General features: G+C 32.0%; 10 protein-coding genes across 24 annotated transcripts; 8 read left to right on the forward strand and 2 right to left on the reverse strand.

Annotated features, from left to right (window-relative positions):
- The first annotated feature begins 1362 nt into the window (after positions 1-1362).
- On the forward strand, positions 1363-8618 carry ClC-b (chloride channel protein 7). The gene is made up of 12 exons (XM_029312289.2): positions 1363-1997; positions 2472-2591; positions 2690-2888; positions 2978-3231; positions 3297-3474; positions 4483-5007; positions 6031-6200; positions 6841-7020; positions 7320-7529; positions 7603-7848; positions 7920-8000; positions 8064-8618. Exons 1-12 carry the CDS (start codon positions 1836-1838, stop codon positions 8163-8165), a joined length of 2427 nt encoding a protein of 808 aa, XP_029168122.1. The 5' UTR covers positions 1363-1835; the 3' UTR covers positions 8166-8618.
- On the reverse strand, positions 7605-10172 carry LOC114938407 (uncharacterized). Its single transcript, XM_029312360.2, has 2 exons — positions 9480-10172; positions 7605-8564 (listed from the first exon to the last, which is right to left on the reverse strand). Exon 2 carries the CDS (start codon positions 8461-8463, stop codon positions 8350-8352), a length of 114 nt encoding a protein of 37 aa, XP_029168193.1. The 5' UTR covers positions 8464-8564; positions 9480-10172; the 3' UTR covers positions 7605-8349.
- On the forward strand, positions 9814-13456 carry LOC114938376 (CDK2-associated protein 1). Of its 4 annotated transcripts, XM_029312356.2 has the most exons (3): positions 10228-10468; positions 10907-11162; positions 11235-13456. In XM_029312356.2, exon 3 carries the CDS (start codon positions 11254-11256, stop codon positions 12421-12423), a length of 1170 nt encoding a protein of 389 aa, XP_029168189.1. In that variant the 5' UTR covers positions 10228-10468; positions 10907-11162; positions 11235-11253; the 3' UTR covers positions 12424-13456. The 4 variants fall into 4 exon arrangements, with proteins under 4 accessions (XP_029168176.1, XP_029168189.1, XP_029168169.1 ...); XM_029312343.2 differs by lacking the exon at positions 10228-10468 and adding an exon at positions 9814-10031 and having other exon boundaries at positions 10907-13456; XM_029312336.2 differs by having other exon boundaries at positions 10229-10468; positions 10907-13456.
- A 4037-nt stretch (positions 13457-17493) lies between these two features.
- On the forward strand, positions 17494-19072 carry LOC146722894 (cyclin-dependent kinase 2-associated protein 1). Of its 2 annotated transcripts, XM_085483653.1 has the most exons (3): positions 17494-17556; positions 17903-18231; positions 18312-19072. In XM_085483653.1, the coding sequence occupies exon 2, from the start codon at positions 17924-17926 to the stop codon at positions 18221-18223; it is 300 nt and encodes a 99-aa protein (XP_085339779.1). In that variant the 5' UTR covers positions 17494-17556; positions 17903-17923; the 3' UTR covers positions 18224-18231; positions 18312-19072. The 2 variants fall into 2 exon arrangements, with proteins under 2 accessions (XP_085339779.1, XP_085339778.1); XM_085483652.1 differs by having other exon boundaries at positions 17903-19072.
- Positions 17496-24819, forward strand: LOC114938363 (diphthine methyltransferase). The gene is made up of 4 exons (XM_029312321.2): positions 17496-17556; positions 19773-20434; positions 23439-23574; positions 24423-24819. Exons 2-4 carry the CDS (start codon positions 19792-19794, stop codon positions 24781-24783), a joined length of 1140 nt encoding a protein of 379 aa, XP_029168154.1. The 5' UTR covers positions 17496-17556; positions 19773-19791; the 3' UTR covers positions 24784-24819.
- A 2578-nt stretch (positions 24820-27397) lies between these two features.
- Positions 27398-69691, forward strand: LOC114943544 (uncharacterized). Of its 3 annotated transcripts, none has more exons than XM_085483664.1 (16): positions 27398-27781; positions 41005-41221; positions 42983-43287; positions 45205-45276; positions 54507-54730; positions 60152-60249; positions 60345-60656; positions 61831-62217; positions 62547-62785; positions 62864-63144; positions 64013-64169; positions 64259-64461; positions 64649-64797; positions 64921-65232; positions 66532-66941; positions 67125-69691. In XM_085483664.1, exons 2-16 carry the CDS (start codon positions 41108-41110, stop codon positions 67711-67713), a joined length of 3852 nt encoding a protein of 1283 aa, XP_085339790.1. In that variant the 5' UTR covers positions 27398-27781; positions 41005-41107; the 3' UTR covers positions 67714-69691. The 3 variants fall into 3 exon arrangements, with proteins under 3 accessions (XP_085339790.1, XP_085339789.1, XP_085339791.1); XM_085483663.1 differs by having other exon boundaries at positions 27398-27562; XM_085483665.1 differs by lacking the exon at positions 45205-45276 and having other exon boundaries at positions 27398-27562.
- Positions 69692-71408: 1717 nt separating this feature from the next.
- On the reverse strand, positions 71409-78243 carry LOC114943545 (uncharacterized). The gene is made up of 4 exons (XM_085483702.1): positions 73548-78243; positions 72432-73459; positions 72049-72248; positions 71409-71417 (listed from the first exon to the last, which is right to left on the reverse strand). Exons 1-4 carry the CDS (start codon positions 73739-73741, stop codon positions 71409-71411), a joined length of 1431 nt encoding a protein of 476 aa, XP_085339828.1. The 5' UTR covers positions 73742-78243.
- A 15-nt stretch (positions 78244-78258) lies between these two features.
- On the forward strand, positions 78259-81048 carry LOC114943547 (uncharacterized). The gene is made up of 5 exons (XM_029319191.2): positions 78259-78634; positions 78756-78864; positions 79074-79210; positions 79303-79800; positions 79902-81048. Exons 1-5 carry the CDS (start codon positions 78532-78534, stop codon positions 79967-79969), a joined length of 915 nt encoding a protein of 304 aa, XP_029175024.1. The 5' UTR covers positions 78259-78531; the 3' UTR covers positions 79970-81048.
- An 872-nt stretch (positions 81049-81920) lies between these two features.
- On the forward strand, positions 81921-84749 carry LOC114943549 (uncharacterized). Of its 3 annotated transcripts, none has more exons than XM_085483577.1 (5): positions 81921-82420; positions 82574-82732; positions 82846-83101; positions 83187-83444; positions 83824-84749. In XM_085483577.1, the coding sequence occupies exons 1-3, from the start codon at positions 82324-82326 to the stop codon at positions 82941-82943; spliced, it is 354 nt and encodes a 117-aa protein (XP_085339703.1). In that variant the 5' UTR covers positions 81921-82323; the 3' UTR covers positions 82944-83101; positions 83187-83444; positions 83824-84749. The 3 variants fall into 3 exon arrangements, 1 of the variants encoding a protein (XP_085339703.1); XR_014924871.1 differs by having other exon boundaries at positions 81925-82420; positions 82671-82732; XR_014924872.1 differs by having other exon boundaries at positions 81925-82420; positions 82674-82732.
- A 1929-nt stretch (positions 84750-86678) lies between these two features.
- unk (RING finger protein unk) lies at positions 86679-106149 on the forward strand. 7 transcript variants are annotated; one of them, XM_029319183.2, is made up of 12 exons: positions 86679-86805; positions 87346-87555; positions 93755-94177; positions 95423-95646; positions 97664-97806; positions 98329-98505; positions 99163-99355; positions 99449-99720; positions 101412-101624; positions 101722-101877; positions 102267-102428; positions 104828-106149. In XM_029319183.2, exons 1-12 carry the CDS (start codon positions 86747-86749, stop codon positions 104984-104986), a joined length of 2391 nt encoding a protein of 796 aa, XP_029175016.1. In that variant the 5' UTR covers positions 86679-86746; the 3' UTR covers positions 104987-106149. The 7 variants fall into 7 exon arrangements, with proteins under 7 accessions (XP_029175016.1, XP_029175017.1, XP_029175019.1 ...); XM_029319184.2 differs by having other exon boundaries at positions 97676-97806; XM_029319186.2 differs by having other exon boundaries at positions 97679-97806.
- Positions 106150-111557: the final 5408 nt, after the last annotated feature.

A 111557-nucleotide genomic window follows, 5' to 3' on the forward strand; every position in this document is an offset into this window, starting at 1 on the left:
TCTATGTGTATACTAATATCCTTAGCATCATTAGTGATTGCCCTAGGATAATTTTTCGATATTTTTGTCGGATGTGAGATTTCATAGTGTAAGAAACAATGTATATTTATTTGGGTTTGATGCTGTTGATATACTTATAATGTTGTTTTCTCATAAGCCAATTAAATTTCTAGAAAGAGACATTTGAAATACGTCTTTACCATAATTAATAATCGATCGTGGACTAAAATGTGATTTATTTCTTCGAGAAACATTTTCTGTTTTTCAGCAAAGTTATAAATTTGTGGAAAAAATATAAAAATATATTAAATAAAATATACAAAAGAGATTTTTATAATAATAAAAATTATAAAAATTTAATAATTTATTTAAATTATAAAAAGTAAAATATTTATAAAATTTTTATTATTACCCAGATAGCCACAGTAATTATTATGACATCAAATAAATGCATCATTTTGATGGCAAATGATGCATTTTGACATCAAAATAATGTCATAATAATTACTGTGGCTATCTGGGTATAATATATTAATTGTTATAGATTTTTTTTAGAATTTTAAATATATTTATAATATATTTATAATATATTTATAATATATTAATTGTTGTAAATTTTGTTTAGATTTAAAAAAATACATTATTAAAAGTTTTAATACATTTAATTTTTAATAATACGCATATATATATATATATATATTAGTAAAAGCTCCATTGATAAGTTTAAGGTCAAAAATAACTATAGTTGAAGTTAAAAATTAATATATTTTAAATTAACTAATTTTAAGTTATTAAAAAGTTATTAACTTTTTTTAACTTGTAACTAATTAACTAGTTATTACCCAATAACCCTGTCAATATTTTTTAATATTTTTCATTGTACGATATTTATATTTTCAAATTTGGCGCTTTATTCAATGAAGGACATGGCGGCATGTCACGTGATCTTGTATGTATCAATATCAAAGGTGCCGCACTTCCGAAACAAAATAATTGTGCAAGAATGAGGGTGCGTTCCGTTATGCACTGCAAGTACTGGCACTATGACGTCATGCAAGTGTACTGTTGACAGCGTTCCTTTTTAATTTTGTACACTTTGAAGCTACTGCAAAATAGTAAAACGGAACGCACTACAGTACGCTTTCAGCAGACTTTTAACTAACCTTTTTCGCTAATAATCATCGAGTGAAAAATTGGTGAAATGGATAATACCATTATTGCATTAATTACATATAATTTAATCGAGAATATATATGATTCGAGTGAGTCATCAAGTGAAAGCGATTTGGAAATGGAATTAATAAATGAAATGAGACGACAAATTAAAATACCTAGAATAAAATGTAAAAATTACGTTAAAAATATTGTATCATTATATTCAGATATGGAATTTAAAAGTTAGTTCCATCGTACACATGGAGGTAGCCATCTTGATTACTGCGAGTGCTTTACCTCGCCGGTTGCAGTAATCGCAACAGGAAATAACGTCAAAATTAATGACGTCATATACTCATGATAGTACTTTCGCAGTGCACTGCTATCTATATCGGAACGCTATTGGTAGTACTGTCAGTACTTGCAGTGCATAACGGAACGCACCCTGAGTCATTCGTCATTAGTCACGTGCTTATCACTGAGAAACTCGTTTTTGTCACTCTTCCGTATTCTTCTCATGTATACGTACACGTGCATCATTAACAATCTTATGTCGTGTATACGTCATAATCTAGCATAAACTTTTATCGATTCAATCAGTTTTTTATTCTTCGAGTATCTATAAGAGATGCAATTAAAAATAGAGATTTAATTTCTTTTATCTTGTCATATTAAAAAAAATGTCACAAACGGTGATTTCTGCTTCAGCGCATAACGATGTAGAAAATAACAGAGAAGACGACGATAATCTCGATGTATACGATTATAAGGACAGAGAGAGGTTAATCAAGTCTAGGAATAATTTTGCATCTTATTCCGAGAATGTCGACGTACGATTTCGAGTAAGTCAAGTTTGAAAGTTTGTTGAAAAAAAGCCTTGTATTTTTAAATATTGTTTCTAAAATATATATAGAATATAATTTATAACTCTCATCTTAATTTTTAAATTTTACAGCCAATTATTAAATTTATATTTCGTTACAGCATCTCTTATTTTATCATTTTCGGATTTAAATTTAAAAAATTTTAATTAAAAATTTTTAACAAATTTAAAAAAAAATAAAATTTATTATATGATTATATGCTTATATTTGTTCACCATAATCAACTTACTTATAATAGAAATTTTACATAGATATATTTTCACATTTTGTATTTTTATGTTATTGTATTGAAGAAAACTGAGTACAGTCAAAATGTTTATCTTTCAATTATAATATATTAAAAAAATAAAAATTATTTAACATTTAAAATTTCCTTGCTCGTTTAGTTTGGCCTATTTTTTCTTATTAATATAGAATATTCCATGTCAATAGAACACCATCGACAATAATATAGGATATAGCAGTATAGAGGCTATCTCGAGTCATTCTAGAAGGCTAAATATTGGGAACATAATTCCAGGAGCAACTAATTTCCTATCGACCAATTATGAGGTAATTGTCTAGTTATAAAATTAAATTCATACAATAATTGTATACATGTTTTCTCCTCTTTCATACACATTTCACAAATTAATTATCTCTATTTTCAGAGCTTGGATTATGATCCGTGTGAAAATTATCTTCTACAAGATGAAGAAAGAAAGAAGGGGTATAAATTTGTCGTTAGGAAAAATTTTGCCAGATGGTTTATCTTTCTTTTGATTGGAATTTGCACTGCTCTCATAGCATGCTTTGTAGATATATCGATAGAAGAATTGTCCAGCGTAAAGTACAGCTGGCTAAAGAAGTGTACGTTACATATACTTCTTTCATTTATCTGCAATACGTGTTGTATGATGTACCCTAAAAATAATGCACATTTCTTACATCAATGATAGATGTGGATCAATGTGTGGTAGAAAATTGTATGTGGTTACCATATATGATATGGCTGGTGCTAAATATGGTACCAGTTTTGATAGGTGCCATTCTAGTAGCCTACATTGAACCTGTTGCTGCGGGGAGTGGTATTCCACAAGTAAAATGTTACTTGAATGGAGTTAAAATACCACGAGTCGTACGCATTAAAACTTTGGCTGTGAAAACTATCGGCGTTATATGTACCGTAATTGGAGGTTTAGCCGGAGGGAAGGTAAGCAGTCTGCTGTAAACACTCTTCATTTATTATCTTTGATATCTCATGAATTTTTCGTGCAGGAAGGTCCTATGATTCATTCTGGCGCTATTGTGGCTGCAGGAATTTCTCAGGGTAAAAGCACCACTTTTAGGAAGGATTTGAATATTTTCGAATATTTTAGAGAGGATCACGAGAAACGAGATTTCGTGGCCGGGGGCGCCGCATCCGGAGTATCAGCGGCTTTCGGAGCACCAATTGGTAAATATAATATACAGAATGTCCGATAGAAAATTGCTGAAACTGATCAGCTGTCATTTTTTAATGCATGCAGTTATTGAAAAAACAAAATTTGTGTTGAAAAGAAGAAAGTCTACAGTTTTTAATGGATATAAATAAAATGTTTATATACCAATTTATTTTATTGAAAAAAAGTAATTAAAAAATGCTAATAATCACATATGTAAGCTAATAAATATTTTCGAAGTGCACACTATTTGAATTTATACAAAATTCTGTTCTTTTACGAAAACTAGTGAAAACTTTTTCTAACATGTCATTTTTAATGTTATTGAGGATCCTTTTAATAGCTGCTATTAAATCTGGCACTGTTAAAAATATGTATTATTAGTTTATGTGATTTTGTGATTATTAGCACTTTTTCATTACTTTTTATCAATAAAATAAACTAGTATACAAACATTTTATTTATATCCATTAAAAATTGTAGACTTTCCTCTTTCCAATATAATTTTTGTTTTCTCAATAACTGCATGCATTAAAAAATGACAGCTGATTAGTTTTTCAAATTTCGAGAACGTCATTACTTTTTCAAACAGACCCATTATTCTTATATAAATCGAATTCTAATATTTGAAAAAATTATTAGAGTGAAATAGTTAAAAGGATCAATGATTTAGAAGATAGCTTTGTTATTCTCTCTGATATATTTTGATAAAACAAAAAAAAATATCTTATAATACTCATTTTTCTATAATCTTAATAATTTTCTGCATAGAATAGTAAGATAAATCAATTGATGTAAAAAAAACAGTGATTTTAAAAAGGTATGCAGTTATACATTGCAACTTTTTGTCAATAAAATAAATTATAATATTGATCAAAAGTATGTTTTATAACTTCTACATAACTTTTGTATGAAATATTTTTCGAAATCTTGGTTTTTTGAAAAATCTATGCGAAAGTAAAAATATGACATCTTATATATAATATTATTGTACATATCCTATAATTTTTTAAATTTTTCAGGTGGAGTCTTGTTTAGTATAGAAGAAGGAACTAGCTTTTTCAATCAGAGTCTCACATGGAGGACATTTTTTGCCAGCATGATTACCACATTCACTTTAAACGTGATCTTGAGCGCGTATCACGGACACTTGGGAGATCTCTCTTATCCAGGCTTGTTGAATCTAGGAAAATTCGAGTCGATTCCATATCAAATTTACGAGATTCCTCTGTTCATGATAGTAGGCACGTTCGGCGGATTGCTCGGCGCTCTTTGGAATCATGTCAATTACAAGATCACTTGCTTCCGTTTGCGATTCGTGACGCAAAAGTGGCTAAAAGTAATTGAAGCTCTCCTGGTGGCGATATTAAGCGCGACAATGGGCTCCTTGATGATATACTTTATCAATGATTGTAAACCATTAGGTAACGATCCTACCAAATTTCCAGTTCAAATGTATTGCGCGGAAGGACAATACAGTGCCGTCGCCTCGTTATGGTTTCAAACACCGGAAAGCAGTGTACGATCATTATTTCACGATCCTAAAGGTACGATGCACTCGATAAGCAATAATAAATATGTATAATTAAAGGTGATACATAGGGTGGTTCAAAAGTTCGGCAATTATCTCCAAAAATAGTGGTTCTATGAAAAAATATTAAATACAAAAATTGAAGGGCTCAAAATAAAGCACTTGATAATGACCTTGACTTTGACCAAAGGGTCAAATTTAGAGGTCATTTCACGGTCACCTTCAATTTCTTAAATGGAACTCCTTGTTTTTTATTACATATTCTTATAGCTTATCTCGAGTTTTCCAAAACAATATAATAAAGTATATTTTCAGTAAGTACTTTTTGAATTATAAAGGTTAAAAGTTAACAATTTTTTGACATAAAATGCAAATATCTTGTAAAATATTCAGTTAGATGCCAATTCGAAATAAAAAATTATTTTGATGAAAGCCATCTGAAGTTGTGTTTCATCAAAATATCTCTTTTTATCTAAAAATGGTATATAATCTTGCTACTGACAATCCAACATGACTGCAGCAAGCCTTAATTTTTTTTATATTTATTAATCATTTATGATTATTATTATTTATATTATTTATTTAAATGATTATTATTTTATAATACAAAAACTAAAGAAAATTGAAGTAAAATAACATTAACTTCAATCTAACATGTTTAACAAAAAATTGTTGAATTTTCTTTTTATGAAAAAAATGCATCTTAGGTTTTAATGATCATTTTTGCAAGTTGTCATTTTTCTACTAATATATTAATAGTAATAATAAATATTTATATCTCTTATCCACTCTTGAGAAAGGACAGAAATAAATAGATGCATATTTACATCATATTTACTATTGATATTTCTGTGAATTCTTTTATTAGAAACCAGTCATAAATATAAGTTATGACTAGACTAACTTGATTCATAACAAAAAACTTTCTGGAAAGGTTAGCGAGGTTCTGTTAAAAAATACAAATTATATAAATATATAGGCAAGTGTACCTCTAAACTTTTCTTATTATATTATATATGTTACATGCATATGCTTGCAGGATCTCACAGTGACATAACATTGGCCATCTTCGTTATTCTATATTTCTTCCTTGCTGCCGCTACTTTCGGCCTATCGATGTCAAGCGGCCTCTTCATTCCCTCCTTACTGATTGGAGCCGCATGGGGTAGATTAATTGGGTCGGCCCTTTCGAGGATTTGCCCAGATTGTGTAAGGAAATTATAAAAACTGAAAGTACAGAATGTTCCATAGGAAATTGCTGAAACTACTAATCAGCTGTCATTTTTTAATGCATGCAGTTATTGAGAAAACAAAAATTGTGTTGAGAAGAGCAAAGTCTACAGTTTTTTATGGATATAAATAAGGTTTGTATACCAGTTTATTTTATTGGAAAAAAGTAATAAAAAAGGTGCTAATAATCACATATGTAAACTAATGATAAATATTTTCGAAGTGTACACTATTTGAATTTGTACAAAATTCTATTCTTTTACGAAAACTCGTAAAAACTTTTTCTAACATGTCATGTTTAATGTTATTGACGATACTTTTATAGCTGCTATTAAATCTAGCGCTGTTGAAAATATTATTAGTCTATGTGATTTTATGTGATTATTAGCACTTTTTTCATTACTTTTTATCAATAAAATAAACTGGTATACAAACATTTTTATTTATATCCATTAAAAACTGCAGACTTTCCTCTTCCCAACACAATTTTCGTTTTCTCAATAACTGCATGCATTAAAAAATGACAGCTGATCAGTTTCAGTATTTTTCTATCGGACGCTCTGTAAATTAAATTAAATTAAATACTATTAAATATTATACATGATTTCATTTTTCATAGGAAGTATTGGATCCTGGCAAATACGCTTTATTAGGCGCTGCTGCACAATTAGGAGGGGTAGTCAGAATGACGATAAGTTTAACTGCAATCTTGATAGAAGCGACCCAAGGAATTTATTTCGGTTTACCAGTCATAATAGTTCTCATAATGGCTAAATGGGTCGGCGATTTCTTTAATGAGGCAGGTATTAAGTATATTGCATGTATATTACATAGTTAGATACACATATTTTTTAAATAATAAAACATTTACAATTATATTTAAATCTCATTATTTATTACTTTTTTGCGCTGAAGATGGCTAAAAGAAGCGAAACGTACGCGTTAAAATTAAAATTTTATTTTCTTTATTATTATTTTTCATTTGATTATTAAAGTATATTATCTTAATATTTGTTAATAATTTTACGCCTTATGTACCGGGCTGATCCTATCACGTCTATTATTATATTTTCATTTAAAATATTTACTTTTTTTTAGGGAATTTATGATATTCATACTCGGATGGCTGGGATTCCGTTACTTCCATGGGAATCGCCACCACTGTCAAATAATATTTATGCAAGTGAGATAATGAGTCATCCAGTAGTCGCTTTAAAGACTGTCGAAAATGTGGGACATATTGTTGAACTTTTAAAATGCGTTACGTTCAATGGATTTCCTGTCGTTGATCCACCAAGTAGCGATCAAGTAATATTTGGCATTTTTTTTAAGTATCACAGCATGTTAACATTCTTACAATTCAACTGTATAATCTTTTCAGGCTGAGATAAATTCTTATGGTCGATTTCGAGGTCTGATATTGCGTTCCCAGTTAATAGTACTTCTAAAAAATAAAGTATTTAATGAATACGCGGAATTTTGGGAGAAACCTTTAAGCACAAAAATGTTTAGGAATGAGTATCCTAGATATCCGACCATCGAGCAAGTTGCCATTACTGATGAAGAAAAAACTTATACGATAGACTTGAGACATTTCATGAATCCTTCTCCTTATACGATACAACATGTTAGTATTTTTTAAGATATTATAAGATACTTATACAATGCATGTAAAATAATGTGAATTTTTATTTGTAGTCCGCAACACTGCCAAGAACATTTAGACTCTTTAGAGCATTAGGATTACGTCATGTACCAGTAGTAAATGATACAAATGAGGTAAAATTAGAATATTTAGTAAGATTTGTAAATTTATTTATATATTCTTCTCTCCTTATATAGGTAATTGGTATTATTACGCGAAAAGATGTTGCCAGGTTCAGGATATGGAAGCATCGAGGAAGAATGGGATTGGATGAACTTTTAATTACTAATAAAATTTAATTAAAAAATTTTCTTTTACATTTTGCGGGTTTCATCACATTTAAAATTCTATATACTTATTATAACTTTTAAATGCGTTTTATTGAGTTTTATAAATTAGAAACTATTTGCCAAAGATATATACATGTACAAATATGAAACAATCTATATTATTATTTAGGTTGCATTTTTAAATACTAAAATTTTAATTATTTACAAACAATTGCCATCCAAGCCATGACCAAAGTTTAAAAAAGAGATATACAGGAAGAATAACTAATAGTAAGAGAAAATAGTATTCGTATGATGATATATACATGTTAAGTAACTTTGATAATTTTTAATTCATAGACAATACTATTTCCCTCAAGTTGTCTTAATATTATAACTTTGTTATATCATTGTTCTAAGACATATAACCTGAAACAAAGTATTCTGTTGTACAATGCACAATATAATTATTTATTTTTTGTACACTTGTGTAATTTTCATTAAACCTCAACTATACTCGAATGATATAGTACCGCAATTGAATTTTACAAAATTATTCATAAATGCATGTCAAGACTGTGTAGAAACAGATCTGTATATTAAAGTAAAAACGATTAAATAAAAATAAATATATTTTTGATATAAATATATATCGTGAAAGAATATCAACATATTTTTTGGTTTGACATAAGCTATATATATATATATATATATGTGTTCTAAAAAGATAAGATTAAAATTTAAGAAAATATTTCTCACACCTAAAGGATAAAAAAAAAATGTTATATAAACAAAGGTGCGGGAACACTTCAGGAGCTAGAACTTCTTTTCTGAGTATACAACATTAAGATTAAACGAGGTAGTGATTTTATTAGCCATACAAAAATCAGAAAAATATTGATCTTTAATTATTGTTACTTGTTTACATCTAGTAGTGGCTAAATAATAATATAAAAAACTAACTCTTGAAAATTCCTTTTGGAATGTCCAGTGTAACTTGATTTTTTTTTAAAGGATTTTTAACATTTGTAGTAAGCAGTCTGTCAATTTATACAGATATTTTAAATTTTTAATAAGACTTTTAATTCTAAGATATACAAATCTTTTAAATTTCCAACACAGATCTATTTCTTATAATTTTGACATCTGCAATCTATTAATTTTTATACTGATATTTTTAAACTTTTTAAAATCCTCTATGAAGAACTTAAAAGAGAAAATAGTAAATTATATATAAAAAAATTCAAAAATTGTTTATTTCTAACCTGTAGGTCTATTTTCTAAGAATTGACATAAATTTATAAAAATCATCTTTCATAACTTATTACACTTTAAAATACTTACCTTTACCAAGTTTTATCAGAATAGACGATCATGTCAAATAACATATTAATAAAAATAATACAATTTTTCGCCATTTCATCCCATTCTACGTTATCCTCAGATTCTCCCAATCATCTTCCCCTTATACAAAACATAAGACCGCCATAGGCCTGTTCCTTGGCGAAACAATGCAACGTCGTATATAGGATTTCAAGACGACGCGCGTCCCTTTTCTTTCCCTCTCGAAGCGGCTCCTCGGGTCAGGTCGGGCAAATAATTCGAGGGAGGCGCGGGCGGTCAATAGTTCGTATACGTATACACACCTGTCTGTCGTAAAGTCGCAGACGACGACAGTCGGGAAGGGGTTATATGGTCAATAAACGCGACCACGTCACACGCAGCCTATCGGCTGCGACGACCCCGCTTGGCCCCTTAAAGAGCAACCCGCCGAGCGAAAATCTTACATAGCGAGAGTGCGTCGGCCGATCTCGAGGGCCCCCTTCGCGCGCGTTTGTTATCGTCCTCGGAATCTTGGGAGGAAAAAGAATCTTTCCTGCGAATTTCTCGGCCAGGGTGAGTTGATTGTGCGTCTCGTCGAACTAAGAGTTAACCAGTTAAACCAGAAAAGGAACAAGAAAAGAAGGAGATTGTGCGTCTCGAGCGGATCGGCTGAGCCGGAACGCCATCCGCCATTGTTATCAGTGACGCGCGCGGGTGGGCGGGGCGAGCGGCAAGTGGGCGGGGCTTAGCGCACCGCGCATGCGCAGCCTGTGCGACGCGCAGCGTCTTCTTTTCGGCCGGAGGACTCAGCGACACGTATCTTGTTGGAGCGTCCGACCATGTGCGCATAATCGTCGCTATATACTCTCCGAACATCAGAGTCTGTGTTCCTATCTTTCTCTCTCTCTCGCATCGTCTTTTTTCTACATCGGAAATTCGGTGGTTTTTGTATTGCACTGATAGCACGATAATATCTTCCTCCGGCTTTGCAATTATGCAGATTTGTTTTGGTAGGAAAAACACTTTTGTTTAAACTCTGTTTTTTTTGGACACTGTTTTAGTATCCTTTACTCCGACTCTCTTGCGAAAAAGATTGGTTAGAATTCTCACTCGCGAGCACATTTTTATTAACTATCTTTCTGTCGTGTCATCAAGAGACAACGGTAATGTCTGGCGTCAAGTATTTTTTAATAGCCAGGCCGATCGTGTATCTATCTATGTATATGCGAGTGGCTCAGTTGCGAATTATATATTATCGGTTTTCAATTACGGCTGAATCAATCGAATTCTTAGCGGGCTTAATAAATAATTTGGGTCTTAATTATATAATAAAAATGTCCTTAGTTTTGTTCTGTGTATTTTGTTCTATAATTAAAGATGTAATATAAAGTTTTAATGTGACATTTCTGTAGTATTACTCTAACGCGATTGTCGTTTGTCTGTTTTAGATGGATTCCTGACTATTAAAAGACTATTGAAAGACTATTGAAAGCTGTTATTAAATTTTTTTTACATATATGTGGTAAACATGGACTACAGCTGTAATTGAGCTGCCAAATAAGCCAAGCGGAGAGTGGAATCAACTGGATTTGGATGTCCACAGGCTCCATTTGGAGATTCAGAATGATAGAGAGCATAAAGGACATGTCCAATGCCACTTGTGTCAGTGCGTTGTGCTTAATGCCTGGAAAAGCTAATTTTATGGTAAGACAGTGAGGGAAATGCGATTATTATCTAATTATAGATGTCAGAAAGAGGAGAGGAACGTGCTGTTAGATTATATACTGCAGAGATAATGAAGAACGCCAGAGCTAAGGAGACTGAGGAGCAAGCGGCATTGAGGAGGATGCAAGAGGCTCAGCGAATGGCCAGGCATCGTGCCAAGAAAAAGCGTTGTCTGGATGAGAATCTCGCGAGGGAGATTTCTAAAATCGCGGAGCTGTCCAAGATGCCACCTCCGGATCCCGCCACGATAGCTCAAATGTCCGAGATAAATATGAATAAGATATCTGCGGAGCTGAAGCAAATGATGGAAAGGGGAAAAGTACCTGAACACATAGTTCAAATGGCTCAACTGGCGGAATTCAGCAAGATGAATTCTGAATTAAATAAGATGTCGCAGGACATGGCGAAGAGATACGAGATGGAGAAGATGGCAGAGTATGCCAAGACTACGGAGTATATGAAGATGCAGGAGATCGCCAAGATGAACGAGATGGTGAAGTTTTCTGAAATGGCCAAGTACAATGACATCAAGATCAACGAGATGGCGAAGATGAACGAGATGATGAAGATGTCGCAGATGGCGAAGATCAACGAGGTGCAGAGAATAAACGAACTGGCGAAGCTGAACGAGATGGTGAAGATGACGGAGATGGCCAAGTATACGAGTAACGACATAACGAAACTGAACGAGATCGCGCAGATCAGCGAGATGGCGAAGGAGATCGCGAAGATGAACGAGAAGACGAAGATGAGTGAGATGATGAAGATGCAGACGAGCATGCAGAACGACATCGCCAAGATGTCGCCGGAATACTCGAAGATGGCGAACGAGATGGCGAAGCTGACCGAGCTGGCTAAACTAAACGAGATCACGATCACGAAGCTGAACGATCCGCCGCAGGTGCTGAGCAAGATGAGCGAGATTCAGCCACCGCCTCCGCCACCACCCCCGCGTATCCCCGAACCTGTGATCACCGTGCCAAATCCCAGGAATCTGCAGAACGTGCAGACCGTACAAGTGGCGCAGGCCAGCCCGTCCAGCATGATCAACTTCCCGAGCGTGCCGGGTCAGAACAATTACGGTAAACTGTTGATGATCATCGAGGAGCTCGGCAGGGACATCCGTCTGTCATACGCGGGCAGTCGCAGCGCCGCCGAGAGGCTGAAGAACGGCATTCAGCAAGCCAGGGTCGCCGTGCGGGACTGCCTGATGGAGACGCAACATAACGCGCAACAATGATTCGTCGCCGAGCTAGCTAGCGATTAGAGGAGTACTTCTTTGTTTATGCGACATAAGTATAGGATCACTATACTTTTCCTTAGCACTCTATCGTGTTAGGGCTCCAAGATGGGGCGCCTTCATTTTGTGCTCGATTTGTATACAGGGTGTCCCATAGGAAAATGCTAAAACTAATCAGTTGTCATTTTTTAATGTATCCAGTTATTGAGAAAACGAAAATTGTGTTGAAAAAAGGAAAGTCAGCATTTTTTCATGGATATAAATAAAATGTTTGTATATCAGTTTATTTTGTTGATAAAAAGTAATGAAAAAAGTACTAATAAGGATCATCAATAACATTAAAATGACATTTTAGAAAAAGTTTTTACAAGGTTTTGTAAAAGAACAGAATTTTGTACAAATTCATATGGTAAGCACTTTGAGAATTTTTCTCATTAGTTTACATATGTAATTAGCTGTATTAGCACTTTTCATTGCTTTTTATCAATAAAATACACCGGTATACAAACATTTTATTTATATTTATTGAAAACTGTAGATTTTCCTCTTTTCAACACAATTTTTGTTTTCTCAAATGACGGCTGATTAGTTTCAGCATTTTCGGATGGAACATTCTGTACATACTGTGCGCTATTGAGACAAGTGTGTAACTGGTATAACTTTCTCTCTACTTTTTTTAAGTTGCAATTTTAATATATAGAAAGAACTTGAAACAAAGTATCAATTTGTATACTCTGTTTAGTGAATATTAAGAGTGAATATTAAGATAGATAGCTAGAGAGGGAAACAGAGAAAGAGAAAATCTTGGTTTATATTTTATATTTTATAAATGCAAAGAGACAATTACACTATCATTTTTTTGTTAAAATCATCGGGTGTGAGTACATTGCAAATCTTCAGTATACGTTTTAAGTGAGCAAAGGAAAGAAATATAAGGAAAAGCTTTTCAAACAACATGTACCTAATGGAAAGTATAATCCCATAAATATATTCCATAAATATATCGTTAAATAAATAAAAGTTTTGTACACAATGCAGTGCTCTATTTTTCTTCTTTTAAAACTCATCATCACTTAGTTTTTATGTAATTCTGTAAGCTTTTGAGAAATATAAAAAAAATAATTGTCTTTTATTTCACACGTTTCTATGTATATTATTAAAAAAAAGTATTACATATAAGTGTGTAGAAATATATATATATATATATATATAAATTTTATAAGCATTGATTTTTTTCGAAATAAAACAGGCTTTACAAGAAAACAAATACAGTAAAATGCAATTTGTTATCGAACAGAGAATTTTTAAAATCCTGAAAATTTTTTTATTTGATAAATCGTGTTATGTGTATCTTTTGCTGAAAAATCCCAAGAAAAACGGAAAGGGAATCATTTGCTGCCATTTTGGATAGGAGTATTCATCAATTGATTTTATCATTAAAAAAAGGGTTATTATTGACAGTTATTGATGATTATTGATTGATAGAAAATTATTGGAAAAAACACAAATATACGTAATATGATGCGATTGGCGGTTAAATAGGGAATTTTGAAAGTCCCGAAAATCTTTATATTCTATAACCAGAGAGAAAGATGAGAGCGGCCAGGCCGGCGTTTTGGCTGTTACCGTTTTTACGGGACTGCTTGAAGCGCCCCTCGCACCCGTTTTTAATATCGGAACTAACTGCACACCCATTTTCTGGCAGGGTCGATAAAGTTTGTATTTGGTGCGAGTCCGTGCTACGCCCATAATTTTCGTGTTAACACAGTATCACGTATTCATTCTGTATATGTGCGATCTTTTATCTTTATTTATATATATATATATATATATGTGTATTTATATAATTTGTATAAAAACTAAAATATAATTATTAAAATATATATATATATGTATATGTGTAATGAAATAGATAAATCTTATTTTAATTAAAATAAAAAGAACGATTAATTGTTCGACCACCTGGATTTTGGAATGTAATTTTTAATATATATTATATTATATTTAATATTTATCGCCGCTTCTATTAATATGAAGTGCAATGTCAACGTGCAATAATGTACAATTATTTAAAGTTTCCATGCCTAATGTATCATGCCGGTATAAAAGAACGTCAAGTAGCATGCGTAGCCGAGCAACTAATTGTAAGATGACGAGCTGAAATCGTGGACATTTCAAGTTCAAACCCCTGCCTTTTTCAGATTTTTTTTTCACTTTTTTCAAATAAGTTATTATGTGTATAAATGTGTAATAATCAATATATCATTATTTGATAATTTTTTTTGTAATGGAACAAAATAAATTATTTTTTAATTCTGCAAGGAATTTAATTATTAATGCAAACGCCCACACACATAATTTAGATATTCAATTTTTTTTAGTTCAAATGTTTCTTGCAATTTGTATACGACAATCAGTCCACTCGCTGTGCCACAGATTGCATCGCATAATACGCTCAGAGTTATAATACGATAGAGATCGCTTTACGCTGTTTTTCCTTGAAATAAATAAATTTTACGTGTTGTGTACGCGTGTTTAGTATATTTGTTTCTTTCATATTAATTTTAACTATAATTAGTTTTTTAATTAAGATTATTTTAGTGTTAGTTGTTTATTTGTTAGTGTCCTGTTTTCTTTAATTTCGCATTTTTTAATTTTCTTTTTTTTTTGGTGTTGGTGCTAATTATTATTTTTATCTTACAATGTCGAGTAAACACCGGTTTTACGATAAATGTGTGTATTTAAATTGCACAAATATTAGGACAAAAGATGGAAAACGTTTATTTCGATTTCCATTACAAACAGGTGCGAGACATGATTTATGGTTATGCAATAGTGGTGAGTTTATAAAATTGATTTACTTATTTATATCAATATATAATATATATTGATATGATATATGAAACAAATATATATATATATATTCTTTGTTTTTTTTAATAAAATATGTCAGATATTATGTATGTTTACGTATGGATTACGTTGAAGTGTTTCTTTGCCGCGTTTTTCTGATCTCGCCGAACGGTTCGCGAATCCTGTGCGAATAAAAAACGATGCGCGTGTGTGTGTGCGTGCGATTGTGATGATCAGTTTCAGTTCGTCTTCAACGCTTGACGAGAGAAGAGGTCCCGAACTGCTGTAAGTTTATAAAAACATATTTTTGTATAACACATTAGAACGATTTTATATTATTTTTTTTGTCTAGAAAACGTTATATTAATAACCGTTATGAAAACGATCTTGACGACGGCGACGATGCCGGTGACGACCGTCGTCGAGATCGTTTTCATAACGGTTATTAATATAACGTTTTCTAGACAAAAAAAATAATATAAAATCGTTCTAATGTGTTATACAAAAATATGTTTTTATAAACTTACAGCAGTTCGAGACCTCTTCTCTCGTCAAGCGTTGAAGACGAACTGAAACTGATCATCACAATCGCACGCACACACACACGCGCATCGTTTTTTATTCGCACAGGATTCGCGAACCGTTCGGCGAGATCAGAAAAACGCGGCAAAGAAACACTTCAACGTAATCCATACGTAAACATACATAATATCTGACATATTTTATTAAAAAAAACAAAGAATATATATATATATTTGTTTCATATATTATATCAATATATATTATATATTGATATAAATAAGTAAATCAATTTTATAAACTCACCACTATTGCGTAACCATAAATCATGTCTCGCACCCGTTTGTAATGGAAATCGAAATAAACGTTTTCCATCTTTTGTCCTAATATTTGTGCAATTTAAATACACACATTTATCGTAAAACCGGTGTTTACTCGACATTGTAAAATAAAAATAATAATTAGCACCAACACCAAAAAAAAAGGAAATTAAAAAATGCGAAATTAAAGAAAACAGGACACTAACAAATAAACAACTAACACTAAAATAATCTTAATTAAAAAACTAATTATAGTTAAAATTAATATGAAAGAAACAAATATACTAAACACGCGTACACAACACGTAAAATTTATTTATTTCAAGGAAAAACAGCGTAAAGCGATCTCTATCGTATTATAACTCTGAGCGTATTATGCGATGCAATCTGTGGCACAGCGAGTGGACTGATTGTCGTATACAAATTGCAAGAAACATTTGAACTAAAAAAAATTGAATATCTAAATTATGTGTGTGGGCGTTTGCATTAATAATTAAATTCCTTGCAGAATTAAAAAATAATTTATTTTGTTCCATTACAAAAAAAATTATCAAATAATGATATATTGATTATTACACATTTATACACATAATAACTTATTTGAAAAAAGTGAAAAAAAAATCTGAAAAATGCAGGGGTTTGAACTTGAAATGTCCACGATTTCAGCTCGTCATCTTAGTTGCTCGGCTACGCATGCTACTTGACGTTCTTTTATACCGGCATGATACATTAGGCATGGAAACTTTAAATAATTGTACATTATTGCACGTTGACATTGCACTTCATATTAATAGAAGCGGCGATAAATATTAAATATAATATAATATATATTAAAAATTACATTCCAAAATCCAGGTGGTCGAACAATTAATCGTTCTTTTTATTTTAATTAAAATAAGATTTATATATTTCATTACACATATACATATATATATATATTTTAATAATTATATTTTAGTTTTTATACAAATTATATAAATACACATATATATATATATATATATAAATAAAGATAAAAGATCGCACATATACAGAATGAATACGTGATACTGTGTTAACACGAAAATTATGGGCGTAGCACGGACTCGCACCAAATACAAACTTTATCGACCCTGCCAGAAAATGGGTGTGCAGTTAGTTCCGATATTAAAAACGGGTGCGAGGGGCGCTTCAAGCAGTCCCGTAAAAACGGTAACAGCCAAAACGCCGGCCTGGCCACTCTCATCTTTCTCTCTGCTATAACCAATGTGTCATTTTTTTTCTAATGTGTTTCTTGTTAGAAAATTCCCTATATCTTCATGAAAAATTCCTACATTTGACATTTTGAGACCACTATTTTATGCTGCTAACCACGTTCATACACAACTAGTATATTTATCAATTTTTACAATCATCAGCTACTCATCGTGTTTCGAACAATACGGCAAAAGGATTATTTAAGGTTCGTAGAACACACCAATATAAAATTTAATAAAAAAACAATTTTCCTTATGAAAAACTGATATAAAAATATAAAGAACCAGTAAAGGCTAATAAGCTGGTAAGAACCGAATTTGTACTTATATATTAGTTTTTTCGATTTTATTATTTTAAAATAATTCTTAATCTTAACATTTAATATTTAGTCTTCGTATTTTCTCCATTGTGCACAGAGGGCCTTAGCTAAGTTTTGCGATTCACTGACTTATTGCTTAAAAAAAAAAAAAAATGGAAATGAAATTTCTGGTCAGTAGTGAATTCCAAACTTCAGATTTCATAGATTATCTCACTCGATTGTTTCTTACAAGGTATATTAAAATAAGAACAACATGCACAAAAGAGAGATGGTGAAGCAGCGCAAAAACGTAGGGGTTACTGCGAAGATCATGGAACCGGTACCTAATTCAACACCTGCGCAGCAGACTGTGCCTTCTGTTCCTGCTCAATCAAAGTATATAAAATTATTGCGCGTCATAGAACAATTGGGTCGCGATCTCAAGCCCTTTTACACAGGCAGTAAGCTTTGCAAGACGATGCCTAAGGTTGAACGTAATCTGATAAAAGCGTGTCGTCTGATCAAACAATGTCGAGTTGAAGCTACAAAGAGCTCTAAGAAAGCGTGCCAATAATATTACAGGTTTCTTATATTAAAATAATCATTGAACCAAATTTCCAAAACACTTAATATCCTAACAATTGTATATTACTCTCTTCCAGGATATACTTGATATTGTTATACATGAAAGGATATATTCTATTATTAAAACAGTATTTATATACTACCTCGAATTTTGACCAATTCAAAGTATTATAAGAAAAAGAATGACTTATTGTGTATAAGGCAATTACTTAGAATAATAAGAGAATTTTTATAATTGGATTTAACACTGTAAGGATATTTTATAAGAAGGATATTTTTACTTCTCTTGTCATATGAGTGAAATATTAAGTAGTAATTTTTTTCTGTATTAAACAAATATGTTGTAATTAACACTGCCAAAGAACATATAACGTAACATTATTTTTGTCTACTGTAAACTTATTGTTAGTTTGTTATGTCATATTTACGATTTTTTAGAGAAATTGCTTTCTTATTTTATGATTTTTATTGATAATATTTATTTATTTACTAACTCGATTTTATCATTCTCAAAAGTCTATTAATAGGCTGCGTACACTCGATGAGTTAATTGATAATGTGTTCATAACACAATTGTGTCATAAAATATTGTATTGCCATATACTTAAAGCCTCATTAATATCAATAATTATAGTACAAATATAAACAAAATATTTACTAATTCTATTTACATAATAATTATGAATAATAACAATTTTTTATAAAACATTTTTTATAATTATCTGATAATTAGATATTATAGACTGTTGCATACGTTATAAACTCATATAATGTATAATTATAAATCTAAAGAGATAAGCGTAAGAGAATTTTTCCTCATATATGTAATGTTTAAGAATGGTACAAAACAATATGTGTTCCTATACTTAAATATTATATTATTTGTAAAATAAAGTTTTTTTTATTAAAAAAATTGCATTTTATAAATAAAAACACCCAGTATTATATTTCTTTCGGATACATTTGTATTGCAAATTTATATTCCAATATGAGATATATTTTTATTTATTTCTGTAACTTTATGTATATATACACTCCCTACAAATGTTCACTTTTCCTCAATCGTGTACAGATATATTTTTTTCTTATATACATATAAATATTATTTTTAAATATTTAGAAAATATTTTTCTTTGATCCATCAATTGTAATAAAAATAGATTTGCTAATTATATTTTTTGAATTTTATTATTTGAATTTTGCTTGACTTTATGTATACCTAGGTGAGGTATTATAAATTATTATAATTATGAGAGAGAATTCACTAATGAAAAATAAAATACCCAGAGATTATACCAATAAAATTAAACTTTATTATAAATTTTTTATATAATTGTTTACAACTTTGTACACTTTTATTTATATAATATAAAAAACTGAATTAATTACCTAGGTAGGAAGTATGTCATTTTGACATCGATTGACATCATTAAATGTCAAAATGACGTCAGTTTGCTACTCGGGTATAGATAAAATATAGCAGTTGACGATATGACAATAAGTTTAATAAAAGATGTCTGCGATTCCTTTTGTTTCAGACACAACTTTTTCACAAAAATGGCAATGGAGGAAGTTTTTTACACTTTGGACGAGTTCGATACAGAATTCCCAGCAGATTCCGTCGAGTGGTGTCCCACAGAACCATTTCGAGATATATTAGTATGTGGAACGTACAAATTAATTGAGAGGAAAGAAGGTTCAAAAGAAGAGGATGCGGAAGAAAATGCAAAGGAGGAAAAATGTAAACGGACAGGACGAATTTACTTATTTCGGGTGGCAGACGGTGGAAAACTACAAATATTGCAACGAATAGACACTTCAGGTGTCTTAGATATGAAGTGGACCCATACTGAAGATAATCGAATATTGCTTGCCGTTGTCGACTCCAACGGCTACTTGCGAGTTTACGAGCTGAAAGAGAAGGAGAGCGAAACAAAATTGCAATTAATTGCCGAAGAAAGAATCGGCGACAATGACGATGACGTTATAGCATTGTCGTTGGATTGGTCCACTGGAGGATGCATCTCTTGCGCTTCTCATTCGAATCCGCGTATCGCTGTGAGCGATAGTCAAGGACGAATATCTCATTTTGCATGGCGCGAAAATAATCAACTGATAAAAGATTTTACGTTACCCGCACACGAGTTCCAGGCGTGGATCGTCGCCTTTGATTATTGCAACGATAATATTTTTTATTCTGGTATAGTAATACGCACGATATATAATATTATAGCTTTTTTGAATAAAACACGTTATTTTGACATCGAATGATCATTGGATGTCATATAGATATCAAAATTATGTCAGTTTGACGGTTTGACGTCATTAAATATCAAAAAGACGTTATTTTGACATCTATCGACGTCATTCGATGTCAAAATGACGTACGAATGCTACCTGGGCGATTAATGACATGATTGACCCACAGCGTTTATTTTTGAGAGAAATGGCTGTGATTGGTCAATCACGTCATTAATGGATTCATGATTAGTGTTGGTTTTTGTAATTTTAAATTTTAGTGCTTATTTTATTCAAACTATGTTCATATTGTACATTGTACACCATGTTTTAAAGCACAAACTTCGGTTTATTTATTTATAACATTGGTTATATTATTGATTTGTGGCCCAGTGTAAATTACTGAAATAGAAATGGAAAAACATAAATGGTAAATTTGAGTAATTCGTTTTTGTATGAATTTAAATTAAGCCGCGGAAACGATTTGCAACATCAACGATGCATTTGGCAAAAAAAAAAAAAAAAAAAAAAAAAAAGACGTTAATGAATATACAGTGCAACGTTGGTTTAAAACATTTCAAATTATTAAATAGGTTCAATATTGCTCCATGGTTAACATACGACCACAAATAAAAAAAAGTTATCTGTCTCAGCTAGCATATTCACCGGATATTTTGCCAACTAACACTTATTTAAATAATTTGATATAGCTTCCTAGGTAGTAAACTGACGTATATATATATATATATATATATATATATATATATGAATATGAATATGAATATACATATAGGAGTTTGTTTTTCTCAATATACAGGGTGTTCCATTTTAAATAATCCACGCAAATATCGAAAAATATTAGAGATATGAAAAAATGTTTCGAACAAAAGTTGTTTGACTTCGAGGGAGACATAAAATGGTATTATTGGTTTGACCTTGGATAGTCATTTGTAGATCACATGAATATTATGTTGAATTTTTTAAATGGAACCCCCTATTTTTTATTACATATTCTTGTAGCCTATCTCGAAAGCATTCCAAAACCCTATAATAAAGTATTTTTTCATGAGGTACTCTTTGAGTTATAAAGATTTGAAGCTAACAATTTTTTAACATAAAATATAAAATAGCTTGTAAAATGTAAAATATCTTGAAAATGTAAAATATTCCATTTTCGGTAATCATACCTTAATACTTTTTTGCACGGAATAATGTAACCAATTAATTGGTGTAAAAAATACACAGTTGCTTATAATAAAAAGAATGCAGCTGCATATTGAATATTACATTTTTTTTTAAACAATTATCTGTTTTTTTTATATCAATTGATTGATCTTATTATATTGTGCATAAAAGTGTTAAGGTATGAGTATCAAAAAATGAATAGTTTACAAGATATTTTACATTTTATGTCAACAAATTGTTAACTTTAAATCTTTATAATTCAAAGAGTACTCCATGAAAAAATACTTTATTATAGGAGTTTGAAGCTCTCGAGATAAGCTACAAGAATATGTAATAAAAAAATAGGGGGTTCCATTTAAAAAATTTAACGTGACTTTCATGTGACCTATAAACGAATATCCAAGGTCAAACCAATGACACCATTTTATGTGCCCCTTGAAGTCAAATAACCTTTCTCTTTTATTGAAAACATTTTTTCGTATCTCTAATATTTTTCGAGATATTTGCGTAGATCATTTAAATTGGGACACCTTGTACATATCTCGAAAACTTATTTTATATAAAATCCTCATAAAAGCACATCTCTATATTTAATCATACGTTAATAAAATTTTTAAAAGATAATTTTTTTATAAATTAAAAATATATTTTTAAAAATTAAGTTTTCAAAATTAATGTGATTAAATAGAGATATTTTCTACCATATAAACTTTTATACAAAACATTTTTTATTTTTCTTGAATATTTTTCGGGACATGTCGAGAAAAACAAAAATCGCTCTACAAATGAGAAATAGAGTTTCATTCTTTAAAATCGTTTTTGGGCCACAACTAAAAATTTTTAAATATAAATACTCCCACTTTATAAAGTTTTATTAAAATTAAAATTTTCGTTCGTGAAATTTTCTTGTAAAGTTTTTATATTGAATTTTAATTCGTCTTAAGGAGGGAACCTGATTTAGGAGGCTGAAAAATATACATAATTTTTAGAATTTTTTTCAGCTAAAATAAAACCAATTAATTTCAAATTTTAGGCACATTTTACTATACAATTAAATTATGGAAAATAATTTTTCTATTAAAAAATATTGAAGTTTTATTTAAAAAAATAAAGCTATATTGATAGCACCCATTTTTCACTGTGTACCATCTAGCGATCGTAATTTTTGTCTGAAACAAAAAATCAATTTATTTTTTTAATATTATATTATTACCTTTTATTTAAACTAAAAAAATGAAAAGAAAAGCAAAAATTGAAATTTTTTATAACTTTTAAAAAAAGTTACAATTTTCACGAAAAAATTGCGACTTTTCTTTACAAAAAAAATAATCTAATTTAACTTTTCTTTTAATTGTTTTAGTTTAAATAGAAGATAATAATATAACATTAAAGAAATGAATTAGTTTTTTGTTTCAGACAAAAATTACGATCGCTAGATTATACACAATGAAAAATGGACGCTATATCAATATAGAGCTTTATTTTTTATAATAATAATAAATAATTTTATAATAATAAAACTTTAATATTTTTTAATAAAAATATTATTTTACATAATTTAAATGTATAATAAAATATGTGCCTAAAATTTGGAATTGATTGGTTTTATTTTAGCTGAGAAAAAAATTCTAAAAATTATGTATTTTTCAGCCTTTTATAAACTAGGTTTCCCTCTTAATTGAAGCTTAATTAGATCGTAAATTTTTAAAATAATATTTATATATCTAAAGAAAAATTGCCAGGGTAGATTTTTTGACAGACGAACGTATTTTAAATTTCAGGAGGTGATGATAACAAGTTTCTAACTTTCGACACTAGGACAGGATCTGTTCCTGTATTATGCAATAGAAAGCACACTTCCGGTGTTACCAGCATTCGCAGCAACGCAATTAAACCATTTCTACTCGCAACTGGAAGGTAAAAGATTTTCGCGATTATTGCACTTATTTTTCCCGAGAATTAAAAATTTATATATTTTATATTTATATATTTTCATAAAGTTGCATTTATTTTATAATAAATTTACTTTTGTATCACCGCGGTTTCAATAAACCGGTACCGAAGTATAAAAGATTTTTGATGAAGCTATATATTCATCATTATTCTGCGTTTTTCAACGTTCAAAAATTTTTTTCTTTATAGTATTATAAAGAACTGTATTATTGTTATAATTATTTTTTTATACAGGGTGTCCCATAGAAAATTGCTAAAATTAATCAGCTGTCATTTTTTATGCAGTTATTAAAAAAACAAAAATTGTGTTGAAAAGAGAAAAATCTGCAGTTATTAATAGATATAAATAAAATGTATGTATACCCGTTTATTTTATTGATAAAAAGTAATGAAAAAAGTGCTAATAATCACATAAAGTCACATAAACTAATGGTAAATATTTTCAACAGTACTAGATTTAATAGCAGCTATTAAAAGGATCGCTAATAACATTAAAAATGACATGTTAGAAAAAACTTTTACGAGTTTTCGTAAAAGAACAAAATTTTGTACAAATTCAAATATGGTGCGCACTTCGAAAATATTTATATCATTAGTTTACATATATGTGATTATTGGCACTTTTTTATTACTTGTTTTTAATAAACTAGTATTCACACATTTTATTTATATCCATTAAAAACTGTAAACTTTCCTCTTTTCAACACAATTTTTATTTTCTCAATATAACTGCATGCATTAAAATAATGACAGCTGATTAGTTTCAGCAATTTTCTAGGAGACAATCTGTAAAAGTACATTGAAAATTTCAGTTATGATGAGATTTTAAGATTGTGGGACAAGAGAAACTTGAAACAACCAACGTCCGAAACTAATCTCAATGGTGGAATTTGGCGTTTGAAATGGGATCCGTTTGCGCATCAATACTTATTTGCCGCGTGTATGTATGAGGGTTTTAAGATTGTTAATTGTGATAATGACGTATCTACAATTGGGTATTACAATAAGCATTGCGGTTTAGCATATGGTTGCGATTGGTCATTATTGAAAAGGGAGGATGTTTCGCATTTAAAAATATCTAATGGAGAGACTTTAGTAAGTACTTGTTCCTACCAAGATTGTGCTCTTAAATTATCCACTCTTAATTTCAAAATTTATGATCTCGAGTCATGAAGCGGATTAAAAACAAAGTTTTTATTTTTTTTAAGCTTTGTAAAATGTATATATATATATATATATATATATATATATATATATATATATATATAATTTATTATGCGATGTGCAAGAAAAAATAGCAGAAAATCTATAACGCATATATAACTATTTATATATTTGCGCAAAAATCAAAATTATGTGCAAAAAAAGAAAATAGTTGGATATTTCTGCCTAATATACATATATTCGAATACTTTATCTTTAAAGCATTCGAATATATGTATATTAGGCAGAAATATCCAACTATTTTCTTTTTTTGCACATAATTTTGATTTTTGCGCAAATATATAAATAGTTATATATGCGTTATAGATTTTCTGCTATTTTTTCTTGCACATCGCATAATAAAGCATATAAAATAGGCTAAAAATAAAATAATTTTCGAGATTTAAAATTTTCTCCATTTGATATAGACAATTGTGTTTACATGTATTTTCTTGTTGAAAAGCTCCCAAGTATACCTAAATCTTAAAAAAAAGATAAGATATAGCGAGAAATACAAGTGAAGAATATGATTCGATCCAAATAAGATAAAATGAATTATTCGTCGCTATCTTGGATAGGAATACTCTTTGATTGGTTATTACTGGAAAACATTATTGGAAGCTTTCCAATAAGAAAACATAAATATACACAATGTGATACAATGGGTTACCGATAAATAAAGAATTTTTGAAGTCCCGACAATTTTTCTATTTGATATAATCAATAGTGTGATATTACGTGTATTCCTTATAGAAATATAGCCAATTAATCATTTAATTATTTCGAGTACTTAAAATATAGTGATACAGTAATTTAAGTACTCGAAATAAGTGATAAATTGGCGTTACGTTATGTAAACTAATATGGTAAATATTTTCAAAGTGCGCATTTGAATTTATACAAAATTATGTTCTTTTACGAAAATTTGTAAAAACTTTTTCTAACACACACACACACACACACACACACATATGTTATTTTTAATATATTGATCCTTTTAATAGCTGCTATTAAATCTGGCACTCTTGAAAATATTTATCAGAGTTTATGTGATTTTGTGATTATTAGCACTTTTTCATTACTTTTTATCAATAAAATAAAATAGTATACAAACATTTTATTTATATCCATTAAAAACTACAGACTTTTATCTTTTAAACATAATTTTTGTTTTCTCAATAACTGCATGTATTAAAAAATAACAGCTGATTATAGTTTAGCATTTTCTTATGACATACCCTGTATAAGTCGGAAAAAACTTTTCTTCGAAAACATTTTTCTCTTTTTAAGGGTGCAGTAGTGTCCCATGGACTAAATTTTCCGCGTAACGCGTATCGCGTAACCAATCGGAGCTGGTCCGCATTTTCTGTTACGGCTGTTTTAAAAAGTCGCGTATTTACGCAAGTTTATGCGGAATTGAATGTTCTTAATGCACATGGTACATAAAACGGCAGCAGCGTATCGTGATTAACCAATAATAATTTTCTATTCTGTTAAAATATTCCAATAGAAATGATGAATTGATTGCATGGTTACGCGAGTATTTGTCACGCAAATTTGTGTCTCATATGTGAACGATGGAGATTTAAATATCACGTAAATGTATTAAAATATATTATATTAAATGTTCTATAATTTAACTACATAAAATAAAGCATAATCTAAAATGGATTCGGAGTTATTGATATCTATTATTGCTCTACAAAAGCGAAGAATAAATAAAGCAGATCGACTATCAATTATAAAATTTAAAAAGTTAGTTACCTTTTTATCTTTATTGTTAAAAAAACGATAAAAAAAATAAAACAAAAATATATTGGGTTCATCCGAAAAATATAAAAGAGCAAATGACACAGCTGTTTACATATTTTTGTAGAAAATTCTAAACTAAAAATAATATCCAACAATAACTTACAGATTTCTCCATGTTGCCTATGCTACGTTTTCAGTACGTTCACACACAAAAGTCGCGTAAACTTGCGTAAATACGCGACTATTTAAAACAGCCGTAACAGAAAATGCGGAACGGCTCTGATTGGTTACGCGACACGCGTTAAGCGGGGAACACACACTTTTGCATAAGCATATGCATAAGAAATTCGATTGGTTGAATTTCTTATGCATACGTTTATAGACCAATCAAGATTATTATGCTTACGCTTATGCGTTTATGCAAAAGTGTGTGCTCTCCGCTTTACACGGAAAAGATCAGTCCATCTTCTTCTTCTTCTTCTTTTTTGCAAATATTAGTCCATGGGACTGCACCCTAAGGCTTGGTCTACAATAGAGTCGTAATTCATAAGAAATTGCCCAATCACAGATGATTATTTTTGATATAATTAACTATGATTTGTCAATTTCTTACGAATTACGACTCTATTGTAGACCAGACCTAAGTAAAAATTGAAGCGAGTGAGTTTATTGGGTTTAAAAATAAATAAAATTATAAATTTTTTGGTAAATTCGCTTATTTTCGTAATTTTTACTTAGTTTGCCTATCTTTCATTATTATATGTTTCGTGGTCGTTTCGCGAATATAGTTTCGGCGACAAACACGAGATGGCGAATCGAACGTGGCGCGAGCTGCATTTCGCCGCGGACGGTTCGATAAAAATCAGTCGTCGCTCGACCGATTCGTTCGAGAGTTGTTTTGAGAGCGATTTTGACAGGTGTTTTGTCGAACAGTGCTTGTGTGTCTGCGTAGACGTTCGTGATTTCTCCGAAACGAGTCGCGAGCCGAAGAGTAAGGGTAAGTAGTAAATACCGTGAATTCCGTCGAAAGCTTCCTCGAGGAAGCTTTTGCAACGTTCCGTTTGCGCTTCCTCGCGAATTAGGACGCGTCAGGATCTCAGCTAGTAGTGCGCGGTCTCGCGCCAACAGTCTCGTCGCCACGGAATAATATGACCCAAAAGTGATTTGGCGCGTGTATCCTCACCTCGGAAGAGATCGACCGACCGGCCAAACCAAGGTTAGGGCGATTTCCCTTCATTTGTTTCTCTCGCCTTGGCTCGCGTCACGTCACGTCATGTCACGTCGCGTCATATCACGTCAAGCCCTTTTGCGGGCCCTTTCGCTCAGATAACCATCATTATCTGTGGCCTGGATATTTTTTAAATATGCTATTACGTAGTTTTTTATAAAAAGAATTTTTATAAAAAAAAATGTAAAAACAATTATTTTCTTTTTTTTTTAAGTAACAAGGAAACTTCACGAATCGAAAATATTGTTTTTGAAGAAATTTTCTACACATATATAGAGGAGATAATGATGAATTTAGAAATTTTCAATTACAGTCCAAAAACTGAAACCGCCCTTCATATATAGAACGGCTTTTTGCTTTTCTCGATATATCTCAAAGTATTCGAGATATTAAAAAATATTTTATACAACAGTTTTGTGATGTAAGAAAAATAATTTTCTTCGGATTAAAAAAAATTTTTTTCTCAAAAATTTATTTCTTCGAATATTAATGTGGTTAAATAGAGGTATTTTGATCATGAAATGTTCGAATAAAACATTTTTTAATATCTCGAATACGTTTCGATATATCGAGAAAAGCAAAAAACTACCTTACATATATGAGGGGCGATCTCGTATCTTACAATCATTTTTGGACCACAATTGAAAATTTCCAAATTTATTTATTCTTTTCCCCGCCCCCACACACATGATTGTAAAGTTTCATCGAAATCAGAATTTTCCGGTTTACAAGGTTCCCTTGTTAATAATAAAAAAACTTAATAAAAATACACGAATATTTTATGAGCGTTGATAGTATTTTCATAATACGAATTTTCCATCTTTGTGTGAGAATATAATCTTAAGGGCCGATTTTTTTAACTTCTCGGTAAGTTTATCTGACAGCATATTTTTGTCTCTTTTCAGATGTTCTAAAAAAAAAGAGACAAAAATATGCTATTTGTCGGGTAAAACTTACCAAGAGTTGGAACAACCAGCCCTAAATGATAAATTTGCGTTATATTTTCAATAATTTTATTTGTAATTTTAATGTTCTTTTTTGTGTGCAACAAACTTGGCAGTTTTGTATTTTATAGATATAAAGAAAAGATTAATAAGAGTCAAACGCGAGGTAAAGATTCGAGTAAAAAACTTAAATACCTCTAGGCACTGTTTATTAGTTTAAAATTAATTATATTTTTTTAAATTAATTTTTGGAAGTTATTAATATTTTTAATGTTATTGAGGATTTGCTGTAAATTCAATTTTTGCACTCTAATAAAAAATTTTGAGCATCATTATAACGATAATAACATTTGTTTGGAAAGATCGAGCAAAAAAATCTTATAATCCAACACATCATCTAAAAAATTTATTCTATTCTATAAAAACATGAGTCTTTTTTTAACATATATAAGATAGGCAATAAGAGCCAAATCGCGGAACAGTGCGTTATTCTAAACGAAACTAAATTTTTTCGTTAGAATTAAATACCTGTGCACAAGGCACCAAATTTTTACTTGGACACGGCCAAGATATAAAATTGGAATAATCTCTACAAGAGATTTTTAATTCCATGTATCCCCTATTCCCCCTAAAGAAATAAAGTGCGAGAGAAAAATATAGATCCGAAAGTCGCAGAATCGGGAATCGAACCCGAGACCTTTCGCTTGCCGGGCGACTGCTCTTCCAACTGAGCTATTCAGATCCTTTCGATTCTATACTTTTCTCTGTTATATATATTAATGTTGGTAAATAAACGCCTTTAAGCCAGCGTGTATAAATTAAGAGTTTAACTAACTTCTTTAGGGGGAATAGGGGATACATGGAATTAAAAATCTCTTGTAGAGATTATTCCAATTTTATATCTTGGCCGTGTCCAAGTAAAAATTTGGTGCCTTGTGCACAGGTATTTAATTCTAACGAAAAAATTTAGTTTCGTTTAGAATAACGCACTGTTCCGCGATTTGGCTCTTATTGCCTATCTTATATATGTTAAATTTATATTTATATATTACAGAGCCTAGTTAAACTCTTAATTTATACACGCTGGCTTAAAGGCGTTTATTTACCAACATTAATATATATAACAGAGAAAAGTATAGAATCGAAAGGATCTGAATAGCTCAGTTGGAAGAGCAGTCGCCCGGCAAGCGAAAGGTCTCGGGTTCGATTCCCGATTCTGCGACTTTCGGATCTATATTTTTCTCTCGCACTTTATTTCTTTAGGGGGAATAGGGGATACATGGAATTAAAAATCTCTTGTAGAGATTATTCCAATTTTATATCTTGGCCGTGTCCAAGTAAAAATTTGGTGCCTTGTGCACAGGTATTTAATTCTAACGAAAAAATTTAGTTTCGTTTAGAATAACGCACTGTTCCGCGATTTGGCTCTTATTGCCTATCTTATATATGTTAAATTTATATTTATATATTACAGAGCCTAGTTAAACTCTTAATGAGTCTTTTATTATAAAAGCAAAGAACCGCAGCAGAAAATTAGTGCCGAAATAATTAATTTATTATAAAAATAGAGACAAATGTTTCATTCTATTTTAGATCATCTTTAGTGCACAATTAATCATTAGTCTTTTAAATTCATAAATATTAGCGCAAATACGGAATCATAAACTTAAAATCTAGAATCTACAAGTCTTTTATACGAGTATAAGCGTGCGAATCAGTTCAGGGAGGGGAGGAAGGAAGGATTCCAATCTAGTGCCGTGAGATTGATTTCCGCTCGACTGCTGTGAGAGACAAAATGATTTTATTATCTCTCGTTACAGAGCGATCTTTCCTCTTTGATGATTAGCGCGCGAAACTGCTCCCTCGTCGATCACGATAGAGGGAAGTCGCGACACAGGGGCGTTGTCCTCTCATCATCGTTCGCACGTCGTCCCGGGTCCAGGAGGTATCTTTCCTTTTGGGGTACATTTTCAAGGAAAAAAAATCACATGCAAATATGCGTATATTTGCGTGCTAATCGAGCACCCTCCCATTTCTTTTGTTATGCTACACGTGATACAATTGCGTGAAAGCAATGGTAGTGCAGTGTATATATAAACACAAGTTTGTGAAAAACACGCATTTTGGATTTCTATAAAAAATAGGTGAATCCAGATGCTTGTTATATGCAATAACTTTCAAGAGCAGTTCCCAGATAGAACCATGTTCAAAATTGGTGCATAAGACATCATTAAGAAATCTTTAAGAAATTTTTATAAGAAATCTTATGATATGATATCCCAAAGACATTAAAGATTCCAAAAACATCTTAAAAATGTCTTATGCACCCATTTTGGACATAATGCTATCTGGGTTGTCTTTTAAAAATCGGTTACCATGATTGAAATAACTTACATTACACTGATCAACATTTTTTGATCTTTTTTTATGTCACAAAAGGAATGACAAGTCAGTTTGATAGGATTTTTTCTGTGATTACGAATCTGAAACTCAAAATGTTCCATCATGTCATGTACTTTTAGAAAAACGGTCAAAAAACTTGTTTTTGGCCCTTTTTGAACCTCTGTCACAAAAAAATACTTTATTTGGGCTTAAATTAAAGCTTGAACCTTAAACTTTAAAATTATGAAGCAAAAAACTGTGATAATTCTTTGAAGTCATGTAGCACAGATTTTTTATTAGACGCGATCCGTTTTGTGTTAGGGATTCAAAAAATGCCAAAAACCGACTTTTTGACCTTTTCATCTTATTTTTCTCGAAAATATGATTAATAAGTGAACATTTTGGGTTTTATATTCGTCATCGACGGAAAAAATCCCATCGAATTGACCTGTTATTATTTTTGTGTGACAAATCTCTTGTCAGTGTTCGTAATATAGGAGTAGCTTTTAAAAGCTACTTTTGCTATTAAAAGTATCTCGCACTATTTTTGTATAAAATTATCTCGGTAAAATTAGCTGATTTTCTCATGTTGTAGCTTATGATCTGCTGAACAAAAATATATATAATAAATAGGCAAAGCTAAATAATGAACAGTTACTGATTTACAGCCAGTCAAACCACGAAACTTGGAGTTTATTTAACTGATAGTATAGTAATTGTCCATTTTCTAATTTTTAATTAGAATTTACTCATGTACCCATTCGATTTCGGTTAAATTTCTTCATATTTTATCTCATACTATGTCTGTGTCAAGTTTTATAACGATGTGGTTTTATACCACAAAATTTTCCCAGTTTGGTATACTCCTTTTACGTAGTATTAATGTGTGGAGGTCTTCCAGACAGAGATTTATCTTCAATTAGTGCCCTTTTAAACAAATAAATAATATAAATATAATAATTAACAAATAAATAATATAAAATAAATATAATAATTAATGCCATTTCAAACAAATATATAATATAAATATAATAATTATATTATATATTTACGCTTTTTTAAATATTTTTAAAAAATTTTGAAAATAATTTCTTTTAATTAAGCATCTGGCATATTTTATTTCGCATGTTTCTCTTTGTTACACACATTTCTTTATCGTTTCATTTTTTGCTATTTGCGTTTGTTCCACCAGTGATGCACACCACGTGTACAGTAGACGTGAATATGTGTGTGTGTGTGTGTGTGTGTACGTGTGATTAGCTCTCTCCGGGAGAGATACGTCGTATCCGTATCTATACGCGAGTTTCCCACACAAACTCGCGTGGATTAATGATTCCCAACTATCGCAATTGCTATTACAATTGCGGAAGAATAGGCGTTTGAAGGTTTTGTATTGAAAAATGTGTCTTTTAATCATTTTATTTCGCCCGAAACAATTTTTGAAATTATTTTGTTGACACATTGATATTCTTTTTAATGCACAAAATTGTATCTTAAAAATTGTACATGTAAATAGATCGAGAGTAAGAGAAAGAAAAGATTTTGCTCAGTTTGGCCTCCTCTCCCAGGCCTGCCATATATAATTTTATAGATAAAAGGTGATATTAAAAACAAAGAGTTTTGGATCTTCGAACCTCCTCCAAGACCCAAGAGGTCGATTGTGTATCTTGGGTGAGTTTGCTCACGAGATGAAAATTACAAAAGTGAAAAGATTTACTAGATATCGACAAATGAAACCGTGGATACTCTAGTAAATTTCCTCATTTTTGTAATTTTCATCTCGTGAGCAACTTACCCAAGATACACAATCTACCCTCAGAAGTAGTTCTAATCTTTTAAACAAGAAGTAGAAGGTTCCGTAAAGTTAAAATTATAAAAAAGAAAAGGGCAAAGGAACCAGTGTCGTAATTATTTTCACCAGTGCGGAAATAATTAATACAATATATTTTTAAATTAAATAGTTACATTAAAATATAATGAACGTTTCTATCCTTTCTTTAGACTCTCTTTAGTGCAAAACAAATATAAATAAAAAAAATAAAATCTAATCTCATAATAATATTATTTATTTGTTTGATTGCTTATCATACACATCGGAGAAAGATAACAAATATGTTTATTACTATACGTCATTACTATTCTCAGAAAGTATTTATATACCTTCTGAAAGGTATTTAGCTTAACTTAAATTCCAAATAATTGACATGGTATGGAAACAATCTACGAGCACCATTTTTGCGTTTATGGCACTTCCACGAGAAAATGACAAAAAGAAATCTTTAGGAAAGGATAAATACAAAAAAAACAAGAATTCTAGGAGTCATGTTTAATTATAAAATAAAATTATCAATTTATTGCAAGCGTGAAAGCGTTTTGTAAGCATAGATAGCAAAATGGTACACTTTATACGCTAACATTGATGACGTCTTAATATTGATCAGCGGGTGTTTTGGACACATTGGCATCTATAAATTTTCAATTCTCTCATAATGCCTTATATGTTATCCCTGGACTCGGAGAGCCCAGAAACCCCTATAAAGAATGGGCGATGTTCTTTTACAAATATGCATATTGTATATAAGTATATCGCGTTGCGGTAGCACATATCAAGGGCACGAAAGAAGAGGGAGAGAAAATAACGAAACAAAAAGAGGCTGACAGAGAAGAGTGTCGTGCACATTCGAAAGGGCATCAGGCTGGGGATTCGAATGTCGCGTCTCTCTATTGTGCCGGATCTTGTTCGTTAGGTCATGGGTGAGCACAAAAAGGCGTCGACAAAAATAATTCGCACACTTTCTGTAAAAAAATTAATATGCAGTAAAAGAAATTGAAAGATTGTATTTAGTTCCTTTTTTTATCTCTTGTATATACATATAATTACATTTATTATTATTTTTTAATTTCTCATTTGTTATATTTTCTATTATATTTTATTTTTAATATTTTTGTTTATATATTTTTGTATTTTACAGTTTGTGAATATTCAAATAATCGCGATATTATACATATATTATATATACATATTTCGAGATATTTTATATCTCTTTTTAAGAATTTAGTATATATGTATAGTTATTTAGAGCCAGTCGTCATGTCATTTTTTTTTGCAAAGATTCGTTCATAATTGAGAAATAAACCAAGTAGCAAACTATTACATTATTTTGACATCTAATGATATATAATATAATGAAAATTATATTGTATCACATATTATTCATCTTACACTATTTTTAATTAATTGTGTGAGGAATAAAATAACACACACAGGTATATATTTAATTATAATGATATATAAAATTTTTCTCGGCGCCTTTGCCCCAAAGCAAATCTTAGTTTTCAACGTTATGAATAAGATTCGCATATCATCTTTGTACCGCCTGTTCAGAAGAAAACTTGATGTTTCCAGCACACTAACAATTAGTTTCAAAGTGCATAAAAAACATTCTTTCTTTTGTGCGACTTATTTAAGACAAAATTATAATAGAGTTAATTATAATAAAATTGTACAAATTTGTTTAAATAAAATAAATGGTAAATAAGACTTTTTGAATACTAGCGGATTCTGGGAGAGGAGAGATTTGAGATTAAAATCCCTTTCTTCCAAATTAAAAAAAATTAGTTATACTGATTTAATGCCATCTATTGAACATGTTTTAGGTAAAATGACTAAAAAGAACTCTAGGGCAATTATTTAAATAAAGAAAAAAAATTAAAAAATATATTTAAAAATATATAAAAACATTTAAAAATTTTAAAAATGGTGAAAAAAATACAAATTGAATCAAAAGTTTCAATATATCTTCGATTCTAAAATAAAAGTAAACATAATACCCAGAAAAATATTAATTACAATTAAAGAAGATAAGTCCGTCAAATTCAAAATTAAAAATATGAAAATATAATAATAGGCATGATAGAAGCGCGGTAGACAGCGCAAAATTATTAATAAATATCAAGATAATACACTTTAATAATTAAATAAAAAATAATAAAATAAAAAATTATTAAACCAAATAATTTTGCCGAAATATTTCCCATTTTTGACGTCAGGATCCGCTGTGGTCTTGAATGAGGTAATTTGATTGAGGATTTCATGCAACAAACTGACAATTACAAGTCCCATGTGAGCAAAGTTGGTACCTTACGTTAGATGCGTCTATACTTGAACACGTTTCTCCACTTGAGAGAAATGCAAGAGAAAATAAAGCAGTCTTTACGGAACTAATTCTGATTAGAATTGAATCATCGAAAAAAATTGTATTTTCGAAATTAGAGGACTACAATATATTATATCTCTGTTAACAGATATTCTTAAATGTTTCTATAGAACACACACATTCTTTAAGACTAAGAATATATATTCTTTTTTAATAACAAATGCCCATATATGTTTTTTTATGTGAATTGTTTTATTTGGTTTATATGATCATATTATTGTAGCAATAAAACAGGCAATAAAAAATTTATATAGTGCAATTTACAATGCAGTGTCACTGAATGGTTTTAACTTATTAGAAAAATGAATAAAATGTTAATAAGTAGTTCGAAGAAGGAGAGTTTTGAACGACTTAATACTTTTAAGAGTGATGTTCACGAATAAGTGTAACATAAAATTTAATTTAATTGTTCAGGACCCAAATCTTATACTTCATCTGGTATCTACAATATCTACTATGTTTGTGCTTTCTTTATGGTCTTTCTTTGCTAGTGTGTTGTAAAATAATATGACACCAACTGTAAAATGCTTTTATGAAGAATAACAAAATCTTTTATTTTATCCTTTTTGTAAAACTACTTTTTGTAAAACAGGAGCATGGGAATTCATATGTATTTTTTAATTATACATCATAAAATTCAAATTGTTATTATAATAAAAAAATTTATATATATATAATTTAACTTATAATAAAATTATATTATATAATTAAAACGTAAAAATTAAAAAATAAAAATATACAGCAAAAAGTATAATTAATATAAAAAGAAATCTTATTTGATATACAGTTTTATAAATTAGAAATTTCTGTTAGATCCGTTTGACATTTACTTTAAAATAGAATATTCTAAAAATAAATGGTGAAATTCTTAAAATGTGCGATGTTTTCTGTGAAAAGAAAAGAATACCATAATTATTGAGAGTATACAAAATAATTTATTCACTGTGATGTTTTCAGACATGCGGGGTATACATTAAAGTAAATCCAACAAATAAGTACATATATAACTCTGTATATAGAATTGTAGGGAGCAATCATACACGACATTCCTCTGCGACATTTATACGCTTAGACGTTTCGAATCTATGAATGGCACCTATTCATTCCGTTTAAACGTTCTTATCCTACGATAACAGTTGATGCAGCAGCAACACATGCTTGTTACTACGCACCTTTCGTAAATAAAATCATCTCTTTTCTTGTGTCAATTTTTTTACAGAAGCGAATCATCTTTAATACTTTTTTTTATAAAAATAATTTTTTATAATTTTTTTATAATAATAATAGGAAAATAGAATGCATTATAAATCATGCCCTTTGGAGAATAATTGACGAAATCAAAAATAAGTCAAAAATAAAGAATGACAACATTGTGTTTGATATATGAGTAATTCTCAGCTTTAATTTTTTATAATATGATTAAAAAGTAAGATATAAGAAAGCATTTTATAGGGGATGAACAATACATTCATAATATTTGATGACTTTCCTTTCACGTGTTAATCTGTTTTTACAAACAAAATCTCAAATATCACAAAAAAGCCATTTTTTGTATATTAAACCTCAATTATTTTGGAAACCTGACGTGCTAGTGAAATTTGGCTTGCATTGTTTTCAGTCCTCAAAAATCAATGAGAAACACTTTGTCTGGTTTAAAGTAATTTTTGGCTCCAGTGTAATCCACGTTTTTTATCGCATTGATTTTGCGGCGTTCAATAATAAACGCTTATAGCGGAGCTAAAGAAATCACTGTTGGGTTCCCTCGGAAATTGTGCATCGCGCATGAAATCATCACATGCAATCACGCGTGACGTGGGTACCGCATTTAAAAGCGATCGGATCGGCTGCGCGATATCCTGACCGTTTGTTTTTAAGGTTACGACAGCTCTTCGAATTAGGTCAAAAGGCAGAGCTTGCGAACTGTCGACATGATGCTTGAAACACATCCGAATATTGCGAATATTTCTTCGCGTTTTGAGTGCCACTTCTGATAGGTATTCTCTATCCATGCAGGCGTTCTTCGGCTCTGTTCGAGAGAAAAAATGTTTTCTCGGCTGTGAAAAAAAATTAAATTATCTTTATCGCATTTTATTCCCCTCTTCATTTAAGATAAGAAAAATTATATAATGGTATTGGAAATATTGCTTATTGAACTGCTATTAAATTTTGATGTACACTATAAATTCTAAACTTTCGTCATATAACCTTCAATATGTCAGGACCACATATATCCAAAATGGCGGGAAAAAATTAATTGATTTTAAATATATTTTATTTTTTGCATACGTATATTCCTGATGCGTTGTAAAAAATAAAGAGAGATTACGAAATATGAAAAATATAAACATATATAATATATTATTTAGTAATATTTATCTACGATCGTGATATATATAATATGTATAATGTGTAGCTATCACGCGATATATGTGTATATATACATACATATATATATATTTATAACTCTTCGAATTAATGATAACTCTACCAGATGTCTGTCTATTAAAATTTTCATTTTTATCACTTTTAAGTATATGATTCTTACGAAACTAATAAGGACGGACACGGTGAAACAAGTTTGGAGAGAGCGGGTTTTATTTTATCCCTTCGAAAACACGTCGCGCCTGCGGATACTAAATGTATACTGGGGTCAAGTGCTGTAGAAATAATTTCGATCGAAGAGCTCGCGTATCGCATGAAAATAAATGGCGCTCGCGATATTTCGCGATTGTGCTCTTAATTAACAGAAATAGGTGGAACTTTTTATTAGCCACTCTTTTTTTAGCCTGCTCTTGTGTCATGGTTTTCGAAATAGTTTACAAATTTTCATGCTCGTGCTGAACAATTTATAATAAGAGCGCTGTATCATTACACTAGTTTACAGCCAATCATTATTTTAAATAAAAATGTTCCTTATAGATTTTTGGGTGCTGAAATAAATGATGCCGTAAATCAAATTTTACAAGCACGTCAGATTTCCAAAATAATTGAGGTTTAATGTATAAAAATGGCTATTTTTGCGATATTTGAAATTTTGTGTAAAAAAGGTTAACGTTATCGGAAAAGATCTGATCAAATATCATAAATGAATATTCTTTATCCCTTACATAAAAGGGATATGCATTATGGAAGTATACATTGTTTTTTATTTCAATTTTATTTTTTAGCCATATGTTATGATGAAAGATTAAGTTGTGAAATTATATGTATTTCTCATATGGAGATACTTTTAGAAGGAAAAAAGATTTTTGGAAAAGAATCATTTTTTTCCAAAATTGATTTTACTTTTATTTGTTCCTCTTTAGATCATACAGCTTTTGTCTGGGATATTTTTTCGAAAATGCACTTGTTCGAAAAATTCAAGTAATTAAAACGAAACATCCCCTATATACATTTAATGGAATCTATCACAATAAGTTACATTGTATGTGTATCGATAGCCTAAACTACAAATTATGAATATAATTATGACTTCATCGTCAAAAGTGGAATATTAGCTATCTCAACAAAACTCTGTACTTAAATCTTCCCTAACATGACTAAAAAGTAAGATACCGAAATTTAAAAAATGCATTTTATAGAGATGATGAACAATACATTCATGACATCTAATCAGAATTTCTAGATAATGTTAACTTTTTTCACAAAAAGAACTCCGCTTCAAATACATAGGATTTTAGTTTTTTATAGAATTTGCTGCATTTTTCCTAGTTATAACTTATGACTTGCTGAATAAAAGATGTCTTAAGAACAAAATATATTCTTAAAGCTAAATATTGGATGGCTACTGAGTAACAGCTAGTCAAATAATTGGCAGAGTCCGAGTTTTTTGAGTTTGACTGTAAACCAGTAACTGTCTATTATTTAGTTTTGAGACTGTTACATTTTTTGTTCAACAGATCATAAGTTACAACATATGAGAAAACCAGTTAATTTTATTGGGATTTAATTTTATCTAGGATTTTATATATCAAAAATGCCACATTCTGCATAAAATTGTATCTTGGTAAGATCAGCTGGTTTTCTCATATGTTGTGTAGTTTATGAAAAAAGCAGTCAATTCCATCCAAAGTCAAAATTCTATGTATTTGGTGCAGGATCCTTTCAAATATTGCAAAAAATGTAATTTTTGCATATTAAATCTCAATTATTTATAAAACCTGACATGCTGATAAAAATTGGCTTACGCTATCGTTTCAGCATACAAAAATCTATAAGAAACACTCAGTCTGGTTTAAAATATTTAAAAAAAATTTTTTGTAAACTGTTAACTGTTACAGATGAGATGAGGTATAAAACAGGCGACGCGACATAAAGCGCATGAGAGCGGACGTTTAATTTGAAACATACAGCGAGTAAAGAAGAACGGAATGTTAAGAATCTTAAACGTTTAATGAAACATAATCGGTTAATAGGTCTCGCACATTCAGCCAAAGCCGAGTATCCATGTGCATACGCGGCGTCTCTCGTGCATTCCGCTTCGCTCCCGGATATTTTTATCGTTCCTATAAAACTCTATATGCATTCTGTCCAGACTTTTCTCGTTGCACGTGGCTTTGATCGCTGTGATGAAAAAGAGAATAATTCCAAATTCCATATTGGATCTTTTATGTATTTTAAATATTTTATTTTAATTTATATATGTAATGTTACTATACTACAATTTTGTGTTTTAATTGGTGTATGTAAATACCAATTAAAACACAAAATTGTAGTATAGTAACATTACATATATAAATTAAAATATATATATATATATATAAGATATACATGGTCTATTATAAAAGTAATGTGCATTTTCTAAGAAAAATATATTTATTGATCGTACCGGTGTAAATGCTTAAAATTCTTCAAAATACTCTCCCCCAGCATCAATACACTTGCGGAGACGTGTCTGCCATGCCTGGAAGGTACCCTGAAACTCCTCGACGGGAATGTCTCTTATAGGAACGTTGTAACATGCTTTTGGATGTTTTACACGGACTCCCAATGCTTTCCTTTCAGCTCTTTCTTCAGTCGGGGAAACAAAAAAAAGTCGCACGGAGCCAAGTCGGGACTGTAAGGAGGCTGGGGGATCACCGGAGTGTTGCTCCGAGCCAGGAAATTGGTAACGATGAAGGTCGTGTGGCATTGGGAGTCCGTGGAAAACATCCAAAAGCATGTTACAACGTTCCTAAGAGACATTCCCGTCGAGGAGTTTCAGAGTGCCTTCCAGGCATGGTAGACACGTCTCCGCAAGTGTATTGATGCTGGGGGAGCGTATTTTGAAGAATTTTAAGCATTTGTACCGGTACGATCAATAAATATATTTTTCTTAGAAAATGCGCATTACTTTTATAATGAACCATGTATATATATATTAAAGTAAAACACCAAAATAGCAAAACGGGGAGTTTTTATATTTCCATTTTATATTTGGAAAACTGCCTTTTTTAGAGATAGGCTGCCCAGATAGCACTATGTTCAAAATTGGTGCATAAAACATTATTAAGAAATCTTCAAGAAATCTTATGATGTGATATTCCAAAGACACCTTAAAAACATCTTAAAGATGTTTTGTGCAACAATTTTGGAGATGGTGCTGTCTAGGTTATAAATTTGAATTAGAAAGATCATTTTTTTAGCTCTCAACGTGATTCAAACGATTTCTCGCGCGTTTGGTTTGCAGTGTAGAATGATAAATGGTGGCCACCAGCAGCATGGTATATGAGGAGATAGTTGGTATACGGGGCAGCTGACCCCAGCCGCCGCGCACGCTTTTCACGCGCGAGATGCCCCACAATCTAAACTCAGTTTCCGCCAATTCCGCCAACACAGGACCGAATCATCAAGCCTATCCTCAGCAGCCGCACCATCGAGAGAATACAGATGGACTCCAACCCGAGGTAATGTAAAAAAATTGTGTAAGGGATGCTGGAGTGACTTGAAAAGTCAGTTGTTTTTTTCCTTTCTTATCGACAAAATATGAGGTTAAATAAACTATAAATCTATTTATTGGCTATATGGATTGTTTTTTACCTGAAATTAGAACGCTTCCTCCTTTGTTAATATTAATACTTTAATTTGTACAGGAAAAAGATTTATCAATCTGTATAGCTTCATATACATCTTGGTTACAGAATTATGAATTCTAAGCATTCACATGTTATTCACGTGACCTTCAAATGACTTTCCAAAGTCAATAAATCAATGGCATTATTTTATGTCCCTTCGAAACCATACAATTTTTATCTAAAACGTTTTTTTTAAAATGCTTAGTGTTTGAAAGAAAAGAAGTGTACGGGTGATCTGAGACACCCGGTATATGTGTATACGCATATGTGTGTATATGTACGGTTATGTATGGTGCTAATCTATCGAAGTTCAGCCGTCACTCCAGCATCTTCTTAAGATGGTTTTTCAATTATGGCTTCCTTACAGAGGAAGCTTAACTTGCACAAAATAAAATGACGTGAAAACAATGTGCAAATTTAGCCTCCTCTATGAGAATAATTGAAAAACCATCTTAATAAGCAAAATGAAATGGTGAGGAAGCAATGTACAATTTCCAATTTGCAAAATTTTTTTCGTGAAAAATTTATTTAAGATTTCTACGTAACGTGTTCATAATATTTCAAAATTCGAAAATTTACAATTGAAAGAAATTCACATTTTCCAATTCACACCAAATTCAATAATTCTTTAATGATATTTTATTCTTAATGTTCCAAATTAAAAATTTTTCAAAAAAATGAACCCTTTTACCGATTTTCGTCAAATTCAGTAGCAATTATCCTTTAATCATAATCTGTTAATATAAAAGAAATTATCACGATATATTAACATTTATGGAAATTATGCAATTACAATTTTCAAAAAATTCAAAATAAAAAATAATCCCTTTCACCGATTGTCTTCAGACTCAATACTAATCATCTTTTAATAATAATTAATATAAAAAAATTTATCATGATTTCTTAAAATTTATGGAAGTTAATGCAATCAATTTTCATAAAATTTAAAATTAAAAAACAAACCTTTTCACCAATTCTCCTCAAACTCAATACCAACCATCCTTTAACGGTAGCCTATTTATATAAACAAATTTAGCCCGATATCTTGAAATTTATGGAAGTCAGAGCAATCACCAACATTTTTGAAAAATTCAAATTGCATTAAAATTTAAAACACTACGAATTTTTATAAAAATGACAGTAAATAATAGCGTTGTATTGCTTTACTTGTATGTCAAGAGCGTTGTTAGTAAAATACTTTTTGAGATATTTAAATTAAAAAAAAAAATAAGTGGCACATACATACACATACATATGGACATTTTTTTAAAAATGTGATTTTTCGATATTTTGAACACATTGGCATAGAAATAAAAAAAAAAATTTTTTCATGAAAACATAGCTTCCTCTATGAAAAAGCAACAAGAAAGAAAAGTGTGCAAATTGGAAACTTGCACATTACTTCCTCATCATTCTATTTTAAAATCATAACGTAATAAAATTTGAACGTATGTGCAAAATAAGAAAGCAAAATAAAATTTAAATAAAATATGATCTATAAATTAAAAATAAATGAAAACACTTTTGTTTCTCTCTATTCTATCTATTATATCTATATTTTTATTATATGTATATTAAATGGTTATTTTTCAGAAAGAACCGGTGGAATTCGACATTTCGCACTTGCGAGGTGCTCCAGCGGAGGTCGAGACGTTGGTGCACAACATCAAGGAGGTGGCCCAACAATTTCTCTATCACTGGCGAACCTTCCCCATCGTTCTGCCACCGTCATTGTCCTCGTGCACGGAAGGCGAGGACACGTTGGCGCGAAAGAAGTACCATCTGAGGGACCTTTTTGTGGCGCCCAGCTTCGACGAGTTGGACGCCGTAGCTGTCGACAGCAAGGGCGAGCCCAGAAGACTGACCAACAAACAGCTGGAAAGCATCAGGGAACGAGGGTTAGTCTTATATAGATACCTTATAATTTTCTTTTATTCTTACTCCTTTAACGATTGTATTAGTTAGTCGTAATCTTGTATAATTACACTAGTTTACAAAATATATTTTTTTTCATTATTTTAAATCAGGCAAGGTGTTTCTTATAGATGTTTGGATACTGAAAACGATGCCGCAAATCCAGTTTTCATCAGCATGTCAGATTTCCGAAATAATTGAGGTTTAATATGCAAAAAATGATTTTTTGCTATATGAGATTTTTTTGTGTGAAAAAGGAAAATCTATCATAAATATTGAATGTATTGTTTATTCCCTACACAGTTGAAAAATTTGTGTTAAATTTAACAAATGTTACATGTCTCAAATGGTTCACAGAAATTTTTGTATTAATTTATTTAACATAATATGGATATATGTTAAATGGAGACACGAATACTGTGTTAATATTTTAACATAAAATAAATGCAAAACTTCAAGTAATTTAAAATAAATTTGATGTTAAATTAAAAATTAACTAAAAAAAATGTTAATTTTACATTCTATTTTCCCTACTTATAAAATAAAATTAACATTTTTTCTGTAAATTTTTTAACAAATAAATCTTGTTACTAATAAACCAGAACATATTTATTGTGCAAAATTAAAAATAGATGCACATTGTGTTATTTTTACATTTTTTTTTAGTTGTTTTAATAATTTAACATTTAAGTTTAGTTAACACAACAGCAATATATTAAATTAACATATGAATGTGTTAAATATTTAATACAAGAATTTTAACAGAGACCATTTTTAACAAGAGACTACAAATTTTTTTACTGTATATAAAATGCATTTTTTTATTTCGATATCTTACTTTTCAATCATGTTAGGAAAGATTTAAATGCAGAGTTTTGCTGAGATAGCAAATATTCCGCCTACAATGATGCAGTCATATAATTTATATTCATAATTTGTAGTTTAAAGGGCTCCTCGCCGACCATATTGGATTTATGACGTCAGAAGCGAAAAAAGACACGCAAAAAATTCTTAAATACCCTTTCTAAATAAAAAGATAATATTTCGATGAAACAGCACTTCAGATAGTTTTAACAAACTTTTAAAAATAAATTCTCATTTAAAAATGACAGAATTTTCAGCGCATGCTTTCTCGCCTCTGACGTTACAATCTAACGTGGCTGTGCATTTTCGAAAAAAATTCTCCAGACAAAAGTTGTATGATCTAAAGGAGGACAAATAATGGTAAATATTTTTTTTCCAAAGAAACCTTCAGAAGTATCTCCATATAAATGTGAGAAGTAGTCTTCAGCTTTAATCTTTCATAACATAGCTAAAAAGTAAGATATTGGAATTTTAAAAATGCATTGTAGAGGATAAACAATACAATTTATGATATTTTATCTTTTCAGATAATGTTAATTAAATTTTACAAAAAAATCTTAAACATTCTCAAGTAGCAAACTGGCGTCATTAGGCGTCAAAATAACGCAAAAAAGCCAATTTTTACATATTAAATCTCAATTATTTTGGAAATTTGACGTTTCCAAAAATTTACAAGAAACACTTTGTGTGGTTTAAAATAATTTTTGGCTGTAAACTAGTGTATTACATTACATCGCTTAGCAACAGTAGATTTATAGACAGTAGAAAAAGATATCGCATAGTGTAATGGTAAATAAATAAATAAATATACATATATAAAATCCGTATCGGGACAAATCTGTTGATTTGACGACATTCAAAAACAAAATAAGCAAACGTGAATTTTATATTAATAGTACTCGTCTCGCTTGCGTTTTCAATGAATGAGATACGCAGAAGTTTCTTTCCCTGTGCCGGATAAATAAAGCGATCCTTGTGCTTCTTCTCTGCGTGTATGTGTATGTGTCTGATGATATGCTCTAACGATTTCTGTAAAGCTTACACAAGGATAAATATGGAAAGCCGAAGAAGCTGAATGCCACTCAATTGGAGAGCATTCGAAGATGCGGGTACGTGTGTTTGCACATTAGCGACAATATTTAAAACATGAATAAAAAAAATATGTTTGAGCAAATAAGACCAAATAGACCGGCGATTCGAGAATCGATTAATTTCTCATCTACATTTCTCGCATTTACAGCATGATACTCCATTCGCATTTTGATTGGTTTAATTTAAATGCTCATTCACGCTTACAATTAGAAATAAAGGAAGATAAATTATTATATAATACTTTTTTTGCGTAATCGAAACTAGAGATTGAGAATCTGACATCAGTTGTCGCATTCAATTGATGTGTACCTAGTTGTTATTTATATTATTAGTTTACAATTAGATTTTTTAGCTCATAATACATATACTATAGGGTACTCTACTTCAATTAATATGGTGGAATATTACTGAAACTAGGATTGTAACGAGAAAATATTTTATACAAAAGTTAAAAGGGATAACAAAGTTGCTGTATTGCAGCTTTTAGTTAGAAACTAAATATACTTTTTTTTAAATTATGTATTTTCTTTATACAATTGATTTCTCTCATTATGTTGTGCATAAAAGTATTGAGGTAAAATTGATCAGAAAATAAATATTTTATGAAATATTTTATAGTTTATGTATATAATTATATTATACATTAAAGTACATAATATCTTTCAAACGATTTATTTTCTAGTTTTCTTACTTTTATAACTTTTTATGCAGAATATTACAAGGAATTGATTTATAAAAAAATTAAGATAATATTCTATTAAGTTTTACTAAAATAGTCTTATTCTTAAAAAAAATAAAAGAAAACTGGGTTGATCTTCAAATAATCTTAAAAAATTATCTTAATTAAAATTCAAACTTTCAAAACTTTTTTCCTCTCTCGAAGTCTCTTCTATGAATTTCGTTACAGCCATATTTTCAGCAATAAGTATTCAATATCTATTAAAATAGGATTGGTAAAACTATTGTAAAAGAAAAGAACCAGTTTTACCTATATAATCAATGTATAAGATTTAACGTTGTAGGATGCCGGGTTAACGTGATCAAATAATTGTACGCGTTTTGAAACGGTTTAATTTAGTTTATTCACTTTCTACAAGTTCGTCGCGTACCTAGACTTAGGTTTCTCGGCGAACGCTCTCTCGAGGACTGACTCGAGGGCTGCGCGAATTTCGGAGCTCGCGTAGGGCGGCAGCCGATCGGGGTCCTCGATTGGACCATCGGAAAATCAGGCGATGTACACACGCCAATTAGCGGCGAGTGTACACGTTGGTTTCACGTGTTTCCTTGGCGTAAACACTAAGGAATTTAACAAAAAACATTCTAGAAAATTCGATCGTCCTCGAGGATTCGATCCGAAGAACGAATCTTCAACATACCGCCCGCCTCGTATGCGAACGAATGCGAAATAAAGTTAAACGAAGCGGGAACGAATCGTCGAGGAAGATGATTACAAAACATACAGGTGAAGACGACTCGCGCTGAGAAAGTCGTCTCGAAGATTACATAACTCTTACAAGTTAGCGGCTTTATCCGTTGCGGACGCGTTAGAGTTATCACGTATTGGCAGTCGGCATAATTGCGCAATAGGTCGTTTCAATGTGGACCGTGCGGTGCGTATGGTCACAACTCGAACGACTCCATCAGATCCAGGATGGATCTGCTGTACTCGGGCAAGCTCCCATTTGCTCGGAGGGAGCACGGGACTTTTAACTAATACTAATTCGCCTATTGCGAAGTTAGGAGACTGCTTGCACCACTTGTTTCGCTGTTGAAGCGAATGTAAATAATCCTGTGACCAGGCACGCCACACGGTTTCCTGCATGGCACGGACTAGTTGCCATCGCGAGAGCCTACGCGGGTCGATCGCGAGTACCGATTCCTCCGGAACGGCTACGAGGGGCCGTCCAATCAGAAAGTGACCCGGGGTGAGCGCCGACAAGTCACCCGGGTCGTCACTAAGCGGAGCGATTGGTCGCGAGTTAAGGCACGCTTCTATTTTACATAGAAGCGTCGCGAGTTCAGCCCTCGAAAGTGTGTGGGAACCAACAGCGCGCCTCAGATGCGTTTTAAGGCTCTTGACTCCGGCCTCCCAAAGGCCGCCGAAATGTGGAGCGGCGGAGGGAATGAAATGCCAGTTCACTCCGTCGCCTGCGAGCGCGTTTCGCAATTCAGCATCCTTCGATAAGGATTGAAAGTGTCGATGGAGTTCGTGGTTGGCTCCATGAAAATTTGTGCCGTTGTCGCTATACATGTGACGCGGCAGACCTCTTCGGCTAGCGAACCTCTGATAGGCTGCAAGAAAGCCGGGCGTGGAGTAATCTTCCACTAATTCGAGGTGAATCGCCCTTGTAGCAAGACAAACAAACAGAGCGATATATACCTTTCTGGCCTTTTGCCCTCTGCCGACGAATAAAATTACGTGGAGTGGGCCGGCGTAATCAACCCCACAATGAGTAAAAGGCGCCGAAGGGGTGACACGAGCGGCTGGAAGGTCGCCCATGAACTGAGAAGACAATTTAGCCGCTTGACGAGTGCAGACTACACATTTTCGAATGTGCGCCTTTACTGAGCTGCGGCCTCCAATGATCCAGTATCGCTGACGCAGCACACGGAGTACTAGCTGTGTTCCCCCGTGGAGCGTGGATTTATGAGCGCGATCAATTAAGAGATCGGATAAGTGATGTTTCGGAATTATTATAGGATGTTGCTCGTCATAGCTGAGCGCGGAATTCGTCAACCGCCCGCCAAGACGGAGTAAAGAGTCCTCTCCTAGAAAAGGACTCAATCTGCTCAACGAGCTCGAATGCGGTATGGTGCCGTTATTCTTTAGTGAGCGCGTTTCCCGTTCGAAGAATCTCCGTTGCAGATAGCGCAACCAGAAGAGTTCCGCCCTCCTAAACTCGTCGGCGTTCAGAAAGGGGGATTGTTGGGAGCGAGACGCGCTCTTTTCTTTTACACGATGAATAAAGCGATTCATATAGGCAGTCACGCGGACAAGCTTGGTCCAAGTGGAAAACCTATATGGGAGTTCCCAACCCTCGGCCTCTTGAACATGGAGCGTCACAGGCCGTCTTTCCACCGACACCTGCTGATCGGTGACAGAGTCGAGCGGAGCTGAGACATTCAGAATCGGCCACGCAGTTGATGGTTTCTGAAGCCATCGTGGACCGTTCCACCATAGCGGGTGAGTCACGAGCTCGGAGGCGGTCAAGCCGCGCGAGGCACAGTCCGCCGGATTATCGCGAGACGGAACGTGATTCCAACAAACGGAATCCAGACCGGTATGCACCTCGGATACGCGGTTAGCCACGTAGGTGCTCCATTTTGATGGATGTTGACGGAGCCACGCGAGAGCGATGGTCGAATCCGTCCATCCGTATATTGGAATCGGAGGTAATTTCAATGATGTCAAGGTCCACTTGATTAGCCGGCTGAGGAGGACGATAGCGTTCAGTTCCAAGCGCGGGATGCTTACGGTTTTGATCGGCGCGACCTTTGTTTTAGCAGCGAGCAGAGTGATTTGAAACTTCGTTGGCGAAGGAAGCACTCGAATATAAACGACCGCCGCGTAAGCGCGTTTGAAGCGTCGGCAAACCCGTGGATTTCGAACGCGAGGTTATTGGAATGTCGACCGGTCCAACGCGGTATTCGGACGCGGTTCAATGATTCTAAATCGTTGGTGTAGCTCTCCCAACGATCGCGCAACTCCTCTGGAAGAGGGGAGTCCCAATCACATTTGAGAAGCCATAATTCTTGTAGCAAGATTTTCGCGGTTACAACAACCGGAGCAGCCCATCCTAGTGGGTCGTATAATTTTGCCGTGAACGAGAGAACGGAACGTTTCGTGTGCGTAACCGATCTCAACGGAGTTATCACGAATTTGAACGCGTCCTCTTTAGCAAGCCATGAAAGCCCGAGAACCTTGAGATTATCGTCCTTTACGAGTAAATGATCGGTGACTTCCGGCTGATGAGCCGAAAGTCCTTGAAGAAGAGAGGAGGCATTAGAAGCCCACTTTCGTAGTTGAAAACCTCCCTTTCGCAGGATCTCAACTAGTTGGACACGAGCTTCTATCAATGAAGTCGTATCGTCCGCTCCAAAGAGTGCATCGTCCACGTAGAGGGACTCGCTGAGAATTGGAACGGCCGCGGGATAGTTGTCGCCTTCATCTAGAGAAAGCTGTTTCAGTACCCTCATTGCGAGGTACGGAGCGGGGGCGAGCCCGTACGTTACAGTGAGAAGGCGATAGTGTTCAATCGGCCCATCGGCCGACGATCGCCATAAGATTCTTTGAAAATCCGCGTCAGACGGATGCACGAGAATTTGGCGGAACATTTGAGCAATGTCCGCCGTGTAAACAAATTGCCATTGACGCCAGCGCAATAATATAGCGGAGAGGTCTTGCTGCAGTCTCTGACCGATCAGTAAGTGATCGTTAAGCGAAGTCTTATTGCTCGTTTTGCACGAAGCGTTGAAGACAACGCGCAATTTCGTAGTGCAACTCGAGTCGCGCAAAACGGGATGATGAGGAATATATACCGGCTCGAACTCGGAGCGGTCAGACAATTCCACCTTCCTCATGTGACCGAGTGAATTGTACTCTCGTAAGAACTCGTTGTACTGCGCGTGAAGTTCAGGACGAAGCCGTAGCTTTCCTTCCATTTTATTATAAAGCGAGGTTGCAATGTGTAAAGAATCACCGATTTTTATCGGGAAATCATGCCTGAAGGGCAATCGAACCGCATAGCGTCCCTGAGGGGTACGATAGTGGTTGGCGATGAAATGAGCCTCGCACCTCTCCTCCTCCGTGAGGGGGACAGGCCGCGAGATCTCCTCATCTTCCCAGAACTTCTGGAGAAGAGAGTGCGTGCTTTGTTCCAACACGCAGTTTAATACAGATGCTTGAGCAGTAGTAGTCGGCCTACTATTTGTGGGGCCGGAAAGGATCCAACCGAGAGCGGTCAATTGCGCTGTCGGAGTTCCAATAGGACCTTGACGGACATCGCGCTTCAGAAGCGAGCCGTAAAGGTCAGCACCGATCAACAAATGAATTTGATGTTGACTGGAAGGATCAGGGTCAGCAAAAGATAGACCCTGTAAATGAGGCCACGCATCGAAGGGCTGAATCCGCGAGGCAGCGTATGAAGTAATGCGTTGAAAAATGTAAGCCGTCAGAGGAAAGCTCGGATCGGCTTGAGCACACGGGGTTAACTGTAGCTTTACGCGCGATTTCGCAGTACCCGTGTATTTCTCGCCGAAGCATTTAATTTGTAAATCGGCTCGTTGCCGTTTAGTGCGCAACGCCTGTGAGAGCGATTCTGATATAAAGCTAAAAGTGGATCCTTGATCCAACAACGCGCGAACCTTTAAGCAGCGACCCTCCCCGGTGTGGAGGTCGACCCATGCGGTCGCCAAAAGGACATTTGGATGTTCCTGAAGCGAGGGGGGTACTATCTGGACGGCCGCAATCGTATTGACCGTTTGATTAGTAGTCGCATTAGATGCGGCTTGTGACGCTGATTCGGAGATAGTAGCCTCGGAACTGGCCAAGTTATCGGAGGCATTTTGATTTGCCGCTGAATGCAGCAATGTGTGATGCGAGCGACGACATTGTCTGCACCGATATTTGCTCGGGCATTTCGACGGGAAATGTCCGGACTTTAAGCAGTTAAAGCAGAGTTTATGCTGGCGCGCGAGAGCAAAGCGCTGTGAAGCTGATTTCTTCGCGTAGGCTTGTCATTTCGAAACGTGATGCTCACCGGAGCAACAAATACATTTAAAGGCAGTCACGTTGTTTACTGTTAAACGCGGTTTATCATTTTTCGAAAAACCGGAGTCCTTGCTTGAATCGGCAAAGTCCGACAATCCGCGTATACGGAGAGTTAAAAACTCATTAAGCTCCTGATAAGAAGAAGGCTCATTTCGTTTGATTCGCCTTAAATTCCATTCGGTACGTGTTCTCGCGCTAAACTTTTGTGTTATTGTATAAACAAGAAAGTCGTCCCATTGTTCTACGGGACGATCGAGATTTTTTAACGCGGCTAACGATGCAGACACTGTGTCGCGCAATTTTCGCAAATCGCTGACAATCTCGCTTTTCATTACCGGAAGGCTAATAAACGCGTGTAAATGAGCATAGATTAACGTCTGCTTATCGTCGTATTCATTGGTTAACAATTGCCAGGCAGATTCGTAATTCGCATCGGAAAATTTTAAATTATTGATCAGCAAGGAAGCGTCTCCCGTTACGCTCGTTTTTAAGTAATGAAATTTTTGAGAATTTGAAAGAGCGTCGTTAGTTACTACGAGAGATTCAAAAATGTTTCGGAAATTTTCCCAATCGGTTAATTTCCCAGAAAACTTTGGCAGCGCGATGCGTGGCAATTGGAAGCAATGATTATTTGTTTCGCGAACGGAGGAATCGGAACTACGATCGGTAAACGGAATTGTATTAGGAGATAATCGACTTATCGTATCTTGCAGCAGATCGGCCGTGTCGATGTAGACATCCTCAGCTCTCAGGAACTCTTCCAGAGTGAAATACGGCAAGGTCGTTTGCTGCTCCGTGGTCGTCTTTTGAAGCAGTTTGACATGAAGGCCGCGGCAGGCGGCCCAGTGCTCCTCCAACTTGGCAAGCCTACTTCGCGTCTTGGCGAGTGTCACGTTGGATTTGGCCAGCTTCTTGAAGTTGACGAGATCTCGTTTGATCTCGTCAATACAAGCTCCCTGCTCGATGAGCAGGTCACTCACGGCAGTCGACATGATTATCGATGCCGGACTGTTGAATCGTTTATCGATTATTCGCTACTGAAGCGAAATCTTCAAGCGCGCGCGCGGACTTGAAGCGCCCGCTGATTGACGCGCGAGAGAGAGTGAGAGAGTCCGAGCGCGAGTTAGCGCACCGTCACGTTAAGCCGTTATCGGCTGTCTTTCTCACACGAAGCGATTGCGTGGCGCGTGATAGCGGCGTCGAAATTGCAAATCGCGTGGTTTTTTAAATCTTAGGAACGTCGAAAATCACCGGGATGATCGAGAGAGTCAAGAGATATGCACGACGCGGACGCGTGATAGCGGCGTCGAAATAGCGAGTCGCGCACTTTTTTTAAATGTTTAGAAACGTCGAAAATCAACAAGATAATCGAGAGAGGCACAGAGTGATGCACGACGGCGGACGCGTGATAGCGGCGTCGAAATAGCGAGTCGCGCACCTTTTAAAATGTTTAGAAACGTCGAAAATCACCAAGATGATCGAGAGAGTCACAGAGAGATGCACGACGCGTACGCGTGATAGCGGCGTTCGCGGTCGTTTACACTTCGGTCTGCGAGAGTCAAAAGTCAGTGAGAAAAATGCACTGGTTAAGATTCACCGGTGCGGTGCGCGTGATAGCGGCGCACGTTCACTGAGAGTCACTGTTAATCAGTACGAGTCACGATTAATCATTGAGAGTCACTGCGAATACCGTAACGCAAAGCGCGTGCTTGCGGCGCTTGCGGATAACTCGCGTATGTTCACCGCACTCAATTAAAAATCACTGGCGCGTGATAGCGGCGCCGGAGTTGAGAGTCACTGAGCGCGAGTAGCGGAGTACACGTGCAGTCACTAATCTCGAACGGCGTTTAACTGCCGTCCGAATGCAAGATTGCAAAGCGCGTGATAGCGGCGCTTGCACTGCAAGTGACACTTCAACGTCGAAATTCTGTCTACTCAAATGCAGAATTCGATGTACACCGGGTACGTGAGGGCGCGTGACCGTCACGTGGCCGGAGCGCCGCGGCTTAGGCCGGAGCGACGGCAGGCGCGCGGCCGAGAGAGCCGCAGCTAGAGAGAGAGAGAGCGAGCGAGAGAGCTTCGGAGCGCGCGGCGTGATACCGTCTCTCTCGCTCTTCACGTCTTGGAGAGAGCGCGAGAGAGAGAGAGAGATAGACTGTTTCGGAGCGCGCGCGACGGCTTGTTGTCTTGTAGCGCGGTCTCACTCCCGCACACGGAGTTTTTCTACTCTAAACGAGAACGCGTAATTAGCGTATTTCTCTTGCCGCGGATCACTGCGTTTTTAAATTTACTGCCCCGATATAGGCACACGAGGCAGAAATTGTCAATTGTTCGAATAAGGTACGAAACGAAGGAGCCCGTTCTTTTCGCGATTTCACTATCACTCGATCGGTTTGTAATATCCGGCTCGAAGGACCATTTTTATATGTATAAGATTTAACGTTGTAGGATGCCGGGTTAACGTGATCAAATAATTGTACGCGTTTTGAAACGGTTTAATTTAGTTTATTCACTTTCTACAAGTTCGTCGCGTACCTAGACTTAGGTTTCTCGGCGCTCGCTCTCTCGAGGACTGACTCGAGGGCTGCGCGAATTTCGGAGCTCGCGTAGGGCGGCAGCCGATCGGGGTCCTCGATTGGACCATCGGAAAATCAGGCGATGTACACACGCCAATTAGCGGCGAGTGTACACGTTGGTTTCACGTGTTTCCTTGGCGTAAACACTAAGGAATTTAACAAAAAACATTCTAGAAAATTCGATCGTCCTCGAGGATTCGATCCGAAGAACGAATCTTCAACAATCAATGATAATTAATAATTCAGTATAGATCCTATCGAATAAATATCTTTGATAAATTAGAATATTCTATTTTAATTGAAAAACTAGGAAACTAGGAAATAGATATTTTATTGCTATGTAAATATAGTTTTGTAATATGGTATGTAAAAGTATGCTATCTTTACTTATTGTATATTACAACATATTTATACAGGGTGTCCTAGAATTAGTAGATGTTAATGGCAGATTCTTAAGATCATTTAGAGACGATTTTTCCTCAACAAAAATATCAAGAAACCAATAATTTTTGAATTATAAGCGATTGAAAATGAAGGGTTTTTTACAAACTATCAATAAGCCTTGTGAAGTTAAAATATTAACAAAACACATTCTTCAATTAATTTCAAATAAAATTGATTTTATAATAGAATTTTAATTCAAGGGTTAATTTCAAAAAATCTTCTCCAAAGAATCCCAGAAATCAGAATTCTAAATAGCAAAATGATATATTTTGACGTCAAAATGACGTCATAATAATTATTATTGCTATCTAGGACGATCCGCTAATTCTGGGACACCCTGTACAACTAATAAACTAATAAACTATTACTTTGTAAGATAAGCGCTTTGGCGATGATGTCAATTGGAAACTTTCTGTCGTATCCGTATTTGGCTGAGCGAAAAAATTCTTTTCCGCAGAGAATTTGAAGTGGACTCGATCAACTTTGCCGGACAGACGCATCGATGGCGATTGAGCGGGCTTCTTCAACGTGGCCGAGACAGACGGCGGGACGCGCTGCTGACAGATCTCGCCCTGGCGACTAGGTTTCTCGTCGTGACTGCGAGGGCTAGATTGATCTCCCACTGTTTCAGCGTCTCGCAGTCCCTCAAGGCCTTCATCACGGGACTATTGCGACTTCTCGGTGGGCGATATTTGCATTTAATTGTCATATATCCGCATTAATATCAATATCGACGTATATGATGATCAAAATATAGACTTAACCTTGACTGACTTTTTCAAGGTCAGATCAAGGTCACTTTAACTTTTCAAATGAAAAGGATAAATAATTTTTACGACCAATATTGGCTAATAAATATTTAATAATTACCACAACGTTTTGACCATGGGTTTTGGTACTTATCAAGTGTACTACAATAAAGTAATTACAATAAATTCATAGTAATGCGTAAAAATATATGTAAACAAAACGTTAAACTTTACCTTAAAATAAAGTCACTACATTTTTTATATAAATAGGGTGGGTGATTTCATTTGAAAAATTAAAGTGACTTTGACCTGACCTTGAAAAGGTCACTCAAAGTTAAGTCTATATTTTCATCATGTAACTCCTCTTCATATAATACAACTTTTGTCTAAAACATTTTCATCTATTATGATAATTAAAGAAGAGATATTAAAATGCATTATTTAAAATAGGACACTCATGTCCCATTTGAATGTCTCATAGGGTGTCCTATTTTAATGTCCAATCCCAAATAATTGTATTTTTGATTGTAGAAAAAAATGTTTCAGACAAAAGTTGTATGGTTTCAGGGAGACATAAGGTATGATTACCAAAAATGAATATTTTACAAGATATTTTATATTTTATGTAAAAAAATTGTTAATTTCAAATCTTTATAATTCAAAAAGTACTTAATATAATGAAAAAACACTTTATTATAGGGATTTGGAAAGTTTTCGAGATAAGTTACAAAAATATGCAATGAAAAATAGGTGGCTCCATTTAAGAAACTGAAGGTGACCTTCAAGCAACTATTCAAGGTCAAACTAAGGACATCGTCTTATGTCCTATTCTTAAAAAAAAGAAAAGAAAACTGGGTTGATTTTCAAATCTATATATATAAGCACCGTCCGTCTGTCTGTCTGTCTGTCTGTACCCGAACTACTTCCGCATTTGTGGACCGATTGTCTCGAAATTGGTACCAAAATGTTGCAAATTTTTCGGGGGTGGCTGCTGTGGGTTTTTTTTTTAATTTTTTTATTTTTATTTTTTTCCTCAGAGGAGGGTATGTTTTTGCAAAAAAAATTTTTTTTGCAATATTTCTGAACACATGGTATCAAAATGTTGCAAAATTTTTAGAGATAGCGACGATGCGGTTTTTTTAAGTGTTACACTTCCACCTACTCACCCACCCACGCATTTACTCACATGCATGCGCATTTATGGACCAATTTTCACGAAATTACCGATTTTTTTTAAATCGGTACCAAATTGTTGCAAATTTTTTGGAGATGGAGACGATGCGGTTTTTTCAAGTGTTACACCTCCACCCACGCACCCACCCACGCGCATGCGCATTTATGGACCAATTTTCACGAAATTGGTACAAAAATGTTGCAAATTTTTCTGAGAAAGCTGCTGTGTGGGTTTTTTAAGTTTACACCCCCACCCACGCATCCACCCACGCAATCGCATATTTATGAACGGATTTTTGTAAAAATTGGTACCAAAATGTTGCAAATTTTTTGGAGATGGCGACGATGTGGTTTTTTCAAGTGTTACACCTCCACCCACGCATTCACCCACACGCATGCGCATTTATGGACCAATTTTTACGAAATTGGTACAAAAATGTTGCAAATTTTTCTGAGAGAGCTGCTGTGTGGGTTTTTTAAGTTTACGCCCCCACCCACGCATCCACCCACGCAATCACATATTTATGAACGGATTTTTGTAAAAATTGGTACCAAAATGTTGCAAATTTTTTGGAGATGGCGGCGATGTGGTTTTTTCAAGTGTTACACCTCCACACGCATGCGCATTTATGGACCTATTTTCACGAAATTGGTACAAAAATGTTGCAAATTTTTCTGAGAAAGCTGCTGTGTGGTTCTTTCAAGTTTTATCCCACCCTTGCATCCACCCACGCATTCAAACATTTATTCACAGACTTTTTCGAAATTTGTACTCAAATTTTGTCCGGGATGGCTACTATATGATTTTAACAAATTTTTATTACTTTATTTATCCACCCACGCACCCACCCACGTATCCACGCACCCATGTGCATAAAAATAAATATAAATAAAATAAAAAAAAAAAATAAATAAAAATAAAAATATATAATAAATATTTAAATATATGCAAAACGCGGTGTAAAATAAAATATCTGGGAGAAAGAAATAGATAACATAGTAGTCATCCAAAAAAAATTTAAACATTTATTTTGATATAAATTTCGTGAAAGTCGGACAACAAATGTGGAAGTAGTTCGCGGTAATACAAAAAAAGAATTAATTTTTTTGTGTTAAACCGGATTTAATATAGGCTATATGAGGACCGCGCTTCGCTAAATTTGCAACAATTTAGTACCGATTTAAAAAAAATCGGTTCATAAGTATGCGATTGCGCGGGTGGGTGCGTGGGTGGAGGCGTAAACTTAAAAAACCCACCCACGCATTTACCCACATGCATGCGCATTTATGGACCAATTTTCACGAAATTAGTACCAAAATGTTGCAAATTTTTCTGAGGAAACTGCTGTGTGGGTTTTTTAAGTTTACGCCTCCACCCACGCACCCACCCGCGCAATCGCATACTTATGAACCGATTTTTTTTAAATCGGTACTAAATTGTAGCAAATTTTTTGAAGATGGAGATGATGCGGTTTTTTCAAGTGTTACACCTCCACCCACGCACCCACCCACGCCCATGCGCATTTATGGACCAATTTTCACGAAATTGGTACAAAAATGTTGCAAATTTTTCTGAGAGAGCTGCTGTGTGGGTTTTTTAAGTTTACGCCCCCACCCACGCATCCACCCACGCAATCACATATTTATGAACGGATTTTTGTAAAAATTGGTACCAAAATGTTGCAAATTTTTTGGAGATGGCGGCGATGTGGTTTTTTCAAGTGTTACACCTCCACCCACGCATTCACCCACACGCATGCGCATTTATGGACCAATTTTCACGAAATTGGTACAAAAATGTTGCAAATTTTTCGCGGTAATACAAAAAAAGAATTAATTTTTTGTGTTAAACCGGATTTAATATAGGCTATATGAGGACCGCGTTTCGCTAAATTTGCAACAATTTAGTACCGATTTAAAAAAAATCGGTTCATAAGTATGCGATTGCGCGGGTGGGTGCGTGAGTGGAGGCGTAAACTTAAAAAACCCACCCACGCATTTACCCACATGCATGCGCATTTATGGACCAATTTTCACGAAATTAGTACCAAAATGTTGCAAATTTTTCTGAGGAAACTGCTGTGTGGGTTTTTTAAGTTTACGCCTCCACCCACGCACCCACCCGCGCAATCGCATACTTATGAACCGATTTTTTTTAAATCGGTACTAAATTGTTGCAAATTTTTTGAAGATGGAGACGATGCGGTTTTTTCAAGTGTTACACCTCCACCCACGCACCCACCCACGCCCATGCGCATTTATGGACCAATTTTCACGAAATTGGTACAAAAATGTTGCAAATTTTTCTGAGAAAGCTGCTGTGTGGGTTTTTTAAGTTTACACCCCCACCCACGCATCCACCCACGCAATCGCATATTTATGAACGGATTTTTGTAAAAATTGGTACCAAAATGTTGCAAATTTTTTGGAGATGGCGACGATGTGGTTTTTTCAAGTGTTACACCTCCACCCACGCATTCACCCACACGCATGCGCATTTATGGACCAATTTTCACGAAATTGGTACAAAAATGTTGCAAATTTTTCTGAGAGAGCTGCTGTGTGGGTTTTTTAAGTTTACGCCCCCACCCACGCATCCACCCACGCAATCACATATTTATGAACGGATTTTTGTAAAAATTGGTACCAAAATGTTGCAAATTTTTTGGAGATGGCGGCGATGTGGATTTTTCAAGTGTTACACCTCCACCCACGCATTCACCCACACGCATGCGCATTTATGGACCAATTTTCACGAAATTGGTACAAAAATGTTGCAAATTTTTCTGAGAGAGCTGCTGTGTGGGTTTTTTAAGTTTACGCCCCCACCCATAAAGAAATCCGATAAAGTCCGATGAATTCCTTGAAGTCGTTGAATTCCTCGAAGTCCGATAAAGTCCGATAAAGTCCGACAAAGTCCGACAAAATCCGACAAAGTCCGACAAAGTCCGATGAAATCCGACAAAGTCCGATGAATTCCTTGAAGTCGTTGAATTCCTCGAAGTCCGATAAAGTCCGATAAAGTCCGACAAAGTCCGACAAAGTCCGATGAAATCCGACAAAGTCCGATGAATTCCTTGAAGTCGTTGAATTCCTCGAAGTCCGATAAAGTCCGACAAAGTCCGGCAAAGTCCAGCAAAATCCGACGAAATCCGGCATAGTCCGATGAAGTCTACGAAGTCCATGAAATCCGATGAAGTCCGGTGAAGTCTTGAAGTCAGAAGTCCAGGTGTACACATATTTTCTGAGTGGTTACCCCCTCGGTTAAAACGGACTTAATATAGGCTATATGAGGACCGCGCGAAGCGCGGTCCGAATAGAAAGGCTTTGAGGACCGCGCGAAGCGCGGTCCGAAAAGCTAGTATATATATAATCTTAAAAAATTACCTTAATTAAAATTCAAAGTTCCCCCGTCGAAACCATACAACTCTTGTCTAAAATATTTTCTTCTATAATCAAAAATAAAAGTTATTTGGAGTAGGACACTAAAATGGGTTACTGCATACAGGGTGTCCCATTTTAACTTACACAGATAATGAAATATCTGTCATGAATAAAATGCATTTTAGAAAAAAAATGTTTTAGACAAAAGTTACAGGATTTGATTTATGAGGGGAAAAGAAGTTAGGGTTATTGATTTTTTCTAAAGGTCAATTTTCCAGGTCATGTTTTTTAAATGGAACTACTATAATTTTTTTTTAATATAAAAATTGATTCCTTATATTTTATTATAAAAAGTTATAAAGATAAGACGATCAAAAAATGAATAGTTTATGAGATATTTTACACTTTTAGTTTGACAATTTCATATAAATTATGAAATATAATATATATATATATATATATATATATTTATATCTCGTAAAACACATTCGTTTTTCATCGATCTTATCTAAATACTTTTATGCACATAATAATGAAAGGAATCAATTGGTAAAGAAAACAATTATTTGTAAGAAAAAGTATATAATTTGCAATTAGCAGCTATATATAACTACCCAGATAGCCACAGTAATTATTATGACATTATTTTGATGGTATCTGGGTATCTTATGTCCTCCTCGAAATCATACAACTTTTGTCTGAAACATTTTTTTCTATAATTAAATATAAAAAAGTTATTTGGAGTGGAATATTAAAATGTGACACTTTGTATAATATACATATATGTATTTTGTAGACATTATAATTGGTGTACCGTCGCTCCAAGCGCATAACTTAGATGCCAAGATTAGGGAAGAACGTTGTCGGTACCTGGTGGCAGAATTGGTTTGTCGGGTGAGATATTTTCATCCTGTATTTTCATAATTTTACAAAGAGACTCGCGTCGCAAGTGTCTTTATCATGTGTATAATAATGTCAAATTTTTGCAGCCGGAATACGAGGATTCTCTGGAATTGCTTTGTGGATTCATAAGGAAGCAACTTCGTAGGGCGACTACTGAAAAGTTCGAAGTAGAAAGGGAATCTTCTCAGCTATTGCCCGTCTCGATCCCCTTTGTATTCGGGACACCTAATGGGGCCGCGGTCGATCTCAGATTGTTCAACAGGGACGTAATTAGGAAAGCTTTGCCTACGCTTGTTGCGATTTTGGAGAGAGAGACAAGAGGCTGGTTCCTTCATTTTAGGGAAAGACTGATTTCGGAATTGAGAGCACAAAAGAAACCAGACGAGGAGATAGAACGAGTAAGAAAAATTACATGTACAGGGTGTCCCACATAAAGTGTTACAAGTTGTTTTTTTCGCCATTGTTAGAGATATTAATTTAAATATTTTTTAATTTAATAGAACAAGATGCCTGAAAATTTGATAGAGAAAAAATGTTCGGGGTTTTTAAGGACAAAAGAGTTCTGATTTTTTTAAACGTAATTATTATATTTTTATTATTTTATTTCTGCATAAAAAGTTATAAAGATAAGATGACCAAAACGTAAATAGTTGACGAGATATTTTGTACTTTAATGCGACATAATTTTACATAAACTATAAAATATTCTCGTAAAAAATTCATTTTCGATGATTTTACTTTAATACTTTTATGTACAAAATAATGAAAGAAATCAATTGGTGTAAAAAAAACACATCGTTGTTTTTAAGAAAAATGTAATTTGCAACTAGCAACTACATATTTTTTGTTAAAAACAACTGTTATATGTTTGCTTTACATTAATTGATTTTTTTCATTATTTGTGCATAAAAATAAAGTAAGATCTTGATTTCATTTATTGTCTAGAAAAATCAGAAATTATCAGGGATTTTTTTTATCATGAAAAATCTAGGAATTTTATTTAGAGACTCAGGGTTATTTAAAAAAAGAATTGTGTCTGATAATTTTATATTTAAAAAATATGTCTAACATATCTTTGTAATATTTAAGTTTTTATTAAAATTTCCTGATTTTTTTACTGGCGATCATTTTTTAGTATCAAGATGCTATGTAAGTTTCATTCATAGAAAATTGTTCAATTTTTTAATAATTTTTAAATAATTTAGCTGGACTCCTTAAAACATTTATAACAAATTATTTTCTGTTTTATATTTTTGCACATATCTTTGGCGTTCGGATATAGTGATACATTGCATTTTGTCATTGTTCCAATTACTATACAATATTTACAATAGATTTAATCTTTTTATTTATTTCTATACATTGCATTTTGTCATTGTTCCAATTATACAATATTTACAATATATTTAATCTTTTTATTTATTTCTATACAATTTTATTTTATCTGAAATTTTAAACTACAAAATCTGTTAGGTCAGATAATTTTTTACAAGATTTGAGGAAACACCCTGTTTATATATTTTTGTGTAATAAATAAAGCAATATTTACTACGTTAATATTGATATTTTTAGGAAGTTAATGAAGCGGTGATGCGCGAATATCTGCAAAGGGTATATACAAACATCCTATCCCATCCGGACATCCTCGCATTGGGCGATGGTATCGCTCAGCTGCTGGTTCAACAGGCGCAGTCGGTTGTGTTGATGCACCGGGCGGTGGAGAATATGCAGCGGAAGCTGTCGCAAACCAAAGAATCTCTACGACGCCGCATCGAGAACGAGCACCCGGTCCTATCGCGAATACAGCCGTGGATGCGCGATCGTATGCGAGAGGCCGAAGAGAACTTTATTGAGGAGTGCGAGTGGAGCGCGCACGAAGAGGCGCTGGCGCTCTGCGGTCACCAGAATCTCACGCAAACCATTTATTTTCTCAATCGTGATTTAACCTTTATGAGAGAGGTATAATAAAATAAATACACTTCATTATATTGTATGTTATTATTTCAAGCTTATATTCAATAATAATAACATTCAAAAAATTAAATTGATAAATGAATATTATTAATAGATTTTAAATTCAACAAATCTTTCTAACGAGCTTTCAACAATGATTAAAGTAAAAAACTGAGCATTTATTATTATACTTCTTTCATATTAATAATTTAATAAATATTATTGATTAATGAAAATGATAATTATATACATATATATATATAAATATATATACATATACATATGTATATAATTATATACATATATATATATATAAACTAAAAAAAATTTCTCAGAGAGAGCCAGTTCTCCTGAAGGAACTGCGGAAGGTGAAAACCCCAACGAGGACTTTCCAATGGCCCACGCAGATCTGGCTACCGAAAAACTGGATAATAAAGCGCAACTTTCAAGGTCAATCGGAGATCATTCCGACCGTACTGAGCAACACTCCGACTTCCATCACGACACCTCGCGCTGACCCTAGTCAGCCCGTTTTCTTAGTCGAAAGGGAGATTGTACATACAACTACGACAAGGTGCTTGAATTAATCTATGAAAGCTGTTAAGCTGGATGCTGTCGTTCGATCTTGTAACGATGTAACGCGATATTACAGGTGGCCGATGTGGCGCTGGATTAACTACATCGCCAGAACATGGTGTTGGACTTGGAACGCGATGTTTTTATTGGGCGTAGCTGTACCGTGGTGCAGTCCGGTATCTTTTCGTGCTCTGTTGCTGGTACAATCGTTCACCCCTGACCTGGAATTGAGTCAATTGAACGGAACATTGTTTCCGAGAAAGTCATCGCAGATGCCCACTCTCTGTTCGCGATTAATAGCGCTTTGGAGGCACATCAGTAAAAGTCGAACGCATTTTGAAACCGAACCAGACACAGGTAAGTTCAGTCTCGATCATATCGTTAGTATTCTATAACAATAACAACAACAACAACAATAATAATAAATCGTAGTAAGTCAAATTGGACGGATGTTTAATTCTTTCTTGTCAACTTTTATTGTAATTTATTATTAAACATTATATTAAAGAATATTATTTATATATATATATATACATGACTTTCTTATACATAACTTAATTCGAATTTTTATATTACTGCTCTTAACTGCCTTTTATCAAATTTATAATAATAAAAACAATAATAGAAATAATAATAATAATAATAAGAATAGTAAGAATAATAAGAATAATACTAACAAGGGAAGGACTTCAACTGTTTCACGGCTCTCGATTCAAAACCTATGCAGAAATGTTGTGGGTGATGCCAATAGCAAATTCTGTAAGTTACAGCCCCTACCTTTGCGTTAAAAAAAATGGTATAACTTTCTCGCCTATACAGGTGTCCCATTTTAAATGTTCCGCGCAAATATCTCGAAAACTATGAAAGACATGAAAAAATGTTTCAGATAAAAGTTGTTTGACTCGAAGGGGGACATAAAATGGTGTCATTGATTTAACCTTGAATAGTCATTTGAAGGTCAGGTAAAGGTTACCTTCAATTTTTTCATGTCTTTCATAGTTTTCGAGATATTTGCGCGGAACATTTAAAATGAGACATCTGTATACGCAAGAAAGTTATTATCCCATTTTTTTTAACGCAAATGTAGCTGCTGTAACTTGCAGAATTTGCTATTGGCATCACCCACAACATTTTTGCATAGGTTTTGAATCGAAAGCCGTGAAACAGTTGAACCTTACCTTATAAAAATAAGAATAATAATAATTATATAATAATATTTTCTTAGGATTTATTGGCAAAGGTATGACCCGACACCTAAACAGACTATGGAATTATGGTGCAAAGGGTCTGTTAGGCACACTCATCATATTGTTTATATTTCCCGTGGTATGTATCACGGTGAGTGTCGGTTCGCTGTTGATTGCTCTCACCGCAGCTTTCTGGTAAGTTTAATTTTTGGCGCGACCATTTATGCTTTTGTTGCGGTATTTTTTTTTAAGTCTATTTAAATTTGATTCTTCCATTTTGTCAGGATGCCTCTGGTCACGCTGACGTTGCATGCGTTCATGGCGCTTATCATGGACCTGGATAGCCCTGAACCGAGTCGCAATCGATATCTTGTGGTGATGGAAGCATTACTCTGGAACATTGGCATTCAGGGATGTCTACAACCAATAGCGGCATTATTCGTAGCCTTCGTTCTCTGCCCACTTATTTCATTCGTGATACTTACAAGTAAAGTGCTAGATTTTAGTAATCCAAGTAGCAAACTGACCTCATTGGACATCAAAGTAACGTCACTTTGACATCTAATGACGTCCGACGTTCAATGACGTCACTTTGACGTCAAAATGACGTACGCTTGCTAATTGGGAATACAATTAATGAGGTGCTTATGGAGAAATATAATATCACTTCGCAGTTGCTGTGATACGTTATTGGGTCAGAGTGTTTTGGGACACAGTTATGTTCCATCTAATGATCAAGAACAGAGGTCGGATACCAGCGAGCGATAGCTTTGTCGTGAAGAGAATAGCTGGACCGGGGTTAGCTTCGGATTATTATTATCAAGTGAGTTGTTGCTTCTTTATAAGTGGACATTGTACTATGACCGCCAATTTGGGTGATCCGTGTAAAACGTTATAAATTAATAACTCTAAAAAATATCTGTAAAACTGAACTAATTCTCTTCAGATAAGAGCGGAACAAGCATTGGCCGCGTTCGAAGCGAAATTAGAACTGGACGAATTGCTGGCCTTTCAGCAAGAAACCGAGAGATTAATTACTCAACCGCAGAGGGACTTCACGCAGTTTGTCGAAGCCTGTTTCGGCCCGTTCGCCGCTAGCCTCGCAAAGACGAAGGACCCGTACAAATCCCTCGAGAAGGAAGCCAAAGACTTGATTGCCGTGTTACACGAGAAATTGGACCGACGAAGAAAGAATTTGCAGACAGGTCTCGGCGTCGCGGTGAGGAGTAAAATAAAATTGACTACTTTCGACTTGAAGGTAACTATTTTTTTGCAAATTCTGTATGTGTGTGTTTATACAAGGATAAAATAAAGAGTTATGAATTTTTATCTCCAAAAATATTATTTCTAGAAAAAAATATTTCAAAAGTTAGGATTTCGAGAGGGAAAAAGGTTGACGTTACAGACTTTTTCCTAAAAGGCGATTTTCAAAGTCATTTAAACGTCATTTATGTTTTTTGAAATGGAACTACCATATTATTTCTTACATAAATCGATTGTATATTCGTAATATTCTGCATAAAAATTTATAAAGATAGGACTGTCAAAAAATAAATAGTTTACAAGATATTTTATACTTAACATAATCTTACATAAACTATTGAATATTTTGTAAAATATTTATTTTTCGATTATTTTACCTTAATACTTTTAATATGCAGCTGCTAGTTGCATATTACATACTTTTTCTAAACAACTATGTGTTTTCTTTGTATCAATCGATTTCTCATTATTTTGTGAAAGTATTGAGAACCCAAATAACCAGTGTGAACACAAGTTGCTTTCCTGTTGCTAATAAAGATGTTAGCATCTTGCTACGCATCTATGTTGTCCATTGTGCTGTTGTTTGCTAGCATTTGATGTCGGAAATGAAACATGACAATTAATGCTGACATAATGATAGCAACATATTTATATCTATTAGCAAATTGAAAACATTATATGCTAACTTTTTGTTAACAGTATGCTTATTCAATATGTCTCTTCTTTAGCAAAGCATTTGATTATGACAAAATGTTAACGTTATGCTAACTATCCTTAATCATTCAAACATTTAATTCATATTCTTAGCAAATAACCAACATCAATTGCTAGCATTTTATTTTTATACATTGCTTGAGCATTCTTGGTTATCTGGGAAATTAAATTATTAATTAAAGTATTAAGAAATTAAATATTTTTGACGAAAATTAAATATTTTAATAAGATTATGTTAAACTTAAATATGAAATATCTTGTAAACTATTCACTTTTTAACTATTTTACCCTTACCACTTTTTAAGTAGAATTTTACGAGGAATCGATTTATGTAAAAAAATATCGTGGTTTTATTTGAAATAATATAAATGATCTTCAAATGACTGAAAAAATCGCCCTTTAGAAAAAATCAGTAACGTCAATTTCTTTTCTACTTTTATCTGAAACATTTTTCTCTAAAAACAATATTTTTAGAAATAAAAAATTGTAACGCTTTATTATGTCCAATCTGTATACGAAATGTGTTGCTTCATCATGCTTGATTTTTTCTAAATTTACTTATAACCGAATGAAATTGTAGGTGGTCATACAGCAAGGAGCACAGATGCTGGAACGTTTATATCCCACTCACGTTTTCGCGAGACTGTCCGGGAACGAGGAAGACTTTTGGGAGAACAAGGGTTTAGGGGTGTGCGACTGGGCGGGTCTAGCAGGGCTTATGTACGCCGACATCTTCAGCCTCGACTTTCTACAGCCGCTCGACGACTCCGACACGAAATTCAGATTGGAGCCGCACCCGGGAGTCGATCTGTCCCGGTATACGGACATGGTTCACAGTACCGAGCTCGGTGGCGTCAACGGACCCGATTTGCTCGGTGCGGTTTACGCACCACGCGGGAATATTCAAGTGCACAGTCCGTATCTCGAGGTGTCTGCTTTCAATCCGCGGGCCAAGCAAGCCAGCAACAGCAGAAAGGCTGACAAACGATGGTGATTACTTTTTTTAATGAAATTAAATTAAATTTAATAAGGTAAATAAATTTAAAAAAAATTAAAGATAAATTAAAAATAAATTAAATTTAACAAAATAAAATAAATGATATCTTGAATGTTCTTTGAATCTTCATACACAAAAAAGTTTTTCGAAAATACGTAAACCGCTATCTTTCGCAGCGACACAAGTGGACTATTGACGTCGACGAAGCTGCGGAGGCGCGCGATGATGAGCGACAACAATTCCGAGGGACGCTGGCAGCCGTGGAAACGTCAGATCCGCCCGTATAGCGCGGAGAAGTTGGTGATCCCTCTACCGATCCCGCATCCGGCCCACATAGCGGTGACCATACACAACCGAGACTCGGAGGACCCCATAGCTCTCGACTCGGAATTATGCCAGAACATCCTGCGGGCGATCGAGGAGTCTCCCGGCGAGATGGCGATGGAGTGCGTGAACCGGTACCGGGGCGGCGGCGGCGGCGACTCCAGCTTCGACTCCGTCGCGTCGCAGTCGTCCGTCTCGATCGAAACCGGTCTGGATAAGGGGAACGAGACGACGCAGGAGACCGCGGTCGCCCACGAGAAGGAGAACAGCGAGACTTATCATTGGACTCTGTCGAATTGGGGTGGTGGTGGTGGCGGCGGTATGACGCGAAAGCGAAACAACTCCGGATCCATCAAGGTTGATCTAGCGTCCCCGGAAGACGTCACCCTCGACACAGATACCACCAGAGTGATGTTCAGCACGTACGGAACAACCGTCTAAATTTAATTCGCCATTATATACGTCGAACTAATATGGTTCTCTCGTCGTCGTCGTCGTGTTTATAAATGATTATATAGTAAGTCCTGTTTTGAATAATAATAACAGCTTTGCTGAATTTTGAAAACCAAGGTTAAAAATGTTTCTTACAAAAATTGTGAGATTTTGAAGACATCTTTCCAGGTAGCAAAATGATGTCATTTAAACGTCAAAATGACGTTATTCGATGTCATAATGACGTCACGACGTCAAAATGACGTCATTAAATGTCAAAATTACCTGGGCTTGTTCTAAGCATAATTTTATTCCAGATAGAGGCATTTTTTTTTAATTTTTGTCATTTTTTTTTTAATTTATAGTTTAATATAATTTTCTTACATAAATCGTAATATTTGGTGTATGAAATTGTTAGAATGGAATAGTCGAGAAATATATAGTTTATGAGATATTTTATGCTTTTTTATTCTGATATATTTTGAGAAAAATATTAAAGTTTTGGTTTTCGAAAAATAGCAACACCTTGTATGTAAAATAGGACATTCTGTATAAAGATAAAAGAGAAAAAAGGAGCTGCAACTATAAATTTGAACCCAATCTTAGAGAACAGCCTTTATTGCCATCCAAAATGATATCCAATATTAAAGTCGCATTATTCACTTACAAGTTAAAAGCAATGCAAATTCTTAATCAGTATACCAAAACATTTATTGAAAAATTTTAATCGAATCAAAAACGTAAATTTGAGATATATTTAAAAGAAAAAGTATCTTCCAAGAGAGAACATTATGATGGATCAATTATCATATAAGTATGTACTGTCGAGTAATATCTAGTGAATTTCAATTAATTACATTGCGTTAAAATGTCATCTTTCGCGAATTTTCGTTACATACAAATTTTGTTTAAACTTCTCCATATTACACGTAAATGTTGTGTCAAATTTAATTATTGACATTTTTGGTTTTTTTCCTTTTTTTAGACTTGTATTTGCTTATTATATTATCGGCACTTGGATTTAATATATGTTTTAATATAAGTGGATTCATCGGTTTAATAAAAAATGATGAATCACAAAGTGATGAATGTAAGATTGAAAAATTTTTTTATTAAAAAAATTATTTTAAAATTTGAGAAAAGAATTACAGAGAAGAGAGAAAAAAGTAAAAAGTATCCCAGATTTTAGTGCAACAGATAAGACTAGCAAAGCCTCTCTTTAATATTATATTAAATAAATACATTCGTATTGAGATATACTGTATATAGATAGTCAATTGTATAAATAAATTTGTTAATGTAATATTATTATACTCTGAATATACATTTTCCGTTACGGATATGCTGACTGGCTATTCGCCGATAAAGATATATGCTTACAATTGTATACTCTCATTTAATATTATACAATGATATATAGAATTCTATGTGCTTGCGTGATAATTATTTTACTCAAGCCGATTGTGTGAAAAAATCGAAACTTCCATTATGAAAATATAGTAATGGATATATATATATATATATATATATATATATATATATATATATATATATTACCGATTACATTTTTATGTTTAATTTAACAAATGTACAGAGCATAAATTGAATCATATGTAATTGTAATTCTCGTATAATTTATTTAATTCGGAGACGAAAAATTGCGCTCTTCTAACATGTGTCTAATATATTTCGCAAAAATATTTTAATGTCGTGCGTTCAAGCCTCTCAATGTATACATTTTATTTTTACTAATAAAATTACAATAGATGTTATATATCCTCCGACATTATGAATCGAGATAAACTTTAAACGGTAGCGTGCGTTATTGTGAATTAAAAAAAACGGCGCATTAAAAAAGTAAATGTATTACGATTCTGTAGATATGGGGCGAAATACGTAGCGAGTTCCGGTGCATTAACGACGATGCTAATTAACACCAATAGTGAAACTATTTAAACTCAATAAAACTTACTGTAATACACATAAAGTGCATTCCCAATTTTGATTTAGATTTAAATGAATCTTAGATCTATTCAAGCCCCACCTAAGCAGATAATCGACAGATAATCGAGAATATCTTCCCAAGAGAATCCCTCTCTAATTTAGCTGTTCAGAACAGATATAAAACTATTGATCTCAGGCATGTTTGCGATAAAATTATATAAGTTTGAAATTTTTATTGATAATTAAATTTAAAAAAAATTTAATTTAATAAAAATTAAAAAAGACGCACACCGCAAATACATATATGATAGAAGTCAAAATCCTATAAGAGCCAGAGAATTAAGATTAGCCCAATTGTCAAATAATTTGCATGATTATAGCTCATAAATGATTTAACAGGCTTATATTAAACGTAACAATGATTCAATTAATTTGCGAAATTCAAAGATTTAAAGGAGTTCAAATTTGAAGATAGCAATCTCTAAAATATAAAATAATGTTCGATATTAGTATATATAACGTTTCTTGTTATGCCTTTTTTATTGTTTTTTTTATTACTGTAAGATGACATTTTTAATGTTTATACGAGTCAAATATTTAATTTTATGTAAATACAGCTATCGCAAAACTTCTGAGATATATATTCGGTTTATAGATCGATTACAAAAATATAAATAAAAATTCAAAACAGTTTATCAACGATTTCGTTTTTTTTTTTGTGTGACCGCTAAAGTATTACAAAATATCGCAAGGAAGAACTTCTGGAAATATTATATAGAAATTCTTCAGACAGTTAGAAGCAACGTTATTGGAGTAATTTTGAGATCATCTCTAAAAAACCACGTAAGCTTCATTATTTCTTGAATCTTGAACAAAAATTATATATTATTCTATTTTCTGCGCGCTTTTTTGACAATTTTTTTTTTCAATAGCTTGACACAAGTGCAACTAGCACTTGACTTTGCTTAATTGGTATTGTGAAATGTAAGCAGTGCCGGTCCTGGGTGCTTGGCCGCCCCTGTGCAGACCCATTTTTCGCCGCCCCTTTATTCCGTAAAAATTTGGGACAATTCAAAAATATTCGTACTATATAGAATAAATGAATAATTTCATTTGTAAAATATGTATTGTGTATTTTATTTTAATTATTATTTATAAAGGAAATGACAAACAAATTGTTAATGATACATATCTTTTAAAACATTCTAAAAGTAAATAACAAAATTACTGTAACGTTTTTAAATTAACTCTTCTGGCTTTTAGAGACGCAAATTCGTCTATTATTTTTGACAAGTCTATACTTTCTGATATTTCATGTTCTATAGAAATAAGTGCAAGACTGCTTAGTTTTTCCTGGGACATCGTAGATCGGAGATAATTTTTAATTATTTTAAGTTTCGAGAAACTTCTTTCGCCAGACGCAACGGAAACTGGCAGTGTTAAAAAAATTCTCAATGCAATAGTAAGATTTGGGAAACAAGATAACAAATCAGCATCTACGATTCTTTGTAAAACTTGAAAGGGATTGTTCGATAACGATGCGTCAGGAAAAATTTCCCGGTACGACATTATTTCATGATATAACTGAATACCATCAAAATCCCTTTTTAACACATTATTTTCATTTGATTGGAATTTTACATCCAAATCCATACATGATTTCATTAAGGCGTCATTATCCATTTTTTTGAAATCATATAAAAAGCTAAACAGAGATTCACATTCATTTATTAATTCAAACCTTTGATCAAGAGAATTGCTTATGTGATCTAAAATGAGAAAATAAAAATGTATTTTAAAGCGTTGTTTAGGATCTACAACCGAATCAGCTTTGCTTTCGTTGAAAAATTGACGTGGCTTTTTTATATGGCGAATTATAGGAAATTCTGGTTGTACGTTAATTTTTTCAGCTTCTGTAACGGCATTACTAATGAACGTATTAAAATATTCATCGTTTCTTTTTTTAATAATGTAATTTTTGAGATTTTGTAAAGCATGAACACATTCGGCTAAGCTTATTTTTGGGTTTTGAAGCATTTTACTAACAATATCTATTTTTGAAAGCAAATCGTGCCAAATAATTATAGAACATATAAATTTGAAAGAAGATATCTTTTGTGCCAATGAATGAGCCATATTTTTTGTTTTTACGTCTCGAGTTGGATCATTCGTTAATTCAGTTAAACTGTCAATGATGTTCTTTAGATTAAGGCGTAATGGTCTTATAGCTTTAATTCTGCTTTCCCATCTTGTCTCACTAAGACTTTTAAGTGTTAAATTTGTAATGTGTTTCTTTAAAAGATCCCATCGATATGTGGAAGCAGAAAAAAAGTTATATACTTCCTGAATAATTTCAAAAAAATCAAATATTTCCCCGCTACTATTTGCTGCATCACTTACGACCAAATTCAAAGTATGAGCATTACAAGGAACAAAGAGTGCTCTTGGATTGATGTCTAAGATGCGCTTTTGAAGGCCAATATTTTTACCTCTCATATTGGATCCGTTGTCGTAACCTTGTCCTCTAATATTTTGAACATCTAACTCATAATTTGATAATTTTTCTAATAGGAAGTTATACAATCCTTCACCAGTAGTATCTGTGACAGGATAAAAATCCAAAAAAAACTCGTGTATGTCAACTTCTTTATTTGACATATTTATATTTACACACCTTACAATAAATGTAATTTGTTCGGTATGGCTAACATCTGGTGTACAGTCAAGTATAATAGAAAAATATTTAGAAGATTGCACAATCCGCATTATTTCTTTTTTAATACCTCCAGCTAATAAGTGTATTATTTCGTTTTGGAAATGATTTCCTAAGTAATGTGGCATATGAGTTTTAAGTTCTTTTGACTTTTTAACATTATTTAAGTGATCTAACATAACAGAATCGAATTTAGCAATCATCTCAACAGCCTTTAAAAAATTACCATTATTTCGTTCGTATACTTGCGAATTTGTTCCTCTAAAAGCCAGACATTGACCAGCTAAAAATTGTACAATTGCAATCATTCTTTTAATTATAGCTCTCCAGCGCTCCTTTTCAATGTCAAATAAATTTTTTTCTACCTTGTCAATTGTGCATTTTTTATCTAGTCGTAATTTTAATTCACACCACTTCTTTACACATTGAATACTAGTTTCATGTTTATTGAAATATTCAGAACAATGCCGCCAATCAGAATATCCATCATTAATTATTTTTATGTTTTCTCTGCTAAATAACTTACAAGGAAAACAGAAAACACGGTTTAATTTTATAGAATAAACAAGCCAATTTCTTTTAACTTTTTCTCCGTTTTCCATAATTTTGTTAAAATATAAAATATTAAACTTTCTACCAGTTTTTTCATCTACAGGAAATTTATAATTATTATCTATATGAACAGGCCCTATTTCTACTAATGTTTCGATACATTTGTTTGGTATGATATTAGGCCAAGTACCTGGGTCATTTAAATCTAACATAGATATGGAATCATCTTCATTTCCAAGAACTTCGTATTTTACTTGATCTTGAATTTCATCCTTTTCTGAAGATGCTTCTACGTCAGTATCCATTTTTCCATCGACATCCGTATCTGGTACTGTGTTTTCAGTTTGAGGAACAGGAAAATCAACATCAGCTGTTATTGGAACATTTTCGGGATTTTCAAATAATAAAACTGATGAAGAATTTTCTTGATCAGATTCAAGAAATTTTTCTAGAGCTCCTTTTAATTGCTGCTGTTCGTTTGCTTTTTTTGCTCGCTTCTTTTTGTAAAACGCTCCAGATTGTCTCTTGGTTTTTCTATCTGCCATTCTAATAATAACAAAATTATAAATATTTATAAAAATTATAAATATTGCGTTGATTTGGAAAACAAAATTTTTAATTTATCATTACTTACTTTTGCTTTATGTTGTATCGATATTCACTATTCACTACTTTTTGCTTCCACTGTATAAATATAATATCTCGCCCGATAGAAATGTCAAATTGCAGACGCAAACAGCAGAAGCTCGCGCTTTTATGTATGTCGTGGAGCAGATTAGCACATACGCCAAGCGTGCTGTTCTGCTGTTTGCTGTTACAATTTGGCATCTCCGCTGTCGGGGAATTCTCGGCATCACTGCATTAAACAAAACATAATCGCTTGCCCAGTAATCAGTAATATAGACTCTGCTGGAGACTTTATATATATTATTGATTAGAGAGAGAGAGAGGCAAATTGATGAGAGAGAATGCTCTTATTATAATTAATGTATATATTTTTATTGGAATTTATACTATATTCTATTGATTATTTTTACACATTATTATTGTTTTACAAATTGTGATTTTGTTTTCAATTTTTGTAAAACATTAAGACTCCGAGGGCGGCCTTTCGGCCGCCCCTCTAAATCGGCCGCCCACGTGCGGGGCACGCGTTTGCCCTCCGCTAGAACCGGCCCTGAATGTAAGCTTATTCGATTGAAATTTTTCCACATGATATGCCCAATTTTGAATTTCTGGATTGTAGTTTAGTCATTTAAATGATGATTAATTTTAAGACTTAAATTATTAAGACTTAACAAGAAGAGAGAGTAAAAAAAAAAGTTACAATACATATTAAATAAACTATACATCTACATTAATTTTAATAATTCTTTCTCAATTTTAATTTAAGCATATATTTATTTATCGTACACAAAAACTCGCAATTTAATTGCCACAATGTTGAGGGCAGGTAATATTAAATATATGTTAATTTAAAAAATGTGTTTTCTTTAGTGTTCTATTTAGATAGTGTACATAGTGCATGTGTGTGTTGTGTGATTAAAATTAATTATCCACAATTTAAATAATAGGAGCAGTAGCTTTTCTTTTCATAATTAATCAAATTTCTTTGCAGCATTGCATGTGATAATAATTTCTGGCATTGTTTCTAATATACTGGTAATGACACTCAACTTAGAGAAGTCAATAAATAAAATGAAAAAATTATCTGGAGCATATAATGGTTTTACAACTTCGTTGTACAAGGTATGCAAATCAATAATATTCATAATATCTTATACTATCAGCTTTGAGTATTCTAATTTGTCATTTTCATTTTGTTTACAGAATTTATCAGAACATACAGACACGAATATAATAATGTCTCCTTTTAATTTACACACAATATTACATGCACTTTCTAATAGCTCAGATGATTCCACAATGAATGAGCTAAGATCTGTTCTGGGTTATGATAATAAGGACAATTTTGATTTCGAATATTATTCTCTACTCTATTGGTTAACTGTAAGATAAAAGGCAAAAATAATAATAAAATGCTATAATTCTTCTGAGAAATGACACTTAAATCACATTTAAATGTATTTTAGCATAAGAAACGTAATCTCACATTGAATATAATAAATGCAGTAGTGGTTCCACAAGGATACTATCTAGATGAAAAGTCTATCGAAACATAGATGTTTTGGTATAGAACACTCCTTACAGAATTTGATTTCAAACTTACTAAATTTAAATATAAGAGTTTTAACAAGGCTCTGTAATATAAATATAAATTTAACGTATAAGACGGGCAACAAGAGCCAAATCGCGAATGACAATGCGTTATCCTAACGAAACTAAATAATTTTTCGTTAGAATTAAATACCGGTGCACAAGGCACCAAATTTTTACTTGGACACGGCCAAGATTTTAAATATGAAATAATCTCATATTTTGAGATTTAATTTCAATACCCCTTTAACCCCCCTACGGAAAATAAATAAATGAAATTACTAAATTTAGTCCAGGTATGTTCATATATATGTGATTAACAATAAAATAGAAATTTTATTAAGCATTTTCAATAATACTTTGTGTGAATAAATTTTGGTATAGATACAAAAATTTTGTTGCAAAATAGTATGGTCTTTAAAAGCGAATGGCAAAAACCGTTTGATGAAAAAGATACAAAGCTACGTATCTTTCATATTTCAAAAACAAAATCATATCTCGTCCCAACAATGTTTAAAAAAGGACAACATCTTTATGGTGAAATTCCAGCTTGGCATACAAAATTTATCGAAATACCATATTTGGTTAATATAATTATATTATTATTTGTAAACAAAACTTCCAAGAATAAAAAATAATAAAAATATATTAATGTTACAGAATGGTGAATTTGTAATGATAATATTACTACCAGATTTGGAGATAGAACTGAAGGATCTAGAAAACAATTTTAATTGGGAAACATTGGTAACTCAGGTGCATGAATGCAGATTTGCTTACAATTTCAATTTGTATTTGCCTAAATTTAAAGTTAATATTACCAGGGATGTAAAAGATGTTCTGCTAAAGGTAAGCAATCCACATAGCAGAGTAACGTCATTTAACGTCAAAATAACATCATTTTGACGTTTATAAACGTTAAAATGATGTTATTTTGACGTTTAATGACGTCAGTCTGCTATCTGGAAAGTATTAACGATATGTTTTAAATTGATACAGAGAATGAATTAAGATTAATTCTTTAAAAAATAAAAATTACTTGCAGATGGGCTTGAACGCAACGTTCAATGATAACGCGAATTTTACACGTCTCGGAAGAGTACCATCAGCAACACCTGAAAGCCTATTCTCAAAAGCAATTATAAGAAAACTAAAAGCAGTATGTTACACAAAAATTTGCATAGAAATTACTCACACAGCACAAAATTCAACAGAAATTTAAAAAATTAAAAATTTTAGCATCAAGACGCGGTGATGAGAGCAGCGCGCGCGTTCGATGATAACGTGAATTTTACACCTCCTCTAGCAAAAATGCATTTAAAAGTGAACAGTGTGATTCACAAAAGTTGCATAGAGGTTCAAGAACATACAGAAGCCAAAGATAAACCAGGTAACATAAATTTATCAAGAGACACGGTAGTGTCTCGAGTCTCGCGCCTAGTTGAGGCAAAGCCGACTTCTCGCTTAAGAAGCGAGGCATACTACTGTGTATCTTTACGTATAAATAACAGCAAAACTCTATGCAAATAAAAATAACATAATCATATTACAATAGAAAATTATTAATTGTAGTTGCTGAAATGACATCGGAAAGAATAACAATTTCACCAAGAAATTTTGTAATAGATCGTCCATTCATGTTCGCAGTCATGCATAAACCAACTAATCTTTCACTAATTTTAGGAAGCGTGCGTGAACTAAAGTCACAGCAGTATAAGTGTTATGCTAGGCTGAAGTCTCCAATAGTGAATAAGTTTAATGATGAATTATAAATTTTATTGTTTTATTATGGAGTTTATAATATACGTGCATGAACAGTAGATTTAATTTTTTGAAATTTTATTTTATTATATAGGGCGCTATAGGGCTACGTATTAGTAAATATATATTTTTTGAAAAATATACGCTTGTGCAAGATTGATCAATTATTATTTCCTTACAAATATATGAATTGCTCACACAGAATATTATTCGAATGGCTTATTTGCATTTATATGCATCGTTTGTAATCGATTAATACGCATATCTGAAGCTATATTTTTAATGTCCGGCTATTTATAGCGTTTTCGATTGGGGTGCACTGGCTGCACTGAATGTCAGGCGCGTGTTCGATTGGTAGTGCCAATGCGCACTTGGCTAGTGTTGCGTGTTCGTTTGAACGCACAACACTCGCATAGTGCGCACTCAGTGCGCACTAAGTGGCACGAGATATTTTGACGGTGCCAGTTCAGTGCACTGGATGCATGCAAGCAGTAGGGCATTCTTTTGAATGAAAATTCGACATAATGAGCAATTCGGATTTGGCTCTCTTTAATATTTTGGAGACATTTTTGGAATCTTCTTCTAGTTCAAGCGAGCAAGAAGAAATAATTACAACTCTTCGAACTAGAAGAATAATTCCAAAAACTGTAAATTATGTAGAATGTGTGAAAAAAATAGATAATGACACCGTAAGTGTTATATCTTTTTATATAAACATCGAACCTATACCCTTTTTTAAAATATAATTAATGTACTTAATGTAATAGCATTTTTATACTGAATAATAATAATTTTTATATTTGTCATACGTGATATTCTTGATCATCTTCTATATTTAATTACATATAATAAAAATCATTACTTAACTGAACACAAGATGTCGAGGTTACTTTTTCGTTCTTCCCGGAATCTAGTCAACTCAAGTGGCACTGAAAATTTCGGCGTGTTCTTTTTCACCTGCACTATTCAGTGCTACCCATGGAACTTGTCCAGTGTTCGTATGAACTGAGTGCGCACTGGTGCGCACTAACTTTTTCCCAATCGAAAACGCTATAAGATGCTGGAACTAGAAATGGAAAAACAAGGTTATACAAAAACAGCAGACCAAATAAAAAAATTGCAATATTATTTTCCACATCTATTTCTACACAAATGAATATAATAAACTGCTTTCACTGTAAAATCTGTTCCAAAATTCACTCAGTTTGAGAATCTATATGCTCAGTGTTTTAATACGTACTAGCTTCACTATAGCTTGATTCGTATTAAAAAGGTGGTACGGTGTAAACATGGCCGAATCAACGTTTAATAGCGTTTTTCATTGGGAAAATGAGTGCGCACTCAATGCGCACTAGTGGACCATGTGTTTCATTGGGAATTTCAGTGGACACTAATAGCGTCTTCCATTGGAAAAAAACTCGCTGGCACTCAGTGCCCCCTAGTTTTTAATTTTTTATGGAGATTACACAAAACGCCACCAGTTCTAAATAGTTTTACACTTTCAATGAAATAAAGACATTAGAACTCAGTTTTAACAAAAACGGCGCAGTGTTGAGAGGAAAAGACTTTGAGGTTAATTAGCACAGCTGCCAGCTGCATTTATCTGGATCTCTTTTTATTTTTTTTATATATATTTTACAATGACGAGTGAAAAAAACGATTTAAAAGCTATTTACTTAAAAATAAACTCATTAGAATCAATATGTTGTGAAGTGGACAAAAATACATACTATCGATTGAAACGTAAGTAAATTATTTTTTCTACGATTAATGAGAATGTTTGTTGATTAAGCACAATTCGTAGATTTAAAACTTATTAATTACTATTACCTAAATAAATTCAGCAAGAATATATATTTTATAGATATCAATAACTATGCGGTGGATTTTGTTCTTCAATTAGTAGAAAGAGAAATATTAAAATTAGAAGAAAGTATAGTTTCATTAGCTCTTTCTTTTGATGATACAACATTGTAAGTACTTGAAGCTCTATTAGTTATAATCAACAAAATATATAAAATTTATTATATTATATATATTAATATACTATATATATATATATATATATATTTATATATATATATATTTATATATATATATATATTGTATATGTATATATATATATATATTTTATATATATATATATATATGTATATTAAACTGCTTAATCCTTTTATTACAGTATTCCAGTGGTTTTAAACAATGATTGTGGTTTAACTTCATCAAATACAGAAATAAATCTTCAGGATGAGAATATTTTTACTGCAAGTCAAAATGATGTTTGTACAAAAAAATTAGAAGATTGCAATGATGATAGTGGTATATACTACACATATATGTTTACTATTATACATCTAAAATTAGTAAGTTGAATGATAATGCGTTACATTCTCACAAATTTCTTTTTACAGATAAATTATGGACCATCCCTGAAACGAAATTTCTGTTGGATAAATACAATTCATACCTTTCATTAGTGGGTCCAATGAAAAGGTACAAAACTAAAAAAGTCATGTGGAACCGAATTGCCCAAGATTTAAAGGAAATTTTGAACATTGAACGGACTGGTGTGCAATGTGAAAATAGATATAAAACGGTTATAAAAAGAAAGAAAAAATCAATAGATAATAACAGCAAATCAGGTTCTAGCAGAATGGAGGTTGAGTATGAAGAAGAACTGAAGAAAATTTCAGCAGCAGACGATAGTATCGAACCAGAAATTTTAAGAGGTGTAACAAACATCAAAAATAATGTAGCATTGAAATCGTGCAATCTAAAAATATCAAACACAGAAGTTAAAAAGAAGACTAAGAAATCTTTGCAAGATATTTTATACGACATTAATGAGAGAAAAGAAGCAGCAAAACAACGTCGTCACAAAGAAAAGTTAAAATTATTAAAAGAATTATGTAAGTTTAGAATACTTATTAAAAATTGCCAATAATAATAATAATCCTATTAAGACAATATTTCTAATAATCCTATTAATATTTCTAATAATCCTATTTAGACAAGAAAGGATGCAAGGATCAAGAAAACACGTCTGAAGAAAGTGATAACCAGGAAAATGAAAATTAATCATTATACGTTTATATTCAATTTAATTTTAATTTAATTCCAGTTAATTAATTTTAATTTATTTTAATTCAATACCAGTTAATTAATTTCAGTTTATTTCAATTCAATATCAGTTAATTAATTTCAGTTTATTTCAATTTAATTATAGATTGATGTATAATTTGATGTTGAAGACAGATTGATGTGTAATTTGATGTTGAAGACTGATGTATAATTTGATGTTGAAAACTGATATATAATTTTATGTTGAAGATATGTATAATTTTATATTGAAGACAGATTGATGTATAATTTGATGTTGAAGATTGATGTATAATTTTATGTTGAAGACTGATGTATAATTTTATGTTGAAGACTGATGTATAATTTTATGTTCATTCTTACGTTTATTTTATTTCTTAAATACACAATAACTACAAATTAAAAAGTAATTATGATGAAAGCTGTTGACAAATGTCATCTTTTTTTATTTGTCCTAATCTTGTATAATGCATATCTTGCGCTGTCATATGTTCATATTCAGGGTATTCATAAGGATTTTCATCATGGTATTCTTCATTAGGAAAAATGTCATCGTAGTCGATGCATAAATTGTGCAGAACGCAACATGACATTATGAACTTTGTTATTTTATCTACATCTTGAAACTCTAATTTTATCAAGTTTCGAAATCTGTTTTTTAATAAACCAAATGTGTTTTCTATTAAAACTCTAGTACCTGAAAATACTTTATTATAATGAGTTTTATCTACGGATAGGTTTCCATAGTCCCTATATGGAGTCAAAAGCCATGGCTTTACAGCATATGCATTATCTCCTAATATATGGTAAGTATTGCCACAAATATCGAGTAATTCTTGGCTGATAAATGAAAGTTTATAGACTCTTGAATCATGTATTTTCCCAGGAGGACCTGTGAAGACATCAATAAACTTCTTTTTGTAATTGCAAATTCCTTGCAGAGTTATTGAAGGGAGATCATGCCTATTTACATAGGTCGATTTGATTTTATGAGCAGGCGTTCTAATATGAATTGATGTACCATCAATACAACCAAGTGTATTTGGGAACCCAGATATCTTAAAGTAAATGAATAAAAAAATAAAAGTTAAATTACATAAATTAAACAAGAGATTACAGTTACACATATGAATGGTTTGTACATCTTACTTCATAAAAATTCTTTGCAGCAGATTTTTTTTCATCATCTGTTTTAGGAAATTGAATCACTTCTACTGCAATGTTTAATAAATAATCCATTACTCGATTCATTATTCTGAAGAAAGTTGACTCTCCAATATTGAATCTTTCGGCGACATCTCTCATTACACATTTATTAGCAGCATACCTATAACATAGCTTACATATTTTATAGTAAAAAAAAATCCTATTTGTTATTAAAAATGTACTAACCATACAAATGATAAAATGTGAATTTCTGCAGAAATTCGCCTACTCCCATGATCTTCTCTGCAGTATGTTTCATATATTTCACTATTTTGGAAATTTTCAATTAATATAGAACAAGTATTTCTTTGTAATCGAAAATCACGTCGAAACTAAAAAATAAAATTATAAAAAGTTGTATGTATATATATATGTATAATGTAATAATATATGTGGATTGTGTGTGTGTGTGTGTACACATACACAATATTATCACATTATACATTTTTATCAAAAAACCTTAAAAAATCAAATATTATAACCTGCTCATCAGTCTTTAGATGAATAGTATCCAAATAATTTATAATCTTTGGTTTTATATTTTTCGAATTTGTAATTAGTAATACTATTTCATCTTCACTTGATGAAGACGAAGATTCTAAAAACTCGTTTGCTAACAATAAGTTCATTTTTTGTCACAACAGTAAAGACTAGATGGAGTAATTCAAATAGTGTGACACTGAAGTGGCCCCGGCCTCTAACCTCGGGGCCACTTTTATTGCACTCAGTGCGCACTGAGAGCATTTTGCACTCTCAATGAAATGTGCTCCACTCAGAACGTGCAAACTAAAACTACCAATGGAATACGCTTCAAGCACTCAGTGTTGCCAGTGCTAGCGAGTTTTTTCCAATGGAAGACGCTATAAAATCATGCGTCGTGTTTCATTGGAAAATGTAGTGTCGAGTTTTTGCATTTTCGTGCACAAATTCGGTACGACCTCAGAGAGATGGTGTCGGTTGAGTGTAATACATGGCGGCACAGAATAGAGATGTTTTGAATGAACAAACGTAGGTTTGTTCTTTATTGCTGCACTGAGTTCACAGTGCACTGCACTGAACGGAACTAGTGCAAGCAGGACAAGTTATTTGTGAGCAAGTATAAAGAACGCGTCAGTGTAATAATCAACATGGCGATGATCTTAAATGATTTATTTGATTCTTCTGATGATGAAGAAAATAATATGTTGTTTCCATTTCAATCTATTATGCGTAACGATGACGATGGTATGTATATTTTATATGCAATATATTATTATATTATAAAAAAATTGAATTTTTTTTTAAATTAATTTAATCTAATGTAAACTAATCTAGTAAGTATAATTTTTTATTTGTAAATTTTTGAGTTACACATGTTACATCCAATTTTCGAATTAGTGCAAAGAATTGAACATGTGAAAATAAACAATTATATGGAACATATTGTTCATAATTATAATAACGTTGATTTTATCATGAATTTTCGTTTGTCAAGAAGAGCAGCATATCAATTAATAGATCAATTTACAGTGTCGGAAATATTTACTTCTATACAAGGTATGTATTTAACGAAATCTATTTAACTTTAGATATACACTGCAACAAAATAGTAAAAATAATACTTAAAAAATGAAAATAAAAATATTTTAATATTTTCTATATTTTTTCAGAACGTGTACAAAATAATAAAATTAGCGCTGAAAAACATATTTTGTTATTTATGGTTTGTGGGTCATCAAACAGGATCTTATCGAGATATAGCAAATAGATTCGGAATAACAATAAGTGCATTACATACAGTAATAACAAGAGTAACCGATTTTATTTTAGTTTTAGCGCCTAATATTATTAAATACCCAACTGATCTCGAAAAAGAACAAACTTCAAACTTTTATCTATAACAAAAACGATTTCCTAATATAATTGGTAAATATATAAGAGTATATTCTCACATTTTTAATGTAAAATATTTTGCTCATTGAAATCTTCTTATTATTGAAATTTTTTTCAGATGCTATCAATGGTTCTCAAATAAGAATAGACAAACCTTTTGAAGATCTTGATTCCCTTGCACTTGAATAGAAAAATAATGTTTCCGATTTATATAGGAATATAAATCGGAAACATTATTTTTCTATTCAAGTGCAAGGGACAGTTAATCATGACATGAAATTTATTGACGTATTTATTGGGTATCCAGGTTCCATTCACGATGCAAGAGTTTTAAAAAATTCAACACTATATAATGATCTACATAATATTTGTGGAGGTAAATTAGAAAAAAATTGGTTTTATAATATAAATATATCAATATATATAATATAAATATATCATACATTATATATATATATATATATATATATATATATATATCATTATATATATATATATAACAGTTTGAATCGGGTCGGATTATAGTGAGCACTCTTACAATGGAAATATCAATAATAATTGTATAGGATAGGGTTATTGGTGTTTTTACCGTAAGAATGCTCACTATAACCCTACTGTGACTCTGACCCGATTCGAACTCTCGGTGGAAACATAGTCATATACATATATATATTACATACACAATACATATTATATATACATACATATATATATATATATATATATATATATACATATATAATAATAATTTTCAGATAATTATTACCTGTTGGGAGATAGTGCTTATTCATGTTTGAAACAATTGATTGTTCCATATAAGGATAACGGATACTTGACACGTGCACAAAGATCATTCAACCAGAAACTAAGCTCATGCAGAGTTTTTATCGAAAATGCATTTGGCTGCCTTAAGCAAAGATTTCGTCAGTTATACCATTTTAAATTGTAAGATATACCACGAATGGTACGAGTCATACATGCATGTTGTGTATTACATAACATTGCGAATGTGCAAGACCTACACTATTTTGAACCACTAAATGACGAAAAAGCTAAATGACGAATATCCAGATATTGAATTACAAAATAGACCCATTGTAGTGATCGATAATGTAAGGGAATATGAGGATGATGTGAGAGGGAACGTGTTCGTGACGAAATCTGTAATTTACTATCTCGATAAAAAAAAATGTCAAATATTTTGAAAAAAGGTAAAATTCTTTTCTCGACCGTACTGGCAAATATTATTTATTCAATCATAACGTTTCGACCCTTCTTTGAGTCCTTATCAAGTAATTTGTAAAAATAAAAATAAAATTATAATTTTAAGATGTCAAGAACGAACATAGTGTCGGTTTGACAACACGTCAAGACTAACTCGTCTAAATAACTGACGTGTTGTCAAACCGACACTATATGTTCGTTCTTGACATCTTAAAATTATAATTTTATTTTTATTTTTACAAATTACTTGATAAGGACTCAAAGAAGGGTCGAAACGTTGTGATTGAATAAATAATATTTGCCAATACGGTCGAGAAAAGAATTTTACCATTTTTAAATTCTGTCTGGCGATTCTTAAATATCTACGTTCAAATATTTTGTATTATAAATTTTTTATTTTGTAAAATAAATATGTATTATATATATTAATAAAAATATGTATTATATATATTATAAATATATATTATTATAATATATTATTATAATTGTTTATTTTATTATAAATTTTTTATTTTGTTATAACATAAAGAAGTTATTTATTAAGCTAATATTTAAAACAAAACAAAAGAAACAGTATTGCATTAAATTGTGCAATAATGCCAAAAACAAAACAAAAATAAGCTATAAAATTTTAAGTCTTTATATATAACTTTTAATTAGTTATTTAGTTTTTTTTATCAAGAAAAGCTTTTAATAAATTATTTCTTTCTTCTCTCATTTTGTTTGCAATTATTAATTGCTCCTCTACTTTGTCTAAATACTTTTCATATGATTGTCTCATTTGTCTATATTCCGCTAATATCTCTGCTTCTCTTTCAATTTTAGCGTGCTTTTCTTCTTGAATACGATTTATCAATTCTTTCATATTTTCTTGACACGTTTTCATCATAGTCGATTATTCCTCTCATTCTTGACTGTGATTGGTGAATTTCTTAAAGCTTAAAGCTTGCTACACCTGTGTAGATCGGCCTTATGCGATTGGTGAATACTGCAGAGTTTCTAGAAAAAAATCTAGGGAGTCTAGAGTAGTATTTCTAATCATGCGTCTTGTTAGCACACGTTAAAGTCACTAGATATGGTGACTTTAAGTAAAATTTTGTTTATGAATTTTATACGTTTATGACCGATTCAATGAAAATATATATAGAGGATTATATAATATATTCACAAAAATGTGCATCTTTTTTTTTATACTCTCTTATTATGAAAATTATTTTCTCTTTCGTGATAACTAACTGTAACACGAGTGATAATTACGAATAAAATTATTTCTCTCTCTCTCTCTCTCTCTCTCTCTCTCTCTCTCTCTCTTTCTCGATAGCATATTGGTGCTTTCCATTTAGCAACACAAAACGACACAAGCGTCATTCTATCTTTGTTCTACATTCTATAAGAATAAAGATAGAATCATGCTTGTGTCGACTTGTGTTGCTAAATGGAAAGCATCATATGTTTACTCTTTTGTGTATCGATTCTTCGCGCCATTTCTAGAATTAAATATCAAACAACTACACAATGACAGGTAAGCGTCAGCAACAAATATCTAACAATATAAGATAAACAAAACGAACGACGATTTATCCCTGTCAACAAGAGATATCCTTGGCTTATCTATCTTTCCTTTTCGTGTTTCGAAAAGTCGCCCTACACGATTTTGATACAATTCTCAAGAAAGAACGAGATATCTCAAACATAGATACCAAATAAATTTATCAAAAATGTCTCATCTTATTTTGATAATCAAGTAACCTTTTTTTCGACACAAGAGATTTATTTCCCCAAATGCAATCAAAGATAAAGAAAGAATTAGAATTGATAAAATTTTGCGAAAAATAAGAGCAAGCGATTATAACCGGCTAACGCAATCTAGTATAGTGTCACGCGTCGAATTGCAGCCAGACGCCTGTTTACGCGTAAAGCGTAAACCAAAACATTAATGACCTTGAAAAACGGAGCGTCACGTGATCGCGCGGGGGCGCTGCGGATTGGCCAGCGCGGGTGCGTCAGCGCATACCGCGCGCCTCGACCAATAAAATTCGCGCGTGCTGGGCCGGGCGCGGATTGGGCGAGGAAAAGGAGAAAGAGAAAGAGAGAGAGAGAGAGAGAGAGAGGAAGAGGCGAATCGGAATCTAGTGTAGTACGAGCATGAACGACGGTATCCGCGACGAGGACGAAGACGAGGGGACAAGGACGACGACGACGACTACCACGACGACGACGGCGACGACGAGGACGCAGCAACGGCGACGATAAACCACGAAGGTGGCGGGGGTGGCGGTAGGGTTGCTGGTGGTGGTAGTGACAGCGGCAGCAGCAACAACGACGACGACGACGACGACGACGACGACGACGACGACGACGACGACGACGAAGAAGAAGACTGTGCACCGTCGTGGAGTCGATCGGCGGTGGAGTACGCCGTGCGTGTTACTAGTGCGCGTCGTCGTATCCAAGATGAAGTCCGATTCGAAGCCTCTGTTGACAGCTCAGGCAGAGAAGGCGAATCATTACACGTAAGTATATGCGCGGGGAGAGAAGGCGGCTGGCCCCGGCTGGTCCCTCACTGTCACCCGCCGAGAGAGAGACTCTGTCGACGTATATCGGGAAAAAGAATATAGCGAGAGGGAAGGAGAAGGAGAGAGAAAGAAGGACGTCGAGTGAGTTGGCCATTTGTGCCGGAAAGTGCGCCGATTGCCGAAAGTGTGGTGTAGAAGGAAATAAATATGAGAGAGAGAGAGAAAAAAAGAGTAGAAGGTAACGGTGCGGCTAGAGAGAGAGAGAGAGAGAGAGAGAGAGAGAGAGAGAGAGAGAGAGAGAGAGAGAGAGAGAGAGAGAGAGTGCGAGCGAGCGAAAGAGTGGGGTGAGAGAGAGGGAAGACGGGAGAGCCGCGAGCAACGAACGCGACTGTAACGCGACGCGCGCGTCCTACGATTCTCGTAAAAATCGTGCATGTTAGATGAGGGACGAGGACGAGGAGTGCGTTATCTCTCGGGCGAATAAAAAATAATAACGATAATAATAATAATGTCTAGCACCGCGGATTCGCATTCCAGATACTTGAAGGAATTCCGTGTCGAGCAATGTCCCCTCTTCATACAACGCAAATGCACACAGCACCGACCCTTCACGTGCTTCAACTGGCACTTTATGAACCAGCGGAGGCGCAGGCCGGTGAGAAAACGGGACCGCACCTTCAACTACAGCGCGGACAATTATTGCACCAAGTACGACGAGACCACGGGCATCTGCCCCGATGGGGACGAGTGAGTTCTGTTTTTTTCCTTATTTTTATTACACGATTATGTGCGATGTGATTCCTTCCCCTTCCTCTTCTCGTGATATGTGCTATATACATGTGGCATTATTTGCAGAGTGAATAGAGGTGTGTATTTTCGCTGAGGTTAAATGATATGAGACGGATGGCGAGGAAGAAAAAATTACGTTTTTTCTTGCCGGCGTAAAAGCGATATATAGATATGTGACGTGTATATATATTTATATATATATATATATATATAATATATATATTTTATATTTATATATAATATATAAAAAAATATATAAATATATATATATATATATATATATATATATATATATATATATATATATATATATATATATATATATATATATATATATATGTACACGTAACGCGCGTTACTATCGCGGCGTACGTGTCTCGCATTGTGTGTATTTACGTTTTACCGCGCTTCTCTTCATCGCGGCTCTGTCATCCCTCGCGAAGAGAAATCATTGTTACTTGGGACTTGAGCGGGGACACGAGCAAAGGAAGGAAAACCTACGTCGTAGAAATTGCGTATCGCGTTGTTTTTTATATTCGCACGTACTGCTCTATTTATATAGTATATTAATGTACTTGTATCCCAAGAAGCAAACTTACGTCATTAAACGTCAAAATGATGTAATTTTGAAGTCTATGACGTCATTAAACGTCAAAATGACATCGTTATACGTAGGGTGCGTTCCGTTATGCACTGCAAGTACTGACAGTACTACCAATAGCGTTCCGATATAGATAGCAGTGCACTGCGAAAGTACTATCATGAGTATATGACGTCATTAATTTTGACGTTATTTCCTGTTGCGATTACTGCAACCGGCGAGGTAAAGCACTCGCAGTAATCTACCTCCATGTGTATGATGGAACTAACTTTTAAATTCCATATCTGAATATAATGATACAATATTTTTAACGTAATTTTTACATTTTATTCTAGGTATTTTAATTTGTCGTCTCATTTCATTTATTAATTCCATTTCCAAATCGCTTTCACTTGATGACTCACTCGAATCATATATATTCTCGATTAAATTATATGTAATTAATGCAATAATGGTATTATCCATTTCACCAATTTTTCACTCGATGATTATTAGCGAAAAAGGTTAGTTAAAAGTCTGCTGAAAGCGTACTGTAGTGCGTTCCGTTTTACTATTTTGCAGTAGCTTCAAAGTGCACAAAATTAAAAAGGAATGCTGTCAACAGTACACTTGCATGACGTCATAGTGCCAGTACTTGCAGTGCATAACGGAACGCACCCATAGATAGCAGTGCACTGCGAAAGTACTATCATGAATATATGACGTCATTAATTTTGACGTTATTTCCTGTTGCGATTACTGCAACCGGCGAGGTAAAGCACTCGCAGTAATCAAGATGGCTACCTCCATGTGTACGATGGAACTAACTTTTAAATTCCATATCTGAATATAATGATACAATATTTTTAACGTAATTTTTACATTTTATTCTAGGTATTTTAATTTGTCGTCTCATTTCATTTATTAATTCCATTTCCAAATCGCTTTCACTTGATGACTCACTCGAATCATATATATTCTCGATTAAATTATATGTAATTAATGCAATAATGGTATTATCCATTTCACCAATTTTTCACTCGATGATTATTAGCGAAAAAGGTTAGTTAAAAGTCTGCTGAAAGCGTACTGTAATGCGTTCCGTTTTACTATTTTGCAGTAGCTTCAAAGTGCACAAAATTAAAAAGGAACGCTGTCAACAGTACACTTGCATGACGTCATAGTGCCAGTACTTGCAGTGCATAACGGAACGCACCCGTAATATTGTTTTCTCATAGAGGAAGCATTGTTTTTGTGAAATTTTTTTTTTCAGATTTTAATGTGTTCCAAAATATCGAATTATATTTTTTTGATAAGTATCCGTATGAATGTATGTGTTTACACCGACTTTTCTGAAAATTTAAATGTCTCGAGAATTATTTAATTATATAGTAAACTAGTGTATTTATATATTCCAAGTAGCAAACTTACGTCATTAGACGTCAAAATGACACATTTGCTACCTGAAATGTATATAGCATATTTTGTGTGTATATATATATATATATATATATATATATATATATATATATATATATATGTATATTGCTTTCTCACACACATAGAGGAAGCTTTGTTTTTTGAAATTTTTATTTCAGATTTTATGTTGAAAATGTTCGAAAATATCAAATCATATTTTTTAAAAAGTATCTGACTTTCCTGAAAATCTAAGTGTCTCAAAAACTGTTTGAGTTACAGTGCTCCAATTTAGTATACAAATAAAAAAGATAACACTTTTATTTACTGTAATTTTTATAAAAATTCATCGTGTTTTAAATTTAAATTTTTCGAAAAATGTCTTGCTTTAACTTCCAAATTTTAAGATATCGGGATAAATTTTTTTTACATAAGTAGAGTATCATTAAAGAATGATATTGAACTTGGTGAGAATCGATGAAAAGATTAATTTTTTAATAAAATTTTAATTTAAAAAAATTTTTAAGAGGACTTTCGCAAATTTTAAGAAATTGAGTTAAATTTTTTTACTTGAATGACGTATTATTAAAAAAATAATTAATATTGAATTTGGCGAGGATCGGTGAAACGACTCATTTTTAAAATAAAATTTGAATTGTTCAGAAAATGTAAATTTTTGAATTTTACATACAAAAATACATACAAAAGTAGGTACATACATACACATCCGTGATAATAAATTATTTTATGCCGAAAGAGTGTGCAAATTGAAAACTTACACATTGCTTTCTCATCATTCTATTTTTCTCATTAAGCTTCTTTTATGAGGAAGCTAAAATTAAAAAACCAGGTTGCTCATAGAGGAATCTTAATGAAAGAAATAGAATGATGAGGAAACAATGTGCAAGTTTTCAATTTGCACACTTTTACTATATTTTTATATCATTTTCAATACTATTGTATATATTTTATATACTGAATTTATACTAATAATAATAATAATAATAATAATCTATACTAATAATAAAATAACTTATAATAATAATGATAATAATAATTATAATAATGATAATAATAATAATAATAATAATAGTAATAATAATAATAATAATAATAATAATGATAATAATAATAATGATAATAATAATAATGATAATAATAATAATAATGATAATAATAATAATGATAATAATAATAATGATAATAATAAAAATAATAATTTATACTAATAATAAAATAATTTATACACTAATAATAAATTATACTAACAATCTATATGTATTATATATCTTATATTATCTACTTCAATCGATTAGAGTCATTTTGCGTTGTATACGATTATAAAGATATATTTATCTGTCTCGCCTGCGCTTGTTTTTAGCCTAATTGTGTAAGAGTGCCTAAAGCGCTTTACACCTTTCTCTCGTATCGAATTCCGAAGTTCCTTGCCGCGCGCGCGAAACGCTTCTCGGAAGCCAGGATTTTTAGGAAGGAATCATCTCGCGATTCGAGATTATGAAAGATCAGAAATCGAGGTTAGAGAAGAGAGAGGAAGGAAAAAAAGAAAAGGATGCGATCAGTTTTTCAGTTTTTATTTTTTTTTACGAAATGGTATTCCGGTAGGAGGTAAATTTTTGTAAGAAAAAATTTAAAAAAATTTTGTTTAATCTAAAACTTTGAAAAAGCGACCCCGCACTCTGGCGGTAGAAAAGTTAAAAAGAAAATGTTATATTCGATTGTATTCGTCATTTTGTCATTTTATGGATATATCAATATTTTTACATTTGTGTGTTTTTTTGTATTACGAAATGGTTCCGATAGAAAATTTTCAAGAGAAACTTTAAAATTTTTACGCAAAATTATCGCTTGGAATTTAAATGAGAGAATCTATATTACTTATAATAAATTGGTTATCGTTAAATTGTTTTTTATCGCGTTCGATAAAACAATTTAACTTTTAATTTTTATTTTGAATTTAATTCAATTTAATTTTTAATTTGATTTTTTGGATGCATATAGAGTAATTTTCATTGAACGATGGATTTACGAGGATATGATAAATTCGTCCAAAATTTCCTATTACCTACGTTACGAATTCGTCGAACAAAGGAGCCTCTGCTCCTATCGATTTTTCCCCTCGCGTACTTGGCACGATGGCACATAACAAAGAATCACATGTATTCAAATCCTTCTTCGAGTGTATATCGTAAAATAATTCATACAATTCGTAATTTTATTTGTACAGTTTGACTAAAAATTTATAATATTATATACAGGGTGTTTAAAAAGTTCTGCAACAGTCAAATACATATCTTAAAAATACAGATTTAAAAAAAAAATGTTTTAAATAAATTTGTAGGGCTTTAAGTGGCGCATTAAATAATAATGTTAGTATGACTATAAATAGCATTGTTAAAATTGTTTTACTTTAAAAATTTTTTAAAAATAAAATCCGTATTTTTGATTGCACATTTTATAGCTTATATCAAGAGATTTTCAAAACGCTATAAGAAAGTATTTTTTTTATTCAATGTTTTTTGAATTATAATGCTTGAAGTTTACAATATTTTTTTGACATAAAATACAAAATATCTTGTATCTTAATTCTTTTATATGCATAAAATAGTGAGATAAATCAATTGGTGCAAAGAAAACGCATAATTTTTTGTAGAAAATGTATACAATTTGTAATATATTTTTTCTTAAAAATAATTATAGGTTTTTTAATATCAATTGATTAGTTCATTATTCTGCACATAAATAATATTTAAGATAAATATTAAGTAATTACCGAAAACTGAATGTTTTACAAGATATATTTTGTATTTTATGTTAGAAAAAAATACTTCATCTTTTAAGTCTTATAACTTGAAAATTACTTAATAGAAAACAAATTTTATAATGGAGTTTTGAAATACTTTTAAAATAAGTCACATGAATATGGCCCGTTTCTATCATCATCGATTAAATTAAACCAATATATACACCATATATGTATACTATATATATTCTAAAATTCAGTAAAAAACTCAAATAGCAAACTGACGCCATTAATAAACGTCAAAGGCCCGTTTCTACCAACGTCGATTAAATTAAACCTTCGGTTAAACTATATCTTTGTCTCTTTTTAAGAACTTATTTGAATAGAGACAAGTATATAATTTAATCGACGTTGGTAGAAACGGGTCTATGTAATCAAAAATAAGGATTTCATTAAAAAATTTCAAAGTAAATTTTACGTGGCCTTAACACAATGCTATTTATTACACTAATATTATTACTTAAAGCCTTGCAACTTTTATTTGAAACATTTTTCTCAAAAATCTTTTGTTTTCGAGATATTAACTGTTGTAGGACTTTTACTGGTACACTCTGTATATTTTATAACAGCAATAGAAATTAAGTATAGTTCAATTTCTTGGTGTTACTTTAAAAATAATATATAAAATTTTCTTAATATTGTTCAAAGTTTATTCATATATTCGCTTACGTGTCTATTTTGATGAAAATAGAAAACTTTTGGAAAAAATACACGTAGAATTACAAAGCAAGTAATTTACAAGTAGCAAAAAATGCGATGATAAATTAATGAGTTAATGACACACATACATGAATAGCGAATAATTATTGATAAAATATTATTAGAATAAAAATTATAATTAGAAGATGGTGACTTAGATATGAAATTAAGATAATTTTTTAACTTGTACATATTGTATACGTAGAAACAGAGAATGCCAATTAATTTAAAAAACAGATTAAATTATGAGAAAAGATTATATATGATAGAGATGTAGATGGAATTTATTTTAAATAAATTTATGTAATCGAAAAAAACGAAAATGTATATATATATATATATGTGTGTGTGTGTGTATATATGTATGTATATATATATACATATAAAGATGCATATTAAAATTAATTATTGGAAAGATGCAAGATAAGTAATTGTATATTTATGTGTGTTAATGTAAAGATTAATATATATATATATATTTAAAAAAATACGTTTTAAATTAATAAAATATTTTTTATATTTTTATATTTTATATTTTATGTTTTATACAAAATATACAAATGTAAAAATAATTAAAAAAGAAATGTGTACAATATTTTACTACATGACAAAGATAATGAAACGTCTTGTTGTTGTAACAGGTGTCCATTTCTGCATCGTACCGCGGGTGATACAGAGAGACGTTATCACCTACGTTATTACAAGACGTGTATGTGCGTTCACGACACGGACACTCGTGGATTTTGCGTGAAAAATGGCCCGCACTGCGCCTTCGCGCACGGCAATCACGATCTGCGCCCACCCGTGTACGACATCAAGGAGATACAGGCGTTGGAGAATCCCGATTCGGATCCGAACTCATCGTCCAATGGGCCTAATATACTCGACAAGGAGCGAAATCTAATGAACGAGGATCCAAAGTGGCAGGACACGAATTACGTCCTGAGCAACTACAAGACCGAGCCGTGCAAGAGACCGCCGAGGCTCTGCCGGCAGGGCTACGCCTGTCCACAATATCACAACAGCAAGGACAAGAGGCGCAGTCCACGGAAATACAAATATCGGTATAAAAAAGATCGAGTAATCGACTGATTAATTGGCAATCGCAATCACGAATGCGATAAAAAAATATTTAGGGAAAAGTATGTTATTTATAAATCGGGGGAGAGGTTGGGAGAGGGTATTGTGCTGTCAGAGGATTATAATGGGAAAAGGATAGTTTTCGAGGCTGCTGAAGCCATCTGAAGTGCTTTATTGTAATATCTTCTTTTCGAAATGACATCTAACAATAAGAATTTTCAGCGTGTGCTTTTCGCCTCTGATGTCACAATCTAACATGACCGCAGTGAGGATCTAAGAGCTTTAAACAGATGTATCTTGTATCGCAGCTAGTCTCATTCGAATACCGCAATATTTGTTTTCTTCTCGAGCAATCCGTTAATGAGTGACGTTCCTAAATTTATTTTATGTGATTTAAATTTATTATCGAAAAAATTTTTTTATTTTAATCTTATGTGGAAGTATTGAAAAATTAGCAAAATGTTTAAGATTATTTTTTTTATTCATAAATTTGACAAAGTAATGGAAATTCAGTAAACCACTAACTTTTTCTTATATTGGTACGATTTATTAAATTTTTTTACTTAGACACTTTATATTTAGATGGACAGTTAAAGAAAATATCAAATTTTATAGTTATATTGAGATAATACTTATTTATATTTTTGTGCGTGACACAAAAATATTTTTTGTTAAATTTTTGAAGATAATTTATGATTATAATATAAATAAATAATTATAATATATGACATTCTTATAAATACGTTTTATTGTAGACTGAGAATTTTTGTAAAAAATAAAACTTTATTTTTATTACATTTTTAAATTTTATTGTTAGAGGTACGACTTAAAAAATCATGGATATAATTGAGCAAACTGGTATTATAAATTTTAATAATTAAAAAAAAAAATGTTTAATTTACGATATGAAACAATGATAAATTTACGTTCATGTTTAGTGTAGAACCATAGTTTTAAATGAATAAAATTATTTTGTCATTTCTTGACAAATTTTTTTTATTTATTGAACTTTTTATATCGAATATTGCAAGGAATTTATTTATACAAAAAAACTAGTTTTATTAAAAAAAATTTAGATTGACCTTAAAGAATGACTTTAGTTATTTAAGATTCAATTTTTTTATAGGTTTATCGTGCAACTTTTATATCTATCTTAGTACGAATTAGCATATTTTCCCTATTCTATTATAAATAATTGTGTGTATACACCTGGTAAATTAATTATATAGATCGACACCATGCCCAAACGTGAAACACGGCGAGGAATGGGGCGAGCCGGGCAACTGCGAGCAGGGAGATGCGTGCACGTATTGTCACACACGGACGGAACAGCAATTCCATCCCGAGATCTACAAGTCTACCAAATGCAACGACGTGCAACAGGCCGGCTATTGTCCGCGCGGAGTCTTTTGCGCGTTCGCGCATGTTGACCGTGAGTGTACACTCATCAATCGTACGTAAAACAGTCCTATTATAATTATACACGTGCCTTATGCAGTTTTTATTCTATGTGTTTATGTAATTTGCAATTAGCAGCTACATATTTTTTTTTAAACAAGTATGCGTTTTTTTCTCTTTATATCAATTGATTTCTCGCATTATTTCGTGCATAAAAATGGGATTGTGAAGTAGGATCGTCGAAAAGTGAACATTTTACGAGATATTTTATAATTTATGTAAAATTACATAATTAAAGTTTAAAATATCTTAAGAGTTTAACTAGGCTCTGTAATATATAAATATAAATTTAACATATATAAGATAGGCAATAAGAGCCAAATCGCGGATGACAGTGCGTTATTCTAAACGAAACTAAATTTTTTTTGTTAGAATTAAATACCTGTGCACAAGGCACCAAATTTTTACTTGGACACGGCCAAGATATAAAATTGGAATAATCTCTACAAGAGATTTTTAATTCCATGTATCCCCTATTCCCCCTAAAGAAATAAAGTGCGAGATCCATTGTGCACAGGTATTTAATTCTAACGAAAAAAATTTAGTTTCGTTTAGAATAACGCACTGTCATCCGCGATTTGGCTCTTATTGCCTATCTTATATATGTTAAATTTATATTTAAAATATCTTGTAAACTATTTACTTTTTGGTCATCTTACTTTTATAACTTTTTATCGAATATTGCGAGGAATTCATTTATACAAAAAAGTAGTTATATTTAAAAGAAATTAGGTTGATTTTTAAATGACCTCGAAAAATGACTTTAGTTAGATATGCGTTTTTCCTTTTTATATTAATTGATTTCTCGCATTATTTCGTCCATAAAAGCATTGAAGTAGGATCATTAAAAAGTGAACATTTTACGAGATATTTTATGTAAAATTATATAATTATAGTACAAAACATCTCGTAAATTATTTACTTTTTGGTTATTTTGCCCTTTTAACTTGTTATATCGAATTAATATTGCGAGAAATTCATTTATACAAAAAGTGGTTTTATTAAAAAAAATTAGGTTGACTTTTAAATGACCTTAAAGAATGACTAATTAAAATTTAAGATTATCAATTTTTTTTTTATCCTCATAAAATCTTTTAGCTTTTGTGTGAAATAAAAATGTTTTCGTTATAGCAATAGTTTCAGCAATATTTGACTATATAATGAAACATCTTGTGTACATTTATGCATACATATAATTTAATAATGTATACATGTATACATGCACGCACACGCACGCACACACACACACACACACACACACACACACACACACACACAACACACAACACACACGCGCGCGCGCGCGCGCGCGCACACGCACACGCACACGCACGCGCACGCACGCACACTCACGCACACGCACGAACGCGCACGCACACGCGCGCGCACTTATATATATATATATATATATATTTACATTTATTACAATCTATCGTCTTTCATTAATGATTGCATTTGGTCGAGTTTATCACAAATTATTTTTGCAAACATATATAGGGTGTTTTAACCCTACCATACTATCTGTTTATAGGAGACTCTTAAGGTTATTTGGAGACGATATTTCCTCAGCGAAAAGGTCGAGAAAGGAAATCATTTTCTTAACGTTCTCGATTTTTAAAATCATGTATCTTTATAATTAAGCCTTAAATTAAAATTTTATTAAAGTAGACTACCTAAAATTAGATAAAAATATAGTTTTGTTAATAATTTATTTTTACAAGGTTTAATTTACAAAACAGTTTTTATTTTCAATCATTTAGAACTCGAAAATTATTGGTGCCTGGATGTTTTCGCTGAGGAAATATCGTTTCCAAATCGCCTCAAGAATCTTCCATTAACGAGTGGTACAATATGTCTGGGACACCCTGTATATACATTACATTTGGATCAACTCATAGTGCATATAGAGTCTAAATGAATGATAATTTAATATTTGCTAAATGATGAATCATCAAAATTGTATCTCAAAATTGATATATTGGGACGTTGGTATGGTGTGTTGATGGAAGCAGTGTTGCCAACAGAAGAAATGAGCCTGGCGAGAGATATGGCGGTACCTATAGATTGCGGGGCGAATTTGGCGGACATACTCAGCAACGCTCTTCCACCCGACAAGCGCTCACACGACAAGGACAAGCCGCTTAGTGACAGTAGCGTGAGTTTCGATTTATTATGAACACGATATGTCATGGATCACTCGATATTTTTCGGCTCGAATAAAATGAGATTTATGATTTTCTGCACGTATTAAGGCTCCTGGGTCCTCGATGCGGCTATGTCAGATTGTGACGTCAGGCGAGAAAGCACATGCTAAAGATTCTTAAGTGCCATTTCGAAATAAAAAGATATTTCGATGAAACATCACTTCAGCTGGCTGTAGCACACTCTTACAATTCCTTTAAACTATTATTTTTCCTTTATAATCAATCAACAGCTATAAAATGATAAATATGAGGTTTTGGTGCATGTGCAGTCAAAGAATGATTTTCCAAGTATTTTAAAAGTGTGCTAAAGTCATTTGAAGTAAGTGTTTCATCAAAATATTTTTTTATTTAAAAGTGACATTGAAAAATTTTTAGCGTGTGTTTTCTCGCCTCTAACGTCAATCTAATATAACCACGAAAATTCCGGAGATTTAAAAAGAGGTGTATATCGCATTGTATACTGAATATTGCAGAATGGTAGCGGTGAAGTTTCGGAATCTGGCAGCATTAGCAGTTTAGGTAGCAACAGTTCACACAGCAAAGCACCTGGTGCTCAGTTGCATAATTCCAATAATAACAATTCCGGCATAAATACGGCCGCACAGCAAAAACTTAGCATACTGTACAACCCCAGTTCTCTCATACAAGTTGTAAGTTTTTTTATTTTTTTTTGAATGTTATATACAGGGTGTCTGATAGGAAATTGCTGTAACTAATCAGCTATCATTTTTTAATGCATGTAGTTATTGAGAAAACAAATTGTATTGGAAAGAGGAAAGTCTACAGTTTTTAGTGGATATAATTAAAATGTTTATATACCGGTTTATTTTATAGATAAAAAGTAATGAAAAAAGTGCTAATAATCACATAAAATTACAAATTAATGATAAATATTTTCAACAGTGCCAGAGTTAATAGCAGCTATTAAAAGGATCGTCAATAACATAAAAAAAATGACATGTTAGAAAGTTTTTACGAGTTTTCGTAAAAAAACAATTTTGTTTTTATAAAAGAACAGAATAAATTCAAATAGTGTGCACTTTTCGAAAATATTTATCATTAGCTTACATATGTGATTATTAGCACTTTTTTCATTAGTTTTTTTTAATAAGCTAAACTAGTAACAAACATTTTATTTATATCCATTAAAAACTGCAGACTTTCCTCTTTCTAACACAATTTTTATTTTCTCAACTGCATGCATTAAAAAATGAACAGTTGATTCGTTTCAGCAATTTCCTATAGGACATAGATAACATGTCCGCAATTATAATCGCGATTAATAATGATGTTGTTGATCTCAACAGAGTGAAATTCGAAAGCAAATGATCGCTATTGACAGCGATCCATTGTTATCTAAAGCTGATAAAGCACAACAGAAGCAAGGTCTTTATATTGCGTACAATTTGAATGGGACATTAGGAAGTCATTCTTTAGCAACTACTGTCTCCCCGCTATCAAATTCTTTTTACTCAAACGACACCGTCGAGTCTGTAGTAGGTAAGTGATCACTCGCTGAAACCTTTATTCGCGATATCCAACATGTAAAACAACAAAACAACATCGTTGATGTTTGATCTCTTTTTTTTGCAGGAAATGCATTAGACGAGTTACATCTAGATGACCCGTTAAATTTAGTCGATTCAATTCATACGAGGGATACAAATTCACCGATCGGCAATTCGATATCAGCAGGCCTAGCTAGCTCTGGTCTACTCGGTAGCTCAGCTCCGGTCAATATACCCGGGATGACTGAACGTTCTGTTTTAACCAATTTTTCTCCGTCGACCTCGAGTCCGCTTCAACAATTGCAGACTGGTTTTCTCACCGGATCGAGATTCTCTCATCAAGATTCTATAGAATCTGTGAGTTAACATCGTTGTATCTGTATAGGGTGTTTACGAAATACTTTGACGAACTTTTAAGGCGTATTCTTCGCGTCAAAATAAGGAAAGAATTTTTTATATACAGGGTTTTTTAAATACATTCATTTTAATCACCTCAGGTAAATATTTCGAAAATTATGAGAGATACGAAAAATATTTCAACAACAAAGTTTTTTTCTTATTTTGAGGGGGACATAAGATGATGTCATTGTCGTTTGACCTTGTATAATTATTTAAAGGTCACGTGAAGGTCATCTTTGATTTCTTAAATAGAATTTACTATTTTTGTTTGCATATTCTTGTAGCTTATCTTGAGAGCTTTCCAAAAGATTATAATAAAGTATTTTTTTTTTAAGTACTTTTTGAGTTATTATTAAGGTTTGAAGTTAACAATTTTTTGACACAATGTAAAATATCTTTTGAAATAAGATGCAATTTAATTCGACCAAAAACTGGCTATTCATTTATTGAAAATAAGTACACACTACGTTTTGACTCACATTGTGGTCCTTTTCAAGTGTTGTCTTAGATGGAACCTATTTTTTCATTACATATTCTTGTATTGTATCTACAAGCTACATACAGTAGCTAACAGATTGTCGATATGACAGGACAACTTTCATATTTCTATTTTTAATTAATGTAATTGCTGAATAAGAACAACACTTGAAAATGACCACAATGTGGATCGAAACGTAGTGTGTACTTATTTTCAATAAATGAATAGCCAGTTTTTGGTCGAATTAAATTGCATCTTATTATTTGTGAGAATTTTATCACTGACGATCAACAATTAATTGTGAAAATCTTTTAAAATATTCAGTTTTTGATAATCTTACCTCAATACTTTTATGCATGGAATAATGAGACCGAATAATTAAAAAAAGTATGTAATTTACATTGGTGCAACTGCTTACTTTTTTTAAAAGTAACTGTGTTTTTTTTACACCAATTGATAGGTTTCATTATTCCGTACATAAAAGTATTAAGGTATGATTACCGAAAACAATATTTTACAAGATATACATTACTTTTACATTTTACGTAAAAAAATTGTTAACTTCAAACCTTAATAACTCAAAAAGTATTTCAGAGAAAAATATTTTATTATAGTAATATGGCTAGAATGCTCTTATCGTAAATAACCAGGATAGAGAAACTCAGCCGACTTTTTCGGACCGATATATTTTTCTCGTCTACATCAATTTTAGGAGGGTAAAGGGAAGAGGAATTTAAATCTCAATTTAGAGATTGTTCCTCATCTTAGCGAATTACTAAGTATTATATTTGGCTCCTCACAGCGATACATTCTCTATCTTTATTATAGTGTTTTGGAAAGCTCTCGAGATGAGCTACAAGAATATGTAATGAAAAAATAGGTTCCATTTAAGAAATTGAAGATAACTTTCACGCGACCTTTAAGCAACTATTTAAGGTCAAACTAATGGCACCGTCTTATGTCCTCGAAATTGTTCAACTTTTGTCTGAAACATTTTCTTTTGCAATCAAAAATAAAAGTTGTTTGAAGTGGGATATTAAAATGGGACACCCTGTATAATTTGTTTTCATTTTGACGCGAGATATACGCCTTAGAAGTTTGTCTGACTATATTACGAAGGAGTTTCTTAAAAAATTGTTTAACCAAATCTGTTTTCCCGGATTACTTTCAGACATTGCCATTTATGAATCAGATATCGGATCCATTTAGCAATCACATTTCGCAGCTTAGCAGCTCGGCTTCTAAGCTTAGTGGATTCAATAGTAGTTTATTCGATTTCGCGAGCCAAGGAATGTCCCCGTCGCGCACGCAACCCACTCTGCCGGCATCTCCATTGGTCAATGCATTTTCCATTAGTCCAAGTAATACAGGATCGTTATCCGAGGTGAAGATGGAATGCATTTTAAAGAGTTTTTTTCTTCTCTGATATCAAGAAACGAGACTGTTATCGGTTGTATACTTATATACTTATATGCCCGTAGGTACAAAGGCTCAGAGACGAATTGAGTTCGAGCCGTGCACAATTAGCAACGTGGGATGAGCGTATTAATCAGGCGCGCGCGGCTTGCGCGGCATGGCAATTGGAAAGCGAAGAGGCGAAAAGAAAGGCCAATATAGCCGAGCAACAGAGGGACGAGGTAAGGAATTCGCTCGACTAACCGAGCACCCTCTGTCCAAGTAGAACGGAAAAGTCAAAATTATGTCAATTTGACGTCATTGATCAAATTTGGAGTTGAAGTAGAATAGAAAAGTCAAAATGATGTTAATTTGACGTTATATTGAACAAATTTGGAGTCCAAATGAATAGAAAAGTCAAAATAATGTCAATTTGACGTCATATTGATCAAATTTAGAGTCCAAATGAACAGAAGAGTCAATAACGTCAATTTAACGTCATACTGATGAAATTTGGAGTCCAAATGACGTCAAATTGTTGTAATTTCGATTTCTTTGTTCCACTCGGGTCTCTTCTCGTGACATTCAAACCGAATTTGCCGGAATAATTTTTTCTTTTTTTTCCTTGTAGGCTTTAATGCAGATGAAAGCACTCAGAGTCGAGAATGAGACATCTAATGGTGGTCCGTATCTTCATTCGGTGAGACGAATAAGCGAGCTCAGGTCGTTATCGATAGCTACTTTGAAATCAATTCAGTCACAATTGCGCTCGGATCTCGAAGAAGTGGAGAAGGTAAGGGTATAGGTGTAGCAACTATAAGAAAAATTGCAAGAAAATGATCTGCATTCATAAATTGCAAAAATAATTTTGTTATATGATAGATAACAAGGTCATATTAAATAAGACTAAAAAATCCAGAAAAAATTCTGCAGTTTTCGTCACTTCTACACATTTTTTTATTCTCTGGATCTTGCTCCATCAGATTTTAATCTGTTTAGATCACTTAAAACATTTATTAATTAGAAAAAATTTTTATAATGTTGAGATGAATTTTTAAAAAACTTTCAAAATTCTTTGAGAAAGAAATTAAGAAATTACCGGAAAATAAATAAGAGCAAGAGTTTTATTTAATAATGGAGAATATATAGGTATATAAATATAAATATAAAAGAATTCAGTTTGTGTGTGTGTCAAGTAAAATCAAACTTACTTATGAATCAATTCAATATACATGGTGGGTCACATTTTAATGTCCCACTGTAAAATATATTTTTCTCTTTTTTACAAATAAACATTTTACACAAAAGTTGTTTGAATATCAATTTGTTTACAGACCTAAACATTCTTTAATTGTCATTTTTAAAAAATGGAAACCGATATTTTTTTTCAACAAAAATTGTACGTCTTATCGAGATAAATATAACTATATAAATTAAACATTTTTTTCCCATAAAGTTGCACAATTTTATAAATTTGGAATATTAGTTTTCCTTTCCTTCGAGAAGTACTTTCTGCTCAAATTAAATTTTATTTGATTTTTCGATTATGATATTCAATGGTTATTCCACAACAGTATTAAATTACTTCAATGAAATCAAAATTTTAATTTAATATCAAGAAAATCCTTAATAAATGTACATATATAATTAGATTTATCTCGACGAGATTTGTGACTTTTGTTCGAAAAAATTAGGTTTGTGATGGAAAAAAAACGAAAGTACTATGTCTGTAAACACTAATTGATATCGTGTATTTCCCTTAGAATCAAATAACTTTTGCTCGAAATATTTTTTAAAAGGTGTAGGAAAAAGATATTTAAGGTAGGACATTAAAATAATCTACCTTATATATAGATAAAACCACTAACAAATCGGGGGAGGGGGGGATTGGAGTTAAAAAACCCTTCTTGCAAATTAAAACACTTATCATTGATCCTTGAATAAAAGCTAAGCGTAAAACAAAAAATAATAAATAATTTTGCAATCCCCCCCCCCCCATAATTGATATCAGGATTCGCTACTGGATAAAATAGTTAATATAATTATATGAAAAAAAGAAAAAATGATAGAGTATATCATATTTTATTATACAGTGTTTTATTTTAAATGAGTCAGGCAAATATCCAAAAATATGAAAGATATAGAAAAACATTTCAGACAAAAGTTATGTTTGGTTTGAAGAGGGACATAAGATGGTGCCATTGTGACTTGGATAATCGTTTGAAGATTACATGAAGAAGTCTTCAATTTCTTAAATAAAAACTCCTATTTTTCAATACATATTTTTGCTTATCTCGAGAGCTTTTCAAAACTCTAATAAATTTTTTCCGTTAAGTATTTTTCGAGTTGTGAGACTCGAAAGATACAGTATTTTTTGTATAAAATACAAAATATGCATTTAAAAATAGGGGTTTTTATTTAAAAAATTGAAACTGACCTTTAAGTGACCTTAAAATTATTATCCAAGGTTACATCAATGACAACGTCTTATTATGTCCCTTAAGCATTATCCAAGTAGAACAGAAAAGTCAAAATAATATCAATATAACGTCAAAAAGATATTATTTTGACTTTTTGTTCTACTTGGATAATGCTTAAGGGACATAATAAGACGTTGTCATTGATGTAACCTTAGATAATAATTTTAAGGTCACTTAAAGGTCAGTTTCAATTTTTTAAATAAAAACCCCTATTTTTAAATGCATATTTTGCATATTATCCAAGTAGAACAAAAAGTCAAAATAATATCTTTTTGACGTTATATTGATATTATTTTGACTTTTCTGTTCTACTTGGGTATAATTCAAAAAGCACTGAAAGAAAAAATATTTTATTATATTCTATAAAACTCTCAAGTTGAGCTACAAGAATATATGCATTGAAAAATAGTGGTTTTTAATAAAGAAATTGAAAGTGACCTTTATGTGACCTTCGCATAATTATAGGTCATATCATTAAATTATTAAAATATTCATCATTAAATGATTAAAATATTTATCATTAAATCATTAAAAAATATATATATATATATATATATATATAATGTTCCATTTTAATGATGTGACCTTGGATAATTATTTAAAGATCACATGAAGGTCACTTTCAATTTCTTTAATAAAAACTATTTTAATATATTGTATATATATTATATCACACTGAAATCTTATTATGGTTTTTGTCCTGTGTTCGAAGGTGCTGTATAGGGAAACGGCAACAAAGTGCATGGTTTGCGAGGAACAAAATCGCACGGTCACATTATCGCCCTGCAATCATTACGTGGTCTGTTCGACGTGCGCTCCGAATCAACGCGAGTGTCCGTACTGCCAGACTCCAGTCGTCTCGACAAGTTAGGTCCGAACCTCCTCCTCTTAGACTCTCCGAGTTGTTACAATTTCCGCTTTATAGAAAGAAAGAAATAAGAGAAAGGGCGGGGGGCAGTCTTTGAAAATAAAACAAAAAATATCATGTAAGTAGAGTATCACGAGTTTGCAAGAACTTGTATTTTTTAGTACTCTGATAAAGTAACAAAATATGAAAAAAAAGAACCTGTCTCTTAAGCGCGGTAAGCATGATATCAGCCTGCGAGTTAATAAGGATTTACCAGTCGCCAAAGTACGAATATGGTAGGACTCTTTTCTTTTTAATCTTCTAATCTTGTTACATTACATGTGTTGATATTTTTTTCTTGTTATTATTATTATTATTCAGCTAATATCACATTTAAAAAAAATGCAATTCTATAAGAAACGGCATCCTAATAGTATCCTCCAAAAGAAGAAAATGTTTTATTTTATATATGATCTCTCAAAGTACATACATACATACACATATATATATATATATATATATATATATATATATATTTAGCAGGGTGTTAACTATTACAACATTTAGCATTTGCGATATATAATAATAATAATAAGCATTTGCGCGGGTGGATTAAACAGAACATTTAATGCGAAGACGAAGATATAATCACAAAGTTTCGGGACCTCGAGAACTATATAATTGTTTAAAACAAATTAATTATAAAGACATAAACGCAACAAAAAAGTCTTTTTCCCATTTTGCATTAAATAGAATGGGAGATAAAATCTTTTTCTCAAATGGTTGAGCTGTGAAACGTATGTCACAGAAGAAATGATATTTCTATTATATTTAAATATATATATTTAATAGGATTTTCCAATTGATTCGTACTGAATATAATAAAATATATAAGTATTAACAAATTTTATATTTTTTGTTGAGAAACCTAATATTGAAAATATAAATATTATATATATATAAGAGGTACATAAATATATATTATATATATAAAATTTCTAGGTTTTTATATATCTAATAACACATACTCGCATACAAAAAATACACAGACACACAAATCATTATACAAAGATTTCTTATAGTTGTAACATTATAGAGTACCGCGGAAAACAACCGCGAAATAGGTAGTAACCAATTTTATTATATATGAAAAAGGTATTATATGAATATATATATATATATCTATATTACTCGTTTTCACTTTCTTTCTGTTTTTAATTGATATTCTCCTATCGCTTTCCTCTTTCTTTCATTTCGTCACTTTTTTACGTTTATAGGATACATATATAATATATATGAAAGCTACAATTTATCAGGAAAAACGTTTATACTTCGGACACATATTACAAAATTTACAATAACCGATATTTTTTAACAATTTTATATATATACATATATGAAATACACAAACACGTGCGCGCGTTTTTCTATAATAATGTGGCTGTCTCATATACATGTGTTTTGTAATACAATCTCTTCTCTCGATCTTTAGGATCTTAAATATGCTTATATATGTACTTGTATTTGTGCGATGGAATTATTAGAAAGACATATTTAAATTAAATAGCGTGTGATAGTAACGAAGAAGTTAATCTTTTAAACTAATTCAAGTAGATTACTGAAACCAATTATCCTCATTTCATGTTGTAGGTTTTTACAATTGTAGATATAAGGATGTTAGAGATACTTAGGATTTTCCAATTTAATCAAAAAATAACTCGTAAATAAATAAATAATTAAATAATATATATATATATATATATATATATATATAAAGAATACAAGTCAAACATGTGTGACATACGTGTTACAGTTCAGTAACATGAAGCATGTTTAATTAGGACGTGAGAGATGCGTCCTTATGTATACCCGGCTCTATATTCATTTTAAAGATGTAGTTGTGTGTTAAACTTTATGATAAAAAATGACTATATAGTCATGATATGAAAAAATAATAAATATATATATTGCCTAAGATATAACGATTAGGATAGATAGGATCAACATTATCAAATTTTTTCTTCATACAATATTTAGGTATCAAAATGTTACAATAATTAATTTTTAAGATTATTCTTATTCAATATGTATTTACGGGATTTATAGCTATGAAATTATTAAAAAAGTTCAAAATATAATACCCCTTCCCCACAAAATAAAAAATCTTGACAATTTTTACACGACTTGTAAGTTGTTTGCTGATTTATATAGAATTAAATATCCTTTTTTTATTCTTAAGACTTCTGGGTCAGATTGTGACGTCAGAGGCAAGAAAGCACAGTCTAAAAATTCTTAAATGTTATTTTTAAAGGAGAGAGATTTCGAAATTGCATCTGGGAATTTTTAGCGTGTTTTCTCGCCTCTAACGTCACAACATGGTTAGTAAGGAGCCAGGAGCTTTAATATAAAACTCTTTGTACAATGGGGTATTATAGCGTACATATATATATTTACTTAACTATTGATATTTATGCAGCAGTTGCTTTCGTTTTTCTTTTTTTCTCCTTTAATTCTCTATAGTCAACTATCAAAAAGTGAGGCCAAAAAAGAAAAGTAAATGTTTTTATTCCTTTATTTTTGTATTATAAATTATTAAGATTAAAATGTAATATTAAAATAACAAAGAAAAAACGATTTCTCTATTATGGTATATATGGTCTAAAGAGATACTGTTAAAAAAAGAATAGGATAACATACAGAAATATTAAAATACACGTTTTATTGATATATATATTTTTTACTTTGTTAATTAGAGATTGTGTGGAGCAATTAAAAAGAACTCCATTATTTTTTATTATTTATTTCTTAAACATTCAGATAATAACCAGATATAAGAAAACAGTTTTTTCTTTTTCTTCTTTCTATCTTTATTTTTCAATTAATATTATTATATTACACTTATTAATAACAATATACACAGAGACATTTTAATTTTCTTAGAGGCCGCATATACCATAACACCATTTTCGAAAAAGAAAAAAATTATGTAGAATTTAAACATAATAATGTATTTTCCCTTGCGTCTATTCAGTGCATTCTTTATAAGTACAGGAATGTTATTGATATATTTCTCTATATATAAAATATATTTTTTCACGTATCAACTTGACATTTTTACGCATTGATATACGTGGTTTGAACATTATCAGAGATTTAAATATTGAAAAAGAAACGAAGATAAAATAAAGTAAGAATTTTAAGTAAAATAAATTCTTTCGGTTGATACAAGAGAGAATCTACAATAAATATAATTGATGAAAAGAGTTATTAGTAATATCGTGGAAATTTATTACACCGCGAATTGTTAAAAACGGGTACTTATAAAGAATGTGGATTTTTTTCAATGATATTCCGCGATCAAACTTTTTTCTATTGTATTTGTATTTTAAGATAACAGGGTTACAAATATACATACATACATACACACGCAGACACATAAAAAGGGGATCATATCCAATTCATAAACAGGAGAATCTTCATTTTTTAAAGAGCAATTGGAGGAAAGTTGTGATCGCGTTATGTTTAACAAAAAATTTAAAAATGATATTTCTAGAGCATAATAGGATTTATATATATATGAACAATTGCTACTATATATAAATATATATATAGTATTATTTTACTTCTTATAACACAATAACACAATTAAAAATATAAAATATATTAAGAACGTAAATTATTGTGAAAGCAACAAATTTAGCTACAAAATAGAGTAATAGGAGAGTAACAAAATGGATAATTAGCTAATATCGTGAAATGAAAAAAAATGAAAACATACAATTAAATATTTATATATTTACTGGCGCCGTTGTTGGTTTCGTCAATTGTTTTTTACATTTTGGAGCACGTAAAAAAATGTATTACATTTTTTGTATGCCTTTGATTTTATTTATCGCATTTAAAAATTAAATATTGTCATTATTACTAAATTAGAAACCTATTTGATAATGAATAATAAAAAAGTCTATGCATGTTATTGATATTATACTATTTTATGTTTTAAACAATGCAAAGAAAAATTACTTTTTACCGAATATTATTTTCAAAATTATTCATATCTTATCGAGGTTTGTGTGCTTGCAGATGTGATTTTTGAACAATTCAATTTTTTTACTTTTTTATTGCACAAAAGAAACCAACAATAGGGCAGGTTAAATTAAATGCTATATTTTTGACAAGTTACAATAATACCGACACACATATTTATATTTATATGCTCTGCGTCTTGTGCGAATGATTCTTCCATGTTGGAATTGATAGATCACTGTTGTAATTACTTTTTTGCGTATATTATTAATTGAAGATTATAGAGAATCAAACTTTGACTTATTACTTTATTTGTGCACAATTTATACTGAAAAATAAAGAAAATTCGTAATATCGAGGAAGAATTATCAGTACGGTCCGGACAAAGAAAAACCATACACATAATCACTAGAAATATTGTATAATAATGAATTGCGTAAAAAATTGTAATATCTAAAGAAAATCGCTGAACATTTATATCACAATTTATAACTAAAGGTACTTGCTATAAATCTGTGTTGTCTTTAATTACACTCGTAATTTTGATATGATATAATTATTACTGCATTTGTTATATTTTGATATAGAATAATATGGTTGAGTCTCTCTCCATATGATAATTAATTATTAACAAAAGAAAAACACTTTTAATCATTTGTAATGAGATGTGTGTTCTTATTTGCAAAAATAAGATACTTGCTCAATGTCCGGCAAAAGATTTTGGTCATTATTCTTATTATCATTGTATGAGAAATCTAACGCATACAAAAAGAAAGAATACACAATCTACTACTATGACTCTCGTATTATTTTGTTCATATTATAATTGTTATACGTGATTGTTATGTAACTTTAAAATATTTTTTGTTACTTTATTCCCTCTTTTGAATATTTCAAAATTGCTTATTTTTCATAATTATATTTATATTTCATCAATAATCGTATAATCATTTTATGGAAAATGTTTGCGATATTATATTATTAATTATTCATTAATTTATCAGATTGCAGTAATGATTGATGCAAAAACTTATGTGATTCAAGTACCTTTGTGAAAAATATGAGGTAACAAATGTCTGTACGATGTACGATTTTAATTTTACAATTAGTTAAATCTAATTATGCGCTTCACTAATCGATACATATATTTACATAATATATAATTTTTTAAGAATCATAATATATAATCTCTGCTACGAATGTACAATGAAAACATTCATATTTATGTGAATTTAATTTCGGATTTATTAACAATGGATTCACATATTCTTCAATTGAATTGTGTACTATATCTTTTTCTTAATAATTTTGAAATATATGAAATAATATTTGTATTAATAATTATACAATTTAGGGGTATCCAATTTTAATCGACCATCGCTAAAAATTTTTATTTTTGACTGTACAATAAACAAAAGTTGTTTAATTCGAAAAGGGGATAAAAGATGACGCTATTAACTTTTCCTAACGGACGTTTTTCAAGATCATTTAAAGGTTATTTATATTTTTTAAAATTGAATTAAAATTTTTTGTATATAAATCGATTCTTCGTAATTTTTAGTATAAAAAGTTATAAGGGTAAGATAGCCAAAAACAGAATAGTATAAAAGATATTTTATACCTAAATTTAACACTAATGATACATAAACTATGTAAAATATTCATATTTCGACAAAAATATATTTTTACTCTTATAATTTTTTATATCAAAAATTTCAAAGAATTGATTTATGTAAACAATTATAATAATTTTACTGTAAAAAGAACATAAATGACTTTTAAATGTCCTTGAAAGACACTCTTCAGAAAGAAGTCAGTAGCGTCATCTTCTATTTCTCTTTAAATCAAACAACTTTTATTTGAAACATTTTGTTGTACAATGAAAAAAGTTTTTGGGGGTTGTCAATTAGTAAAATTGAATACTCTGTATGTATATTCGCGTTTTTTATTTACTTTCAAGCATTTGAAAGAATCAAGATATGTAAATATATATCCTGCGCATTTTTCGTTAATATTCCAATTGTTAAATTACAATATTTTTTATATTAAAAAAAAATTATATAAAATTGCGTTTTTTTCTATATAAAAAAGCAATTATATAAAAACAAAATATAAAAATAATAATAGTCCGATGAGTAAGAACACATAGCAGTATTTGCAGCCTCATATTTGATATTTTTTTATAAATAAAGAGAGTAAAATACGATTGAGAATATAATACGATCGGAAATTCGTAACTATTTTTTTGAAAAAGAGAAGCAAACGTGTATAAATGTGGCTATCTTCAATATTTGAAATACTATTGATGTGATTTTTGCATATTATCTAACATTGAATAAGATCCTTTACAATAAGTAAAAAAGAGAGAAACGTAATACACAGTGTGATTTGCATAAAGAAGACAATGTGCGAGAGCAGTGCCATTTTTAAAACAGACTTATGAAAGTAATAATAAAGTTGCTTCCTGCGAGAAAAAAGCGAATGTGATCTGTTATAGTATTTCTATAGCTAATTCCGCATTCTAAGATCGTGTTTTCGCTTGCTTTAATTTTCAAATTTAGTTTATTTT

This window comes from Nylanderia fulva, unplaced genomic scaffold (genome assembly GCF_048542155.1).
Source record: "Nylanderia fulva isolate GAGA-0341 unplaced genomic scaffold, ASM4854215v1 Scaffold26, whole genome shotgun sequence".
Taxonomy (NCBI): Eukaryota; Metazoa; Arthropoda; class Insecta; order Hymenoptera; family Formicidae; genus Nylanderia; species Nylanderia fulva.

Excerpts from the sequence above, each read along its gene's own strand:
- LOC114938363 (XM_029312321.2), top strand. The coding sequence starts at position 19,792 with ATGGCAATGGAGGAAGTTTTTTACACTTTGGACGAGTTCGATACAGAA. Across the intron at positions 20,435-23,438 it reads CGATAATATTTTTTATTCTG|GAGGTGATGATAACAAGTTT; the intron begins GTATAGTAATAC and ends TTTAAATTTCAG. Across the intron at positions 23,575-24,422 it reads TTTCTACTCGCAACTGGAAG|TTATGATGAGATTTTAAGAT; the intron begins GTAAAAGATTTT and ends TGAAAATTTCAG.
- LOC114943547 (XM_029319191.2), top strand. The coding sequence starts at position 78,532 with ATGACGAGTGAAAAAAACGATTTAAAAGCTATTTACTTAAAAATAAAC. Across the intron at positions 78,635-78,755 it reads TACATACTATCGATTGAAAC|ATATCAATAACTATGCGGTG; the intron begins GTAAGTAAATTA and ends TATATTTTATAG. Across the intron at positions 78,865-79,073 it reads TCTTTTGATGATACAACATT|TATTCCAGTGGTTTTAAACA; the intron begins GTAAGTACTTGA and ends CTTTTATTACAG.
- LOC114943545 (XM_085483702.1), bottom strand. The coding sequence starts at position 73,741 with ATGCCAAATTGTAACAGCAAACAGCAGAACAGCACGCTTGGCGTATGT. Across the intron at positions 73,460-73,547 it reads CGATACAACATAAAGCAAAA|AATGGCAGATAGAAAAACCA; the intron begins GTAAGTAATGAT and ends TGTTATTATTAG. Across the intron at positions 72,249-72,431 it reads AATACACTTATTAGCTGGAG|ATACTACTGGTGAAGGATTG; the intron begins GTATTAAAAAAG and ends ATCCTGTCACAG.
- ClC-b (XM_029312289.2), top strand. The coding sequence starts at position 1,836 with ATGTCACAAACGGTGATTTCTGCTTCAGCGCATAACGATGTAGAAAAT. Across the intron at positions 3,232-3,296 it reads GAGGTTTAGCCGGAGGGAAG|GAAGGTCCTATGATTCATTC; the intron begins GTAAGCAGTCTG and ends TTTTTCGTGCAG. Across the intron at positions 8,001-8,063 it reads TAGTAAATGATACAAATGAG|GTAATTGGTATTATTACGCG; the intron begins GTAAAATTAGAA and ends CTCCTTATATAG.
- LOC114938376 (XM_029312343.2), top strand. The coding sequence starts at position 11,203 with ATGTCAGAAAGAGGAGAGGAACGTGCTGTTAGATTATATACTGCAGAG.
- LOC114938407 (XM_029312360.2), bottom strand. The coding sequence starts at position 8,463 with ATGTATATATCATCATACGAATACTATTTTCTCTTACTATTAGTTATT.
- LOC114943549 (XM_085483577.1), top strand. The coding sequence starts at position 82,324 with ATGGCGATGATCTTAAATGATTTATTTGATTCTTCTGATGATGAAGAA. Across the intron at positions 82,421-82,573 it reads TATGCGTAACGATGACGATG|TGCAAAGAATTGAACATGTG; the intron begins GTATGTATATTT and ends TTTTCGAATTAG. Across the intron at positions 82,733-82,845 it reads AATATTTACTTCTATACAAG|AACGTGTACAAAATAATAAA; the intron begins GTATGTATTTAA and ends ATATTTTTTCAG.
- LOC146722894 (XM_085483652.1), top strand. The coding sequence starts at position 17,924 with ATGCACAAAAGAGAGATGGTGAAGCAGCGCAAAAACGTAGGGGTTACT.
- unk (XM_029319183.2), top strand. The coding sequence starts at position 86,747 with ATGAAGTCCGATTCGAAGCCTCTGTTGACAGCTCAGGCAGAGAAGGCG. Across the intron at positions 95,647-97,663 it reads TGAGTGTACACTCATCAATC|TGTTGCCAACAGAAGAAATG; the intron begins GTACGTAAAACA and ends TGATGGAAGCAG. Across the intron at positions 101,625-101,721 it reads ATACAGGATCGTTATCCGAG|GTACAAAGGCTCAGAGACGA; the intron begins GTGAAGATGGAA and ends ATATGCCCGTAG.
- LOC114943544 (XM_085483664.1), top strand. The coding sequence starts at position 41,108 with ATGCCCCACAATCTAAACTCAGTTTCCGCCAATTCCGCCAACACAGGA. Across the intron at positions 62,786-62,863 it reads GTACATACAACTACGACAAG|GTGGCCGATGTGGCGCTGGA; the intron begins GTGCTTGAATTA and ends GCGATATTACAG. Across the intron at positions 65,233-66,531 it reads TGACTACTTTCGACTTGAAG|GTGGTCATACAGCAAGGAGC; the intron begins GTAACTATTTTT and ends ATGAAATTGTAG.